Source organism: Sorex araneus, chromosome 11 (genome assembly GCF_027595985.1).
Source record: "Sorex araneus isolate mSorAra2 chromosome 11, mSorAra2.pri, whole genome shotgun sequence".
Taxonomy (NCBI): Eukaryota; Metazoa; Chordata; class Mammalia; order Eulipotyphla; family Soricidae; genus Sorex; species Sorex araneus.
The window spans coordinates 40,641,315-40,756,988 of NC_073312.1; the positions used below are offsets into that span (position 1 = coordinate 40,641,315).

At 41.8% G+C, this 115,674-nt stretch overlaps 1 protein-coding gene across 1 annotated transcript; it reads right to left on the reverse strand.

The window, feature by feature from the left end:
- Positions 1–724: 724 nt before the first annotated feature.
- BMPR1A (bone morphogenetic protein receptor type 1A) lies at positions 725–102,380 on the reverse strand. Its single transcript, XM_055119261.1, has 13 exons — positions 102,121–102,380; positions 54,991–55,105; positions 30,678–30,894; positions 24,559–24,721; positions 21,021–21,123; positions 15,701–15,797; positions 15,469–15,568; positions 12,226–12,370; positions 11,313–11,505; positions 9,319–9,616; positions 8,142–8,317; positions 5,151–5,281; positions 725–5,065 (listed from the first exon to the last, which is right to left on the reverse strand). The coding sequence occupies exons 3-13, from the start codon at positions 30,742–30,744 to the stop codon at positions 4,940–4,942; spliced, it is 1,599 nt and encodes a 532-aa protein (XP_054975236.1). The 5' UTR covers positions 30,745–30,894; positions 54,991–55,105; positions 102,121–102,380; the 3' UTR covers positions 725–4,939.
- Between the last annotated feature and the right edge of the window lie 13,294 nt (positions 102,381–115,674).

Below are 115,674 nucleotides of genomic sequence, written 5' to 3' on the forward strand. Positions count from 1 at the left end.
CTCAGAAAACCCCAAATATAGTGCAGTATACAGCAATAGAATTTTAAGTGATTTTATTTTTATTTCATTTATGGGAGGGGGTTGGGGCCACACCCAGCCGTGCACAGGGCTTACTCCTGCGTGGGGATCCTCTGTGCGTGGCAAAGCTTGGCAGACTATATTGGTGCAGGGCATCAAACCTGGGTTTGCTGCACGCAAGGCAAGTACCCAACCCACCCTTCTATCACTTCGGCCTTCCTTCTTTATTCTTTCTCCTATTTTCCAAATTTCCTGCTACAAGTGCATAGTTTTAGCATCTGCAAGTTTTGTTTAGAGGGGGGAAAAACTGTCAAAAATCTTCCCTATAGTAAGATTATACTTGTCTAGCTATCCAAAGGAAAGAACACCTGGTTACTTACCTGTCCTTTTCCCCATGTTTCCCCGTGTTGACAGCAGTTAAAATGCATACCTCAAACACATGCATTTGAACTTATTTGTCATAAAATATCATGAGAGGTCAGGGAAATGACACAAAGGGTATACACTGTGCATATGGGAGGCCCGGGACCAATCCCCGGGGCCATATGGTCCCCTAAGCACTGCCAGGAGTGACCTTCAAGTACAGAGCTGGGCCCAGCCCAGCTGTGGCCCAAGCCACACCCTTCCCCTGCCTGCCAATCTCACCAGGCTTATAATAGACATAATAATGTTCAAGTAGTGTATCATAAAACACATCACTAGAGTATACTAAAATAAGGTTATTTACTTAAAAATGATACATTGGATGTAATCTATATATAGGACAAAGCAATTAATGGTAAACTTAATAAGGCACCTTTTAAAACAGATGCTGTACAAAATACATTTAGTGTGTTACATATCAAAGATGAATCTATATTTTGTTTTTTTACACTGCATAATAAAACTGTTTCTCTTTTAACTCCTTTTTTCAATGTCTATGTACATGTTCCCTAATTCAGCTATAATGACATTTCCATTTTATACAATGCTTACTACATTTTAGGTTTTAAATGGGTCAGGACAACAGTCACTAAAAGGGTTAAATAATTCCACTGAAAGCATAGTACAGAGCACAAGCTAAAATTACAATGATATAGTTAATGCTTTGCAAAAGCGGTATTCACATATTCCCTGTGGGACAGTCATTACACATGGCCTCCGTGATGCTGTTCTGGATTTTGCTGTTGATCAACATGTTAGCTAGAGTGCCCAGTGCCACAGTGCGGAGGTAAGAAGAGAAACTGCTCTTATACTGACATCTGACTCAACAAATAGTATTACCACTTCCAGAACAATGGGCCACAAAAAGGAATAAGCATCAATTAGTAATCCTGCCATTGAAATTTATAAAACCCTCCCTTGAAAAAAAAGTTATACATATAACTATGTTTTTTTTTGCCACACCAGTAGTGCTCAGGGCTGACTCCTGGCTTGGTGCTCAGAAATCACTCCTGGTGTTACTCCTGGTATGGAATGCCAGGGATTGAAGCTAGGTTGGCTGTATACAAAGCAAGCATCCTACCAACTGTACTATCTCTCTGGCACACACGCCCCTTAAAATAATTATGTTGGGCTGATATACATAAGTATGGTTCTTAAAAATAATATTGCATTTTTTGCCTTAAAGAGAAGCAAAGAACTAAAGAAAAAGGTACCATATATATGATACTTTTTCTTTAGTTCTTTGCTATATATATGTATTTCCCCCTCCTCCCCTTTGGGGTAGCAGGTCATACCCAGTGTTGCTCAGGGCTTGCTTACTACTGGCTTTGTGCTCAGGAATTACCCCTAGCAGGCTCAGACGGCCATGTGGAGTGCCACGGATTGAACTTAGGTCAGCTGGGTTCAAGGCAAATGCCTGCTATACTATTGCTCCAGTCCTAAAAAGTACTGAATATTTTTAAGTTGGATGCAAAAAGCTGGGCACATACCAGGAAAAGTTTTCATAAACTGTACGTTACTTACTAAGTCTAGAAATACTTTTGAACATCAGAAAGACAAAATAAACAGGTAAACATTTTTTTTTTGTGTGTGTGCATGAAAGAGAGAGAGAGACAGACAGACAGACAGACAGACAGACAGATGGTGGCGAGGGGTACACCCAGCATTGCTCAACTAGGGCTTACTCCTGCCAGCTTTGTGCCAGGGATTACTCTTGGTGGTACACTCAGGGCATAGAATGTGGTGCCAGGGATCAAACTTGGTTTGGCCACATGCAAGACAAGCCTCTGTATTATCTCTCCAACCCTTAAAATATTTCTTCTGGAAACAATTCTAGAGAAGTTATGTTCAAATTTGGTATACTTCTGAAGTTTGTCATTAAGATAGCATAAAAAAAGTTTAAAGACATCAAACATAAACTTATTGTGTGTCTTTTTATTCTGGAAATATTTTACTAGTATATAGAGAATTTCTATGAAGAATTTTCTTTGACAGTTAATTCAGGTAGCTTTGAGTTTTTAATTTGCCTTTATATTTAAATTATTTAGAAGAATGACTAAAATATTTAAAAATATTCAATAGTGTGATCAAATAAAGGCTTGTGGGGTTTTAAATTGTTAACTATTAATACTAAATAGTTCACTTACTGGATAAACTGGTATTTAAGAGAAAATTAATTTGATATAATATTTTACAAATATGGCAGCATTCCTTTTTAAAAACACATTTTATACTAGGAAATATTTTCACTGAGGAAATTTCCAAAACTCATTATATATTTGGCCTTTCTTTTTTTCTTTTGTGGTCTCATGAGATCAAACCCATGCCTCATATATGCAAGGCACATGCTCTACCTCATCCTCAGACTCCAAAACAGACACTTCCAACTTTTCTGGTAGTGCCAGGGATCAAACCCAGGGTAAAGCATGGCTCCATACTGTTGACTTCTATCCCTGGGCTTGATGTCACTTTTAATCAATTAAAGAATCAGTATAGAGTAAGAGATAGTACAGCAGGTAGGGCATTTGCAACCGACCAGGGTTCAATATTCTGCACTCCTTAGGATCCCTGAGTACCACTGGGTGTGGCCCAAAAACATAGCAAAAAAAAAACAAAAACAAAAAATGCAAAAAAAACCCCAACCAAAATTAAATTTACTTATTGTGAACACTTCAAACTATATGTAGATAAAAATTATTAAATGTAGTCAAAAGGTAAAACCAGTCCAAATTTATAAAATGACAAAAACATAAATGAGCTTCATCTTTCAACGGCAAATTTTGTTAATAGATGGATACATGATGATTCCTCTTTTTTTTACTATGGTATCACATTTTGTTTCATTCAAAGAAAAGTGTCTCACTTGATGCACCAATGAACTGACTGTTCAGAAAAAGGCTTTAATATTTAAAGGCATCACTTACGTGTAGTAAGTTTAAAGAAATCAGAATTACTTCCTGGGATAAGGCATCTATAAAATATGCAGTATTTTATTGAGTAATAGCTATACAGAATAGATAAAATTATTAGATACTGAACTTTTTTGTCTTTACAAGTTGCAAATTGAAATAAAAATCCCAAATCTTGGAAGTCTGCTTTGGAAAGCACATTACTAAAATTGGAAAGAAACCTCAAATCTTAAATGATTTATATTGTAAAACAGCAAATGGATAAATTTGTATCTGCTTTGAAATATAAACTTCTAATCAGAGGACGCTTTCATAAAAGAAAACATAGTTTTAATGAAAGTTTTTGTCTGAAATCAGTAAAATCCTAGATTTGATATACTACATTAGAATGTATTAATATGTAGTTTTACTTTTGTAACTGTAATTTTTTTGATGGTCTTAATTTACAAGAACCCTTAAAGATGGAGGTAAGATAGAGGTGAACTGGTTTCGACAGTCAGAATTTTATGTACATATATAAAATATGTTTGTAAGAGGAGGTGTTTGTAAAGAAAACATATTATACACAAAATATAAATAATTTCCCTTTTAAATGTTACTGAAAATAAAGACATGGTTATAGGCACTTACATTGCTATCAAATGCAGTAATGAGTAATGCACTCCAATAAGAAGTGTTTTTCTTTAGAGGGTTCAAGCATTGGAAGTTTCAACTTTGGATAGGAGTCTTCTCATGATAAAAATAATAATTATCCCCCATACCCCGCCAAATAAAAAAGGATATTTGTGAAAGGAAAACAGTCCAAATTTACACACTTTAAACTTCTTTTGGCCTTTATATCAACTTTTATGTTAAAAATTAAAGTTGTTGGAGAAGCTAGCTCACTTGAAATGGCTTTTATATAATTGGCGAAACAGTCAGATAATGCATTTTTAAAGCACAAAACCAACAACCATTTCCAATGTCTTCCTGCATTCATAAATTATCTTCTTCTAATTCAAATGGCAGCAGAGAAGTTTCGGTGTACATGTGTGCATGCACACACGCACACATACACACACACAACATACACACACACTGCTATCAAGGCATGACAAACTATCACAAACTAAGCAGTATCCCAAACAGATCATAATCCATAGGCTGTTTACAAAGGTAGAATACAAACAGATCGAATTTTCTTGGTAGAAGGCAAAGTGTATATTTCTCCATCTCTGCTGAATTCATTTATCTTCTTAAGGCTTTCACAGAAAGCACCATTTTATGAACAGGTTAATTCAGTACCCAGAGTTTGACTGGAGACTTAATCGGGATTGAAGTATTGATGCAGTTCATAAAAACCCAATAAAAAAAGGCATCAAAAACCATATTTAAAATAAAGCTGTCCATATGTAAAGAATGAAGTGTTTAGAAGTTCCCAGCTTGTATTCTACAGAGTACTGAAAGGTTTGATATTAGCAGCCTGTGAAGTTGTAGTGAGGATAGAGTCTGAGAACCAAATTAACTTTCTTATTCTACTCTAATTCCACCCTGTTCCATGGGTGAAAACAGTTTTGAGTCTAGAATGTCTCCTCCTGATTATTTAAGTGTCAAATCTTTACATCTTGGGATTCAACCATCTTGGCAAGTGTCTTCTTGATTCTCAGAGCTGTCAGTCTAGAGGCTGGATTATGGGCCCAACATTCTGACATCAGTTTCAAAACTGCTCGTAGACACTGAAAAGCAAAGATATATAATAAGTAGGTAAAATACTTCACAACAATTACCAATCACCTCCCCAGGAAAATAAGTTTCACTTACTTCGTCACTGTTCCATCGATTAGATACAATTGGCCGCAAACGTTTGACACACACAACCTCACGCATATCTTCATATGAAGGATCGTTAGGTACCATGTTATAATATGGCAATTGGTACTCTTCTACTATGCCTAAAGGGGATGAGAAAACATAATGGGGAAGAACCGGCAGTCAGGAAAAAAATACAAATCTACTTAATGACTATTGCTGAAGTATGGCGGTTAAGACTGATTCCTACATTAGCCCAGTTGCTCATCGATTTGCTCAAGCGGGTACCAGTAATGTCTTCATTGTGAGACATGTTGTTACTGGTTTTGGCATATCGAATACGCCATGGGGAGCTTGCCAGGCTCTGCCGTGCAGGCTGGATACTCTTGGTAGCTTGCCAGGCTCTCTGAGAGGGACAGAGGAATCAAACCCAGATCAGCCACGTGCAAGGCCCTACCCACTGTGCTACTGCTCCAGTCCAATTCCTACTTTAAAAAGAAAAAAAAAACTGAGACTAATATCCAAGACCAGGAAAAACACAATGGTTGGAAGCTTGCCACAAGTGTGTGTGTGTATGTGTGTGTGTGTGTGTGTGTGTGTGTGTGTGTAGAAGTGGGGGTGGGGGTGGGGGCAGAGAGCGAAGGGCAGTTAGGATAGAAGAGAAACCAGTATGTCAATAATAATAGTTAGAAATGATCACCCTGAACAAGAATTGAGTGTTCAAAGTAGGTAACCTGATAACCTTTCAGTACCTGTATTGCAAACCATAATGAGAGAGAGAGAGAGAGAGAGAGAGAGAGAGAGAGAGAGAGAGAGAGAGAGAGAGAGAGAGAGAGAGAGAGAGAGAGAATGCCTACCATAGAGTCAGGTGTGGGGGCAATGGGGGAACGGGAGGGAAACTGGGGACACCGGTGGTGGGAAATGTACAGTAATGACTGGTGAGAGGATGGTTGTTGAAACACTGTATGACTGAAACCCAACCATGAACAACTTTGTAACTGTGTATTTCACTGTGATTCAATTAAAAAAAGATGGGGGGAGGGGAGATTGATTTCTATATAAAGAAGCAAAAAAAAAAAAAACCAACCCCCTAGAGCAGATGTTTGCTTTTGCTTTTTAATTTTGGCAGTGCTGGGGATTAAACCAAGGGCCTCATACATGCAAGGCAGGAAAGCTCTACAGCTGAGTCACATTGTTGGCCACTAAGGATTCAGTTGTGGTTTTTTTTTTTTAAAGTAAAAACAGGTTTAATTTAATTTGAAACTTCTGAGGAAGGAGAGAGAGGGAGAGGGAGGGAGAGGAGAGGTGGAGAGGGGGAGAAAGGGAGAGGGAGAGAGGGGGAGAGAGAGAGAGAGAGAGAGAGAGAGAGAGAGAGAGAGAGAGAGAGAGAGAGAGAATAACATGCTATAGAGAGAACGTGGGGTTCTCCAGAGTGGAGAGAAAGAGCCCTAGTACACACCCCAAAGTTCAAGTATGAAGGTATGAAAATACACATCTCAAGAGGGGAGACGTATGTTTGGGCACCCCATGTGTGCGAGAGCAACACAAGTGCTGGGGCAGCATATGCACAGGCTAATTCATTTTTAAGGAAAAATCCGGATCCTAATCAGAGCTGGGGACATAACCAAGTATCTCTGAAAATTAAAGGGAGGGCCGGAATGGTGGTGCAGGGGTTAGGGCACTTGCTTAGCACACAGCTAACCCCAGTTCAGTCCCACATGCCAGGGGCACTTGCAGGCAATGGCCTCAAACCAAGACTAATTAAGGGACGGTGAAACAGTCACAGTAAATTTTAATTATCTAAGTGCAAAATTACTCCCACTAATAGTCACTGTCATCCCGCTGATCATCGATGTGTTTGAGCGGGCATCAGTAACGTCTCTCATTGAGAGACTTATTGTTACTGTTTTTGGCATATCCAATACACACGGGTAGCTTGCCAGGCTCTGCCGCGAGGGCTCGATACTCTCGGTAGCTTGCCAGGCTCTGCAAGAGGGGCGGAGGAATCGAACTTGGGTTGGCCAAGTGAAAGGCGAACGCCCAACCGCTGTGCTATCGCTCCAGCCCCCCACTAATAGTATGACCTTTATTTTACTTTCCGGTAAAAAGACACACATGGTTTTCGGAAAAGGGTTAACACCGGCAGCTCTTGACACTACTGTCCTTAGAGAGACCTTTCAAGTCTGGTACTTGGTTGGTATCTGGGAAGTTATCTGTACACAAAACAGTACCTTATACACACACACACACACCCAACTCCACAAATGATAAGGTGGCCCATTGCACAAACAGTACGATTTATGCTGAATACCTGCATTCTTTCTGGGAATTTGGCACTTCGGTACTTGTTAGGCAGAAGGTGCCCAAGTAATCAACTGTCAGTAAAATTTTGGGTTCTAAGTGTATGAGTTTCCCTAGATGACATCTCACACACTGTCACAATTAAGCACATCCTCTGCCATTTCGCTGAGGATTTTTGGAAGCTGGTGCTCACTTTCTTTTGACTTTTCCCCTCCACTGTTAATTTGATTGTATCTTCTCACTGCAATCAATCTTAGCTGTATTTAAATATTCTGCACATAAAGGTAGGTCTGAAATATATCCTATATATATGCCTATTAAAAATCATAGCTGGGGCCGGAGCGATAGCACAGCGGGTAGGGCGTTTGCCTTGCACGCGGCCGACCTGGGTTCGATCCCCGGCATCCCATATGGTCCCCCAAGCACTGCCAGGAGTAATTCCTGAGTGCAAAGCCAGGAGTAACCCCTGTGCATCGCTGGGTGTGACCCAAAAAAGCAAAAAAAAAAAAAAAAAAAAAAATCATAGCTGTATGTAATAAATCTTATCTGCAGCCACATGCTGAGCCCCTCCAATGAAAGCATAAAATTTGGGAGTGGTCCTGAGGATACCTGACTTACATGCCCTCAAAATCACGTAACCGCAGCTGTTGGTTTTCAAACGTGAGTGTAGCCATAACTAAAACAGACCACCGTAACGCCTACCTCCTGTGATACAACGCCGGGCCATTTCCCAGATGATCAGGCCAAAGCTGTAGATGTCAGCCATTATATAGGGCTGGAAGTGATTTTTGTTCAGGCTTTCGTCTAGCACTTCGGGAGCCATGTAGCGTTTGGTGCCCACTCTGGTATTCAAGGGCACGTCAACTTCATTTGTATCGCTGTCAGAGAAAACGATGTCCAGATTAAGTTAAGAATAAAAGTTTTACTCCTATATTTGTGACCTTTTGCACAGACTATCTGTCTTTACATACTGCCTTGTCAGAAATCCTTGGGGCTGGGGCCAAAGAGGGAACAGGTAGAGTGCTTGCCTTGCACGCAGCCAATCAGGGTTTGTTTGGTTCCTGGCACCACATTTGGTCAACCTGAGCTATTCCAGGATTGACCTCTGAGTGCAGAGCCAGAAGTAAGACCAGAGCACCATCGGTCCCTTGAGCACCACCAGGAATAATTCTGAGCAGAGAGCCAGGAGTAACTATTGAGTTTTCCTGGGTGTGACCGCAAAACCAAACCAAATGAAATAAAAAAAAAATCCTAAAGGAAATCCATGAGGCTAGTAAAATTTGGGCACAATCGACACTATTGTATAGGTTCAGGGCCACTCTCAGAGGAGGTTGGGGCCATGGGGGTTACACGTAGCAGTACTTAGTGAGGCCACATGGGGATCAAATTCAGGATCTCACATATAAGACGTGCTCCTATCACTTGAGTCACACTGCCAACCCTCTTTTGAAATTTAGCACCTGTGTTTCAAAAAAATTATACCCTTTATACTGACATCAAGTCAGTCAGAAGGAAAGGGATAGGTACCAAATGATCTCTCATATGTGGAAATTAAAAATACACATATATAAGCAACAAAGGGCCAAAGGCAAAATAATGGAAGAACTGATCCACACAACTGCTCTGGGGGTGAGGGGGTGAGATACTGGAATTATGTGCATTAGAAACCATTATTAAGAGTATTATAAATCACAGACTTTTAAATTTTATTTTAAAATAAATTTTTAAATATAACCTTTAAATATACACTAGATATTGTAGTATCTATTGTATTATCTAGTGTATATTTAAAGGTTGTATAAGATATCCTATCTGTAGTAGTACTCTTACACTCATTATTCTGTCTACAAACTAGAAACAGTAGGAGAACCACACTAACCTATTGAATTTAACAGCCAGGCCCAAGTCAGCAATACAGCAACTTCCATTTTTCTTAATGAGGATGTTTTTGCTCTTTAAGTCTCGATGAGCTATTGCAGGTTTCCCTTGAGTCCCATATATTTCTGTGTGGAGATGGCACAGACCACAGGCAGCTGAATATGCCAACTTGAGCAGAGCCCTGGTATCTAGGGTGGCACACTTCAGGAAATCATAGAGAGAGCCATTTTCATGGTAGTCAGTGATCAGATAGAGCTGTGTCCAGGAGCCTGTGCCTTTAATGTCCGCTGCTATGAAACCTGTTTGATGGATGGATGAGGTTAAATGTTAGTTATTAGAAGTGGCTAGGAATAATCTTAAGTGTTCATTCAGGCTAATAATGTGTCAGGGGCTGGAGTGATAGCACAGCGGGCAGGGTGTTTGCCTTGCACATGGCCGACCCAGGTTCAATTCCCAGCATCCCATATGGTCCCCTGAGGACCGCCAGGGGTAATTCCTGAGTCTAGAGCCAGGAGTGACCCCCGTGCATTGCCAAGTGTGACCCCCCTCAAAAAAAAAAAGAATAACGTGTCAATGGTATAAACTTAATTTGGCCGGGGATATAGCTCCGAAGGAGAGCATTTACCTTGCATGTGTGAGGCTCTGAGGGAATCCCCAGGGAGGGAAAAAAAAGAATGAAAATTAAGAATGCCATACAAATTCAATGTGTATGATAAAAGTCCTTTGAATATGGTTACCAAAATTTTTGTGATTTACTTAAATAACTTCATATGACTGCAATAAATATAAGACGATCTTAAGGGTAACAATAAAAATGACAACACGATTACAAAAAGATCACATAAAGCAATCTTGGGGAAATGTTATCAATATACATAACAATTCTTAAAACAAGAAGAACTAAAAGCAACAATACGGAAAAGACTCTTCATTTTAAAAAGGCACACTCTTAATAAAGCCCAGAACTTGCAACTAATGTTCCTAAATTAACATCTGTCTGCCCACAAATGCCTCCTTAATCTACCCAACCAGTCTGGCTCTCCAAACCTGGCTTCTTTCCCTTCTCTTCCCTCAGGAAACAGTCACTGAGGGTTAGGCTGAACAGTGCCTCCTACCTACAGCTCATGTCTACCTGGTACCTAACTTAGAAATAGGGTCTTGGCAGATATATTTACATTCAGATGAGGTTATACTACGTAAGAGTAGGCTCTAATTTAGTGACTGGCTCTCCTACAAGAGGGGAGAAGGCCCTATGACCACAGGGACTGCTAGGAAAGCTCGTCTTCAGCCTACACTTCTTGTCTCCAAAACTCTGAGATGTAAATTTCTGATGCTTTAAAGCCATCCTGGCTTTGGTGATTTGCTTTTGAGGGCACTAGAAAACCAATGCTAACTCTCCGCCCAGCCTTTCAGGGTGCAGGGCAATGCGCTCTGCACTTTAACTTAAATGACAGGGAAACAGCTGAAATGAAAAGTCAGGAAAGCCAGATGAGTTTATGTACCCAGTGACCAGGCCTAAATTATTTTGTTGCTCTGAACCTAGGAAGCAGAGGTAGTTAAGATTATAAAAAGGCAAAAATAACCTAAATTAGCAATAAAAGACTTGATTTTTACTACATGAGTAAGTCCAATAAACTAGTTTGAAAGTCACAATTTCCTCAGACGTTAGTGCATAAACTGGCTGGGTGGCATTCGGGATTGTGTTGCATTTAAACTATGTCTTCTACTGGATCTCAGAATTCGTGTGGCTAGGGGCCTGAGAGATAGCTCAGTGGGCAGGCCAGTTCCATCCCCAGCCTCCCATCTGGTGCTCCATGACGCCAGGGAGTGATCTGTGAGCACAAAGTCAGGAGCAAGACCTGAGCACCTCTGGATATGGGCCCCAAACCCAAACCCAACACAAAAAACCCACCAGAGCTCATGCAGCAGGTTCCTACACTGCATCCCATGAGCCTTGTCGGAATATACATCTGACTAAAATAAATGGGTACCCACCAAGTATATTTTCATGGCGCATCAGCACAGTCTGATAGATTTCAGTTTCTCGAAACCAGCTAGCTTCTTCAGTGGTAAAAAACACTTTGACTGCCACTTTTTCACCACGCCATTTACCCATCCACACTTCTCCATATCGACCTTTACCAACTTGTCGAACCATCTGGATCTGTTTGGCAATAGTTCGCTGAACCTTCAAAGGAAAAAGCAAAATGGCTTTGACTCTTTTTTCTGAGGCTCAATAAAACTAGAATAAGTGTGGGCCTAAGATACATTGTGTATATAGAATACATGGGTGTACCTGCATGAGCTGGTATGTGTATAGAATACATGTGTATAGAATACATGTGTATAGAATACATGGGTGTACCTGCATGAGCTGAGGTGCAGTGGACTGAACAAGGGCCTCGTATATGCAATGCATATACCACTTGAGCCATATCCCATAACTACTATGATTTATGTAAACCATAAAGTGTCATACTAAGGCAAATATCCTCTCTAAAATAATCTGTAGGAGAACCTTTTCTTTGAGTCACAATCTGAAATACTTCTTTATTTCATACTCTTTTATTTTATCCAATCAATTTTAGCCAACCAATCTGACAAGAGATGTTAGCTTATTATTTCATCTCTAAGCTTATTATTCTTCAAATTGGGTGTCAGAAGCATAATTTATGAGCTGACTCCTAACAAAGTCTTCAAACCACATTTTTATTCCCATTTTTGCTTTGGATCTCTTACCTGCACATTTTATTTCTCTTGTTTCATTATTTCTCTTAATCTAATTTTATCGTGCATTATTGCAACCATCTTTAAAAATAAAAAACGTGTCTTGTAATATTTCTACCACTGTATGAGAATGTGTTTTGTATCAATAAGGCATTTGTGTTTATATAACATTTCATCTTACCAACAAAGGTAGTCCAGATCCACTACCAGAACTTTGTGACTGGTCAATAAGATCTTTTAATGATTCGCCACCCGGAATAAATGCTTCAACCTGCCCCAAAGTGGGATCATAACAATGCCTGCTTGAGATGCTCCTGCAATAGTGTCTTTAAAAAAAAAACAAAAAACAGAAAATAGTTTACATTAAAATCCAGTTACAGTAAAATTAAGTATCTCTGATTTTTGGTTTTGTTTTGGGGTCACAGTAAGTAATGCCCAGGGCTCATTCTTCAACTCTGCATCTAGAAATCACTCTTGGCAGGGCTTGGGGTGCTACAGATCAAACCTGGGCTGGCCATGTGTAAGACAAACAACCCTACCTGCTGTACTGTTGCTCCAACCTCTGAAACTGAGTATGAGGTTTTCAGCAGTATCATCTTTTCTTCAAAAATTATCATGTACAAAACTAGTTTTGTCGAAGGAGAATTAATCCTCTGTTAAACTGTGTACAATGGGCGCTGAAGAGGTAATACAGAAGATAGGGCATTTGCCTTGCATGCAACTGGCCCAGGCGTGATCCCCACAACACCATATGGTCCCTTAAGCCCTGCCAAGAGTGACCCCTGAGCACTACCAGTGTGGCACCGAAACAAACAAAAAGTACAATGAACTGCAGAGAGCTCAAAGGGCTACAGAGCATGCTTTGCATACAAGAGGCCCTGGGCTTGACCCATGATACCGCATGATCTCCCAGAACCACAGGGGATGATCCCAAACACTAAACCATGCCCAGTCATGCTCAGGGCTTACTCCTGGTTCTGTGCTCAGGGATCCGCTCCTGGCAGGGCTTGGGGGACCATCTGGGATGCCAGGGATTCACCCTGAGTCAGTCATATGTAAGGAAAATGTCTTACCCACTGTATTATCTCTCTGGCCCCAAGAATTCAAATTTTGTCTGTAAAATCACTTACAATACATCTCATTTGGCTTCAATTCGTTTTGCCATTATTTTTTCCCCCCTCAGTGTTGGAATGAAGCCAGAGCCTCATATGCTGGGCAAATGTGCTACTCTACTTCTTTACTACATGCCTGGCCTTTCTGCCTACATCTCTAGTTCCCCCGATTAAAAAAAAAAAGTCTTTATTATTCTTCTAGTAAAAGAACTCAATATATCGCTTGGAAAAGATCTCCTAATTAAACATTTAAGACCTATTTTTCTTTTTATAAATAAATCATGTGGGGTCTTTTGCTTGCTGGTGTTTTAGTACCAGGGATCTCATTCAGGGATCTTACCTAGGACTCCATATCAAGGCACGTGTTCTACCACTGAGGTATACAACCCAGACTCCTTCTGTGTGTATCATTGAGTAAATCTCAATGAATTATTAGATTTTTTTCGCTTTGATTTACAGAAGCACGTCATTGAATAAATCAACTCTTCTGCTACAAAGCAAAGTTTTATTTTATTCTAATTTATTTTGGGGTGGGGGGAGCTGCCAAGCAGGGCGCCATTCCCAGTGATACTCAAGTCAACTGGGACAGCATAGAATGGATGTGGTACTACCTTTTGGTGAATAAAGGATCATTTTTACATAGACAGCATCATAAAGTTTTTCTGTTTCTAAGTTTATGTGGAGAGATCTTCTACATATTGTATGTATAGTTTCTGGCTGGGGTACAGCCCAGTGTTATGACATTTCTGCATGTGTGAGTTTCTGGGTTTAATTAACCTGGCACAGGGCAGGCGTGGGGCTGGGGTTCGGGTGGCAGGCAGGGAATATGTAGTTCCAATTCACTAAATACATAAAATGTGTAGTTCCAATCTAGCTAAAATTTACTGTTTGGTATAGTAACTTCTGGTATAAGTTTTTGGTTTGGGTTTAAGTTGAACTGACTTCACTTCTTTTTTTCTCATATGGCTACCTGAGTCCCATATTTATTTTTTGTTGTTATTGCTCATTTCTGGGCCACACCTGTTGATGGTCAAGGGTTACTTCTTGCTCTGTACTCAGGAGTTGCTCCTGGTGGTGCTTGGGGGACCATATGGGATGCCGGGGATTAAACCTGGGTCAGCTGCGTATCAGACAAGCGCCCAATCTGCAGTACTATTGCTCTGGCCCTGACATATCAATTTTCAAATAATCCATATTTCTTACTCTGTGGTCTGAAATGTTATCTTTATTATATATTAAATTTCTTTATATGCTTGCAGATATATTAATGGGCTTGGCTCTTACACACCTGATATACCAGTACAATGGTTTCATCATTGAAGCTTATGCTTTGTCTCCTCTTACAACTCTGCTTTTTGGGTAACTGTTTTCTGAAATTATGACTAAACGCAAAGAATTCTGTCCAAAAACGGATAATCAACTGGCTTCTTAGGATAGATTTCAAACATTCAAATGCTCGGGGCTGGAGAGATAATATAATGGATAGGGTGCTTGCCTTGCTTGTGACGACTTGGGTTCCATCCATGACAGCCCCCCACCCCGCACTCCACTAGCACTGCCAAGAGTAATCTCTGAGTGCAGAGCCAGGAATAAATTTTGAGCACTGCTGGGTGTGACTACAAACAACACACACACACACACACACACACACACACACACACACACACACACACAGAGGGAGAAAAACATACTCTAAATTTCTCTCCCACTTTTTTGGTCACACCTAAACACCTAGTGGTGCTCAGAACTCACTCCTGGCCTACACTCAGGGAACACTCCTTGCAAGGTTCAGTGGATCATATGGGATGCGAGAGATCAAACCTGGATTGGCCACAAGCAAGGCAAGAGACCTAGCTCCTGTACTATTGCTCTGGTCCTTAAATTGCATAAATAAAAAATCTTAAGTACTCATGAATATAGAAGCACAAAGTTGGAGTCGATAAATTGATAATAGCCAGGTCTTATATTTTAAGAAAATTAACATCTAGCTAAACTAAAGGGAGACAGTGCAGTGAGTACTTGCCTTACATGCGGCCAACCTGGGTTCCATCCCTGGCACCACATATGGTTTCCTGAGTCAGCAAAAATGACCCCTGAGCACAGAGTTAGGACTAAGTCCCGAGCACCATTGAGTGTGTCCCAAAAACTAAAGCCAGACAAAAATAACTAAAAGCACATCACCAAAGTACACAGAGTAATGATTCCCTAATTGGAAACTCAGTACTCAATGTTTTCTGCCACTGGACTTTAAGAACAACTATTTATATCTAGTATTCAATACAATATCTTCTTACAATACAATATCTTCTTACTTGTAACAAAAGCAGCTGGAGAAGATGATCATAGCAATTATGCAGATAGCCATGGAAATAAGCACCACCAGCCAACGAACACTGCCATCAAAAATCGGACCTGAAACGGAAGCAGAAAGGGAAGTAAATGATCATCATGTTTTACTTTAAAATATTAAATTCTGGAATGCTTGTGTGCTGTTAAAGCCAGATAAAATAGTTTACTGAGAATCTTGCTCGTTAGTTAACCTACCTATAACAACAGGGGGCAATGTAGGCTGTAAATACTGATTACATAAATTGGTCCGACAACATTCTATCGTCCTTCGTAGCTGAGCTTTTGGTGAATCCTAGAGGAAGAATAATGATAAAAAAAATGAGAAATGGCTTGATAGACTACGTTGAAAATAAAGTGGCTGGAGACAGCCAAGAAGGTAAGGGTGTTGCTTTGTATGTGACCAAGCCTGGTTCAATCCCTGACACCACATATGATCCCTGGAGCACCACTAAGACTCACTCCTGAGCACAGATCCAGGAGTAGACCAAGCACTACAGGATGTGACCCAAGCCTGCCCTCCAATTAAATGGATAATCAATTCTTTTAAATATAAAAATACAATTTCTAATTCAGTATTATCAAAAGAATGTATGAAACTTTAATTAAAGGGGTACGGGAGGTAGGACAGTAATTAGGGTGCATGCCTAGCCTGTGTCTAACCTAGGTTCAATCTCTGGCACTACATGGTCTGCTAAGCATGCAAGTACATAGCCTTGGGCCCCTGAGCACTGCTGGTTATGGCCCTGGGGGGCACCAAACTGCTCCAGGGGGGACTAGATAATCCCGACTCTGGGGGGCCTGATAGTTCTACATCTTCAGGCCCTTTCACTGAGCCACTGGTTCAGTCAGCCCAGAACTGCAGCATGAACTGCACTGCCTGGCAGCCCCCCACCTCTACCAAATATTTTTTTGAGTAAAAATAATTATAATTGATTGGAAGGGGGGGGGGAACCCTACATGTATATTGGAATATTGGACTATCACTTAGATAAAAATTTGTAAGTATTTCTGCATTACTTTTTTTTTTTTTTTTTTTTTTGCTTTTTGGGTCACACCCGGCAATGCACAGGGGTCATTCCTGGCTCATGCACTCAGGAATTACCCCTGGCGGTGCTCAGGGGGACCATATGGGATGCTGGGATTCGAACCCGGGTCGGCCGCGTGCAAGGCAAACGCCCTACCCGCTGTGCTATCTCTCCAGCCCCAATTTCTGCATTACTTTTGTTTGGCTGTGCCAGAGATCAAACCCAGAGCCTTGCACACGTAAGGCAAGTGCTCTACCACTGAGTTCCACCTCTAGCTGCTCGTAAGTATTTTCCACCAAACTCTTGGTCTACCTTTTTTTGAAGAGGAGGTAAGCCCACCCTGGTGGTGCTCGAGGGACTGCATAATGCTGGGGAATGAGCCCAGGGCTCCCACATTCATCAGTCCAGCCCTTTGAGCAATTTCCTCAGTCCAGTTCTGGTCTATCGCACCATACTAATCTGCTGCTTGTTTAGAAAGTATTCACTGGTGGAGGGATGGGTGTTTGATCATTAGGAGATTGTAACCCAAACATGAAAGCTTGTAACTATCTCACAGTGATTCAATAAAATTAAAAAAATTGTTTTAAAAAGTAAGTATTCTTGGGGCTGGAACGATAGCACAGTGGGTAGGGCATTTGCCTTGCATGCGGCTGACCCAGGTTCGATTCCCAGCATCCCATATGGTCCCCTGAGCACTGCCAGGAGTAATTCCTGAGTGCAAAGCCAGGAGTAACACCTGTGCATTGCCAGGTGTGACCAAAAAAGCCAAAAAAAAAAAAATTAAGTATTCTAAAGTTATGAGCTCATGGCTCAGTGTTTGGGAACCCTTCTCCCGCAAGCAGATGGTCATGAATTCAAATGCCTGGAGTCCTGTGAGTGCCAAGTGGAAGCGCGGCAGCTTTGCTGTCTGTGATGCCAGGTATTGCAAGGGATCTCTAGTTAGATTACAGATGGGCTTGCAAGCCCCATGTGGTACATGCACCTCCCTGCATGTACCACAATTAAAATTATGTCAATGCCACAGTTACGGAGTGTGAAGTCAGGTGTGTATGTGTGTGAATCAGAGATATCCAGCAAGCACATACCCGTACCCTGGGTGTCCAGCTAAGAGTGTGAGAACACAAGCGCAAATACCAGACCTAAGGGCGAGCACAGCAGCACCACAACCCAAACAGCCAGTGTGCACATACCAGTCAGGCATGTGTGTAACCCCTGCTTACTACCATAACAACAGCAACAACAATGAGGAGAAAGGGGAGGAAATAAAAACAGTAATTGTTTAAATTGCAAAAAGTGAAAACACATCAAAAGTTCTTTTCCTATTTAATTAAAAAAAAAGACAGTTTATTTTATTACAGCAATAATGCAGCAGGGTAATGACGACCTTATCGTAAGCCTGAGATTACAATATGCAGGAGATGTAAGACTAGTGGAGAGTGTCCACATCCAAAGAAAAGAGAGGCAGCCAGGTAGAAGACACTCAGGTCTGAGGACTGTAAGAGCTGTTCTGAAGTTAGTGAACCTGAAGTGGAAGAAGCAAGCTGGGGTATTCCTGGTGAGGAAAATGGCAAAATATAAAAACGTTATTAAAAAAAATTAAAAGATTTAAAATTGACAGTTTTCCATTGTTGCTTTTGTTAAATTCATCAAGAATTTATTTAAGGGAAAAAAAGAAAATCCCTTATTTTGGTGGTGGAATATGGGCACTGGTGAAGGGATGGTGTTTGAATACGGTATAACTGAGACATAAACCTGAGAACTCTGTAACTTTCCACATGGTGATAAAATAAAATAAATAAATAAATAAATAAAGAATTTATTTAAGGGGCTGGAGCGATAGCACAGCGGGTAGGGCGTTTGCCTTGCATGCGGCAGACCCGGGTTCGATTCCCAGCATCCCATATAGTCCCCTGAGCACCGCCAGGAGTAATTCCTGAGTGCAAAGCCAGGAGTAACCCCTGTGCATTGCCAGGTGTGACCCCAAAAACAAACAAACAAAAAAAAATAATTTATTTAAGAGAGGGAAAGAAGAAAGCAGGGAAGCTTCCAGATTATGAGAAGGGTTTTGTGAAGCAGGATTCACAAGGCTTTTGGTTTATTTTTCCTCCCGAAACAAGACAATGTGCCACTAACTGATCATAAGATGAACCAAATAAAAGGTCATACTCAGGGCTCAGAGAGAGATAGCATAGTGGGTAGGGAGTTTGCCTGGTACATGGCAAAGAGGGGTTTGATAACTGGCATTCCGTATGGTTCCCTGAGCACCACCAGGAGTGATTCCTGAGTGTAGAGTCAGGAGTAACCCCTGAGCACTGCCTGGTCTGGCCCCCAAACAAATGAACCAAAAAGGTTGCAATCATAAGACACCAACAACTATGTATGAACTTTTATTTGATTGAAAACAGAGTATCCAACAACTTAACTTGAATATTGACATTTCAGTACTGCTTAGGAGAACTGTCACTCTAGACAGATGATAAAATCATGACTGAAGATTCTATTAGGGGCCAGAGTGATAGTACAGCAGGTAGGGTGCGTGCTATGCACTCAACCAATCTGGGTTCAATCTATGGCATCCCATATGGTCCCCCAAGCACCACCAGGAATAATTCCTGAGCACAGAGCCAGGAGTGACCCTTGAGCATCCCTGGGTGTGACCCAAGCACCAAAAGAGAAAAAAAAAAAGATTCTATCAGGCTAGTCTGGAGAGATAGAATAGGGATTCAGGCACCTGGTTGGCATGTAACACTATTCATTAACCACATGCAGATGTGGTGCCGAGCACCACCAGGGGTCACCCCTGAGCACAGAGCCAGGAGCAGCCCCTAACACAGCCAGCTGCCCTCTGCCCCGCCTTCCAAAAACCAAAAAGATTCTTTCAGGGAAGAGAGGTCAAGAATATATCGATTATTTATAATTTTCTGCCTTTTAATAAGGTTTACTTAGATTTATGCTAGCAGTTTACAGAGATGAAATAATCTTGAGAGAACTTAGCAGAAGGATGAAAGAAATAATAAAAGTAAGAAGTGCAAAGCATCTAAGTTTCAGGAAGGCTTAAGCTTAAAAGGCACCTAAAGCCTTACTCAGAGAAAATGTAAAGAAAAGCCAAGAAAGGTTCTCTAGCAGTGCGAGGATCCCTTAAAAACAACATACGTTTGACAAAAACTAGGCAACAGAGGATAAAAAAGATTTCGATTCCTTGTTTTATTTCTTCCTAACTGAACCACAGCGAGATACACAGTTACAAAGTTGTTCATGATTGGGTTTTAGCCATTTCAAGTTCCAGCAGCCACTCCTTCACCAATGCATATTTCCCACCACCAATGTCCCAGTTTCTCTGCCATCTGTTCCCCTCCCCCTCCCCTCCTCCCTCCCCCTCCCCTTCTCCCTCTCTCATATCCAGTAGCGCTCAGGGTTTACTCTTGGATCTGCAGCCAAGGACTGCTCCTGGCAGCTTCAGGGGACCATATGGGGTACCTGGGATCAAACCTGGGTTGGCCATGTGCAAGGCAAATGCCTTACCTGCTATGTTATCACTCTGGCCCCGTCTAGAAGTAATTTTAGACTGACCCCAGTTGAGATTGTAGAATATGTCAGAAAACTCTATTTTACTCCCAAGGGCCATTTGGATATCATTGTAGGTCACGCAATAAAGGCAAATGACTATGGGCTGCCAACAAGACTGCCAACTGTTGACAAGTACCTGTCTGTCCGATCGGGTACCAAGGCCAGACCAAATAATTTTGCAGGCCTTCTATGGCTCAAAGATCATAGCCTCCTATTTGCACCAGTTTTACCTGTGACTCCCTTGGAATATCCTGGGTCCCATAGCAGTGATATAGTCCTTGGCTAAGAAGTGCTGCTTTTTTTTTTTCCTTTTTGGATCACACCTGGCGATGCACAGGGGTTACTCCTGGCTCTGCACTCAGGAATCACCCCTGGCGGTGCTCAGGGGACCATATGGGATGTTGGGAATCGAACCCGGGTCGGCCACATGCAAGGTAAACGCCCTACCCACTGTGCTATTGCTCCAGCCCCAAGACATGCTGCTCCAACCACCGCTTTCTTTGACATGTTTTCACAGGTATTAGGAGAAAACCAGGACTCCCCCCCTCCCGCAAAATAAGCCCACTTTCATCACATAGTAAATGACTTTCATATTAAAGAGATTTCAGTTTATTCTCTATGGTTCAAAGAGAGGCAAGAAGATAGATTTTTAGTCACTGGCAGGGAAAGCATTCACAGATCAGACCAGGCCGTTACAGGAGATGGTAATAGCGAGGATCTGAGACTGGAGGTGCAGATTCTAAGTACACAGATGCCCTCCCCTGTGTGAGGGCTTCTGACATTAGCTAAGAGGCTGACACATGCAATCCTCAAAGTTACTATCGATCCTCATAGCTTCTCCTGGGGGCTGAAGAGGGGAGATGAAAATCAACAATTCACATGGCTCTTCTTGCTTTATTTATGGGATGCAAATCAAATCTTACCTTGCACTGAAAATCAGATCCTTCGTATTTCATACAACCTGAAGCTAATGTGGTTTCTCCCTGTTCATCTTCTTCTATGATGGCAAAACAATGTCCATTAGTTCTAAAAGAAAAGTAGGTCAAAAGCAGTAAATGATAATGTCACCTCAGAAAGAATGAACTAAATATGAGTCTGAATGTGAATGCCTTGCTTTTTAAAAATTAGAATTGTGGGGGCTGGAGCGATAGTTCAGTGGGTAGGGCATCTGCCTTGCACGTGGCTGAACTGGGTCGGATTCTCGGCATCCCTGAGCACTGCCAGGAGGGACTTCTGAGGGCAGAGCCAGAAAAAAAAAAACCCTGAGTATCTCCAGGTGTAACCCAAAAAGCAATAAAATGAAATAAAATTAGAATTACATTCACATGTGATTTACTGGCAACACCACATGGGTTTCAAAACAAATTAAAATCATTGAACCAGAGAGACAGTAGAGAGAGTAAGGCACCGGCGTTGCAAGCAGCTAGCCCAGGTTCCATCGCTGGCACTGCCTGCAGGAAGCAACCCCCAACACAGAACTGAGAGATGCCCAGAAGCAATGCTGAGGGTGGCCCAAACACAAACAAAAATTGAATAAGCAATACTGTGATGCCATAGTCTAGCCCTAAAGGTATAATTGAAAACAAAAACATCTTGTGTCAGTTGGAAAAGACTTCTATTAAATAGAAGCCCAAATAAGAACTATCATGATATAACTTCTCTTTGTTAATCATAGTCAAGGGGTTATGAAAGCTGGCTTATAAAATTCTATAAAATAATCAGTTTTGTTTTGGAGACACATCTGTAGTACTTAGGGGAGGCTCCCGGCTTGGTGCTCAGCCCTGCTGGTACTCAGGGGACCACCAGGTGCTAGGGACTGAATGAAGACCTTTGCATACAAAGAATATGCTCCAGTTCACTGAGCTTCTCTCTGACCCTATAAAATAATCGTAAAATTTCTTTCTGTAAAACATGGGAACAGGCCAGAGAGAGAGATCAGGGGTCAAGGCATTTGCTTTGCAAACAGCTGACCCTGGTTTAATTCCTTATACTGCATATGGCTCCCGACCTCGGTTGCCAGGAGTGATCCCTGAGCAGAGCCAGGAATAAGCCTGGAGCACTGCCGGGTGTGGGTCCCCCACCATGCGCTCCTGAAAAAAAGTTTTCCCCTAATATCCATTAACATTTTTAATGGGATAATGAAACTTCTAAAAGGTTTTTTGATGCTCCTACTTACTTTTTTCCCTTTCCTTTCCTTTTTCTTCCCCCCTGTGGTGCTGGGGATCAAACCCAAGGCCTCATATATATATATATATATATAGAGAGAGAGAGAGAGAGAGAGAGAGAGAGCGAGCGAGCGAGCAAGTATTCTACCACTGAGCTACATCTTCAGCCCACCTGCTTTCTAATCACTAGCTACTACATTTCTTTTAAAAGGGGATTCTAGGACCAGGAAGATGGTTCAGAGGGCTGGAGGCATACCTTGCATGCTAGAGGTCTGGCTTCAATCCTGAGCACTGACCAGTCCCCTGACCACTGCTGGGAGTGACCCAAACACCAAAAACAAAAAGCAACAAACCAAAAAAAAGGGTACAGTATTATCAGTTTTCTGTGAAGAAATAAATGGGGTGAAGCTGTGCTGTATTTGATCACTGAGCTTTTATTCTGGTTTACTAACCATTGATAAATAGCCCATGAGTATCAGGCAGGAATCACAGGCAAGTTTGATGAAAAAATTAGTGATGGCTAGTTGGAAGCACTACAAGCATTGCCCACAGCAGACCACCCACCGGTTGGTCAATAAAGTCAACAACCCCCAGAGAATAAACAGTAAATAAGGCATGATAAAGCATCACATGGCTTCAGGAGTACACATTTTACATCACAGGGTTTCAAGTTTATGTAAGCTTTGTACATTATATCTGGTTGCATTAAGAAAATTATTAATAAAGTATAAAACAAGGCACTGACCTTTATCATTACAACAGGGAGATGATTAATAGTAAAACTAAGTATTTCAAAGAACCATTTTTGGCTGGTAAGCTAATTCTTCAATGTTTCCAAAGAATATGGACTAGGACTGATTACACGGTCATACATAAAAGGTTTTACATAAAGTAGAGCATAAAGTTTATAGCATAAACTTTAGCATAGAGTTTAGCATAAAGTATCAACTCAAGTAGGGAAATTAACAGGATTATGTAATACCATTTAAATGGACAGCCCTTTGTAAAAACGCAACAAAAAAAAAATTAGAGTGAGAGAGCTCGTATAGGGGTTAAGGCCAGTTGTCCTACATGCAGCTGACCCTGGTTTGATCCTCAGCATTGCATGTCTCCTAAGCTCTGACCAAAGTGAGCCCTGCTATTTTGGCTGCCGTGCAACAGCTCATGTGATTATGCCACCGATACACCAAGAGTAGCACACCATATCTGATGGGGTGTGAGTAGAAGACAATCAATCTTAATAAAATATATATATGCTAATATATACAGATAGCAGCGCAGCACACAAGACTCAAACTCTAACAACATGTTAATGATCTCTAATATAGGGGTTAAACGGTTCCACATTGAGATTCAACAGTTTTCACACAACTTCCTCTAAGGAAACCTTTTTGGAGCATTTGTAGTCAATTATTTGTAACAAGCAATACAAAATAAATTATTTAGCATCTGCCTTTGGGACAGGCTTGGGTGATGGTGGGAAAATTTGAAATAATGGGGTGGGAAAGTGTAATGGTGGTGGAATTGGTGTTGAAATAATGAATGTAATCAATTACTGTAAACAACTCTTTGTAAATAAAATTAATTAAAATTTTTTAAATTAAAAATATAAAAGACCCCAAAAAACAATGTGAGCCCTGAACAGAGCTGAGAATAGGTCCTAAGCATAAAAATATTGTAGTCCAAACCTCAACCCCCACACACAAAAAAGGCGTGTTTTATATGTTTTACATATTTATAAAGTATTTCAATTAATTTAGATTCAAAATGCTTTGAGTGAATTTTCACGTGCGTATGTGTTGCTGCTGTTGTTGTTTCTAGTTTGAGGAGAGTAACTCCTAAATTTTCTACAATAAACCACTAAGGAGCCGGAGCAGGTGTACAGCAGGCGGGGCGCTTGCCTTACATGTGGCTGACCCAGGCTCAACCAAATGCTCCCCCAAGCTCCACCAGGAGTGATCCTTCAGGACAGAGCCAGGAGTAACTCATGAGCACCATCAGTGTGACCCCAACACAAACAAAAAAAGGAATCACTAAATAAACTAAAAATATTGAAAAAATATCAAGTTCCGATTCTCTACTTTAAAAAGCTATATTACAATTTATTCTAAGAAAGTAGCCATTAATCACTTAGTGGTAATAAACATTCCTTTAAACAGAATAAGAAGCTTTTTGGCTCTTTAACTAGATACTATATAAAGTTAAAGGAAAAAGAATAGAAAATGCAAGCAGCTCTTAAAATAGCACCAAGTGTAACCCTATTCTCCTAACCCTAAGGACTGTATAAAATACTTACATGCACGTGTTATTAATAGCATCGTCTGGGCAGTGTCCCGAGCAGTAGCACTTTAAAAAAGGCAAGGTATCCTCTGGTGCTAAGGTTACTCCATTTTCTGATTTCTTCTGGTCGGAGTCTGGTTTCATCCCAGTTCCATGGAGCATACTATCTAGATTCTGCCCTGTATCCAAAGATGAAATGTGTAAGTCAATCACTTCTGATAAGTTAATTCTTTGATTTCAATTTTCAACTAGGAAAAGTTTGAGTTTTCTTATCACAGTAACTGAAGCTAATGTGTTTAACTAAAAACTAAATTTCAAAAAGGCAAATCGTTTTGGACTGCTAAATTTTTAATGAAGATCTGATCAAGGAGACAATGAAAAAACAATCCACACAATTAACACACATTTACTAATAATTCAGTATGCACAAGACTACTATCCCACGTACTGCAATATGTAACAATTTCACAATTTTTGTACAAGGGGAAGACAAATATAGGTGACATAAGAGTACAATATGATCATAAATTGCAAGAAGGTACAAAGTGGCAAGCAATTTCAGGGAAGGCTGAGATTATTGCCAATCATTAAAAAACACAGTACTTGGGGCTGGAGAATGTTAGCTTAGCATTAGAGCACTTGCCTTGCATGTCTGAGGTGCTGGGTTGAATCCCTGGCACTGTGCAGTGGGGGCGGCGGTGGGGATAAGAACAACAACAACAACAACAACAAAAAACACTATGTGGTTTGGAGAGATAGTTCAGTGGTCAAAGGCATATGCCATGCAAGCACAAGGACCTGAGCTCAATCCTTAGCACATGGCCCCCAAGCCACTTGTGTGTGTAGCCCTTGAGGCCACTGAACACCAATGGATGTGGCCCTAAGCAGCAATGCATCCGCCTGAGCATTGGACTGTTAGGAATGGCCCAGATGCCAGACCACTGTTTGGGAGGTTAAAATCAAATTAATACTGTTAATAGGAAGGAGGTATAGGAGAGCCTGGTAAAGCTCTCATGGTGTATTCATATGCCCAAACCAGTAACAATGATGGGTCTCATTCCCCTGACCCTGAAAGAGCCTCCAATGCAGCACCCCTGGAAAGGTCGAGTAAAAGAGGCTTCTAAAATCTCAGGGCTAGGAAGAATGGAGATGTTACTGAGACTGCTTGAGAAAATCGACAATCAACGGGATGATAATGATGATGAATAAGAAGGAGGAAGTCCTTGGGCTGTAGGCCGGGTGAAGTGGACAGCTGCAATGTGCCTGTTTTGCTAGCTTAAAGCCAAGAGTTTGATCTCCAGCACTGCCCCACATGTGTGACCCGCCGTCACTGCTATTTTTAACCCCCACTGCCATGACAAGTGTGCAATCTTCAGTATACTAGTTCAAGCACCCAACAAAGAGGATGAGACCAAAACAGGCACCAGAACTAGCAAGTAAGCTCTGCAACCAAATATGTGCTCCCTACAGAGCAAAGAAACCAAGTGTGCCAAGCACCAAGTACCACGATGAAATATCTGAGCACTGCAATGAGATGTGCAGCCATTCAAAGTCCCACAATCAAGTTTTCAAGCACCACAACCAAGTGTTTGAGACCCTTGATCACCAAAGCAACACTGCCACCTCCATCAAACAGAAAAGAAGGGGGGCAATAATAAATTTTTTTCTTTTTCATTATTTATTTATTTATTTTTGGGGGGGGTCACACCCGGCAATGCACAGGGGTTACTCCTGGCTCTGCACTCAAGAATTACCCTTGGCAGTGCTCAGGGGACCATATGGGATGCTGGGATTCGAACCCGGGTTGGCAGCGTGCAAGGCAAACACCCTACCCACTATGCTATCGCTCCAGTCCCTCTTTTTCATTTTTTAAATAAATATAATTATTTGCTTAAACTCTTTAGTTCACGCTTTGACTAGCTTAAAAAGCAAGCTCTTTATCTGCACCACTTATGTGACCCTGGACTTACAAAGCACCTTGGTTTACACTTGAGCTGCCTGAGTAAGGGAATTGTGAGAGTACGCAACCAATCACATTATCTGGTGCCTCTTATCTCAAGGTCACTGGTTCAAATCCAGACCATTCTGCCAGAATCTGAAGGTTACTGGAGGGCTATGGCCAGCTTAGAGAAATAAAACTGTACTCTTCCTGAAAGTCTAGTAGTTTCAAATGACAGAGAGAGCCATATTTGGGATTTAAATACTAAGGGCTTATAAGAGCACAACAGAATTACAACGTTTTAGTAATTCCTTTCTCTGAATCAGCTGAAATTAATTAGGACTATCCCATACAGACAAGAGGTATAAAATATTAAGAGAAATTACGTATTACTATAAACATTTAAAAAATAAAATGCTTTAATGCACAGTGAACCTGACTTTAAATTTAGCCAAACTGGAGAGATGAACCACTGAAAACAAAAAACAATAAGACATTATAGAGGTTGGAGAGCACATGGATTACACCTTACATGCTATTGGCCCTGGTCACAGTCCTGGCACGACATGGTTCCCTGAGCATCACCAGGTGCGCTGCCAGCGGCCTAGATAATCCCCCACATTGCAGGGCCCAAGCAGTATCACATCCTCAGGTCCTCACACTAAATCTCAGGCCTAGTTAGCTGAGAATTGCTTAGATGCAAGCCCAGGCCCCAGAACATCTCATGGGACATCCACCCAAAACATAGCTGTATCACTGTATCATTGCTCATCGATTTGCTTGAGCGGGCACCAGTAACTTCTCTATTATGAGACTTGTTACTGTTTTTGGCATATCGAATATGCAACGGGTAGCTTGCCAGGCTCTGCCGTGCGGGTGAGATACTCTCGGTAGCTTGCCGGGCTCTCCTAGAGGGACAGAGGAATCAAACCCGGGTCTGCCGCATGCAAGGCAAACACCCTGCCTGCTGTGCTATCGCTCCAGTCCTACCCAAAACATATATGTAAATAAAAAATTATACATATACCTATATTAGTAACAGGAAAATAATTGTTCCTAACTAAATTTTAATGATTCTATACCCTAAATTCGGAGGTAGTGGTGGTTTGGGGTCACACCCAATGGTGCTGAGGCTACTCCTGGCTCTGTGCTAAAGAGTGATCAGTGGCAGTGCTCAGGGGACCATATGCAGTGCTGGGGATTTGAATCAAGGACCAGAGCAGTGGCTGATGAATCATCTTGGAGGGCAAGTGCCTTACCTCCTGTATATATATCACTGGCCCACCTTAAATTTTAATAAGGTCCTCACAACCCTCTAAAATGCTACAGAACTTAAAAGTTCTCTATTATGCTAAGAACTTGGATTGAGGCTCAAGATACAGATAGTCAGGGGTTAGGTTGTTCGCCTTGCACACAATCAACTGCAGTTCAGTTTCCAAAAGTGCGTGGTTCCTCCAACACTGCCAGGAGTAACTAGCAAGCACATAGCCAGGAATAGCCCTTAAGCACTGCCGAGTATGTCCCAAACCACCCCCTCTGATCCCCCTACCCCCCCCCCCCAAAATCAACTGTAAGGGAACTGGGGGCTGGGAGGCAGGAAGGAAGAAGTCCACCAAGAAATATGGATTCTGGTCTACTGCTGTCCAGTTTAGCCAGGTGGATGACCATGGGCAAGTTATGTCAGTTCTCCAGGCCTCCTTCATTTATTCAGAGAGTGTAGAACTAAAGGGCACTTGAGCCTTTAACACTTTTAAGATCTTATTTCAGGGGCTGGGGAGACTGGGCAGGCAGGGTCATTGCCTTGCGTGTGGCCAATCTAGGTTCAACTCCCAGCACCACATATGGTTACTTGAGCACCGGCAGGAGTGATTCCTAAGTGATCCATAGAGCCAGGAGTAAGCTCTGAATACCCTTGATGTGCCCCTCTCTCCACTCTTATTATAATAATAGGAAGTTCAATTTAACTATGGAAAACAAATATCAAATAAAATTACATGCAATTGGGGCTGGAGTGATAGCACAGCAGGTAGGGCGTCTGCCTTGCAGGTGGCCAACCCGGGTTCGATTCCCAGCATCCCATATGGTCCCCTGAGCACCACCAGGAGTAATTCCTGAGTGCAGAGCCAGGAGTAACCCCTGTACAATGCCGAGTGTGACCCAAAAAAGAAAAAAAAATACATGCAATCAATTTTTAAAAAACCTAATGATGCATATAAGAAGAATTACAAGCGACAGAAATAACATCGAGAAGTCAAGGATTCAAGTCCCAATTTTCATCCACAAGTATGTTATCCCACGCCCCCCTCCCCCCATGCCTGGCAGCAGTCAGATGTGGGGCACCTATGTAATGCTAGAAATTGAACCTGGGTTTTTTGAGGTATAATGCAAGCAGGCTACTTGCTGTACTCTCTTGTAACTCCCTATACATTACTTCCTTGAACTGCAGTTCTCTATTAAAAAAATGGTGATAATGGCTGAATCCAAATCGAAACATCATAACTGAATAAAGGACTTAATTAAATACAAAACACTGTATAACGGGCAGGAGAGATAGTATGGTGGGCAAGGCCCTTGCTTGCCCTGCCCTCCGATCTGACCTCCAGCACCACATCGTGCCCCCAATGAAATGGTCCTTCAGCACAGAGCCAGGAGTAAGTGCTGACCATCACAGGATGTGGCTCCAACCACATATCCCATTGCCATCTCAACTCCAAAAAGAAAAAAACAAAAAATAACCAAAATAAAGAAAAACAAAACTACAGAGATTTCAGGCATATTCACGTTTTGAAATAAAAAAGTCAAAAGATATTTACTGTCAGTATTTCTGAATGTCATCGGAATACTGAAAGTAAAATATCTGAAATAGCAATATGTAAAGCCAAAGTTGAGAATAAAGAATAAGTTCTATCTAAAGTTCTTTTGCAAAGCAGTACTGTCTCTCTAGTTTAAAATACTGTCCTAATTAAACCATACAGGAAAAAGCTCATGCGTAAATAGAGTCCATCTGATCCTACGAGTCATCACAATAACTTCCTGTTTGGAAGTTCCAAGCTGTGAACACACAACAGTAAAATTTTAATACTGGTCATAAAACGTCAGTACTCTATGAAAGTTTTCAGTATTCCCACACAAGTCCACGGACACTTGAAGGCTTTTAACAATGAAATAATTTTTAACTTAAAGTATTTTTTGCATTTTAAAAAATAGGAATTTTGTGGGGCTGGAGCGATAGCACAGTGGGTAGGGTGTTTGCCTTGCACGCGGCCAAGCCGGGTTTGATTCCCTGCATCCCATATGGTCCCCTGAGCACCGCCAGGAGTAATTCCTGAGTGCAGAGTCAGGAGTAACCCCTGAGCATCACCAGGTGTGACCCAAAAAGCAAAAAAAAAAAAAAAAAAAAAAAGGAATTTTGTTAAGTGAGGGGGGAGGAGGCCTTGGGGGTGGGGGGGGTCAAACCCATGGATACTTGGTTAACCAGGCCAGAGGGTTCAAAGTTAGGGCCACCCCTACAATGCTTGGGGCCACAACTGCTATGCCCCAGAGGTGCGAGGGGTCATGCAGTGCTGAGGATCCAGCCAGAGTCAAGACCAGCATTCTAAGCATATGCCCTTGACGTTGCTGCCTTCTCCCTGGGGGAGACAGCAATTCTGAGTCTTGAGGAACTATCACAGCAGACACCAGACCAGGTGTTTATGTCAGACTTCATCTCCGAGGCCAAGGGGATGGCAAGTAGTAGAGAGCCATTAGCATCTGCAAGGGCCTGAGTTTGATCCCCCGCACTGTGTGGCCACCCAAGCACCAGACAAGCCATCACTGGGAGCGGCCTCAATTAAAAGTAAGAAAATAAATACTCTTTATCACACATAGTTACATATGATCATGCATATCTTATAGATAAGAGAACAGACTCAGGGGCCAAGGATAAAGTATCATGGCAGAACGAATAAAACAAAGCCAGCACGGAGGTTAACAAAGGAAAAGGGGACTTGCGGGGGGAGAGGATGGGAAAGGGGATGGATATTAAACTACAGGGTGATGTATGGAAGACCAGACGTGTGGTGGTGATCAGAAAGTGGTAAACACAGATGTCCAATATAAAACTAGACATCTCAAACAATAACATAAACCAGTATTACCTCTGAGAAAAAGAAACATGCTAAAAAAAGGTAAGATTACTTAAACGAATAGTGATTTACCTTGAACATGAGAAATGATGACCAAGCAGGCTCCCAATAATCTGATGTAAATACACAGATGACTCATTGTTTAATTTTAACTTTTCCTGTACAGCAACCTTTAATAAGTGGTTCTGTTATGTCACTAATTACAATGAGATTTATTCAATGGGGTTTTCTTGTAAAAGATCTCAATCATCTGACAATAACTCCAACTTCCACTGCTTTCTCCTGACTCCTGAAAGAAAAGAAAAACTTTTTTTAAGTTATGTATTTTGGGATATTATCAAAAATAAGGCAAAATAATTATCCAACATGCCCTTAAACATATAAAATACCTTTTAAAATTAAAAGTAATCTTGCTAGAGAGGGGGAAAGGCACTGTATTTCAAATGCTGAATTAATGTAGTAGTAGGTCAGCAACACTCCTAACTTTAGATTCACTCTATGTAAAAATAAATAAATAAAATCATCTTAGGAGTGTCTTCTGGCTGTCTTAAAGTAAACTTCTTTTATTACTATCAAAAATTTTTCTAAATATATACTAAGATAATCAGGAAAAGCTGAATTTTAAAAAGCTAAGCCCTCCATCAGTAATCTTTTAAATCCCAGGAGATGTGATAGGAACCTTGAACCTTTTTAATCACTTGCTCTATAGATAGAAAAGTCTACCTTGAATATCACACATACTTAGTGTGCTTCATCATTGAAGCAAAATCAGCAGAAACCTACCTAGCCAATATTATTTTTTCTAAAATATTAAATTTTATTAGGATAAAATAAACTTAAATGGATATGATATACAACCCAATGAAGGTTTGGCAATAATGAATCTAATTGCTCCCCACTCCTCACCCTATTATTCCAGGCAGTTTTACTGCCTTCATCATGATTTGAATAAAAATCCTGAATGAAAGTAATTTTATTTATTCATGACATAATTTCTCTTGGCATGACTTCTACCATAAACAAGCTGAACTTTCTACCTAAGAATTTTTCTCTTCAATTAGTTCTCCAAAGGCATTCAATACTGAGAAAATAAGGTTTACAGTGTGAGATGTTATTTGTTATGCATTTTATGTATGGCTTCATCTTAAAATCTCTGAATTTCTAATGCTGATCACTCTCATTTCTATTTGCCCTTTAAATATCTATAGATATATCTAATACTTGATCCACATAATTGAGTTGGGGGAGGGGACTTGGGGTCCTTGAGAGAGGGAGGATGTACATAGGTGATGAGGTTGGGGTTGGAATAATGTGCAGAATAAAAAATCATTAGTAACAACTCAACTAAACCAGAATCTCAACTGGAAAAAAAAAATCTCTACTAGGATTACACTCTACCTTTTTCAAGTTAAAACTCATTAATTTTTTTTCTTGCTGCTCTTGTCTAGCTCATCCTCCGCCAATAACCATCACAGGAAACCGTGGAACAGTCTTTCCAATCACCCAAGTCAAAGCTCTGCCATTTTTCCTGCCCTCCTCATGAGTGCTTTCCCCACTCCTTATTTTCTCTTATTTGTTCATTAGTCCACTTATTCACTAACAACATTTTTTTGAGTACATATCATACATCAGTGCAAGATGCTAGAAACCAGAATGAGTGTCACAGCGTCTCCTTAAAGATCACAGACATGGGAGGGAAACACACAGTCATAACTGTCTCCACCTTTTCCTGTCAGGGTTTCTCCATACGTTTATTTAATGCTGATAAGTGGTGGGGCTGGGAGCGTGGCTCTGCCACAATGCACTGGCCCTGCATGTGTGACGCCCCCACACCCCACCTCCAGTTCAAGCCCCAGTAGCACAAAACTATAAACCGAATTTTAAAAATAAATAAAGCTAAGGGGCCAGAACAACAGTAAAGAAAGCAGGCTGCTTGCCTTGCACACAGCTGACCAGGGTTTGATCCCTGGAAACCCATATGGTCCACCAGGCCCACCAGGAGTAGCGTGACTCCTGAGCGCAGAACCAGGAGTAAGCACTGCTGGCCCCAAACCCCAGAATTAGTTAATTAAAAATAAATAAGTAATGCTAATAACGGGACAGGAGAGATAGTACAGGAGTTAAGGCACATGCCCTGCACGTGGCGAGACACCAGTTGAATCCCTGGCACTGCAGGCCGCAAGCAGCACCACATCCTTGGGTCCTCTCGCTGAAATGCCAGCCTGCCAACAACTGCAAGGAGAGACCCCAGGACTCCTGAGCACGGCTTGGGAAAAAAATAATAATGTGTAGTTTTGTCCCACTAGAGGTATAACTCACGCATCCTGCAGAGCAATCAATAAAACTGTAGCACCCGCCAGGCTCACAGAGCCTTTGAGAGGAAAGGAATGATGTACGACTCCTTCTACAGAAACACCGATGACTCTGTTATCCTCAGTGCAAGTCCAAATTTAGATCTATTTTAATAAACGACCTAACCTCTCTCTCAGCGAGCTTCTTCATTTTACAAGTGGAGCTGAAGTAACCCATAATTCTGAGGACTATATAAAAATATTATCTAACACATACACTGGTATGCATCACCCACCATTATAAATGTTAAAAATATACTAACAGCAATTTATCAAATCATCAAGGTTGCCTTATAAGACAGGCCTAGCTACTATTTTTTTTTTCATTCTTTGTGGGGGCCACATCCAGTGGTACTGGTGATGGTTGTGGGGTGGGGATGGATCAGCACTCCTGCTGATCGAACTTGGGTCTCTGAAATTGCAAAGCATGCACTTCAGCCCTCTGCACTACACTCTCTCCCAATATCTAAAATTGGGAGTTTTAAATATTTATTTATAAAAATATTACAGATGTAGGAAACCAAAACAAATAAAGTTTAAAGAATTTACACAGACCACAAATTTTGTAAGTGGCATCATCTGATTTCATAGATCATGTGCTACCTTATTCTGTCCTACTGGGTATTATAGAATGGGGGGAAAACACATTGTAAAGTATTTAGGAGCATCTAGAACAGAATAGGTGCTCAATAAAAGTTTACAACACACTTTCCAACTTGGCAAAAGATGTAGTGTGTGCTATCCATGACAACACCATCTATAGTAATTTTTACGGATCAAAACACCTGTGAGGACTAGGGAGATGGCTTTTAATGAGCTTTTAAATAGCTGTAGGAAGAACAGCTATCAGTCAAGGGAAGGCGAAAAAGTAAAGTGATTTCAAATGCCTCAGCTATAAGCTAACAATGAAAACTTCTTGAGAAAAATTGGGGCTGGAAAAAGATAGTACAATGGGTAAGCTGACCCAGGTGCCACCCACAGCATCACATATGGTCCCTGTATCACAGCCAGGAGTGATTCCTGAACAACCCTGGGGTGGGGTCCAAAAACCAAGAACAAAAAATGAAAGAACTGAGGCTGAATAGTACTGAAATAATACAGCCAGTTGGGTGTTTGCATGCAGCCATCCCATATGGTGCCCAGGCACCACCAGAAGTAATTCCTGAGTGCAGAGTCAGGAGAAATTCAATGCCAGGTATATCCCCGCTTCCCACCCTCTGGTCTCTGAGCAAAATTTAAAAAAGAAGAAAAAAAATGTTAGGGCAGAGAGATAGCACAGGGGTAAAGATTCTTGCCTTGCATGTGGCCTGGTTCAGCACCGGAGACATTCAAAGGTCACCTGAGTACCACCAGGAGCAACTCTCAAGCACGGATTTAGGAATAACCTCCAAGCGCTGGCAAGTGTGATGACTCAATGCCCCGCCCCACCCCCTCCCCCCCAAATAGAAAAACTATCAGAGTTTTTGATGACTACAGCACTTATGACAATTGCTCAGACATGAAGACAACCTCAATAAGCACTGATAGAAACCCATGGCTGCAAGGCTGCAATCAAAGAGGACAACCATCTGACTTTGTTCCACTATGAAGATTGCTTAAATAGTCTGAGAAGAGCCAGAGAAATAATGCACCTGAGATCCAACTGAGAGACCTGGGGGTCAGGGCTTGGGGGTGTGATGGTGTCTTTGCTCTGAATATTAAAGGAGCAAAGTGTGAATGCGCCTTTATACAGGATAAGACAAGCAAGATGCAAAGGAGACTACATTAAAGAAATGATTCATCCGATTCCTTCCAACTCTGAATGGAGTGCTGTGTGAATTGTTCTTGCCACTGAATATTAATTTACTTTCTAAGATTTATTAGATTATCTATTATATGACTGCTTTTGTATGAGATATGAGAATGCAGTGGTAAAAGCAAAACTGACCTGGAGTTCACAGTCAATAAACAAGACAATTAATATATTCAGATCTTGAATTAGTGATATAAACAACATGTAATCATAACCTATTGTCAGTGCAAAGAAAAGAGCCAGGTCCTACAGTGCCTAATTTAATATGGATACTGAAGCCAAGAGAAGCAATGCTGCGAAATAACGTGAAGGTTCAAAGAATAAAAAGAGTTAACCAGATAAAAAAAACGGTGGTAGGCAGATAGGAATTTCTGGCATCAAGAACAGACCATGTAAAGAGACAGAGGCAGACAAAAGCAAAGGAAAAAAAATTCTAAGTGTTGATAAGGGGTATGGCTAGAAAAATAGTACAATGGTTAAGTCACTCTGCTTACATGAGGTAGACCCCAGCTCCATGCCCAGCACAACACTGTCCCCTGAGCATCACCAGGAGTGACACCTGGGCAAACAGCTGAGAGTACTCACTGAGCATTACTGGATATGATCCTATTACCAAATAAACAAAATCAGAAATAGTGTAGTGGGAGTTAAGAATGTAGCTCAGTGAGCCTGCACTTTGCACTTGCTTTGCATTTGTAAGGGCCTGAGACTAATCCCTGGCACTGTAAAAAAAGAAGAAAAGGGGACTGAAAGACAATGAGGTAGTATATGAGATTCAAAATGAAAAAGGACAAGGGCCATGTCAGGCAAGATCATATGAAGGATCATTAAAGCTAATTGAAACGGGAAGGCAATGATCTGGTTTCTATGTAAAAGAGTACAAGGTACAAAAGCAGATGTAAACAGACCAACGAGAAGGATACTGAAGTAATTTAGTAGAGTGACAATTAGTGGCTGAGAATGGAGTAATAGTGGTATGGTAAAATGGATTCAGGATACATATTTCACAGGCAGACACAACAGGAGTTAGGGCATACAGAGACTAACGAATCAAGATCCCTATATTTCTAGTTAAGTAAGTACTGAAAAGAGGGCAAGTATATCTTGAAAGAAGTGAAGAAAAAGAGATCAAAGGTTCAAATTAGGTATCTGAGATTATCCAAAGGGAAATCTAGTGAGTGTTTTGTTTTGGAGCTTAAAAAAATTTTAGACTGAAGTTATAAATCTTGTTATGTCAACTTTGAATCAAATATTCAAAGTTATGCCTGTAGATAAGATAATCTTTTAATAATAAAAAGAGAAAAGATATACACAACATTGCATTTACTAAAAACTGGGTTAATAAAAGCATTAATACTACATATGTATTTCATGATCCAGGGTGCACCATGTACAATTGGGTAGCATATGTCATCATAGTAAGAATATAAGCTATTATTTACAAGTTATATTTTTCTAGTTAAATAAAAAAAAGATCAAGGGCCAAAGATAGAGCTCAAGGGGTTAAGGTGCTTACTGTGCACACAGCTGAGACAGGTTCCATCCCAGTAGCACTCATGGTCTCCTGAGCATAGAGCCAGGAGTAAGCCCTGAGCACAGCTGGGTGTGGCACAAAAGAAAAAATCGTACAAAGAAAAGATCATTGGGATCATCTAAAATACATCCACAAATGCTTTACATCAGCTTCAAAACATGGAAGTGAATTCCCTTTAGACTTAGTGACTCACTTCTAACAAATAAAGTAAGATGGAACTTCTGAGACTAGATCGAGCCAACCTGGCTTCCTCCTCACTCCCAGAACATATGTCCTAAAGAAAGCTAGATTCCATGTCATATGGACATGCAAGCAACCTTAAAGAGAAGCTCATGTAGAAAAGAGGAACTGACGCCTCTGTTAGCAAGCACAAGCGAGCCACCTTAGACATCGGGTTGGACATCAACCTGTGAACCCCTGGTAGAATCCCTCAGAAAATGTATGGCATAATAAGTGTTGATTAGTTCGGGGGCCTTTTGGAGGGGGGTGGCTGGGGCTTGGGGACCACACTTATAGTAGGTGCTATTCCTGTGCATTCCTATCTCTGTGCTCAGGAGTAACCCCTGGCCAAGCCAAGTAAGTGGTTCCAGGTGTCAAAGCAGGCTGGCCCCACACAAGGCAAATGCGTTTCTTACATTTTGTACAACTGTTCCCAGTACCTGAACAAACACTTTAAAAGATGATCATGTTTAAAAACATTTTGGTGCTGAGGATGGAATCCACAGTCTCATCATGGAAAGCGTGAACTCTACCACTAAGCTACCAACCTGGCTCCTAAAATGTTTTCTAAATAGAGGCTTGCCATGACTTAAGGGGTTGAGAGCAGGCTTTGGATGTGGGAGTTCCAGGTTCAATATCTGGTACCACAGAGTTCCTCAAGCACTGCACTGCCATAAAAGCCCCCCTGTTCCCTCCCCACCAAGATGAAATAGTTCAAACAGTCATCAAATAAATTTACTTTGCCATATGCACAGATTGGTACCACTTCTTCAAGAAAACAGCACTAAGGCAAGCTATTCAATAAAATATAATTTCCTTTAAAATAAAAATAATTAAAAACTCTTCAGACAACAAAAAGGTTGGAGCACTGGTTCAAATAGAATTGAAAAACAGGAAAAGGCTGAAGTCAGCTGAAAAAACAGACTAAAGTCATTCTTTCCTAGTCCTGTTAAGCAACCCCCCATTCTTAATTTTTACTTTCTTCTAGAGAGGTTTGGGAATTTTCAACAAGCTGGCCAGCTGCCAATTCCATAAAGCAGTAAGGAGAAAGCTTCTCTTTCCAGGGGTCCCTCCCCCTAAGCAGCTCCAGGCGCCTGGTCTGACAAGCTTTTGGAGAAGGCCTAAACTCACAGCAGACTTTCTGGCTCCACGGCCATTGTTTGCATGGCTGCCTGGCTCCTCAGCTCGGGCCTGGTTTAGCATAAGAACACTGCCTATTCCCCTAACGAGCAACTCATCCTTACCTCCCCGTTTTTAATCTCCATCTCCATCAATTCCTAAACTAATATATGCAACTTTAACTGGAGTAATCCTACTTGGCTAACCTCATTCAAATCTAAACTAAGAAAGCAACATGATTGAGTAAATGACCATGTGAGTGCATCTGCAGAAACATAAAGGAAACGGAACCCAAAGAGCCTATTTTGGAGTCCCTGCTGTGACCTTAATGGGGGAGGCATTCAGGATGAAGTCCTTGGAAAGCCTGAAAAGTAATACCAACCAGCCAAGAGCGAAGTGAGCCAATCATCTAGATAAAATGACCTACAGTGGGGAAATGGCATTTTGTCAGTACATTTCTAACTGCCATATCTTTATACCTTTGAAATCACTAATTTCATCATCCCTAAAATTACTTTCTGACAAGACTCTGACCTTTCCTCTATACTCGATTATTTATTTAACTTTTTATTTATGCTTGACTCCTCTCCTCATTCAAAAATCTTTCAATTTCCTTCTATGCCAAGAAATTGTGTTTTATATCCCTCTAGGAATCTCAGTATCAGATACACAGTAAGTACTACTGATAAGTGAAGCATATTTAGAAATAGAAAATAATCTATTTTCAAAACACCTTTCAACTTTAACCCTAACCTAGCATCTCCCAAAGCTTATTTTTTAAAATCTGTTAATGTGTTGAACAAAAAGGATACCTCACAAGTAATTAGAATTAGTTGATAGGACACTTGAATCTTTGGCACATCTGTGTTTTGGGGCCCATGTGGCACTGGCAATCAAAACCAGGACTCCCATATACAAAGCGTGCACTCTAGATCTTTCAACCTGGTGGTTCAGAAAGTCTTAATGCCACCTGCTAACTCAGAGATCTCGGGTATTTTTCTTCTATATCTCCTCTGTTGAGAGCATCAACGGCCCAACATCCAGAGAGAGACTTAAAAGCAAGCTCTCAGAAGAGAGTGATGCGGAGAGTCTCTTGCCCGAATGCCTGGCTGTCTTCCCCGGGGCACCACAGAAGGGATGGGCTCCAGCTTCCCTCCCCACCCCAAGCAGAGCTCCCGGTGGCCGAAGACCACCGGAACCTAGCTAAAGCCATGCTGGAGGCCCTTCTCCACACGTTCAGACAGGCCTCATGAATGAAGGTACCGGCAGAGGAACCCAGGTGTGTGTAATCCCATCAACGGCCAACATCCAGAGACTTAAAAGCGAGCTCCCAGAAGCGCACGGCCCTTTGCAGCCAAGCGATATCTTGTAGCCTACTTCTCCTTCTGGGAGAAACTGGCAAGCTTCTGAGAGTTTCCTGCCCACATGGGACAGCCTTGCAAGCTTCCCATGGTGTATTCATATGCAAAATCCAGTTACAAGCTGGATCTCATTCCCCTGACCCTGAAGAGCCCCCAGCGCAATATTCTTAGGAGGGCCTCAATATCATTAGGAGGGCCGAGTCGAGATAGACTTCTAAAATCTCAGAGAAAGGACGAAATGAGATGTTACTGAGCCTGCCCGAGAAATCGATGATTAACGGGATTTCCTGATTTGTGATCTCCTCTGTAATAAGCAAAAATGACAGAAACTCATGTAAAGTGATTGGTACGTGCAAAAATGCCTGGAAAGGGACATGATTTGCTTATCCTTATAGGTGGAGTATGGTAAATAATACATTGATTCAGTATGGAACAACATATCTATAGAGATAATGTATAATTTGTTATTAGAAAGCTGATCTGTAGTATTTAATGGTAACCCTAATTTTTGAACCTCACCTGGTGCTGCTCTAGGATTGTACCCAGAAATTCTTGGGGGCATATGGTGCTGGGGATTGGAAGTGGGCCTTCTGCATGCAAACAATTTGCTCCAGCTTACTAAGTTATCTCCCTAGCCCTTAATGAAAACTCTTGTATTAGCACAATCACCATCTTTATAAATTACAAACTATTTTTACATGTATTATACAATCTAAATAACCCTTACTGCAAATAAAGTTATCCCTACTTTTCTAGAGAAAAGCCCAGAGAACTAAACTGACTTGCAGAATTTCACACAGCTAGGAACAAGAGAGGCAAAATAACACCCACGTATTCTACCCCCAGATGCAGTGCTTCTTACCTAGTATGAGTTAAGTACATCAAAAGAAAATAATTATTTTTTTATTGAGGCATGTATTTTAAAAGTTTTATTCTTTATACTTCTGCAAGGAAAGAATTAAGAATCTTGCCCCATATCACACAACAGTCTGCTTCTAACAAAGCCCCAATTCTACTCCTCATGGCATGGGGGTGGGGGAGGGAGAGAAGAAAAGGAGGAAGAAAAGGGAGGGAGGGACAGAGCAAGGTTCCAGGTAATGAGTTTACCTGGAATTTACTAGCTCATCCCTTTGAGATTTACTACATATCCCTTTGAGATACAGATAGAGTGTTTTAGATATGGAAAAACTGGGACACAACCCAGAGAAGGACACTACCCTCAGAGAAGACTCTCCCAAAGAAGGTCACCTTCTTCTGATAAGATGACTGAAGGACTACCAGGAGTCTAAGGCATGTCCCCTGGACACACCCTACCAACAAAACCCCAGAAGGGGCAGTTTGTGCAGTGGGTAAGGTGCTTTGCCTTGCAAGTGGCCAACGCAGGTCAATCCCCAGGAGTAATCCAGGAGCAGAGTAGAGCATAAACCCTAAGCAATACCAAGTGTGTCCCCCAAACAAAACAAGTAAGAGTCCTACCTTTGTAAAGGCAACTGAGCACATTCTACCATGGAGACTTGCCTGGCACGTCAAACTGAGATGCATGGGTCTCCTTCCCCTCTCGCCCTTCACTTCCACCCCTCATGTTACTCAGAGTAAAACTACTTTACTTCAATATTCGTCTCCTAAAATTCTTTTCTGCAAGAGAAGGTGACACTTCTAGAAAACCTGTGCAGATGTTAGGACTGACTTTCCTTTTCCTGTGAAGAGCAATTCCTGACTCTAGCCTAAATTGGGAACTTGAGCGGTGGGAAGCGGTTCCTGCGTCGTGCAGATCAAGTGGACTTCAGGTGTAGCGTAGAAGCTGCCCTAGAGAGGCTGCAAGAACACTCATGTCCATACCTAACCAGACCTAACACAACCTAGGGACTTTCCCCGGTGGGTTGGGCAGAAGTGGAAGCACCCTTCTTTCAAGGCCACCTTCCTTCTGCGAACTTCCTCCACAATCACCTACACACCTGGTTAGCTAGGAGTCAGATGACCTGCAAGCCACCTGCCTTGTGATCTAGTTTACTAACTCCCCACAGATTTGGCCAACCAGGGAACTAGAAGCGAATGAGAAAGAACTTCCTTCATCCTGATTTTATCCGCTCTCAAGGTCAGAACCACCTTCACCATAGCATCAACAGTAAATTCTAGTTTTCAACTTCCCTCTATACTCCCAGACCAGCCTTATGGAATCCATTCAGACCCAATAATGCCTCTGTATCAAACTATGAGGGTTACCTCCTTAAATGATAGTAGTAGTTGGGCTTTAAGCTCACCCCACAGAGGGCTAGGTCATGGCTCCATAGGGGCATAATTTTCGTTTTGTCTTTTTGGGGGCCACACCTGGCAGAACTCAGGCCTTATACGGAATACCAGGGATACTAGGTCAGCTGTGCAAGGCAAGCAGGCACCTGCCCACTGTATTCTCTCTCTCTCCGGCCCCAATAATAAACTTGCCAGATTTTTTTTTTTTTGGGGGGGGGAAGCAAGAGGTAGGGAGAAGGGTTTGGGCCTCTCCTAACCATGCTCAAGGCTTGTTCCTGGGCTCTGCATTCAGGGATCACTCCTGGTGCGCTTTGGGGACATACGGGATGATGGGGATTGAAACCAGGTTGGCTGTAAGCAAGGCAAGTGCCCTACCCACTGTACTATCTCACCAGATGCCACAGGGGCATACTTATTCATATTCCTAGGTTCTGAAATCCCAACTTCTTACAAGTTATAACTGCTTTCTACAATTACTATTTCTGTTTAATCCCAGTGTTCCTTTGCCTTTCGAACTCTCTTAATTCTTATGAAGATAATTCCCTATACAAAATTCTCTGTTAAAATAAACCATATTGGACGAGGAAGATAGCTCAAAAGGGCAAAGAGTACATGCTGCTTTGAATGCAAGAGCATCCAGGGTTCCATCCCCAGGATCAATGGTCCCCAAGAGCCCCTTGGGAATAACTCCTGAGTGCCACTGCATTTGGTCTAAAATCTAAACAATAGTAACAACAACCAGTGTGGGCATCAGCTGTCCTGAATGAACCCTGATAAATATTATTTATTAGATAATGGATCTGAGAAAGTAACAGACTACACACACACACACACACACACACACACACACACACACACCTTTTACTTTACTGATACATACAATGTTTTCTAAGCACTTAAAAAAAATTTTTTTTTTTTTTTTGGTTTTTGGGTCACACCTGGCGATGCACAGGGGTTACTCCTGGCTCTTCACTCAGGAATTATCCCTGGCGGTGCTCAGGGGACCATATGGGATGCTGGGATTAGAACCCGGGTCGGCCGCATGCAAGGCAAACGCCCTACCCGCTGTGCTATCGCTCCAGCCCCTTAAAAATGTTTTAATATACTCAGAGAGTCTAAAACATTCTAACTTTAGGGATTCTTATCAACTGTACACTTCATTTTTTAATCATAAAATGATTAAAATCTATCAAAATTAGAAATTGGCTCAAGATTAGCTAGATTTTCTACTCTAACATATTATGTGACACAAATTAAAATGCCTTATGCGAAAAGTTAGCTGACAAAACAAATTTCTCTTTTCCCTAAGCAATACTGTATCTAATCAAAGACATTTGGGGTTACGTTATTTCAGTATATCCCTGTACTCTCCCCCCAAAATCTTTAAAAATAAAAAATTTTAAAGGTTAAAATTGGGCTCACTGTTAAGACATTTGACTTACACATTGCCAACCCCAGTTCAATTTCCAGCACCATATATGGTCCCAGGAGCACCATTTGCTCCAATGTAACCTGAACACAGAGCCAGGAAGAAGTCCTGAGTACCACCAGATGTGGGGACCCACCACCAAGAAAAAAAAAAGATCCATATTTAAAAGAAAATATCTAATATCTAGAACGTGGGGGTAAGGGGATAAAGCTGGGCTTCAAAAATAACATTTTAAAAGACCCATATTTAACTCAGGGAACCAAAACAAAATGTATCTTTAACAATGCTCTAATAGGAAGAACACCCTTTCAAAAAAAAAAAAAAAAAAGCCACAAGTTTTTGAAAATTGGCCCAACCCCTAAGAAGATCTGAAAACATGTAAACTTTTGGTTGAAATAATGTCTGGGAGTTTCAGAGGATTAGAGATTAGCACTGCTGTCCCATTGTTCATCGATTTGCTCGAGTGGGCACCAGTAACGTCTCCATTGTGAGACTCCTTGTTACTCTTTTTGGCATATCGAATACGCCACGTGGAGTTTGCCAGGCTCTGCCATGCGGGCAGGATACTCTCAGTAGCTTGCCCAGCTCTCCAAGAGGGGAGGAGGAATCAACTCCTCCTTCCCTCTTGGGCGAACACCCTACCCGGACAAAAATGAAAATGCAATTCTATGTATAGGGACAAACCAAACGCCAAGAGTACCATCTTTATAATAATTCTTAACTACAGTGACTAACAGATTCTATTATAATATGGACTCCCCTGCAGTTCCAATTTTTCAAAAAACAGTGTTATAGTCCTCTATGAAGAAAATAATTTCAATTAAATGACTATAGGGATATACTTTACGTTCACTTTCTTTTTTCTCATTTCATCACTTTTAAAAGGAATAATTTTCTTGCACTAAAACCATATACATATATATATTCTTTTCCTTTTATGATGATGTACGAGGTCCAGGAATAGGTCCACTCATGCGTGAGGAATACAGCATATTCTCCACACATATTCAATATGCCAATATAGTGTATACTAACAATAACAGGTCTCATTCCCCAGACCCTGAAAAGATCCTCCAATTGTTGTGGGAAAGAGTAAGGAGAGGCTGCTAAAATCTCAGGGCTGGGACGAATGGATCTGTTACTGGCGCCTGCGCAAGTAAATCTATGAACAATGGGATGGCAGTGATACTGTGAAAACCAAAAGGTTTGTACATGCAAAAGTAATTTTTAAAATTTTTTAATTGAATATCCATGAGATTGACCATTACAAAGCTGCTCATAACTGGGTTTCAGTGATACAATGATCCAACACCCATCCCTCCACCAGTATGCATTCCCCACCAAGTCCCGTTTTCCTACCACCATCCCCCAACACCCCACCTCCCACCCCCAGCTTTCCTCTATGGGAGATACTTTTCTTCTTGCTCTCTCTCTTTTTTCCTACAAAAGTAATTTTTTCTAAAAAAAAAAAAAATCAACCATTCCTATTTTTTCTCTATTTGTAATTTTTAAATTATTATTAGATTTTTGTGGGGTGAGATTTTTGGGTTACACTCAGCAATGCTCAGGGGTTACTCCTGGCTATGCACTCAAGAATCACTCCTGGTGGTGCTTGGGGGACAATATGGGGTGCTGGGGATCAAAGCTGGATTGGTCCCATGCAAGGCAAATGCTGTATTATCGCCCAGACCCTATTAGTTTTTTGGGCCACACCCGGCTGTGCTCAGGGCTTTTTCCTGGCTCTGTGCTCAGGGATCACGCCTCATAGTGGTAGGAAACCATATGCAGAGCTGGGGATCAAATCAAGGTCAACTGATTATACCTATACACCCTTACACCTCTCTGGCCCTACAATTTACACATTTTTGAAAATTTAAAGCACTCAGGTGTCTCCCAACCTCCTGGAGAAAGGCTCTGCTCTAGGCTACGCCAATCAGCATATTCAATCCTCTGTGCTACAAGGAAGAAAATTTCAGAGGTAAACTAATCTAATACACTCTCAGGACTTTTGCTAGGCTACAAGATAAAGTCACTCTCTCAAATCACATCTGAATTAAAAACCAAAACCAAACGAACAATAACACAGCAGTCACAGAGGCCCCTGGTCTGTGAGGGCCAGAAGGCAGAATCAAGAGATGAAGAGAATCCATATGCTTGAAGCTGCCCAAGCAACTGTTTCTGAAGTCTAAATTATTTAAAGTAACTGGATTGATTAAGCCTAAACTTATAGGAACCATTGCACACCCCACCCCAAGTTGTTGTCCCCCTCCCCAAGTCAGATAGTTTTTCTATTTCAACCAAAACACTCCAGCTGATAGGAAAATTAAAGAAAAAAATACTTCAATGCTTTGGGTTAGATAGCATTTTTAATAATTCTGAGTAAAAATATGACAAAAGACACTTGATAACCAATAAATAAATAAAAGAACGGCTGAAGTGATATAAAATGTGGCTTAACATTTCTAGCAGCTACGCAAATTTATTTAAATTTTCAGTCTTTTGGGGCCCAGCAATTCAACAGGGACTAAATACTCATGGCTCTGAACTCAGGAATTACTCTTGGCAGTGCTCAGGGGACAATATGGGATGACAGGAATTGAACTGGGTTGGCCTCATGCAAGGCAAATGGCCTACCCTCTGTACTATTGTTTTTTTTCCTTTTGAACTACCCCCAGAGGTACTCAAGGCTTATTCTTGGCTCGGCACTCAAGAAACACGCATGGTGATACACCAAGGACTGTAAGAGATACAAGCGACCATATCCGTGTCAGCTGAGTGCAAGGAAAGCACCTTACCTGCTCTACATATAGCTCCAACCCCAGCAGCTACTCGATTTATTAATCCTGCTCTATCTCCTTTCACCCAGGTCTGCTTCATGCTTTCCCACCTCAGCTATATCCAGAACAAATGCATTTTTCACTATCTTCCCTGTTACCTCTTGAGCCAAACCATGTACATCTTTTGTCTGCATGCTTGAACTAACCTTTTAATGGGTCTCTCCTTGCTTCTTTCGTATTTAGCCTACAACATATCCTCAATATAGTACACAAAGTGAGGATAACAAAAAACATTATTACATCAAAACACTATTCTATTTGGGGCTGGAGCAATAGCACAGCGGGTAGGGCATTTGCCCTGCATGCGGCTGACCCGAGTTCGATTCCCAGCATCCCATATGGTCCCCTGAGCACTGCCAGGGATAATTCCTGAGTGCAGAGCCAGGAGTAACCCCTGTGCAGAGCCAGGTGTGACCCAAAAACCAAAAAAACAAAAACAAAAAAAAACACTATTCTATTCAAACCCTCCAATCATTCACCAATTCGTTTAAAGTGCAGGTTTACATAGGTCCACAAACTCCCATGTCTACAACAGCCCTAATAACAATGCATTCACACATAGCATTTGTGACTTTTTTTTTGGCAAAAAAATACTTTTAAGGGGCTGGAGCGATAACACAGCGGGTAGGGCATTTGCCTTGCACGCGGCCGACCCGGGTTCGAATCCCAGCATCCCATATGGTCCCCTGAGCACCGCCAGGAGTAATTCCTGAGTGTAGAACTAGGAGTAACCCCGGTGCATTGCCTTGGGTGTGACCCCCCCAAAAAAAAAGCAAAAAAAATATTTTTAAAAAAGTGGAACAGAATCATTATGTAAAGTTTTTGTTGTTTTGTTTTTAACTGTGCGGCTGTAACTTTAAAAATAAGCTGCCCCAACACTGGTCTTATGTTCCTTGAATAGTGGAGGTGTGTTCCTGCTGTAGCTGATCTAACCTTCGTACCTACAAGTCCCTCTGCCTGAAATGCTGCTTCCCAAGACATCCCTATGACCTGCTGCTTTCTTCCAAGTGCTCACTCAAATATTTTCTTACTGACAATGTTCCTGCTTATCCTATTTTAAATTATAGACCTATTCTCACCCCTGGCATTCCTTTTTCCTCCACTGATGTAATTCTGTCTTTGTAACACCTGTCTACCTACAGTTTAATTTATAACACACTATTTCCTTTATTGCCTGCCACCTATCCCAGAATGTATGCTCTACAAGAAGAGGGGAGTTAAGCGTATCCCCCCCCCCACCACACTGTGTATTTCCAGTACCTACAACAGTCCTTGGCACATATCTGGTACTGAATAAATATTTCCTAAGAGAATGAATGAATATAGTGGAAGATTTAAAACACTGTGCCAATGCTTTTACTTTCATATATAAAACTTTCCCAAAAGGGCTGTGCAGTAGATAAACCATCCATTTCCTTATCACAACACAACTGAAATGATACAGAAACCATACCACTTCCTTTTGCCTCACTTCAAGCCCTGACTTGTATCAAGATTCAATGAAAAGTTTTTTCCACTGTTTTCACTGTTTGAGATAAATTAAATGGTTTTAAGAAGGGTATGTTGAAGTAAACATCACTTCCCAGGAGCTAAAATTCTGCTTAAGGCAAACAATGGCTTTGATTATACTCTCACACTACCACAATTATAGCAAGTTAAATAATTGTGGAAATAATTACAAACAAAAAGAAAACATAGTTTTCTCTTTGGTACAAACATTGTGGTCTAAAAAAAGAGAACTTCAGAACACTATTTAAACTAAACAGCAAACTTTTAATAAACAGACGCAAGTAAAAGTCAGGTGCAATGTTTATATGTAAATTGTATAAATTGGCCCTGAATAAGAAGCAGAGGCTGTTGAAATCACAATTCTTCCCCTTTTTTGCTTTTGGGCTACACCAGGCAAAACTTAGGCTTACTCCTGGTTCAGAAATCACTCCTAACAGTGCGCAGGGCAAGGGATTAAACCAGGGCTGGCTGCATGCAAGGCAAGCACCTAACCTCCTCTACTACTTCTCCTACCCCTTCTATGAATATTATACCATTTTATTTATTGATCTTTCTGCTGATAAACATTTTAGGTCATTTCCACATTTTTATTTATTTTTTTTTCATTTCCACATTTTTAAAGGTAAGATGCTGTAATAAATAAACTTGACTAGATATTGTTGCTTGGGCAAATAAATATATAGAATACAATCAGAAGTGGGATTCTGGATCTAATAATATTCTGGTAGAAACTCCCATGGAAGTGTATTTTTTATACTTCCAAAGGGCTTTTCTGTCTTGCTCTGTTTTGCTTTGGTGCGGGGGCATAGGCGGTGTTCAGGTAGGCTCTCCTGTCTCTGCACTCAGAGATCACTCCTGGCAGGGACTGGGGAACCACAAAGGGTGCTGGGGATTGAACCCAGTTCAGCCCCATGTAAGGCAAGCACCCTACCCAACAGCTATACTATTGCTCCAGCCCTGAAAGGACAACTTTTTAATATTCCTGAAGAAAACAAGAGTAAACTTTAACAAATAAAAGATAAACCCCTAAAAAATATTAGAGTTATAGTGCTTACCTGGTAATGCGGCCAATGCATGTTCAATTCCTGGCACCACATTTGGTCCCTAAAGCACCACCAGGGGTCACTCTTGAGCACAGAGCCAGGAATAGTCCTTTGAGTACCACCAGGTGTGAACCAAAACCAAATCTCAAAAACTTTCAAAAATTAATTTATGTTTTAAAATTTTGGTTCGCACCCAGTGTTCCTCAAGGCTTACTTCTGGCTCTATGCTCAAGGATCACTCCTGGAGAGGGTCAAGGGTACCAGGGATCGAACCTGTATGGGCTGTATGCAAGGTAAGAAAGAACCTTACCCACTGTACTATTTCTCCACTCCCCAGAAATACTTTTTGAAAGTGGGTAAGGTGCTTGTCTTGCATGCTACTGACCCAAATTAGATCCTTAGCATCACATACAAAAGAAGGGGGGGGACAGAGAGATATTACAGCAATTAAGGCTTTGCACATAGCTAATTCGCCTTCAATTTTCTGACACCACTTATCATCACCAGGAATGATTACTGAGCACAGAACCAGGAGTAAGCCTTGAGCACTACCAGATGTGGCCCAAAACAAAAACATAAAGATATGCTGCATTACATACAGAGTCCGGACACTATGTATCGTAAATTTATTGATATTCTTTATCACATTAAAGTTCCTTTTATTTTCCTTTTATTCTTTTTTTTGGGGGGGCACACCCAGCAGTATTTGGGGGGCTATATCTGGTACACACAGTGTCAGAGAACAAAAGAGGCTGCCAGCCTGAAAAGCTTGAGCTCAACCTGCTTGCTCTCCCGCCTCCCTTGTCATTTCTTAGGGTCTTCATCCTAAGGAGCAGGGAGACACTCAGCGGTCTAGAGACCGTGGTCTGTGTGCAAGAGCCCCAGGTTCAGTCCTGACACCGCCTGGCCCTCTGAGCGCCACCAGGTGTGCTTCTCCTTGCCCCCATGCCCAGATTTTTATCATGAAAGTGACTGAAATTAAAGCTCTTTTCTCATCTATTTATATGATCACACTGTTTTCCTCTAGTTTATTAATAGTAAATTAATAACAATAATCATATTAAGAGCCTGTTTTCTTACAGAGTAAATTGTTGACTATTTACAAATATATCCACAATTTCTCCCCTCCATCCCGCCCTCCCTTCTTGCTTGCTTGCTTTTGGGTCATACCTGGCAGAACACAGGAGTTATTCCCAGCTTTATAGTCAGGGATCATTCCTGGTAGGCTTGGGGCACATACAGGGTGCTGGAGATTAAACCCAGGTGACCTGCATGCAATGCTGAACTACTGCTCTGGCCCATGTATCCACATTTTTCTATCATACCCTCTTCAAGAGGTGGGACCTAATTTTCTTGAGTGTGGACTGAGTTAGCTGATTCCCCTTTGAATAAAATAAAGTGAAAGTGACAAAGTAGTAACTTCTAAGAGGTTGTAGAAAATATTGAAGATTCTTCTTTGTTCTCTTCCTTGGACCATTCACTTCAGAGAAAACTAGCTGACATGGTCTGAGAACACACACATTTGTATAGTGGCCCAGGAGGGTGAGGAACTTGAGGCCTTCTGCCAAGGTCCATGCAAATATGTGAGCTTATAGGTGGATCCTTCCCAGACTGACTCCAGTTTTTATATGATGGCAGTCCCTCCTGACATAGTCACTATAGCCTTTAGAATTATCTGCACTACCTATTCTGCCCCACTCATACAAAACTGTTCCAGAATTCCGGTGAATTAAATTTACACTTCTATTGTTTGAAGTCTCTGAGTATTAAACTATTCATGCAGTAATGATAATCAGCATACTGTACTTAAAATCCTGGCACAAATACAATTTTGTCATTATTGCATGCTACATCATTTTTGGGAGGGAATGTCTAAACCCTTGAATTTACTGGTAATAGAAGATTCTTTGTTGTCCACATGCCCCATGGGCCATAACTTAGTTCATATGAACAAATGACTCAGAATGGGGCCAGCTGGTGGCCAGCAAGGGCACCCTAGCAGTTCTTAGAGGTCACCAGGGCTCCACTCAGACCTTGTGGAGTGGGTTGGGGGTCAAACTCAGGGCCTAGCAAATGCCACCCTCCAACCCTTTGACCTATTGCTCCAGTCTGTCTGAAGTTTCTTTATTTTGTTTGATTCTAGGTATCTTCTGATTTGCATTATCATTTTTATTTTGACTTGTGATATTTACAGATGTTTTAAAATTTCTGAATACAGGTATATACCCTTTGTGATTCATTTTTAACTTATGACTGTAAGTAAATAATTTTCAAAATGTATCAAAACTTTCTATACAGCCCAGTAAATGGCCTCCTCACTGTACCCTCTTTATTGCAGGGCCAAGGACGAAAACCAGATGTCATGCATGCAAAGCCTGCATTTTACCTCTCAGCTACATCACTGGACCTAAATGTCACTTTCTTTCTTTTTTTTTTTTTTTTGCTTTCTGGGTCACACCCAGCGATGCTCAGGGGTTACTCCCGGCTTTGCACTCAGGAATTACTCCTGGCAGTGCTTGGGGGACCATATGGGATGCCGGGGATCGAACCCGGGTCGGCCGCATGCAAGGCAAACGCCCTACCCGCTGTGCTATCGCTCTGGCTCCCTAAATGTCACTTTCAATAAAACCTTAACTTAGTCAAGCACGAGAGGCATGCACCCTAACCCCTGCTCTATCTCCACAGTCCATTGTTTACTTTTTCCACTTCTTTTGCATCACTGAAATCTGACACATTTTCTCATACAGTACTAAGCAAAGCAATAAATAATCAATAAATTAAAAAAAATTAAAAATAATGTTAAAGTCTTGTTAGGGGAAAATAATCAGGGAATAAAACAATGAGAAATAATATAATATTACAATAGCTTTCTAAGTACACTAACATCCAAAAAGTTATATCCAAATCTAACAGTTCCAAACAGTTATCACTGACACAGCACTCTCTTATCCAAGTTGTAGCTAAAAAATTTTATCCCCATGATTGCACTCTCTGGTGATTTCTTTTTTTTTTTTTCTTATAAGTGTTTATTTTCAAATATACCAGTAATAATAAAAGGATATTATCACTGAAGTAATTTTTTTCAAATTTCATTTAGTGGAATGCTTACAGTTGTATTCAGAATGAAAGTGCTTTGTATTTTTTAAATTTATTTATTTTTTAATTAGTGAATCACCATGAGGGTACAGTTACAGATTCATACATTTTCGTGCTCATGTTCCCCTCATACAATTGTTCGAGAACCCATCCCCCATCCCTTCAACTCTCTGGTGATTTCTATGTCAAAAATAAATAATTAATTTAGATCCAAGACATAAAATGCAAACACAAAAGCACTCTTCCCAAACTATTTCTGACTTATTCCATATTCTGAGTTCCCTCTAAGTTTACTAGTTTTTTCTTGTGATTTCTTTAAGAAAGGTAGTATGTTATACATGTTATATATATTAACTCTACATGTTATATAAAACATAAAAGTATATGTTACATATATTTTATATGAGTTACTAGCTTTTAAGAAGCTGGGCTTTTTCTTATGTATAATCTCCTAAAACTGAATCTTTAGAAAATGAAGAAGCACTACATATGTTTTAAAGAACAATGTTAAATATTAAATTAACTCAAGTGAATAGAAAATACAACAGATCATTAACCTAACTATTAAGTAGAGGTCAATGAGATGAAAATAGGATTGAGGTGAGGGTGGTGTGTGGAGGGTAATTAGGTAGTGGAGTAATGAACAATTTAGGCTTTGGTGCATACTGTTCAAAATATTACATAGTAAGAACTTACTCATTTCCTGCTTATGTAATTTTTTTTTTTTTCTTTTTGGGTCACACTGGGCGTGCACAAGGGTTACTCCTGGCTCTGCACTCAGGAATTACTCCTGGCGGTGCTTAGGGGGACCATATGGGATGCTGGGAATCAAACCCGAGTCAGTCGCATACAAGGCAAACGCCCTACCCGCTGGGCTATCACTCCAGGCCCTGTAATTTTTTTTTTTTTAAGTGGGCAATCAGACCTCCTCTAACCCACAAAGGATGGATGGGAGGGGGAGGAAAGGAAGAAAGTAAGAAATGGTAGGAAGTTGATAAACTCAGGATAAACTGGAACTGTCTGAGATGCCTAGAATGCAAATCACTGTATAAACAGTTGAAGAAAAAAATAAAAGAGGGCAAACCGGAAGAGAAGCACTAAGTGAAGATAAATATATGAACTGTAGGGGCTAGGAGATAGCACAGGGGTTGGGGGTATATACATTCAACCCCTGTTTGATTCCAGGCCCCCCAAGACTCCCCAGCACTGCTGGTAGCCCAGGTGGTCCCTGGTACTGCAGGTTCGGGCAGCACTACATTTCTGGCCCTAACAATGAGCCCTCTGGCCCAACTGGAGTGACCCCAGATCCCTCAAACACTGCCTGGGAGACCCCTCTCCCAGAAAAGATGTGTTTTATAGGGACGGAAGACAGCTCAGAGGTCTGGAGCACACGCTTTGTGTGAGTGAGGCCCAGTTCAATCCCAGCACTATCAGGCGTGGCGCCCAAACCAATGAATTTTCATTTACATTACCACTGTATCACTGTCATCCTGCTGTTCATCAATTTACTCGAGCCAGTGTGGCCAGACAAAAGAATGAAACAAAAAGAGAACAAAAAATTATTAAAAATATGGGGATCCAGGTGTGTGATCCAGTGTTAAGAGTTCCTGCCACGCCTGCGTAAGGCTCTGAGTTCATTCTCCAGCATGGCCCCTAATCATTGAGTGTGACACCTAACAAATGTACAATCCCGGGATTTCTTGGTGCTGGATGGAAGCGTATGCAAGGCAAGTGCTCTTCCAGTGAGACCCCTCCCCAGCCCCAAGACTCTGCTTTTACTATCTCCTCTTTCAAACTATCACTCAGAGCTCTGACAGCCTGAGAGATTAGTCTTTTTACAAGACTAATCAGAATCAAGGTATCTGTTAAATTTTGTCAACAACCGTGACTCTCAAGAGTCTAAACCTTTAATTGTGACATTAAAATTCTCCTGTCAAGGGGCTGGGGCGATACGGGTGCACGCTCCACCAAGATGTGGCCACTCTGCTGCTGATCGACCACGACCCGGAGGCCAGCCAGACTACTTTTGGTACCAGCAACTGCTTCCAGCAATGTCTCTAGACTGTGGACTAAGCCATAGCCCCACACCAGTGGAAAGATCTTTCTCGGTTTTTTTCCACTTTTTGGGGAAGAGCGGTGTGGCGTCCGCCATATTATGAGGTACAAACTAGGTGGCGTGGGAAGGAAAAAAATTAATTAATTAATTAATTAATTTAATTCTCCTGTCGAGTCCTGACTGAGCACAGCCAGGTGTGGCACAAAAAGAAAAAAATCAAGAATTTTAAAGAAAAATTACTGGAAGTGTCATTATTTAGAAACACAAAGTGAGGGGTTGGAGAGAGAGCACAGTGGCTGGGGTGCCCAACTTGCACGCAGAAGACCCGCACTCAATCCCTGGCACCCCATATGTGTGCGTTTGCTCCTTTGAGACATATTTTGACTTTCTAATAGATCTTTATTAAGTTTCTTTTTTAATTTTTATTTATTTTATTTTTTATTTATATATTTTATTTTCATTAAAACACTGCAATTTACAAAGCTACTCCGTAATACAGTTGTTTCAGACATTTAGTGTTCCAACACACCTGTGTGACCTTCCCTCTACCAACGTCCCCAGTTTCCCTCTCAGCCCCAACCTGCCTCCTTAGGCATATAACAAATTTACTCTGTATTGCTTGCTCCAACCAAACTTAAAGAAATGGCAAATAGAATGATCAGAAAAGAAATTGATAAGAGCCAATTTATGATTACTATACGATTTTAACCTATGTAAACAAGGAAATTAAAACTGCTTAATACAATATAAAGTATCTATTTTCATTTCCATATGTAAGTTTTCAACTCTGGATCTAAAGTACATTGCATTGAATTTTTATACTTGGATCTCTTCTGTAATAGGTTTTAATGTGTTCTGATCACTGTAGTAGTCGCCATCTTTTTCTTTCTTGAAATAATTATTTCTTTGACCCTGTTCTTTAGGTCTACTTCTGTAATTATTCCTGTGTAATTTGTTTTCTTTCTCTCCTTTTTTTGGAGAGGTGGGGGGTGGGTGGGGGTATGGCCATACCCAGCTATGCTCAGGGCTTACTCCTAGGGCTTTGCACTCAGGTATCACTCCTGGTGGGTTCCGGGGGAAGCCATATGGGGTGCCAGTGGGTCACCCTCATAGAGGCAAGTGCCTAAGCTATTGTACTATATCTTTGTCCTCTAAAATAAAGTCTATTTCCAAAGAACTATGATTGTAAGAGCAACAATTTCGTTCTTTTTTCTTCTTTTTTGTGAAACAGACTTTTATTGATAGATTGGTTGTAAGGGTGACACACACTAATTGTGCTATATATCACTGTTTCAAATTGTCATATAGCCAAACCCCCTTATTCTTAACTGGAACAGCAGATGTGCATGAAAGGAAGCTCTATACTTATTTTTATGTTGATGGTAAATAAAGACTTGTAAAGGGATATACAAACATATATACATACATACATATATACATATATATAAATATTTGAGCTGTAAGAGCAACAATTTTAATGTAAATTCTAAAATGCTAAAGTTTCAGAAAAATAGATACATTTGTTACAAATAGTTTCCCATTCTGAACTCTGCCTTATACTTTTATAGTAAAAGAGACGTAGATAAATCATTTAATGCACATTTTCTATAAGTAGAAAGTGATATTGGTAATAAATGTGTTTTATTTTATTAAAATATTTGTAAGAGAGAAAATATGATTACTTATGCACTCATAAGGAAGATGATTAAACTAAAATAAGATTGCAGCATTGATACACAAGGACTTTTTAAATATTATCCAGCTTTTTTCTACAAAGTAGTCCCCTTACCTCAGAGATGTGGCTAGATAAAACTGTATTTCCAATTTTCTCCGAGCAGCTTTGACCTATGCTTCCATCTCATGAATTCCAAGACAGTATTAAACCGATGCATATTTTCATAAATCTGTTTAGGAGAAGAAAAGGACTCACTTAAGGCTAAAAGAAAACTTGTCAGAATAACACATAGACATTTTTCAAAGCTCTTCATGTGCACAATTAGCTTTACTGGGCGGAGGGGGTCTCCCAAGCAGTGCTCAGAAGGGCCCCCTTCTTGGAAGGCAAGTTGCAGGGGCCTGAGAACATGGCGCCTCTCAGGTGCTGAGGAGGACCCAGGCCACACTGGTGGTGCCTTGGGGTCTCCAGGTCTGCAGTCTAAGCTGGTGAGGCTAAGGGGAACATGTGAAGAGAGGGCTTGCACCGGGTCAGCCGCATGCAAGCACTGTAGTATCTCTCAGTCCTAAAACTAACATTTCCAGTGCAAATGCAATGGAAAGTTCTGTAGTGCATTAGGAGCCTGTCGCTTTGTTTTCCCAACCTCTACCCCAGCAAGTCTTCATTTTGAGTATTTTCTTTCCTTGCAATGCCACAGATCAAATCGAGGGCCTCATGCTTGTGAGGTATGTGCTCTCCTGCTGAACCAAATGTCCAGTCCTTTAGCTTTTAACTTTACAAAGGAATAGCAATTTTGTGGAAAATTTACTCCACGTGAAACTTCTGGATTAATGCAGACTTTATGAGGAGAAAAAAAAATCTCAAATGGAAAAAATTAAAAGTAATATTAAACTTCCAATTCTACAATTCTAGTTTATTTATGATTTCCTTTACAATTCTTGTTTGAGCAAATATAGGATCATTTAATTTTTATCTTTATTTTCACATTTTAATCACAAAGTCTTCGTAGATTTCAACTCTGTTACTACTGTCCCAAGCATGCTAAGGCAACAATTCATAAAACGCAAAGATGGAAAGCACTAAAAATATATTTTAAAACACGCATGCTATTCACTTAGAGATCTTAAAAACAATTTCACTGTACGCATCTTTTAACGACTTCATTAAACAAAACATTCTATTCATATCTTAAAGAGAAAATATTTCTTAAGCTGTATGAACATTACTTATGTCTTATTGTAAGGGCAAGATGGTTACTGTCTTCAAGTCTATTTAGAAGTATCACTTATGCACTAGAGACAGCACAGGAGATAAGGTGCTGACCTTGCATGTGGCTGACCCCAGTTAGAAACACAATACCACGTACAGTCAGGAGTGATCTCTAAACACAGAGCCAGGACTAAGCTCTCTGAGTACTGCCAGGTATGGGTCAACACCCTCCTCCCAAAAAAAAAAAAACAAAAAACAGAAGAAAGAAAAATTCACAACCAAAAGAATCTTCAGGGGCGAAAAAGCTTAATGACTTGGTGCATTCTTTGCATGCAGGAGAACCAGATTTGATATCACACAGTACATGGACCACGCTGGGCAAAGAGCAGGGATTAGCCCCTGAGTCTTGCCAGGAATGGTCTAAAAACCAAAATCTTCAAATATACCATCTTCAAGTCCAGTAGTATCAAACCAGCTCAGCCAAGTATTAGCCTCCCTCCATTCTCTCACATGACAAAACATAAACTTCAGATTCATAAGATGGAATACATGCCCTGCATGGGCCAGGCTCTGAGTTCAAAACCAGTCCCATACAGCAGACCTAGTGGTCCCCAAGCTCTAGCACAGAACATACACTGTAAAACAAACTATGACTAAATAATATATATTATGATCTTATCCTAAAATTATCTCACTTGTCAAAATCTTTGGTACGTTAACTGGAAAATTCAAACATCATGCCATTTGGGCTGTAAGTTACTCAAATAAACACTGTAATTTAGGTTAGTTTACCATGACTTCTATCATAAAGTACGTAACCACATAACACAGAAAGAGAGGTCAACTTATGTACAGATTATATTCTCAATGTTCCCAAAGTGCTTTTTGTAAATTGGCCATTGGCTTGATTTTCAAACTCACCGTGACTTTTTTTTTCATAAAAGCAAACAAATAAACAGTGATATTAAACCCCTAGTAGAAACTAACTTTAGAGTACAATTCTACAATTCGTAGTATTCCCCTGCTTAAGTGTGTCTTCATATCAAACCAAAAGTTTCTTATTGCTGTATCCTAAAATCTAGCACAGTTAATGATGTAAGTGGAATTTCAATCAATAGCTAATCTGACATATTGAGTAGCAATAGTTCAAGGATATGAAACGTTAAGTTGTCCAGAAAACCTTACACATCTGAAGTATAGCAGAGAAGAAATAGGCAATGGTAAAAGATCAATATAAGAACTATCATCTACCAGCACAAAAATTACTTATGTACCTGCATATACTTTTCTAGTAAATGGCAGCACTATCTAAACCTAAACGTTTAAGTTGGAAATATTTTTTTTTTTGGTTTTTGGATCACACCCAGCAATGCTTGGGAGTTACTCCTGGCTCTGCACTCAGAAATTATTTCTGGCAGTGCTTGGGGGACCATAGGGGATGCTAGGGATCAAACCTGGCCGGGTCAGCCACATGCAAGGAAAGCACCCTACCAGCTGAACTCTCTCTCCTGCTCCTAATACTGGAAGTCTTCTGTTTTGGTTTTTTTCTGGGCCACACGGCGATACTCGGGTTACTCCTGGCTCTGCACTCAGGAATTACTCCTGGCAGTGCTTGGGGGACCATATGGAATGGCGGGGATCAAGCATGGTCAGGCACATACAGGCAAGGCAAGCACCCTACCAGCTGTACTATCTTTCTGGCTCTGAAATTGGAAATCTTAAGAGCACTAGTTCTGTCTCTCTATGCTTCACTTAGAAGCATAGCTAAATATTGTCCAGTCACTATACTGTCACGATAGCTAAATACTGTCCAGTCTAACTGATACATCTTTAAAATGTCGGTATCAACTCTACACATATCATATACTGCATACTCACATTTTTCATGTAGCCTGGCACCATTCTATGTCTTTCACTTTGCCCATGTTTTAAAATTACAACTGTGCTTCATGAAAAGATTATAAGCATCATGTCATTAGGAAAATACCAATTAAAACTATAATGATACTACGATGTACCAACCAGAATGTCTATAATCAAAAGGCACAGTAATATAATCAATGTTACTATGGAATGAAGAAATCAGAATTCTCAAGCATTGTTGTGGAAATATAAAATGATGCAGAGCCAGAGAGATAGTCCAGAGGTGAAGGTGTTCGCCTTGTATGTGCTGACAATGGTGTGATCCTGGCACCATATCAGGCCTCCCAAACATTTCCAGGAATAACACCTGAGCACAACATGAGGACTTACAGGGTGTGGCCCCCAAACAAAACAAAGATTTAAAATGCAGATACTTTAAGAACAGACCAGTAATTTCTTAAAAGGTTAAATATAGTAACCCGAGAGACAGTACAGGTAAGGCGCTTGCCTTGCATATGGCTAGCCCCAGTTTGATCCCTGGCACTGCATGTGGTTCCCTAAGCACAGAACCAGGAGTAAATCCTGGACACTGGGTGTGCCCCCCCAAAAAAACCCAGAAAAGATTAAAACAAGAACACCCCCAAGCACCGCTGTATCTACACAGCATACCACACTGCTAGGAATGGTCCCAGAATCCTGTAAGCACTGTTTGGGCAGGCCCCCTGCCCCCATTAAAAATTTTTTGGGGGATTTTTTTGGGGGGCCACACCTGTCGATACTCAGGGGTTTCTCCTAGCTGCACTCAGGAATTATTCCTGGTGGTGCTTGGGGGATCATATGGGATGTAGGGATCGAACCCATGTCAGCTACATGCAAGACAAAACCCACTACCCATGTGGTACCATCGCTCTGGCCACTAAAAATTTTGTTAAGTTAATTACACACATAAACTCATGATCTAATTTAAAATTCTTTCTATGGAAAGCTACGCAAGAGAAAGAAAAATGTGTGTCTCCAGAATGATCTCTCTCATATGCAAGAGATGACAAGAACACAGTAGAGGAATAGGATTGCCCAAAGGCAACAGAAACTGAGAAGAAGCCTTCAGCAGGATGCACACCACAGAGGAGGGAAACCAGGATAAGATGGGGAGGGGACACTGAGATAGTGATGGAGGGAGAGGGTCACTCTAGGGGACAATGTCAAGATGGAATGTGTTGGGCATGAAACCGTACAGGTAACAGTATTGTAAACCACAGTATCTTAAAAAATAAAATTAAAAAAAAAAACTCCCTGTAACAGAGAAGGGGAGGGGGGTCACAAAGAGGGAAGTCCACACTGATGTTGGATATTAGAACACTGTACACCTGAAACTTATGAATGAATAACTTTGTAAATCATGGTGCCTTAAAAAATTAATTTTTTTTAATGTGTCTGTAAAACTTATAAAGTCATGCTGCTGTGCTTGACAGTACAGGGGTTTAGTTAAGTTGCTTGTCTTGCACATGGCTGACTCCAGTTCAATCCCAGCACAACACAGTTCCCTGAGCACAGAGCTGGTAACAGCCCCTGGGCACCAGGGTGTTGCCCAAATGTTCCCATCCCACCTCTCCAAAAACAAACAAAAATCTTATGTTACCTGCAAACTTTTTTTGTATATATATATGTATATATATATGTGTGTGTGTGTGTGTGTGTATGTATATACACATATATATGTATATATATATATATTTGGGGGGCCACACTTGAACTGCTCAGCCTTGCCCAGTACTTGGGGGTCACTCTCATCAGAACCTGAGATTTAATCTGGGGCTTCCATGTGCAAAGTTTTCCAGCCCTTCGAGCCATTGCCCTGTCACTCAACAGTATTTTTCATATTATCCAAAAATGAAACAATCTAAATGTCAACTAGTGAACAGATAAAAAAAAAAAAGCATGGCTGATTATTGTGTAATTGTAACCCAAACATGAAAGCTTGTAACTGTCTCACAGTGATTCAATAAAATTTTTAAAATAAAAAAAAAAGCATGGGGGCTGGAGTGATAGCACAGCGGGTAGGGTTCAAATCCCAGCATCCCATATGGTCCCCTGAGCCAAAAAAAAAAAAAAGCATGGCATGATTATACAATGGAATGCTGTTAGGAAATAAAAAGGAACAAGAATTTTCACATAAATATGTGCGTGCACACATATTACACATATATATTCAACATCAATCATAAAAATATATTAAGTAAAGGCAAACTACCATCTCTTATAGGAGTCCATGTATATGAATTAACCAGAAAAAGCCAATTGAGAGATTGAAAAGCACAGCTGTTGCCTAGAGCAAGAAGTGGGAAATGAAAAACTTCATAGAAATACTCATAAATATTCACAGCTCAACTCTAAAATATTTGCTAAAAATAAAATACAGTATGCTTTTAAAAATTTCAATGACTTCCAATTCTGTACAAAATAATGGCCACACTGTTTAAGAGGGGTTCACAGATTTCTATAATCTGCTTCCAGTTTACTGAACTCCCACTTATCTTCTGCTAAAACCTCTGTCAGAAACCACCTGCTAGGGTGGAGCGGTAGCACAGTGGGTAGGGCAATTGCCTTGCATACAGCCGACCCAGGTTCAATTCTCAGCATCCCATATGGTCCCCCGAGCACCGCCAAGAGTGATTCCTGAGTGCATGAGTCAGGAGTAACTCCTGTGCAATGCTGGGTGTGACCCAAAAAAGAAAAAAAAAAAGAAAGAAACCACCTGCTAGACATATTAAATTAATTTGCTATTTCCTAGATTCCCCAGGCTATTTTATGCCTCTACCTTTCTTTCTTCAGAGGTGCTATTCTAATTAAATCATCAAAATAGTCCTATGTTTGCTTTCTGCCAGTGGATTTTCCACTACTCTTTACAAAGCACCACCTTAAATATTCACTCCTCTGTTAAACCCTCCACTTCCAGTTTAGCAGCTACTCGTTCCACAGGAGTTTTGTAATAATACATTATTGTCCCTGAATTATGATAATCTATTTTTACAGGCATGTCTTCTTTATTAAGATAATCTCTGAGTAAACCAACATTTTACTAATGTTAGTGATTTAAGCATAGTACAGTGACTTCCAACAGAAGAGAAAATGAGTTCTTGACCACAAAGAACTTGTATAAGGTTACTGTCAGTATCATAGACCAGAAAAACAGGAAGTCAACTAATGTCACTTAAGTGTTTGTCAGTGTGGATCAGATAAACAGTCACACAGACACATGGCATCATTTTTCTAAAATGAAATGTTTTGGTGTCGGAGAGATAATACAGTGAGTAGGGCACTTGCTTTGCATGCAGTTGACCTGGGTTTGATCCCGAGCATCCCATGTGGTACCCTGATTTCCCCTGGAGTGATTCCTGGGTATAAAGACAGGAATAACCCCTGAGCACAGTTGGGTGTGGTCCAAAAACCAAAATAAAATAAAATGAGAGGTTTTACCTATTTGTACCAGCATGGAAAAAAAAATAGCCTGAATACATTAAAGTTATATATTCATATACATATATATACACGTATATATTTTAACATATATTACTCCTCGAGGGGTCTGGGGTGGCTCAAGGTCACAGAGCCTGCCTGGAAAATGGACTCAACTCCTGCACACGTGCCATGAGCAATCCGCACAGGACCGCCGCGTGGGATTCCCCGTGTCACAACAAAGTATGTGATCCCCTACACCACACCCAAATGGGTGTGAGCACAACTAAAAAGTGATCCCTGGTGAACTTCACAACTAATGTATGTGAGCACCACAACCAGGTGTGTGAACCCCAACAAACACTGAAGCCAAAATGCTGCAAGCACAGGTGCAAATCCCAGTGAACACTGGAGCAAGGACTACAGTAAGAACACAAGCACCACACCCAAGCATGTACAAGCCCATCAGAAGCAAAGGGAAAGGGAAGAGGGTCTTCTATTGAAAGGTTACTGCACTGCAAGCAGATGTGCAAACCCCAGCAAACAAGACAATAAAGCATGTGTGGCCCCACACACTACAACGAGAGCACGGGAGGGGAAGAGGGGGAAAAGAAATGAAATAAACACAAAACTCATACTTCCTTTCTATCTCTCCCTTCACATCTTCCTAAATAAGCTTCATTTCGAATAATTAAGTTTTCAATAAAAAACTATCTTGTCTCACCTGAAAAAAAATAGAATTAAAGGAAGTCAAATAAATATGGTGACACTCCTGGGGTCATAGGACTGAATCACCAGATCTGTGACTCCGGGCAAAACCAGGAATGAGGTTGACTAGCACCACCCCAGTTCTGCTGGGTAGAACCCCTGCAAGGGACTTTGATTTCTAGATGAAAAATCAAAAAAGGCAGGGAAGCATGTATACCTCACATGTACTAGGGCCCTAAATTCAATCTTAGGGACCAACAAATCAAGAAACAGAACACTGAAACAGCTATAAGGAACTCGGGAGAAAAACAAAGAAAAGTTCATGGGCAGTATATCACAAAATATAGCAATGAAAATTGCTATATTATTACAAAACCCCTTAGATATGGTATTAACTCTAGGAAATCCGTGTTATTCTTAGAATATATGCAGTAAAATATTAGGGTTAAAGTGTCAAGATGTTTACAGTTTACTTTCAAACAACTGAGATTAAAAGTGTTTTGTACAGATCCACAAAATTAAGTAGGAGGGGGTTAAAAAGGAGGGGTGTGGGGTAATTAGGAGAGGGAGGTGGGTACACTAGTGATGGGTGTGGTGTGGGAATTACGTGGAAGAGAAACCATCATTAACAGTATTGTAAATCACAGAATCTCTATGGATGAAAAAACTAAGTAAAGGTTTTTTTGTAAATGGAAAATCCATGAGGTAAAATGACAGCAAGTGATGAACATAATTAATTGAAATGGGTGCTTAATAGCTTCAAATTTTCTACCAATTTCAATTATTTTATTTTATTTTTTATTTTTCTTTTCGGGTCACACCCAGCAATGAATGCACAGGGGTTACTCCTGGCTCTGCACTCAGGAATTACTTCTGGCGGTGCTCGGGGGACCATATGGGATGCTGGGAATTGAACCTGGGTCAGCCTTGTGCAAGGCAAACACCCTACCCACTGTACTATCACTCCGTTCTCTCTATGATTTTTAAAGCAAGCGTTTGATGTACACACTTTAATTGTGAATGACATATATATTAGTAAACAGTATCATGGTGATATTTTGGATTACAGCATTTTTTAAATGCCATATTGGCAAACATATAATAAAACATATTTGTCAGAACTGCTAAAACAAGGTACTAAAAGAGTAGAATAAATTCATTTAAAGTGTGAACATCTGAAAAAAGTTATATTTTATGAAAATGATAATTACCTATCACCTCAAATGAGTTACTACCTATCAAAGATGTACTGGTTATGTTGGAATTCTATCTAATTTCCATCTGTGTAACACTTGGTTTAATTATTATTTATTGAAAACTTAAAATTACCTTTGTTAAACATCCAACTATTATTCATCCAAGATGTGTGCATCTTTGAGAATAATATTCTAGAAATTGTAGAAAATAATTTTCAATTCACAGCACTCAAAAATACCATCCCTTATATGAGAACATGCAAACTAATCACTTCCAACAGGAGCTGGAAAGAGACTAAATACTTCCTCACAGTTCTGGGTTGAGGATGCCGGTATGTTTGTAGGTGGTCAATACGAAGAAAGTCTTAGCTAGGAAGCTGACATTTTCGTTTTCCTCTCCATGTGATGAGAGGCAGGTGAGTTAATTACTTAACAGCACCACCTTTTAAACTTGTGAATCACATGCCTAAGGGAGGGGCACATCTTACTTGATTACACTGGTTGTTGCTCATCCTGCTCATATTGTAACAACCAGTATAATCAAGTAAGATATCAAAAAGAAAACTACAGGTTTTGCAGAGTTCCAGACAATTAGCAGTAACCATCCCAATACAATTCACATAATCCAGTAACCTGCATACTATCCATCTTCTTGCAAAATATATCCTGCAGTTTTGGCACTTCATTTATGAGATTAGATTGGCATGAATTTCAAAGAAATAGTTCTATTATCAACAGGTGAGACTGAATGGGGAATCAAATCACTTGGTAATACTGCCAAGGGCACCATAGTAAAATTTTAAATATTTAAGACAGTTCCTTGCTAGAGAGCAACACTGAATCAACTTGGAGGGTCAAGCCATACATATATTAAAGCTTAAATAACAGTCTAGAGTACAAGTATTTTCATACCACCACACACAAAGATAAATGAGAAGTACAGAAAACCATTTCTTCACAGGTGGAGAATTACCATGGGCTGGATTTAACAAGGCCCTCCACACACTGCCAAGGGTTTGAGAATATACATAAAGGTGGTAAAGATTCAAATGAGCATTCACAGAGGTGGACCTTGGGGACACAGAAACAGCACCTATGCCTGGCCCTCTTTGCACCAAGTCCTGTATGATAAATACAGAGCCATATCAAACCCATATCCACAGCAGACAGCAAGGTTCAATTTAGCTCTCCTTTTCCAATCATGCTTTCAAGATTCACAGTCCTCCTTAATAGAGAACTTCCAATATGTGCATGTTTCAAATCTATCTACAATTTTTTTTTTTTAGGAAGAAGGAGATAATGAGAAGATAACAGAGTCTACAGTCAGAATAAACACCCAGGATAGAGTCCGAGCTCTACTGCTTACTTGAAACAATACTCTGACCAAGTTGCATAATGTTCTCTGAAACTACCCAGTAAAATATAGGAACAATAGCTGTACGTAGATGAAAAGTGAGGATCAAAGAAATTAATGTAGGTATAGCACTTAGAAGACTGCTAGGCTTATGTATGTACTAAGTGATCAGTGTTCTGTATGAAAGGGTAAGGAACTCTGTTTTCAGAGATTCTTGTTTTGTTTGGGGGCCATACCCAGTGGTGTTCAGGGTTTATCCTGGGTCTGTACTCAGGGATCACCCCTGGCAGGCTCAGGGGACCATATGGGATGCCAGGGATAGAACCCAGGTCAACCGCAAGCAAGGCAAACACCTTACCCATTGTACTATCTCTTCAGCCCCTAGAGACTAATTCAAATTCCCTATGAGGGATAGGATGCAGGCAACTGAATGAAAACATGGCAAGGGAGCAAGGGAGCAAGCACTACAATCCAAATGTGCACAAGCACCATGGCTAAATGACTATGGAGAGCCCTGAAAGTAGTTTTAACCTCAACTAAACGGGAGAACCTAGGAGAGCACCAGACCGAGTGAGCCATCAAGAGCCACAATGATGCATGCGGGACCTCACCTGCAGCACCAACAAAAGGAAGGGAATGGGTGGGGAAGAGGATAACGAAACAAATTCCCCAGACTTATTTTTAAAAAGAATGATTCCTGGTGAAGTATCTTAGTGACTAATAGAAATGTAGCTTTCAATACTTAATGTTGTATAGTATCAGATACTGTCTGGATGATGTGAACACAAATTCAAGCAATTAGGATATTATTCTCTGGGGCCAGTGCAACAGTCTTGCTGGGTAGGGCACTTCAGCCAACCCAGGTTCCATCCCTGGCCTCCATATGGTCCCCTGAACCCGCCAGGAGTCATCCCGGAACACAGAGCCAAGAGAAAGTCCCAAGCACCGCTGGGTGTGGCCGGCAAACAAAGGTATCATTCTCTATTATCTGTTGGTTTGCATTTTGGGCGTGGTGGAGAGGTGTCAAACCTGCAGTGCTGAGGGGTCCACTCCTGGATGGTGCTCGGGGGTTACTCCCAGCAGTGCTCCAGGATTATGTAGTGCCAGGGATTGAGTAGGTTTAGCCACTAAGCTATCTCTAGAGTTCCTATTCTCTGCATTTATTGAGAAGCATTAATTTAATATTTACTATGTGCCACTTATTGTGCTTAAGTTCTGTACACTTATTATATTAACTCTTAAAAGAAACTTACAGGGCAAGTACTTTCACTACTTACATATTACACATAAAGACTGAGGTTCCAGGCATGATTTGCATGCAGAAGCCCTGGGGATTCAATCCCAGCACTAAAGGTCCCCTGAGCACCACCCGGTGTGCTCCTCACCAAAAGAAAGGAAAATTAAATGAAGGCTCAGAAAATTTTTGTGCTAAAATGCTTAGTAAAAAATTTAACCTGCTAAGCCTGGAAAAACATCAGAAATGGCAAAACTGAAAAATGTGAGAAACATGACTCAAGTATTTCTGAGACCTAACAGCACTAAAACCTTCAGATCTCAAAAATGACGATGAGAAACAAAGGAACATACACTAGGAAAAGATTATTCCAAAAGAAACATTTTACGCCAGGAAAACGATAAATCAAGCACATTACAGTTGTTAAGTAAAATTTTCACATTATCATCATGCAAGAATCAAGGGGCAATTGCTTATAGGAATCCAAAAAATCTGATGAGTAAGCACTGTGTGATGAATAAGCAACCTTCTCGTTGTTCACTGATGTCCTCAAGCAGGCACCAGTAACATCTCCATTGTGAGACTTGTTGTTACTGTTTTCGGCATGTCCAATATGCCATGGGGAGCTTGCCAGGCTCTGCCATGCGGGCGGGATGCTCTTGGTAGCTTGCTGGGCTCTCCAAGAGAGGGTGCAGGGCTTTATTCACAATGTGAACCAACCATCAACTTCTTCTAACCTCGGGAGGTCATTATGTAGACTAGCACCATGGTGAGAGTCTCTGCCTTCAGTACCATTATAACTATTAAAAGCAAATGGATCTATACTTATTGACTGTCTTGTTGCATCCATCACTCCAACCCTAACTTTAGTAATACTAACAAATAAACATCCAAGAACCAAAATTATTCTGGAAGGGCCAGAGAGACAGTAAAGCAGGGTAAGTGCTTGCCTTACATGCAGTAGCCCTGAGTTGGATCCCCAGGGCCATATGTGGTCCCCCAAGCTTGAGGCAACAAAACAAGCAATGGAAAACATGAAAAAAAAATTCTGTGGGGGGAAAGAGTCATACCCTTTGGTGCTCAGGGGTTACAACTCCTGGCTCTGTGTTCAAATCATTCTCAGTGAGGCTCAGGGGATGAGGCAGTAGCAGGGACTGAACCCAGGACTCTATAAGCTAAGTGTGCACTTAGCATACTAAACAATCTCTTCGGCCCCTGAAAAAATATTTTTAACTCTTCAATAACAATAACAACTGATGCAAATTTTGTTACTGCAGACCTCTTGGATATGAAATACATGATAAAATAAATGGATTGCAGCCCTAAATTTAAACATGCAAGACTTCTAGAAATTAAAATGGAGAAAAATTCCAGATAACCTTGGTTTTGGCAATGATTTATTGGATACCACATCAAAAGCACAAGCTATGAAAGAAGTAATTCATGAGCAGGACTTCATTAAAATTTAAAGCTCTTGCTCTACAAAAGACAATGTCAAGAAACTGAGAAGACAAACCACAGACTAGAAGAAATTATTTACAAAAATGTATCTGCAGGGGTCAAAGAGATAGTACACCCATAGTACACCAGGTTAAGGTGTTCGCCTTGCATGTGGCTGATCCAGGTTCTACCCCTGGCTTCCCATATGGTTCCCAAAGCAGCTCCAGGGGTAATCCTTGAGTGCAGAGCCAGGAGTGACCCCTGAACTATTGGGTGTGGTCCATGAAAAAAAGATTTAAGCAGTCAGACAATAGCTTTGCACTATTACACATATATACACACATGCGTGCACACACACCTACACAAACACAGTAGGTGCAGCTCAAACTGTCACTGTCACCCCGTTGCTCATTGATTTGTTCAAGCGGGCACCAGTAACATCTCTCATTGAGAGACTTGTTGTTTCTGTTTTTGGCATATCCAATACGCAGGGGTAGCTCACCAGGCTCTGCCACGTGGGCTCAATACTCTCGGTAGCTTGCCGGGCTCTCCGAGAGGGGCAGAGGAATCGAACACGGGTCGGCCGCGTGAAAGGCAAACGCCCAACCACTGTGCTATCGCTCCAGCCCCAAAGCGAAAATAAAATCTTTAAAAAGGAAAGAAATAAATCCGTATGTTAAAAGTCCCAACCCCCAGTGCCTCAATATAGGATCTTATTTGGAAATTATTCTCACACCATAATCCAATAAACAAGACCCGGATTAAGATCCCTGCCAGCACCTGTGAGTGATCCACAAGACCCAGTCCACTGCCAAGCCAGAGCATCACACAGAGAGACCAGAGACCAAACCCATGAGCCCACCCTGCCTCTCTCCAGCATCACCTGGAGTGACCTCTATTTTAAAGAGGGAGGGAAGGAGGGAAGGAGGAAGGGAAGGAAGGAAGGAAGGAAGGAAGGAAGGAAGGAAGGAAGGAAGGAAGGAAGGAAGGAAGGAAGGAAGGAAGGAAGGAAGGAAGGAAGGAAGGAGGAAAATTTGGATAGAGACATGCAAAAAAGAGGCAGGAAGAAAATGGCCATCAACGATACCCAAGGAATAGCTGAGGCTGCCAGAAATATGGAAAAAGGCCTGGAACAAACTCCCCCCTAGTGCCTTCAAGGGGCCTTGGCCTACACCTTGCTTTAGGATGTCTAGCCCCCAACTGTAAGTAAGTAAATAAATAAATAAATAAAAATTCCTGGTATTCTAAATCAAAACAAACAAAAGAATTTTTTGGTGGGTGAAGCAAGACTGTTTTCATAAAAATTTAGTTACAAAGATGTGAGAGGAAAGAAAGGGAGAAGTATGTGTTCAAGAAAGAATATAGGCTTCTCTACAGTGAAAATAGGCAAAGAAACTGAGACAAGGAAGTGAAATATGCATTCAAGGGAGAACTTGGTCTCTGAGAGATAACAATCAGAATTTTTCGAAGCAAGCAAGCAAGCAAGCAAGAGAGAAAGAGAGAGAAAGAAAAGAAAGAAAAGGAAGGAAGGAAGGAAGGAAGGAAGGAAGGAAGGAAGGAAGGAAGGAAGGAAGGAAGGAAGGAAGGAAGGAAGGAAGGACAAACTTAAGCTAAAGTACTTTTTACAGATTATATACTTTCATCAAACAGAGATGATTAAAAATACTAAATGTTTGGCTTATTCTTGGGTTTTTGTTTCCCAGCTCTGCACTCCTGGTGGGCCACGGTAGCACATGGGGTGCCAAGGATCCAACTTGGGTGGCCAGGATGCCCTACCTTCTGTACTATATTGCTCCAGCCCCCTTCCTCTTAGTTGTTGACCACACAGATTGAAGAAAACAGGGCTAGAGAGACAGTACAGTGGGTAGGGTGTTTGCCTTGCACAAAGCCAACCAGGGTTCAATCCCCAGCATCTGATACGGTCCCCCCCAAGCACTGTCTGGAGCACTTTCTGAGTGCAAAGCTAAAAGTAACCTCCTGAGCATTGCAGGCGTGGCCCCAAAAAACAAACAAAAATGACTGAAGAAATCAGACAAACTGGATTCAATCCCCAGCTTGGGAGAAAAACAAAAAAGCTATCAAACTCAATGCATTATCCCTAAAATGCTTTTAAAGGAAACTAAATCCCAACTGAGAATAATACACTAAAATTGATTTACAATATTAAATTATTTTTAAAGATCATTATGTATATATAGGCATAAATATTTATATTTTAATCTTTCAAAGTCATTCCCCCACCAAGAAAAGTAGCATCCCCAAAAATATACTTAAAATTGTCCAGAATTCCTAGTCTGTGGCCAAGGGAATGACTCAAAAAGCTGGAGCACATGCTTTGCATGTGAGAGCCCCAGGTTAGATCCTGGGCACCACATGGTCCCCGAAGCACTACCAGGAGCAACCCCCAAGAATTGAATAAGAAGTTGCCCTTGGGGGGCTGGAGTGATAGCACAGCGGGTAGGGCGTTTGCCTTGCACGCGGCCGACCCGGGTTCGATTCCCAGCATCCCATATGGTCCCCTGAGCACCGCCAGGGGTAATTCCTGAGTGCAGAGCCAGGAGTGACCCTTGTGCATCGCCAGGTGTGACCCAAAAAAGCAAAAAAAAAAAAAAAAAAAAAAAAAAAAAAAAAAAAAAAGAAGTTGCCCTTAAGCATCATCAGGTGGATCCCTGACAGTAAAACAAACAACAAAAAGGTAAAACAAAAAATTTCCAGTTCTCAATTTTCCTTTCGCAGTCCTCAATCCAGCAGGAATACTTAAGCTTGCTTTATGAAAAGTATTATCAATCAAGAACAATCACAATATTAATTCATAGCAAAAATATAAAGGAGTGAAGGATAGCCTTTGAGAAATTACTTAAATCTTAATTTTAATTCCTTGAATTTTGCAGTGTCACTGACTTTTTTGAGCAGTGAAACAATCATAGTTGTTTTCAGAGCAAGTAAAATTAGAGTCAGCTGTTTCGTTTATTTATCTATTTTTGTAATGTGTTCTTTCCAGGACTTCCACAAACACCGAAAGTTTCTTCATTTAAAGAGGTTTTGTTTTGTTTAGGGGTCACACCCAGTGGTGCTCAGGGGACCATATGAGATGCTGGGGATAAAACCCAGGTTGGCCACATGCAAGAGAAAGAGCTTTACCAACTGTACTATTTAAAGAGATCTTTGGAAACTGATTATTGAAGTAGCTAATGATAACACAACCTAAGTGTCTGACTTAGAACAGGGTATGCCAAGGGTAGTGCTGTAACACTGTCTTCCCGTTGTTCATCGATTTGCTCGAGCAGGCACCAGTAAAGTCTCCATTGTGAGACTTGTTGTTACTGTTTTTGGCATATTGAATACACCACGGGTAGCTTGCTGGGCTCTACTGTGCGGGCGGGATACTCTCAGTAAGTTGCCGGGCTCTCCGAGAGGGACGAAGGAATCAAACCCATCAGCCGTGTCCAAGGCAAATGCCCTACCCGCCAAGGATGAAAGGACAAAAAGGAACCTAGAAACCGTGGTGGAGGGATGCGGACACTGGCATCTAGAGGGATTCTAACACAATCACATCAATATGATCATAATTCACAGAGCTGTAATAAAAGGAAAAACAGAAAACTGAAAACTGATTGATGATACAAAGAAGTTACTGGTGCAAGGCCAGGAAGGCAATAAATCAAAAAAAATTCCCTACTCACAGCCTCTGTGAACAGAACCAGGTCTTAAATGTTCACATAAATTATCATTTAGTTCTAATCAGGATCAGTGTCACTAGGGAAAAATTAAAATGTGGTGATATAATATCTCTGAGGTGTTTTTTGAGACATTACTAGACAAACCCTCAATATTATCAGAAGACTAAGAAGACTTGTATTATATTAAAGTGGCCTTTTAAAAAATATTACAGTGGCTGGGGAGATAGTACAAAAGGTTATCTAATGCCTTGCCGGCTCAAGGCCCTGAACTGATTTGTTTGTCAGTTTTTGGGACACACACAGTGATGCTCAGGGGTTGCTCCTGGCTCTGTACTCAGGAATTACTCAGGGGACCATATGAAATGTCAGGGGTTGCACCCAGTCCAGCTGCCCTATCTCTTTATCCCTGACACCTGCACGCTTCTGGATGCAGCTCTGGTCGCTCCCAAGCGTGCCTGGGCCCAAGCACCAAACCATGGGGCCTGCACTACATTGGCCAGCGTGTCTGAGCACTATTGGGGAGATTCCCCCCTCAAAAGATTTTGTAGTATCAAAAATAAAGCTTCAAAATCTGAATTGAAACTTTATAAATACATAACTCTATTTATATTTTATGTACCCTAGCATAAGATGCTATGTTTAAATTTTCAAGTTTGATGTTCTAAAAGTTGTTCTATTGTCACTAAAAACAAATCAATAAAACTTAGAATTTAGAAAAATAAAAAATCAGGCTTTAAATCTAAAGCTCAATGAACATTTGTAAGTAACTGGAGCACATTATGTATTTCTAATAAAATAAAACAGACAAAACCATTATTTAACAAATTACACAGGGGAAATAGCTAAAAGTGCTACATTGTAAAATAAAAATCTTACTTTGTTAGGGTGGACACTTAACAACAGGCTGATTACTTTGTTATGCAAAGATATGAAAATACCATAGGTTAGGAAGATCAAAAGCAAAGCGCTAACAAACAACTATACCATCAGGTATATAAATTAGTAATTAACAAGAAAATGTGTCAAGGGCTGAACTGATAGTATAGCAGGTAGGAGCATTTGCCTTGTATGCAGCTGATCCTGGGTTCAATCCCCAGCATCCCATATGGTTCCGTGAGCACTACCAGGAGTTAATTCCTGTGTGCTCAGCCAGAAGCAACCCCTGAGCATCGCCAGGTGTGACCTCAAAAGCCAAAAATAAAAAATAAAAACAGGGGCTGGAGCGAAAGCACAGCGGGGAGGGCATTTGTCTTGCACTCGGCCGACCCAGGTTCGATTCCCAGCATTCCATATGGTCCCCTGAGCACCACCAGGAGTGATTCCTGAGTGCAGAGCCAGGAGTCAGCCCTGAGCATTGCCAGGTATGACCCAAAACGTCAAAAAAAAAATTAAAATTAAATAAAATAAAAGGAAGGAAGGAGGAAGGAAGGGAGGGAGGGAGGGAGGGAGACAGGGAGGGAGGGAGGGAGTCAATCAAGAAGGTACTTGCACAGGCTGGAATACTTGCCTGGCATGCCAGGGCCCCAAATTCAGTGCTGGACATGAGGCACAGTGTGAGCACTGCCAATATGGTCCTGTTGGCCTCCAACACTAGAGATGAATAGCACCGCACTGCCAGGCCCAGCACTGAATCTCCCAGCCTGCACTATTAGCCTGAGTATTGCTGAGAGTGGCCCCAGGGTCCCCAGAAAGTTACCTGGAATCTGTCAAATTTCACAAACGATGCCTTTTAGCAAAAAAAATATAAAGCATCCACAGTTCCAAGCTCTTTACCTTGGCAATCACCCTAGCAACCGACTCTGAAAGCAGTTTGGGTAAACTGTACGTAAACTAACTTGGCAGAGGAAAAAGCACACACTGGCCCATCTCGTGTACTTTAACTTACAACATGTACCCTCCATCCTGTGAATTTGCTGCAGCTCCACTTGGAATTGCAGTTTTGCTTAATGCCCTTCTAGAGACGCCCGCATTCTCTTTCAAACATCTATCCCTTTCTCTTTCTCTCCCCTTACATCCTAAATAACTTTATCTTACCTCACTATACTTCCCGCCTGAAATTCTCTTCTGTGAGGTCAGACCTGGGGAAATCTGGGTAGGATTGAGGAATGACTCTTATTTTCCTCTGAAGAGCCAATTCCTTGCCCCAGTCTGAGTCCACACCTCCCTAAGGCACTGGGTGGCAGGAATCATTTTCCACACTGGGCAGAACAAGTGAGACTCAGGTACAGGTTGACAAGTGCTTCATGGAGCTGGTGAGACATAAGCTCTGTACCACACAGGCACTCACAACAGGCTTTTCATCTGTCCTAAAGTTCCTCAGGCAACTCCCTGGGTGACCAAGGTGGGTAGAAAAGGACATGGCAGACACACACACATTCACATAAGCCACCTGGGAACCTACACCTTCTGGTAACACCTCTCCCACTCATAAACTCGCAACAGAGAACCAGGCATCAGGGTTCACAATACAGCAAGTGAAATTCTATGTCAAAGGTAAAAAAATTAGACCTAAATCGTGCAAAAAGAGTAAAATTTGCAATGACCACGATGAAACAGAACATCAAGTTCCAATGCATAACCACAAATTTCTCTCCGTTGTATTTCTGCTCTTTTGGAGGAAATGTTCTGGAACATTTGTTTAGAAAATAGGACAAGGTCCGGGACATGGCCTAGCAGCAAAGTGCATCTCTTGCATGGATGAGACTTGGGTTCCATTCCCAGGACCACACACAAAAAACTAAATCAGATGATTACCTACTCCAAAAACAGTAATTTTCAGAAAACATATAAATGTAATTTGATTTCTATGCTATAACCTATTAATCATAATGAGTTTCTTTGGAAGAGTATTAAACAAACTGTTGAGTTTTATTTATTTATTTTGTTTCTGGGTTACACCCAGCAGTGCTCAGGGCTTATTCCTGGCTTTGTACTCAAGGATTACTCCTGGCAGGGCTCAGGGAACCAAATGTGATGCCCGGATCAAACCCAGGTTGGCCACATGGAAAGCAAATGCCTTAACCACTATATTATCTCTCCAGCCCCAGTGTGTAATTAATACTTAAAGTCACATAGAAATGAGAAAAAAATTTTAATAGCCTGATAATGTTTACCAGAGGTATAATCAGTTTATAAGTAATGCTTAAATTTCTTAATCCCTCAAAAATGGGAGCTGTTCCATATAAACATATATTTATGAAAATCAAATTTTAAATGATTCCTTAAAAGTTCAAAAAGTTTATGTCCTAAAGCTGAGCTGGGAAAAAAATTACAATATAAAACAATCAAATTAACATTCAGAATATAGCACTGGGATTTCTGTAACAGCTTTTATGTGAAAAATCCTTTACACATCTTAATTTATCTAAGAATAGCAGGGAAACAGAACAAAAGAAATACTGTAATGAGACTTCTTACCTCCACATTTATTAAACACAGGCTAATTCACACCAGTTGTGCCAAGAATTCTATTGCTTTTTCAAACTTCTCAAAACTATTAAGGTAGTCCAATTTAATATTAATTTAAGTTTCACTATAATGTTAAAAGATAACTTATAAACAACTCAAAGGAAATATATCTTTTACTTTTGGATAGACAAATATCTTCAGGTTTACTAGGAGATCAAAGTATATAAAAGCAAAACCTTTAGAAGAGAAACTAAGTAGTGAGTTTCAAGATATTTAAGTTGCAAGGTTCTCTTACAGGGGTTCTGTCAGGGACAGGGAAAACATCTAAGAGCCTTGTTCCCTACGTGGGGGCAGGGTGGAAGACACTGGTGAATGCATATTCCAGCCTCGCCAGTGTGGCTCCAAACTTGAAGTGCAGCGGTAGGCTCTGGAACAAAGAATGTGTAACTTGATCTCTTTCCCTTCTCTCCTCCACAGCAACATTTAGAAAGTAATTTAACCTCTTAAAATGGCATCTTTGTGCTGCCTCCAGAGAAACTTCTTCACTACTACAGTGTAAGGGGGAAAATAAGAAATCAAATCACTTTTTAAAAATGGTTTTTGCTCAATATATAAAATTGGGTTAACATAGAGCCTAAAGACAGGCCAAGTATAAGTGAAGATTATTTTTGCTACTCTAAAATTTGGGACACACTTTGGGCAGAAGCAGTAACACGGAGGACAGGGCGCTTGCTTGCACACAGCCAACCAGAGTTTGGTCCCTGCCGTCCAATATACTCTCCTGAGCCCCTCCTGGAGGGATCCTTGAGTGCAGAGTCAGGAGTAGCCTTTGAGAATCACTGGGTGTGATCCAAAAAAACAAATAATAATAATAATAATAATAAAAGCAATGTTTGGTACACAAAAAATGCAGCAAGCTTTAATAGTATTACCAATACAAGGTGGATTGAATGCATTTATTTTGCTCCTGTAACCAAGAAAGTAATTACTAAAAAATTTTCCAAAGGTAAAATAATTATCAACACAAACTAGCTAAATTTGAATTTTAAACATTAGTGGCTAAAGACATGTAAGATACAGTTTAATTCTCATATTATCTTTTCATTTATTGAAATTTAATAAAGGATACCACCAAGTATGAAAATCTGTGAATAGAAACCTGGACAAAGATTTGCTAGCCAGTTATGAATAGCTATCTGTACGTTCTCACCATTAAAAAATTTTAAAGCTGTTCGTTAACACTAAAAAAATCGGGGATGGGTGAGGCAAGCTTGGCTCTCTCTGCAGGGACCACCACTCGCTCTGTCCTCGGGAGCCACACCTGGCGGTGCTCGGCGCTGGGATGCGGGGGTTCAAGGGATTCAAACCATTGTCACAGCTGCAGCTACGCACAAGGAAAGTGTCTTAATCACTGGCCCAAACGCCACTAAAATTTTATGTGATTTTTATATATTTCTGTTCGTGGGCCATACCCCGTACTGCTCAGGGCTCCTCCTGCAGTGCTCAGAGGTGATCCATTGGCGGGCAAAGGATGGGGGGAAGAGTGTGGGGAAAGGTGATCATGCAGTGCCCAAGTTTGCCATGCAAAGCTGAGAGCGCCAGTCCTCTGAACTATCTCCCCTACTCAATTTTTATACATTTCAAAGCAGTTTCTTTTTCAAAGCACTTCTAGAATTAGTAGTTCCCCGCCACCTAATTAGATCCATTTATCAACCTGAGTTGTGTGGTTACAAACTTGCTTACCTGAGACCGTTACAAAAATGGTTAGAAGGGCATAGCAGAGTATTTCTAGCTCAGAACATGAGTAAGCATTATCCCCGCTGCACCAGTGGGGAAAGAGATTCGGAAGTACCTTGCCGTAAGCACACTATGGATGAACGTGAACCTCTGATGAAACGTCCAACTCCAAAGTGTTGCCATTTAAATGGGACTGTAAGTCTTATCAATAAAAACACATGAAAACAGTAGCTTACAGTTTTATAAACGACTAAAAAGCCAAATATGGGAGCAGAACTATGGTCCCCACAGTAACATTCATAAGCCTTATAAATTATCTTGAATGGCAAAGGAACTTTGCAGATGTGAAAAGATTTGCGGAGACTTGAACTGTTAAGCTTCATCTAGGAGTTACTTTAAAAGGAAAAAAACAAACAACCTTCCCCAGCTGTAGTTAGAAATGACAAAGTGTCGGAAAGACTAGAGACCTTGCTGGCCTGTAAGATATCGAAAGGAAAACAACCCAAGGATTGTGGTACACCTCTAGAAGCAGGAAGAAGGCAGGCAGGCTATTGAGCAGTGAATACAGTTCAAGGAGCAATTGCCAAGGAACTATGTAAGAAAAATCGTTAATGGACTCATTCGCTGACTTAGGTGCTATCATTAGAACATTTTATCATTTTTTAAAATTTCTATATTGAATGGTTTTGTTTATTGATGTACATGTAAAGTACTGATTGCTAAAAGCTCAGCAAAAAACAAAATAGAATAAATAAAGGTTTACTTCCCAATGCTGCCCCAATGTTTTATTTTTTTTTTATTTTTACAGACTTACAAATTTTCATGATTACATTTCAACTAAACAATGTTCATTAGAACATTTTAGAGACAAAGTAACTAAGCACAGGAGCCGGAGCGATAGCACAGCGGGTAGGGCGTTTGCCTTGCACGTGGCCGACCCGGGTTCGATCCCTGGCATCCCATATGGTCCCCCAAGCACCGCCAGGAGTAATTCCTGAGTGCAAAGCCAGGAGTAACCCCTGAGCATCGCTGGGTGTGACCCAAAAAAAAAAAAAAAAGTAACTAAGCACAGAACTTTGAGCAGTCACACAGCTAATATATGGCAAAGGCAAAATGTGAACACAGGTAATGAGGGTTTCAGAGTTGGACATTTAACCACCAAATTGTGTTGCTTGCCTGAATATACAGGACAGCAATGTTTTACTGCTTTAATGCAAAACTGAAGTTCTACCTCAGGTTCAGGAAAAGTTAAAGAGGTAATGCATGTAAAAGCACTGGCATTTTAGTGTCTGGCACATGCTAGTTACTAGTGCTAAGTTCTACATTTGGTACTTAGTTCTATAAGTAATTTCCTTACCTGATCATATTAAATCTTCACATAGCCCAGAGAACTGTGCTTTTGGTTTACGTTATGGGAACATCCTTAGAGAAATTAACAGATACTGGCGCATAGCACTGGTGGATCACACTTGAATGTGGTTTAACTAACACAAATTGCAAGCATCCACAGTTAAGGTATATACAACTAATAAAGATAAAAGACAAACTGAGTCTAAGCATTTGTCTAATGGCCTTCAACAAGAAGTCAACTGTGGGAAGAGAGTGATAGCACAGTGAGTAGGGTGCCTGCCTTGCACACAGATGACCTGGGTTTGATCCCTGACACTCTATATGGTCCCCAGAGCCTGCCAGGAGTGATCCCTGAGCACAGAACCAGGAATAGGCCCTGAGCACTGCCAGGTGTGGCCCAAATAGTAAGTTAAAATTTTAATTAGAATAAAATCTTTTACCAGAGTCAGATAACTACAAATAATTTCTGATACATGAATACGGACACCGCCAATTCATCTGTTGACATTACTCCTTTTCAGAAGGGGGCCCTCACAAGTGCTGCTCAGAGCCCCCATTGGTGATTTGTGGCCATCCAGGCCAGCAGTTCCGTCAGTGCAAGGGCCAGAGGATGTCATGTGATGTTGCTTAGGCCCTGTGGTGCTGGGCTACCCAGGCCACTCCTCAGGTGCTGGGGCCTCTAGGTCATAGTGCAGTAACATCACTCTTAAATCTGTTCAGTAGAATCCAAACCCTGGGGTTGTGACATGCACCTCAATCATGTATGGGTGTGGATGTGCGTCTAAGTGTGTACATGTGTGCTGCCAAGGTTCAAACCCAGGACCTCACACATGCAGTAAGAGCTCCAGTGCCGAGCTACAACCCCACCTCTACATGATCATTTCACACCTTGCAGTTTCCTCCTGAGCACTTCTTTTCATTCCATTTGTGCTGCATGCAATACTTTTATACTCGAAAGCCTATTATTAATCATTCATACAAGTCTATGGTTTCAGTGGAAATTTTTCTAAATACCCTTTGACCAAATAATTTCCAAAGTTGCTCTGACTTTAACTCTCTTTACTGGTAACAGGACAAAATGATTTAAATGAAACAGATCTGAAGGCTGGGACAGAGCTTAGTGTAGAGTACTCATCCGGCACATGTGTTGCCCTGGGCTTTGATCGCCAGGACTGCAGGGTCCTCCAAGCACCACCAGGAATGATCTCTGAGCACAACGCTGGGAGTAGCTCCTGAGCACTGTCGGATATGGGTGAACTCCTCTCCCAAGATAGATTTGACAATAATAAAATTTATATTGGTGGATGGGTGAAGGGCCATATCCAGCACCACACCCAGCAGCATTTACAAGCTGCTGCAGAGATGCTGCCTGAAGTGTGGGCAACCAGGCAGGGTTGGGAAATAGGCCCGAAATGCTAGGACACAAAATAGGCACTGCAGCCCCTGAGCCCTCGTGCCAGCCACACACACAGGTGTAGTTGCTCCTGGAAGTATTTTTCTTCTTTTTTGAGTGAGCTGAGCCATAATACACCGTTAGACTCTGTCTCCCAGGGCTTTGTTGACGCTGCAGCGGCTTTCAAGAGCTGCTGTAGTCACAAGGAGCTCAGGGGCAGACAGACAGTACAGCAGGTCGGGCACTTGCCTGGCACACGGCAGACCTGGGTTTCATCCCCAGCATCACATACGGTTACCGAAGCCCTGTCAGGAGTGATCCCTAAGCACAGAGACAGGAGTAAGCCCTGAGCACTGCTGGGGTGGACCATAAAACAAACAAACAAAAAGGCAGTTTCCTTGAGTTGCCACTTGTCTGTCGTAACTGATAAGCAGCACGTGGGGGAAAGACAGTTCTCATTTCTTAAGTGTATAAACTATTAAAAAAAAGATATAAAGAAAATATGAAGAGCCCTAGAATATATATTTTATATTTTCAGGATTTTTTTTTGGGGGGGGTAGGGGAGTGGCATTCACAACTAGCAGTGTTTAGGGTCACTCCTGGCTCTGAACTCAGGAATTAGTCCTGCCACTGCTTGGGGACCATATGGGATGCTGGCATCAAACCCAGGTCAGCCACATGCAGGACAAGTGCCCTACCACTGCACAACTGTTCTGGCTCCCCGAGGACTATTTTTATGCATGCAAAGAACTACAAACCAAGGCAATCTGAAGAAAATCCATATATAAATCCCCAAAAGCCATCCTCTCTCTGGAAAACTTTCTCTTCAGTACATTTCTTTCTTCCTCTCTCAACTCATATTTCTCTAACCAAATTTTCTCAAAATAAAACTATTTTACTGGGGGTTGGAAAGATAGTGCATTGGGAAGGGCACTTGCCTTGCACGTGGCCAACCCAGGTTCAATCCCTGGCACCCCCAAATGGTCCCCCAAGCACTGCCAGGAGTGATCCCTGAACATAGGACCAGGACCTGCACTCTGCCAGGAATGGCCCCAAAACAAAATTAAACAAACAAAAAACTATTCCACTTCAAAAATAAAATGTCTCCTTAACTAGGAATGTTCAGTGCTAGGAAAGCAAAGACTTGGTTTGCTCATTACTATATTCCCAATTATTTTTAGGAGATTGCTTGCCAAATAGTTACTGCTCAATAAATACTGAATATGGATATGGGCTGGAACGATAGCACAGTGGGTAGGACGTTTGCCTTGCACACAGCAGACGTGGTTTGATGCCTCGTCCCTCTCGGAGAGCCCAGCAAGCTACGGCAGAGCATGGCAAGCTCCCCATGGCGTATTCGATATGCCAAAAACAGTAACAACAAGTCTCACAATGGACACGTTACTGGTGCCCGCTCGAGCAAATTTGATGAGCAACGGGATGACAGTGACAGTGATACGAAACTACTTACTTCTATTCAGATAGACTACCAGAGACTACTTTTTTGAGGTTGCATGATCTTATTATTGGCTTACAATATTAAAAATTTTAGAGATTTAGCTTAGCATCTCTGTATGTGCATAATATCACACCCACCAATGTTCCGAGCCCATTCCTAATCAAAAATATCCCCGAATTCATTCCTCTAAGCCCTCGTGCTCTTTGCCTCCAGGAAATAACCATGGTTTTCAGAGTTTTGGAGTCACTTTTGCTGTTTTTAAGCAGTTTGTTTGCTAAATTAAGCAAATTTATCTCTTTGGTTTTCCTTGCTTTTTATTCCTTGCTTCCCCCTCCACACCCCTTAATTGTGGAGGTGGTGATACCCACACACATAACTGAATAGAGCTAAACTCATGGAATTCCACATAATTGTAAATTAATTTTAATTGTAAAAATATTTAACCTTTCTGGTTAGAAAAAAAATTGTTTCCCAAAGACTAGAGTTACTTTCTCAAGAAAAACACCAACATTTGAAATTGGTATTTTTGGGTGTCCCTGGAGTTTATTTTAGCTTTGGGAGATATAAATCACATACTATAAAATTAACATTTATGGGGCAGAAAAATACCTCAATGTGGGATCGATTCCCAGCACTGCATGAGCCCAAGCACTGATCTAGGAGCATCCCTAGAATGCTACTGGGTATGACCCCCATACATATATACCTTCCCCCAAAACCTTAAGTTTTTACATTGGAGGGGGGACCGGTGGGTACACTCAGCAGTGCTCAAGGCTTATTCCTGGCTCTGTGCTCAGGAATCACTCCTTGTGCTGTTCAGCGAACTGTGTGTAGTGTCAGAGAGCGAACCCGCGTCAGCTAAACACAGGGCAAGTGCCTTACCCACTGTACTATCTCTCTGGCCTGCAGTGGATTCTTATGAAGTTACAAAAAGTGAAAGATTTAAAAAGTTGTATAATCATGACCACAACCTAATTCCAAAACATACTCATCTGGAAAAGAAATCTTTTAAATCAGCAGTCACACCCAGCTTTCTATTTCCACCACCACCTGCCGCATTAAGTAAGGTGTGTGCACTATGAAGTCACTATTCTGAACACTTCAGACAAGTGGAATCATAAATATGTGTCCTTTGTGAGTGGACTGTTTCACTTCACGTGTTTTGTAAATGACCTGGAGCATGAGTCAGTTCTCCATTTCTTTTCATGTGAGAATACTTTATCTTATATTATAGGTACGCCACATTTTTATTGTGGAGTTTGTTTTGTTTTGTGTTTTCTGGAATTTTACCACACTCAAAGATGCTCAGGGAGCATCCTACCTGCCACCAGAATGCCCACTGCCTTCCCAAAGACCCTTCCCACCCCAACCTCAACCGCTTGTAAGTTCAGATCTATAGACAAAATATTCAGGGGGATTGGGGTTTGTTTTGTTCTTGGTTTTGACTTCTAGGCCATGCCCAGCGATACTCAGAGGCCTGGTGGGCTCAGAGGATCTATGGAGTGCAAGGAATCAAACTTGGTCAACCACACACAAGGTAAATGCCCTACCCACTGTACATCACTCTGACTCCCAAAATGTTCAGTTTTGATGACTGTGACCATTTGTTGTTCCCTTATTATATTTTGTTTTGTTCTGTTACTATATTTTATTTTTATCTCATATTTGGGATACAGTCCTTGCTCTCTCTCATAAATTGTGGAAGTGGTGAAATTCACACAGAGAGATGAATAAACACATAGATAAATAGAGTTAAACAGCTGGAATTTCACAAAATTGTAAATTAATTGATATTTTTCAAAAATTACATTTTTTGGCTGGAGAGACAGTACAGTGATAGGGCACTAGGCTTATAAACAGCTGACCCAAGTTTTATCCCGGTATATGTATATGACACCCAAAACCCACCAGAAGTGATCCCTGAGCACCACTGGGTTTGATCCTCCTCCCAAAAAAAGATCAAATAAGTCAGGCAGTGACTCAAAGAACTAGAGCACATATTTTGCTTGTATGAGCCCACCTCAGCACCAAATGGTCCCAGGAACACGGCCAGGTATGCCCCAACCCCCACCAAATAAAAAATAAAGATCAAACTGTCACATAAATACCATAATACAGAGAGAGAAAAGAAAGAGGCCTGTTATCAGAGATTTACTAGGAAATTAAGTTAATATTTATATAACTTTAATAAAGGGTCTGAAATTGATATAAACACAGGAGAAAGTTTTCTTTTTCTCCAATGTCTACGCCAGCTGTGGTTGATCCAATTTCCCTCTACTACTATTTAATGATGTCTGGAACAATTCCTAAAATTTCCCAGTAGCTTTCAGTTATTAAAAGTCCAGTTCTGGTCCAATTTACTTTTACTGCTATTTAAAACTTTAACCTTCAGTCTTATAATCATCTCCTTTCTCGACAAACTCAGGCTCAATCCATGGCCTTGCAAGAAAGTTCAACTGGGTGCGACCAGCTCTGTTGAGGGTGGAGGCACAGAGGAGGGAATACAATGAACCGTCTCAACATCTGAGCACTTGTGTAGTCCTCTGTGCCACTAACTAAGCTAGTACTAAGTACAGAACCTGCATCACAGGTGGTCCAACTGGGAAGAAAGAAAAGGACTGACTGATGACTGTGCATGGTCCACTTCAACTCCCCCTGCTTCTATCCCACTCTCAGCCTGTGAAACCATGGCAAGGTAGCTCAGGTCTGGTTACTTTCTGTATTACCCAGTTGAACTTACAGAAATGCAAAACAAATACAGGTTGTTCCACTGCCACGTCCTCTGTCCACACATTTCTCTCCAATTTTATTTATCCCTCATTCAACAAGCACAGATAAAACAATCAGCTGTACAGTGAATATTACCTAGATAATAAGTGGTACTAAGTGTTCCATTCTACTTTTTGCTAGCATGTCTAGCCTTCAGAACTGGTTATCTTAGAACTCCCCACACTAAATTTCTAATCATGGGAGACCCCAAGAGACAAAGAAAGAAACAAAAACTACCATGTCCTCCTCTAAGCAACTAGTCCCTGAGGTCACAAGGGTGCACAATTCCCGTCCCTGAAATCTTCTGATGGACTGCTATATATCATTGATGTCCTGGAAATAATTCATGCTCAGGAGCTGGAGAGACAGTGGAGTAGGTAGCCATGCACATGCCTGACCTAGGTTCGAGTCCGGGGACCCAATATGGTCCACTGAGCACCACCAGGAGTAATTCCTGAGTGCAGAACCAAGAGGAACCCCTCAGCATCACTGGGAATGGCCCAAAAAACAAAAACTAAAGAATTCAGGCCTTGAGCTTTTTTTAGAATGCCGAGTCCTAAATTTCCACTCTACTTTTTATTCATTTGTTTGCTTTTGTTTGAAGGCCACATGGGGCTTACACTGGGTTCTGTGTTCAAGGGATAATATGTGGCGATAAGGAAAGAACCACAATCAGCTGCATGCAAGAGAAGCACCTTAACCCCTGTCCTACCTCTCCACTCACTGACATTTTACTCTTAGTTTTATGTTGGTGGTACAATTAACCTTCATTACTTTCATTAGTGTCATGCGCTTTACAGGAAACATAACAAAACTTCCTAAGTCAAAGTTCTAGTTCTGTTAGTCTACTGAAGTACTGTTAATCTATCAAGTTTTGCAAGTTGAAATGTCAATAACATGAACAAAATAATTCATATTATCAGAAGGTATTAGGATTAGACTTTCAAAGATCCTTAAATATAGTCATTATAATTTGCTTTTCACTCTCTTTCTTTTTTGCTTTGAGGCCACAGCCAGCAGTGCTTGGAGAGCTATGCAGAGCTGGATCAAATCAGGGCCTGCAGTAGGTAAAGCATTTACTCAGTCCGCTGAGGTATTTCTCAAGCCCTCACGATTGCTTTTTAAGATAAAAATGACCTTAATTGGGGCCAGAGAGATATAGTATAGTGGGTTCCTTCTTTGTGTAAAGATTTTACATACTTAAGGTTGTTTTTCTTATTTTTTGGATCACACCCAGCTGTGCTCAAGGCTTACTCCTAGCTCTGTGCTTCAAGATTGCTCCTGGCAGTGTTCAGGACCGTATGTAGGTGACAGAGACTCAACCAAGGTGGCTGTGTGCAAAGCAATTGCCTTAAACCCCATACCATTTCTCTCCTGCCCTTTGCATACTTTAAACTTAACTGAATTACTTTTGTTTTATGCTCACTAATTTGGCCATTAGAACCTGTTACAAATTATCGATTACTTTTATTTCCATCTCACTATTAGAACCTACTATAAATTATCTGCTACGCAAACCGATCAGATGTTAAGAAAAAAATAGGAAAATCAGTAACTTTAGAAAAAAAATTTCACATCAATACAAAGTATAGTTAAGCCACGGTATTAGCATTATCATTGTAGGAATATATCACAAGACATTATGTCTCTTTTAATAGAGCCCAGCAAGCTACCAAGAGTATCCCGCCCGCACAGCAGAGCCTGGCAAGCTACCTGTGGTGTATTCGATATGCCAAAAACAGTCATGACAAATCTCACAATGGAGACGTTACTGGTGCCCGTTCAAGCAAATCGATGAACAACGGGACGACAGTGCTACAGTGCTACACACACACATACACACACATATATACATATACAGTGCTGAGGGCCATAGACACACTATACAGATTAAGGAACTCCCCTTGCATGTAGTCAAACCCAGCACTGCCAAGAGTGAGTGATTCCTCAGCAGTCAGGAGTAAGCCCTAGGGATCAAACTACTCCAAAATAAACACATACAGGTATGGGGGTGGGAGGAACCCCCTGCTGGAGCACAATGTGTTGAGCACAATGCATGCAAGAGGCCCTGGTTTGAACCCCTGCATTGCAAGGAACAATCCCCTAGCACAGAGTCAGCAATAGCTCCTGAGCTTGACCAGGGGTGGCCCAAAAAATAAGGAGAAAAAAGGAAAAGAAAAAAAGAAATGAAAAGAAAAGAAAAGAAAAGATAATAATAACGGGCTGGAGAGATGCTGTGATGGGCTGAAACCCATACATACTTTTTACGGTGCAGTCTCCTAAGCACAACTGAAAGTAACTTTCAAGTACCAGGCTGGAAGTAGCCCCTTGCACACTGCCCACTGTGGCCTAAAAGCAACAGAAAAAAAGATAGGGCCAGAGGGACAGAACAGGAGGTAGGGCTCTTGCCTTACATGAGGCTGACCCTGGTTTGAATACTCAGCACCATACATGGTTCCCCTAGCACTGCCAGGGATCAAGCCTAGCATAGACCTAGCAACAGCCCCTCATCACCACTGGGTATCTCCCCCATGAAAAACAAAACAAAACAAAATAAAAATACATTCTAAGGAGCAGAGAGCTCAGAGGGCTGGAGCCCCTGCTCTACTTAAGGAGCCCCTGGACAGATCTTGGATGCAAGACAGGGTCACTACAGCACCTCTGGGACTAAGCGGGGAGTACTTGATTCTCAACACTTCTGGCTGGGCCTAAAACAAAACAAACCATTCATTTTGCTTATTATTCCTTGCTCTCAGGTCAGAAACCAATCAATCTGGCCTTTGTTAGGGGGGAAAACTTTTTCTCTACCTTCTCCTGCTCAGAATTTGGAACCTGCAAATTAAACTGACAAAGATAGATTGATTAACAAGAGAAAAAGGTTTTTACTCACCAGAATTTACAGAAAAGTTTGGCTTACATATCATCTACTTAAAGGAAGGAGAAGAAATAAAGGGCAATTAAAGAAAACAAATTACTTCTCAGAAAGGTGAAAGGGTTTTATGTCAATAATTCTTGGGTGACAAAGTCTCTTTAGGCGTGGTGCTCTCCTCCCCTATGGAGTGGAAACTCATTCTTTCCTGGCCTAAAATTCTGGGAAGAGTATTTCTGACAAATTCTGGAAAAGGGATTTAGGACAAGTGAATTCTTACTGAGGCTCCACTTCAAGACAAAGTTCAACAACAGCAACAACAAAATAATTTTCAAATGCCTTCATATCAAAAAAAAATTTTATGCCATAGTGCCAAGTTCCAGTCCTCTTTCTCATCTCCAGAAAGAGATATCTAAACATTTGCTTTGTACAAATCATACTGAGCCTGTACTGTTGATAAAATAGTCATAAAATTCAGTCATAAAAGAGCTTACAATTGGAATTATAAAAAAAATTAAACTTAAAAAAATACTCTTACAACAAAAAAAACCCATCATGTTTATGCAACATTCCAAAGAAAGAATAACTCTACATAACCCAAGAAAAGTTCCTACAAATGAGAAAAAAAAAATAACATGGAGAGGGGATGGAAAGATAGTACAGCAGACAGATACCTGTCTGTAAAGTGCTGCTGACCCAGGTTCTGTCTCAGGCACCATATATGATCCTTTGAGCCACAGCAAGGGTACTGCCTGAGCACAGCCAAGTATGGACCAAAAACGAAAAATTACACTGATAAAAAAATAAGACGTGATTCAATTTTTAAAAATTCAATAAAAATATTTTTTAAAAAAATTTAATGAGAACAAATGAGAAACAAAAATAAAACAGGTTAGAAAAACGAACAAAAGACTAAAGAAATGCAAAGAGCCAAACTTAAACTTAAATGCTTGACATACTCATAATCAAAGTAGAGATTAATATTATGATTTTTTCAGCTGGAAGGCCAGCAAAAATTAAGATATATTAATGTCAATATGTGTTGGGGTAGAAGAGAACATATTTAAATACCGGTTGCAATGTAAGCTGGTATTAAATTCTACAGTTGTTTGGTACTTTATCAAATCTGCATGATTTCACTTAACAGTAAGTGCATGCACCCCATAAAATAATATATAATATTTACATATACTATATTTGTGACACAAAAGTTGTAAAGAATATAAATATTCATCAATAGGGGCCCAGTAGGAGCCTGGGAGATGGCGTAAAGGGCTGGAGTGCACACTTTGCATCCAAGAGCCCTGGGACGGATGTCCTGCACCGCAGGGTTATCGTTTCCCACTCACCTCACCCCTAGCATTCTAGGACTGGCCTCCAAGAACTACAGGTACGACACAAGTACGACACAAGAACAAACTATTAAGGACCTGTTATCCCGCCCGCACGGCAGAGCCTGGCAAGCTACCCATGGCGTACTGGATATGCCAAAAACAGCAACAAGTCTCACAATGGAGACATTACTGGTGCCTGCTGGGAAGACAGTGCTACAGTGCTACAATGTATACTCATGGTGGGGGCAGGTAAATAGCTCAGAGTGTTGGAGAACATGCTTTGAATTAGGGATCCCAGGTTCAGGTTGAATATCCATGGCCCCTCCAAGCATCACCCAATATAGTCCTAATGGCCCCAAGCACCACGGAACTCAAGCAGCATTATAGTACAGGGCCCATGCATGGGCTGAGTATCACTGGACGTGGCCCCCCAGCACCCCTGAGCAATGTTTGAGAGGCCTGCTCCCCCCAAATGAAAGCGTACTTATAAATAGTATAGTGTGAATAAAAGCGTATTTATAAATAGTATATATAGTGTATAACTACTGAAGAGAATGAAAAATTGACACGTATTCATTTTTAAGAATCCATCCTATATATGCAGTGAAAAAAATAATTTTAAGAAAAAGCGTGCATGATACTATCCAATTTTTTTGAAAACATTTTTTAATTCTTCTTTCAAAATCAAATGAATACTTTTAAAAAACATGATGACAGATTCAATGATAGTTCAATAGTCCTCAACCTACGTCTCTTAAATAAGGAAAGGAAAACAAAGCCAGAGTTCACCCACTCATAACTCCTTCCTCACACATAAACAGAGGGGTAGAATCATCACCCACACAGAAAGAAGGTTTAAGTCCTTGAGCTAATGACCCCATTAAAGAGTGCATGTGAGACTTGTCACTCACGTGATGAAAGGAAATCTTGCTCAGCTCATAGCCCAGGTAGATGCCAATCCCTTGGGATTATCCTTCAAAGCAGGATAGACAGGAGCCCGAAAAATAGTACAGCAGGTAGGGCATTTGCCTTGGATGCGGTCAATCTGGGCTCAATACCCAGTATCCTGATCCCCTGAGCACTGCTGAGAGTAATTCCTGAGTGCAGAGCCAGAAATAACCCCTGAACATTGTCAGGTGTGCCCCATCCCCCTACATCTCCCCCAAAAAGTAGTAGAGACAAATGGGGGATCCTGATTCAATCCCTGGTACCTCATATGGTCTCCCAAGCACTACCAGGAGTGATTCCTGAGTGCAGAGCCAGGAGTAAATCCTGGGTATCACCAAATGTGCCCACCCCAATCTCTCCCCTCCAAAAAGAAAACATCCAACTATTTATATACTGCTTGGCAGGTGGAGCTTTAGAGAACCAACAAGAAGAATGGGGGCAGGGGGGCAGATATTGACAGAATATTCAGAGGTGTGACTGGATGGGCTAGTACTCTCCTGACTCAACAGAGCCACGTGGACAGGGGACTGTTGGAATGCAAAGTCGGTTTTCCACACTGAATCCTCCTCCCTAAACCTCTCATCCTCAAGCCCCTTGATCTCACCGTTGTTGAGGAGGAAATAAAAGCAACTAAGTTCAATGGTTTTTAGAGAGGTATAACTAGGTGAGTTTCTCCTCAGAGTCTACAATGCTGACAGGTGGCCATTGAAATTTGTTTTTCCTCTAATATAAAAATTATCTCCTGGAGCTGGAGTGATAGCACAGCAGGTAGGGCATTTGCCTTGCACGCAGCAAACCCAGGTTTGATTCCCAGCATCCCATATGGTCCCCTGAGCAACACCAGGGGTAACTCCTGAGTGCAGAGCCAGGAGTGACCCCTGTGCATTGCCAGGTGTGACCTAAAAAGAAAAAAAATATCTCCTGATTAGTAGCCAACCCATATACTCCTCCAAAAATGAAACTGCTTAATCTCCACATCTCCACATCTGTGATGGCATCACCATTTACTTAAGTGCACCTGCAAAAATCCTTAGAATCACCTTTGAATTCTCTCACCCCCAAACCCCAAGGAGTCCACCCAAAAGCATATCCTGCAAGCATTACTATGAAACTATGTCACTGCTTTTCTACATCCTAGTCTATGCCCCTTGCTCTGTCTCCTCACTCCCAAATATCCTTTAAGGCAACATCAGCCAGTGAGGAAAAGGCCTCTTCTAGTGAGTCCTGGCAAGCAGTTATCTTGTAAAGAACTGCTGGTGAAGAACTGGAGAAATGACGCCGATCAAAATATGGGCTCCCTGGGTGGCTCACAAATTATATCACCAGTCACCTGACATCTCTCAGTTATCTTGCCAGCTGTTGCAGGTAACTTGGGTGAAGTGGAGAGCAAAAAAGGCAGTCTGGAGAGCGAAAGGCTTCCATCTCTGCTCAACCCACCTCAGTCACACAGGGAAGTGCCTGGGTGGGATAAGACCAGTCAAGTCTGCTACAAGCACCTAGTGGCATGGGCCACATTCACATCCCACCACCCCCACCAGGGAGCTGTCAGCGGCACCTTAAGTCCGCTAGCTCTACACAGCACAGGAAATGAAGCTGTGAACTCAGGCTGGAGTGAAGACCTGCTCAGAATAGGAAAAGAAAAGTGAGTTCTACGCTTTATCAGGGGTTTCCAGGATCATCATCTTCCCTCACAGAAAAGAATTTCAGGAGGAGGTAGGATAGTGAAGGAAAGTAGTTTAATCTAGAGAAATAGGAGAGGAGGTGGGAGAAAAGAAATACAGATAGAAAGCATATCAGGCTGAGATGCCGGCACATCACTAAGAAATACTCCATGATCCCAAGTTTTAACGGAGAGAAGGAAAGCAAAAGCAAGAAATGAAGACAATGAAAAAGAAAGATTATATTTTTACACTTTAATAGTAGTAAGGGGGGATGGAAGAATTAGAGAAGGCTTTCACTTGCTACTTCAAGTAGGTATTTGAAATTTTAACCGCAAGTCTAAGCAACTTCCGTATACAAAAGAAATAAAGAGAATTCTTTGATAAACTATTCTGGAATTTCACTATGCTTATTAGTGTATTAAAAGTTGAGACAGCCTGTAGTAAAGAACTCTAATGTACAGAGAGACAGCACAAAGAAATACAAAATGCTTCTTTCAAATAAAAATAATGCTACAGAGCTAACAGTCAGGCACGGGCATTGAGAAAGGACTTACAGAAAACATCAAACTCATGTTAGATTATGAAGCATGCTGACAAAGAATAGGGGAAGGAAAAGTCACAGGGCAGAACTGTCCTATATTTTGCAAATTATCACTATTTTACCATCTACATTTTAAAAGAGCTGGGTGATACTAATTTTAATAGTTTACTTAGTGTGTAAAATCAACATTTAAACACATGAGATAGTTTACATTCTTTTTCTTTTTTAGTATCTATAAATCGTTGTATAATTCAGACAAGCATTTTTTCAAAGACTGCACAGCCGCATGTGGTAATTAATCTTTTCTACTGTGAACAACATAGGTCTAAAGACCCTAAACCCAAACCCAAACAGAATAGTTAGATGACTTAGCAGAAGAAAAAAAAAAAACAAAGAAGATAGTGAATAAAGAAGAAGGCCAGGGACAAGAGTACAGAGGCAAGCCCCTTGCTTTGCATGTACTAAATAGTGTTTGATCCCCAGAACTACACATGGTTCCCCCAGCACCATCAGGAATGATTCCTAAGCACAAAGCCAGGAGTAAGTCCTAAGCACCAATGGGTGTGACCAAAAAAAAAAAAAATCAAACACCAAAAGAAGTAGACCAGTCTAAGAGAATCTGAACTTTATATTGTAAACAAATAAACCAGAAAATATTTAAAAAATAGAAATGACAAATAAAGCATTATATCATAAAACTAACCTGTTTTCCTTTACTGAGTTGCACATAAAAATTAAAAATACTTTTCCCCCAGCATTTTTATTACATAAAAGTTGGTTGAGAGGGGGGTAGGAGACAGAGCTCAAAGGACTGAGCTCATGCTTTGCATGCAAGGACCCTGTTTCTACTCCCCAACTGCACGGTTCCCCAAGCACTGCCAGAAACAATCCCTGAGCACAGAGCCAGGAGTATTTCAGTTAACTATGTGCTCTAACCACCTGAACTCTCAGTCCTTTTGTTGAAATTCTTATTTTATAGCAATTTGAAATAACTTTGTAAGGAAAAGTTAATTCAAAGCAACTGAGTGTGTATGCTTTGCTATACAAGAAACCCAGGTTCAATTCCAACATCACATGGTCCCCCAGCACAGGAGGAAGCAAAACACCAGAAACACACACACACACACACACACACACACACACACATGCACACACACACAAAATGCATCACCAGGTGTGGCCCAAAAGCCAAAAACAAGTAACCACAGGGCAGTCCTGGTGTCCCCCAGCACTATAGGTCCAAATAGTACCAAGCTAAATTATCACCAGGCATGGTCCCCAGACCCCTAAGCGCTGCTTGGAAGACAAAAAAAAATAAGTAAATTGACTTTCTGAAGAAGATGTACTTTAAGGTCTTTATCAATAGCTTCCAATAGGACATCTTTTAACCAAGTATCTAAAAAATAATAAAAAACACACTTAAGACACTAAATAATTTAACTTTTGGACTTGGAAGAGAGCTGGAATGATAATACAGCAGACAGAGTGCTTGCCTTGTATGTGGCCAACCTGGGTTCGATCCCCAGTACAACATATGGTTCCTAGAGCCTCGCAAGAAGTTATCCCTGAGTGCAGAGCCAAGAATATAACCCTAAGTGCCACCAGGTGTGGTCATTCCAAAAAATGAAGAAAAAAAACTAAAAAGGAAGATGGTGCAATGACATTAGGCACTTGCCTAGCAAGCATAAAGTTATTAATTCAAAGCCCAGTGCCACAACATCACTGGGCTTTGAACAGAACAGATCCTCTGTGATTCCTAGCAAGAAAGCAGCCAGGCCAAGTGTATGGTCCTGAATCAATTTCTGGTGCTATACAGGTACTGGGGTGACCCTGATCACCCCATGAGCTAAAGTCCCCAACAAGGGGGAAAAACATTCTTTAACGGAGATAGACACTTAACTTTTGAAATACACTGTTTTTCAATGTATTTTCAATAGTTTTTTTATTGTACTGTCAATTATTTTGATTATTTTTCATTTCTTATTGTTTTTCAATAAAACTACCCTCAAATTTTAATACAACACATGCTGAGCATGGAAGAGGCCCCCCCAGCCTGTGCTCCCCTCACCCCAGCACCCAGAGGTTAGCCCTGGTGATCCTTTGGCACTGAACCATCAAACCTACACTGCCAGTCTGGAGCATCACAGGCGTGGCCCCGGCCGCCCTACCACTACCACTACTGCAGGGTGTGGCACGAAGTGTCAGAAACATGTAAATGCTCGTATTTCTTAACTTGAAAAAAATGAGAGCCTACACAAGTGGCGCATCAGATCATTTAAAGGCCAAAGAAAATGATTAATGCTCAAATATGCAGGTAAGAAAGAAGAGCCTGAAATATGACTGTTCACAAGTCTCTCCCTTTCCCACTTACAATGACTGCATGGTACAAGGGATGACTTTTCAGCCACAAGTCAGACACCCACTGATGTCAGAGACCAAAAGCATTAAATGACTTGCAAATTCAGCAACTCATTGCTCTGCATTAAAATCAAGGGATTTTCTTTATAAGCAGAAAATGATCTTTAAGTATACCAAGTCCTTCCCACTTTTTTTTGGGGGGGGTTGGGGGAAAGAGTCAGATGAGAACACCCAGCAGAGCTCAAGAATCTTTCCCAGTGAGGGGCTGGAGTGATAGCACAGCGGGTAGGGCGTTTGCCTTGCACGCGGCCGACCCGGGTTCGATTCCCAGCATCCCATATGGTCCCCTGAGCACCGCCAGGGGTAATTCCTGAGTGCAGAGCCAGGAGTGACCCTTGTGCATCGCCAGGTGTGACCCAAAAAGCAAAAAAAAAAAAAAAAAAGAATCTTTCCCAGTGATGCTCCGGAGATAATGCATGCCAGTGATCAAACCAGGGGCTCCCATACACCAAGAACATGCTCCAGTTCTTAAGCCATCTCTGCAGAACCCCTTTTATTTTTTAAGATAAGAAAATGATAATCAAGAGCAAAGAGATAGTACAGCGGGTCAGGTGCTCTCCTTGCATGCAGCCAATGGGTTTGATCCCTGGCACCTACATGGCCCAAGCACCATCAGGAGTGACTCTTAAAAGCAAAGCCAGGAGTAAGCCCTGAGTTGAGTACAGCCTAGAGTAGGTGGGTGGAAGAAAGGAAGAGAGAGATCAGGGGCTAAAGAGCTCAAAGGGCTAGAGTTCATGCCTTGCAAGCTGGAGACATGGTCCGCTGAGCATCGCTTTGAATGACCTCTTAACACCAAGCTGAGAGTAGCCCCTGAGCACTGCCAGGTGTGGTCCAAAAGTTTAAAATAAAAAGCAGAAGAAGGAAAGAAAAAAGTAGAGCTCAGCTGAAGAAATAGAATGGTGGTTTAGAGCACCTGACTGGAGCGACAGCACAGCGAGTAGGGCGTTCGATTCCTCCGTCCCTCTCGGAGCAAGCTACCAAGAGTATCCCACCCAGATGGCAGAGCCTGGCAAGCTACCCGTGGCATATTTTATATGCCAAAAACAGTAACAAGTCTCACAATGGAGACATTACTGGTGCCCACTCGAGCAAATCGATGAACAATGGAATGACAGTACTACGGTGCTGCAATGCCTTACAGGCATACAGTTATGTGTTTAACACCCCCCAGTGTCCAATATGCATTGAGTGTAATCCTGGTTGCTCTGGTCGAGCCTGGCCACCCCTGCTATCTGCCATCTCTAAGCAACTGCTGGGCTGCATCAGTGCCAGGTGTCTGCAAGCACCAATGGAAGGGTTGTGACATCGACTAGCCCTAAAATTTTAAAAGATGTGCAAGCACCATAAACTAGACATATAACCCCTGGCAAGCAAATGTGTGATCACCACAGCTCATCGGAGGATGAGCCGCATCACAATCATAACTCATATGCCTCAACTACAAGAGCTCGTCCTGATCGGCACATGCCAAGAACCGAAACTAATGGTGCGCAAACCTCAGCGAGCATCATGACAAGTATGCAAACACCACAACCTGGTACACACCCCTGGCAAACATCAAGGCTTAAATATACAACCACCATGACCAGGCATCACAACAATAATAAAGGCAATAAACAACTTTTTTAAAAAGACAGAAAATGGAGCTCCAGACGGGCTTAGCGCAGTATTCAAGGTTGTAGTTACTTAATGGTAGAATCGGAAGGAGGAACTGTAGTTTATAAAAGATTTACTACTTCTCTTTTTCAGTTTGTAGCATTTCATGTATCCAAATAGTAAATACACTGTTTTCATTTTTTAAAAAATCCTTCAGCAAGAACTCCAGACTGAGGTGTTCTGCATATGCACAGCCCTCTGTGCATAAGACCTACCTGGATAAGGCTGAGAGCCTCACAGCCGCACTGGGCACTTCCTGGCCACTGAGTCATCTTCTCATCCCTAGCAGCAGGGCTGTCAGAATTGCCTCAGCAAGTGCAGGCAGCCCTGGGGTTTGAACTTGAAATCCTGCTCTGTAGATTACCTTCTGAGCCCTTCTAGATGAGGATCCCAAGTAGTGAGGCTACCTTGATCACCAAGAAAAACTTCAGGGGAGTGGGGGTGGAGGAGGTGTCCTCTTTATGCTCATTTGAGTTGGGCTCATACTCACAAGCAAAAATCACCTTCAAAAAAAAAAAAAAAAAGATAACCAGACTGCAGGGACAGATACCATTGGAATATATGACCTATGTGACAATCACCCCCAAATGTCTGCTCCAGCCAAACATCTATCAAACTTCTGGTCCATGTGCGCAAGTGCGAAAGGGAAATTTCTCCTTGGTTGTCTGAGAGGTATTTCAAAACCAGAATGATCAAAACTAAATTAATTTCCTCCCAAAACCATCACATATGCACAGTGATGCACAATGCCAGGTGTGGACCCCAAGGTCACATATCTCAAACCCTAACTCCAATCTACCCTTTATCAGCTTCCAAGGTAGAAACCTAAGTGCTATTTTTGCCAATCCTAGTGCTTCTCACACCCACAGCTAATGAAAAAGTTTGTCCATTCTAGGCCCTAATTACCTGCTACCATCTTAGACTGGGCCAGATGAGACACCCTCCCTTCAGGTTTCAGTTTCTTTAGTTTTCCTTTCTCCTGATTCTCGACTATGTAATTAACCTCCTTAAACAGGAAATCTGGGGGTCACAGAGAGCTCAATAGGCTAGAAGACACCTTTCGCGTGAAGAAGGCCTGGATTTGATAAAAGCACCTTATTCCCTGAGCAGAACTGGCAATGATCACTGAGCTTGGCGTTGCCCCTGAGCACAGTCAGGTGTGGTCCCCAAAACAAAACAGACTGCAAATCTTTGCTTTTTATTTTTTGGGCTTTTTTTTTTAAGTTTTGTGGGTCACATCTGGTGGTGTTCAGATATTATTCCTAGCTTTGCACTCATCACAAATCAGTCTTGCCAGGGCTTAGGGGGGCCATACGGGATGTCAGAATTGAACTCCCGTCGGCCATGTGCAAGGCAAGTGCCCCCTACCCACTGTATTATCTCTCCGGACCCAGACTGCAAACCTGATTCTTTATTTCTACACTTGGCATAAACCTAGCCTCCATTATTTTTTCTTATCCTCCATCTTAAGTCAATAAGCAATTATAAACATTAGAGCATAAGCACCAAGCTTCAGGTATTATTAGTGGTAGAACCAAGGCATCTCATAAGAAAACAAGTTCAGAAGTGTAAAAGCAACAAAATCCAAATCAGAGTGACTTAGATTTACCTGCTTTTAATTTTTTAATCTCAAAAATAATTTTCTCATCTATTCAGTAGCTCTATATTTTACTGCCCAAAGGAACAATTACATTGGGGGAAAGGGTGTTTTAGTTTTTTTGTTTTGTTCTGATTTTGTTTTCAGGCCACACCCAGTGGTGCTCAGGGCTTACTCCTGGCAGTGTTCAAGGGCTATATGTGGTGTCAGGATCAAATTAAGGGGCCGGAGTGATACACAGCAGGGAGGGCACTTGCCTTGCACACAGTTAACCTGGGTTTGATCCCCAGGACCCCCATAGTGTTCCCCAATTCTGATTGGAGTGAGCCCTGAGCAATGCCAGGTGTGGACCCCAAGGTCTGTCGCATGCAAGACAAGTACCTATATCCCTATACTATCTCTCTGGCTCCCATTTATTTGCTTTTATATGCAACAAAGTCATTTGTAAACCCTGTCTATAAGCCTAGAAGCAGAAATAACATTTGTATTTTTAAAGTGCAATGAAAGACCAAATGACACATAAAACTACACCCTTAATGTCTATTACTAAATACAAAAATTTCAATAAAGCTGATTTTTAGAAAGACAAATAGGGCCAGCAAGATAGCACAGTGGCCAAGGCATTTGTTTTGCATGCAGCTGACTCATGTTCAATCCACAGCATCCCATATGGTACCCTGCACATCACCCAGAGTGATAACTGAGTATAGAGCCAGAAGTATGCCCTGAGGTGCATCAGGTATGGTTCAAAACCTCTCTCTCCCACACACAAAGAGCAAATAAGTACAATAAGAAAGTGTTAATATGTGGGGGCTGGAGCGATAGCACAGCGGGTAGGGAATTTGCCTTGTATGTGGCCGACCCGGGTTTGATTCCCAGCATTCCATATGGTCCCCCAAGCACTGCCAGGAATAATTCCTGAGTGCATGAGCCAGGAATAACCCCTGTGCATCACCGGGTGTGACCCAAAAAGCAAAAAAAAAAAAAAAATAAGAAAAGAAAAGAAAAAGTGTTAATATGTATGTATGTATATATATCCACACATGAATTTTTGTGCTGAAAAAATATATAATTCCCTTCCTTCAAAGAAGATTACATCCACAGAAGAAAAAACAAGGAAACTTCAAATAGTAAAATTTTAAATAAGGTTTCAAGAACGAATAGGACTTGAACATATGACAACTGGTCACATGCAATTCAAGTAGAAAAGATAGCAGGAGAGGGGCTAGAGCGATAGTACAGTGGATAAGGAATTTGCCTTATACGCGGCAGACCCAGGTTTGATCTCCAGCACCACATATGGTCCCCTGAGTCTGCCAGGAGTAAGCCCTGAGCTAGAGTCAGGATTAAGCCCTGGGGACTGCCATGTGTACCCTAAAAAACAAAACGAAACAAAAAAGTACAGCAGGAGCAAGGAGGAAAAACATGTTCAGGAAAAAAAGCACTGGGAAATCAGAATAAGGTAAAGCACTGGGAAATCAGAATAAGGTAAATCCAGCCTCCAAGGGGTGGAGTGTTTGCTGTGAGGACTGGGAGGCCCAGAGAGTTAGATGCCAGCAGTGTACCACATGTCTGCCCATGGCCCATCTCTCCCATGATCCTGGTGGTCCCCAGCACTGCAGAGCCTATGCACTGATCCCCAAAGTCTCGAATGCAGAGTGTTCCCAGAATCTCAAGCACCTCTGGGGAGGTCCCTGTTAAGAGCAATATTCAAGTAAACCTAATACAAATTCCATGGAAAGAAATTCCCTTAATAGAAAATACTGAAAACGTTTAAGTGGAAATGTGACAAGAATGAGTCTTCAAGGCTAATTTAAGCAGAAACACATATGATAACTTGAACAAAAGCAGAAGTGAAGGCAAGAGATCATAACATGAATTTACAAAAGATGAGGATCCAATTCAATTAGAAGAAACAAAAAAGGACTATGAAAATAACACTAGATCTGAAAACCCAATAAATTAACTTCTGGACTTGAAAAATACCTTTAGAGAGAAACAATATTAGATTAAGGGCTGAGCAGATAGTACAGTGGGTAAGGAACTTGCCCTACATGCACCAGACCCTGATTGATCCCTTACCCTTGACATCCTATAGGTTCCCCAAGCGCGCACGCGCGCGCACACACACACACACACACACACACACACACACACACACACAGATATTAAGTTAAAATCAGGAAAAGGATATAGCTCAGTGGTATGGAGTACTTGTCTTCCATGTGTGATACCCTGAGTTCAATTTAGTAAGCAGCACAGGGCAAAAACTGCTTACTAAAAATGGTATTCAAAGTCCTCTTTAGAAAAAAAAATCTAAACCTAATAGTCTTGCAAAACTCTAAATAACAACAAAAAACCTCTGCAAAATGTTTCTAAAAGAAAAGGAAAAAAAAAAAAGGATTCCCAACTGAGTTTATCATAATGTTGTTACCAACATGCATCAAGAATTGTATCACTGTTAGCAGGGATACAGAAGCGTGATAACACCTGGGAAGTTAGAGTTGTTGACTCCAGACAAGATGTGATGAAACAAAGAAAGAGTCTGGTATAACTTCAAGACAAATAAGGAACATTGATGATGAGGGTTTGGTACTCTGGTCTGAGGGTCGGACCAAAGCAACAGCACAATAGCTAGGGCATTTGCCTTGCATGCAGCCAACCCGGGTTTGAGTTCTGTGTCCCTCTCAGAGAGCCTGGAAAGCTACCAAGAGTATTCCGCCCCCACGGCAGAGCCTGGCAAGCTACCTGTGGCATATTCAATATGCCAAAAACAGTAACAAGTCCCACATTGGAGACATTACTGGTGCCCGCTGGAGCAAATCGATGAACAACAGGATGACAGTGCTACAGTGCTACAGTTTGAGGGCCAGAGAGATAGTACAGTAGCCTTGTATGTAACTGACCTGGGTCCTAGTCCCAGCACTACATATGACCCCCTGAGCTCCACCAGGAGCAAATCCTGGGCAGACAACCAGGATAAAGCCCTGAGCACAGCCAGGTGTGACCCCACCACCCAGGAAAATTAAAAAAAAAAAAAAGACTTCAGTTTTAATCAGAACCAAATCCAGATCTCCATAAAGCAGTTGGGGGGGAGGGGAAGACTTCAAGTGCAGAACGAAAAAACAAGATCTGAGCATTATGTCAAGGAAGCAGATACACATAGAAAAGTTATCAGAGCTGGGCAATATAGGGATAAGGTGCTTCTCTTGGACTCAGTCAATCAAGTTAGGTCCTGGGCTATGTATATGGTCTCCTGGGCACCGCCAGGAGTGACCACTGAATACAGATGCAGGAGTAAACCCTGAGCACCACTGGGTATGCCCCTCCCCCCCCACACACACACAGTTACCTGAAAAGGGAAACTTGAATACAAAGGGAAGGAGAAAAAGTAAATACAAAAGAGGGCATCTAGCTAATTCTTACTCACCTTTCAAAATAGTCGAGATCTAAAGAAACTTTCTTTATCCAAAGAAACATTTTAAAGGAGGCGGTCAGTTTCTTCCAACACCACAATCATCAGGGAAGGTCCCCATATTAAGTTTTTGTAATATACTGCATTTTAATTATACTTACAATTATATTCAATTATGAAATGCATTCTTTTAACGTCTCCCCAACTGGATGTAAGGCTCCATGAGAGCCAGGCCTGGTTCTGTTGCTGCATCCTTATTGCCCTGCACTGACTAGACCCTAATAAATGCTCATTGAATAAAATGGATGGACTACAGAAAGCTAAGGAAAGGCATTTTAAGTATGAGAGAGAGGTCAGGGGCCAGGTATGTAACTCAGTGGTAAAGCACCTGCCTTGCACATGTGAAGCCCTGGGTTGACTTCCAACAACAGAAAAAAAAAGATATCAAAGTCATTAGAAGTCATTTTTAACTGCTTCCTAAAGTTGATGGTGACTTAGAAAGAGGCTTAATAAAATGCATTGATTGGTTATAGGTGACCTCTGTAAAGGTAAATTCTGGATAATAAAGGGTTAAGAAATGAACAGACATTCAGGAAGTCAAGGCAGGAAAAGCACACTGCTCTCTGGAGAGATGGGAGAGTTTTAACTTTACTTCAAATTGCATTATTTTACAATTTTTCTTCTAAGAACATGTATTTTGTGAGGGGAAAATGTTAATGTGAATATGATCTGAAAAGTATCATCAAGACAGCTTGCGAGCGTAGCACACTACGTATGTTTTTGTAAAGTGACATCATCTCAAGCACATTTGTACTTTTAAGAGCCCCAAAAAGGAGAATAACTCATACTCCATTAAGTAGGAAAGAAGAGAAAAAATTAACAAGGTGTTAGCTACGAGGAAAAACTAATCTTCCACTAAGACGGAAGGAAAGCAAATAGTTCTGAAGGAGCCCCATTGAATGCTGCAGCCCTCCAACAAAGTAAGAAACGTCTGAAAACTCCACGGACAATGTGCAGGGCAGAAGGAGGAGTAAATCACTGGTTCTATTTTAATGTGGGGGACATGCATTCGAAATTTCATAAATCCAACCCTCTTCTAGTACCAAATTGTCCCTTTTTTATCTTTTAAATTTAAATACTGAAATAACTGGCTCACAAACTTTCTATTTCAACAATTGAAAACAGTAATGAGCATTAAGTTACATTGTACTAGTAACATTCTCCTTGAATTCGGAGTTGGAATCCTCTTACAAGGAAATACAATAAAGGAGTTGTTTTCAATTCAAACAACAAAGCATAGCGATCATTTCAAGTTTTGGTAACTGAGAAGAGCTCCTCAAAACTGGGGGCGTGTGGGAGGGGGGCAGTTTGGTTTTTGTTTTTAGACTCCTCTTATGGCTCCCTCTAACAGTTCCTGAGTAGCAGAGAAAAAATCCTGGGTTCAAATCCCAGCTCACTTAAGCTCCAGCGTCTCGGTTTACTCTGCGAGAAAAACGAGAACTACAATAACCAGGGTTATCCTAAGGATTACATGACGTAACGCCGGTGATTGTGCCCAGTCCGCACTGGGTACTCGGAATACTTTTGCTAACCGTTTAAAAGAAAACCTGCAGCTACTCGGACCAAACGAAATCTTAACCCAAGAAAGAGCAGGAGGGAACACAAGTCACAAAGGCCAGACTCTTTAACACACGACAGATTCTTTCTCTTCCCTGATGCAACCGATTTTTTTCTCCTTGCCAAACCTTCCCACTAGGAGTCTGGAACGAGCGAGAAAAAGAAAAGAGGGTAACCTACACCCGGCACAAAGTTTTCTAAAACTGAAGTGCAGGATCAGAGCAGACATGGCTGCGAGACTGCGCAGGACAACAGGTGAACCTTCCGGAGACCTGGCACCTTCCTAGGGGAAAGTTTTAAAGAGGGGTGTGCAGCTGCTCCTGGCCCGACGACCCCACGAAACACCCTCCTCGCGCGCCCCCCTCCCCACTTTCTTTTCTTTTCTTTTATTCTGCACAAGTGCTTACAGAGAAACAGTAACTACCAGTCTCGCGGCTCCCGGACCAGGGAGGCGAGCGCCTTTCCCATTTAAGGATTCAAGAAGCGTCCTTTGAGGCGGTTTGCGCCCACACCGCCTCCCCCACCCCTCCCCAAAACTTGGCCAGAAACCCGGGGGTGGCAAACAAAAGAGGGGCCGGTCGGCGGGGACGCCGCGGGGGGCCGGGGCTGGACGTCGGATGTCTGGGGAGTCGGGCTGGGTGTCCGGCGCAACGCAGCCCCGGGGTGCGGGGCCCATGGGGCCACGGCCAGACACGGCCGAGGCCACGGGAACCCCGGGCGGGAGTCGGGGGGCGGGGTGGGGGTGGGGGTGGGGGGACCGGCCAGATCGGGCCGCCCTCCCCCCACCCCCACCCCTACCGCTCGGCTCGGGCCTCCGCGCGTGCCCGGCTCTCCTCGAAACTTCGCCCCGCGCCCGCCCGCAGCGGCCTCGGCGCCGGGCCGGCCTCTCCCCGTCGCACACACGCATCTGCACTCTCCCCGACGCGCCAACTCACCGGGACCCCGGGGAACTCATCCTCCGGCCTGCGGCGCGGAGCGGGGTGGGCGCGGCGGGGAGGAGCGGGGGGGCCCCCCGGCTCGGCCTCCGCCCTCGGCGTGCAGCGGCCGTGAGATGGTCGTCTCGCGCGGACCGACGCGCCGGACCCCGGAGCCTTCCTGCTCGCTCTCCCCGCCCTCCGCCCTCCTCCTCCTCCTCCTCCTCCGCGCAGCGCCAGCAGGCGGATTCCAATCTCGGCCGCCGCCGCCGCCGCCGCCGCCGACACTCGCCGCGAGGGGGAGGGGGTGGCGCGGCCGCGGGCCCGGAGGGGAGGGGAGAGGGGCGGGCGGCCGCGAGACTCGGCGCAGCGCGCGCGCGCACTGGCCGCGCACCTCCGCCCGCTGCGCCCCGCCCGGACGCGAAGGCAGCCGAGCGCGCGGCGGAAGTGCCCGAAGGGCCCGGGGAGCCCGGCGCCCCGCTGCCGGCGAGGAGGGCCCCGGCGCCAGCTCGGGGGGCGCCGGGCTGCCGTGCGGAGAGCGGGGCCGCGTCTCCTCAGCTGCTCACCCCCCAGCCCCACCGCCGGCGTGGCGGGGCCGGCTCGGCCGGGAAGCCGCCTGGAGGAGACGCGCGCGCACGGCCGGGCGCGAGGTCGGGGCGCGGAGGCTGCCCGGGGCCGGGCCCGCGCGGGCTGCCGGTCCTCGTGGGTTGCCTCGGTGGGGGAAAGCCCTTGTCCGGCAAACTCGATAGCCCCCACGTGAGCGCCAGTCCGCGCGGTGGGGATGGTTAGGTCGCGACAAAGGAATGAAAACTGTAGCCATAACCCCCACATCCCCTATTCACCGGCCTCTTTCTGGGCTCCTTGCCATCGAGGCACACAGGTAGAGAGAGGAGGGGCGGGAGGCACCTCTTTGCAAGGGAAGAAGGATTTCAGCGTGGATCGCGGAGCTGCGGGGCCTGGGCCGCGCGGGAGCCCTGTGATCTGCGAGCCCGTGAATTCCGAGGGCTTAGGATGAGGAGCAGCGTTAACCCCACAGAACTGAAGTCAGCGGACTATAAATATTGCTCCCTTCTCAATCTTGGCTCTCGCTATGACCTCGCATACTCCCTGCAGCCTCCTTCCCTCCATTTGGGAAAATGTGCCTTTCACTACCTAGCCCATTTCCCGTCATTGTAGGAAATACTGTTTTTAAAAAAAAATATTCAACGCCCTGGATGTGAAGAAAGTACAATGTAACCTTAATCTCTTTGGTTAATGTTTCAATGGATGTATAATGTATCTTCTTAAATTGTTTCTGTAGAAAACACACTTTTTTTCCATTTTGAAGATCCTTTTTATAAAATAACTTTTTATAAGTGAAGGTAAAAAAAAAGAAAGCTGCTCAGAGAAGAATGTGCCAGGTACTGGCATTTGTTTTCATACATATTCTCCCTTACAGAGATCATCAACTCTCTTAGTTTTATTTATGTATCTAAATTCCCCCTGCATTGCTGTTGAGGATATTTTAGTTAATTTTTTATTCCATTTCTCTTTCTCCTCCTTAATACCAATGTTTGTCCTTTAGTACCTCATACCCTCTATTTCCAGTCTCTTTTTTTTTCTTTCTCAACTGTCTCAAGTTTGGCTCCTGGATTACAGTATCTTGCTATGCAGAATGTGTGATAGATGAGTTTCATTGCATCAATTCAAATTGATCACTTTTCTTTTTCCTGTTTTCTCCAAACACCACTGCTTTCATTGTAAGGGAAACAGTGAAACTTTTGCTTAAGGAGATTCAGACCTACTAGCCAAAGAACTCATTTATGTATGCTAAGTAGTGTGTCATAGCAGATAATGTCATGAAAAGAGATGTATTAATATACCTTCTACCTCCACGTTCGATTTGCAGACATGAATCAGTCTATAAAATAGACAAGAATCTCGGGTTTGGACTTCAATACCTTAGGTGTGAAATGTACAAATTGGAGTTGGCTAGGTAAGGGTCTGTGCCACTGTACAGGGAGAGCAAAACTGAGACATCAAAATTTAATTGAAAGCCCTACTTCTTAGCAAAAGACTCTTTGTCATGTCATTGGGAATGTTATTTGACATCCTTTTGCTCTCCTTAAAGAAGAACCAGTTAGTGCCCACGCTTAAATCCTTAGTGTTATTTCAGCGGGCAACCTACCTGCCCACAACTGAGCTAGTCCTGGTGTTCGCTCCGGCACCTGGCATGTGCGTGCATGCCAGCCTGTTTCTCCGGTTTTCCTGCCCACCAAATGAACAGACAGCCAGGAAGTGCAATGAGAAATTTGGACATATATGGTCTGGCCCCCAAACCTAACAGCAATACAAGAGCCAAACAGTTTCTACTGCAATCGTTCTCTTTTAAGTAAGTTGATTAAATGCGTTTTTCCCTATGAAGTCAGAGGTACAGGATCCAGGGGTAGTCATTGTTTGCCCCAATTCTGTAACATTAGTCCAAAACAGAAAATTACCCTTCTCTTACAATTCCCAGACCCCCGAGGTAACCTCCTAGATCACTTGTTAAATGAACATTGCACCAGACCTGATTTCATTTCCCTTATGCCACTTTTTACTATCTAAAATGACCTGTTAATTTAGTTCTTTATAGTCTGAATTTCTTCACTAATAATCTTTTCCCCACTAAAATAAGGTCCATGAAAGCAGTCTTTTTCTCAACTGATTCCTTAAAGCTTAGTGCCTGATATATAGCAACTGCTTAATATTTGTTAAACAAATAAAAGTGGTTAAGAATAAAATTCTCTCTAAATCTCTCTCTCTGTCTCAGAGAGATAGTACAAGGGTTGAAGACTTGCCTTGCAACCTGCCTTACCCAGTTCAAATCCCCAGCACCAGATGTGGTCTCCTGAGCACCACCAGGAGTCACCACATAGAGCTATAAATAACATCCTGAGCTTCCATGGGTGTAGCCCAACTCCCCCCACCCTTGTAGCAGCCCTTCCAGAAAAGACCCAATTTGGAGGCCATGGTGGGGTAAGATTAGCTCAAAGGGTTGGAGTGCATGCTTTCAATGTGGAAGCCCCTGGTTCCAATCTCAGTACTTCATGGTCCCATCTATTACTGCTGAGAGTAACCCCTGAGCACAGCTGGGTTTGGCCCAAAATACAGAAACAAAAGAGACTCAGTTTTATAGGGCAACATAGACTGTGTTGAAAAGTGTGAGGGTGGATTAGGAAAGCTGTGGGTTATTCCTCCTTCAGTGCAAAGGAGACTGATGCCTCGGGGAAGGCAGTAGTAGTTCAATAGAGTAATCCAAGTTAATCCATTCAAAGTTATTTTCTTATTGTAAAGACTTTATGAGGCAAGGAACAGCACTAAATCTTTGTAGGTATGGACATAAATTAGAGTTGAATGCAGAGTGATACTATAGGTTGATTTAAAATCCAATATTGAGGGGGTCAGAGCGATAGTACAGCGGGGAGGGTTTGCCTTGCACGTGACCGACCCGGATTTGATTCCCCGGCATCCCATATGCTCCCCCAAGCACTGCCAGGAGTAATTCCTGAGTGCAGAGTCAGGAGTAACCCCCTGAGCATTGCTGGGTGCGACCCAAAAAGGAAATAAATAAGTAAAAGTTTAAAAATGAATAAAAATAAAATTCCATATTGAGGGGCCCACTCAATGACTAGAAGCACACGTTTTGCATGAGGAAGGTCCAGGTTTGATCCCTGCATGTTGCTGCTCCCCCAAGCACCACCAGGAGTGACTGCCAAGCACCAAGCTGGGAGTCGCTACTAAGTGCTACCCGGTGTGCAGCATAAAACAAACCTTGGGACCAGACAGCATCATGGGCTGGGTGCTTGCTTTGTATGTGACCATCCCAAGAGAACCCCTTATGTCCCTTGAAGTCCACTAGGAGAAATTCTTGAGCTCAGAGCCAGGAGTCAGACCTGAACACTGCTAAGTGTACCACCCTCCCCCAATAAAATAAAATAAAACCCAAATGGAATGTACAAAAGTTGTTGTGGAGAGTAAACAGAGACATCTTTTTTCTGCAAAGACACTACTATATCATTTTATTTGTTAATGATGCCCAGACATAGTTGTAAAGGATAAAGCCAGGACAGAAATTGTGTTTAAGAAAAAATGGAGGGTTGTTTTTTTTTAACTACCTAGAATAAAATTTTAAAATTGAAATCTGCTCTTTGTAATGATACAGTACTTTGCTCCTCCTTTGTTTACTTTGAAATGCTTACTCTTTCCCATTTCCATATGTCGCCTTTCTTTGCTTCAAAGCACTTATTTACTAGAATTAAATGACATTTATTGTAGTTGTTGCTGTTAAATATCCACCACTTGGTCCTATCTAGTCTGTTGTCTTTGTTGTTTTCTCTCCCTACTATCAATACAGCATTTGCATTTCCTAAATCATTGGTAGGAAGAATCTCGGAAATCCCTCCAGTACCAAACCCAGAATACAGACTCCTGCTACCTTTACTACTTACTTGGGGAGCCCTAATCTTGGCCACTTCTAAGAACTGACTCACAGCCCCTTTCTTGTGCTGAAACCCCGGCCTGTTAAGCTGTGCCGAACTTGACTTTCTCTCTGTTGTCTGAACTCCGCTCTCTGAAGTCAGCCACAGCCCTGCCATACAGATTCTGCCTGCACCTCCCTGTTCCAGTTTTCCTGCATCCATCTTCTACTCATCTTTCTGTTTGTTTGAGGGATACATCAGCTGTGTTCGAGGTTTACTTCTGGCTCTGCGCTCAGGGGTCACTCCTGACAGGGCTCAGGAGACCATTTGGGGGACCTGGGGATCGAACTTAGGTTGGCCACATGCAAGGCAAGCAACCTCCCTGCTGTCCTATTGCTCCACACGGATTTTCTATCCATCTAAAAAAGCTGCCTTTGCCCCTTTACACCAACTTGGACGTCCTGATCCACTGCCTGCCCGCGCTACCACCTGTTGTTTGCTCACTATTCTCTGGCTACCAGGTGCTGCCTGGAGGGCAGGCCTTCCTCCCACCCATCACCACAGCTGGGTTCCACATGCCAGTTTCCAGTCAACCCGTGGTAAATCTTGTTCTTCCTTGTCCTGTTGCCAGTTTTCACTATCCTGCCTCTGCCTAGTTCTCAGAGCAGTGGGTTTACAATGCTTGGGTTACTTGTTTGACAGGAAATATTGTTAAACAGTTTTCTTAAAGGTCATTTTTTTTAACAGTATTGTTATCTTTTATTTGTCTGGTTAGCTGCTTTGTTTTTGTTTTTCAGGACTGGGAGGACATACTTTGGGGGACACAACCCGGAAGTATCAGGGGCTGCTCCTGACTCTGTGCTCAGAGATTGCTTCGATGCCAAGAACTGAGCCCAGGTCTCCCGCATGGAAAGCATGTGCTCAGCCCACCGACAGTCTCTCTGACCCAGTTGATTGGGTTTTGAGTCACACCAGCAAGTGCTCAGAAGCTATTCCGGTCAAGAGCTTGGGGGTCGCTCTCAGTGTTGACTGAGGTGGAAGAGTGAAGCATATGGTAGCAAAGATGGAACCCAAGCTTCTCACATGCAAATATATGCACTAGCCCTTTGAGTTATCTTCCTAGTCCTAACAAGATATTGTTTGGTTTTGTTGTTGTTGTTGTTGTTGTTGTTTGCCTTTTGGGTCACACCTGGCGATGCACAGGGGCTACTTCTGGCTTTGCACTCAGGAATTACCCCTGGTGGTGCTCAGGAGACCATATGGGATGCTAGGAATTGAACCCAGGTTGGCTGCGTGCAAGGCAAACGCCCTACCCACTGTGCTATTGCTCCAGCCCCTGTTTTGTTTTTAATCTGGTTAAAAATAATCAAGATATAACATGTGTATGTATGGGGGAGAGTGTGTGTGTCTATGTATGCATAGATATACGTATATATACACATCTCTATGAAAAAATTATATATTTTGTTGTTTTTGATGTGGGGGTAGGGGGAATACTGGTAGTACTCAGGGATCACTCCTTGTGGTGCTCAGGACCATACATGATGCTAGGTTGACTGCATGCAAGGCAAATCCTACCCACTGCACTATCTCTGGCCCCATCTCATCTTTTCTTCTTTTTTAAAAAATTTTTTACCATACCAGGAATGAAGCCTGGCACTCCCTACATGCTAAGCAAGTGCTCCACCACTGAGGCACATCCCCAGCCCATATCCTATTTACTTCTGAGTGCTCCTCAATGATGACCCTACTCAATTCTATCAGGAACAGTAGTCTGAAATTCCAGGGCATTTGGTTGAGAATGCTTACGTTATGAATAGCCAGTGAAAAGCAGGCAAAATGTCATGATCTTCAAATTGTGATAACTAAGAAGAAACCATCCTAGATCAGAATTGCTGAGTAACCATATGTTACTAACTCTACTAACAACCATAACCTGCTACTGGGGTTAACTACAGCTGGTTAGTTACATGATTAACTGCATTTCTAGGAATAGTGTGGTACCACATCGTGACTGCACACTAATTTATCCAACAGGTATATTGTAGCTACCTCTTCTAATGCTGGAAGTTCTGAATGCTGGGAACTGTCTTATTTTCACTGCGTTGTGTCCCTAGAATCTAGTGCACTCCTTACTTACGTGACTGAAATGCTAAATGTATAGTGAATTCCTGTCCTCCAAAAGCTTAAAAGCTAGTAAACATAGGTTGGTGAGATAGAGCAACAAGCTAGTACACATGCTTTGGAAGCAGAGGCTCAGTGGCTTCTGTTCAGTTTCTAGTACCACTTGAGATTTGCTTTTGTGTGTATTTATAAAAATATTTACATACATGAGGAAGGAAGGAAGGAAGGAAGGAAGGAAGGAAGGAAGGAAGGAAGGAAGGAAGGAAGGAAGGAAGGAAGGAAGGAAGGAGGGAGGGAGGGACGGAGGGAGGGAGGGAGGGTATAGCTTCTTTTTTACTTGCCTTGGCCATGCCAGGAATCAAATCCAGGGCCTCGCATATGGAAGGCAAGTGCTCTGCTGCTAAGCCCTATCCTCATTCTCCCTTTACCGCCATTCTCCTTTCTGCATTGCCTAAGTGCCACCTCTTGAAGGAAGTATTCTTTAACTGCTTAGTCCTAAACTCCTTTCACTTTTCTTTCTATAGTCTTTTTATTATTGACTTTTTGCATAGCTTAGCTGTTCCTATGTCTTCCTATCAAACACAATTTAATACCTGTATTCACTAACATGTGAATAGGGGCCCTCCCATCCTGAGGAAGGACAGTTTATCTAGTATCAAAATATACAAACTATCAAAATAACAGCCCCAGGCTGGGAACTACCATTGTAATTATTGAAATCCTTGCCGCCGCTAATCCACTTGTTTTCAGGATCCAACTGGAGGTAGTCACAAATTCCTGGAGCTGTGCTGCCCTGTGGCTCAGAGTCACAAAGGGCCACTCCGTCCTTCCTATCCTCCTGTCTTCCTATCCTCCCCTGTCTGGGCTGTCACCCCAATCAGGGTGACCTCAATGCAGGATTCCCAGGAGTGCTGTCTGCTGTGAGAAAGGCTCTCCCTGGAGTCGTGTGATGGGAAAGTGCACCTGGCCCAGTGATGTCCCCGGACACCACTCCTGACCTTTGCTTCAAGAATCAACTTCTTCACTGTTTAACAAGCTCCCTTTAGGCCATTTAGCAAGATATATTTTATTAGTTCTGTGTCATAAAATATGTACTCCTACAAATAGAGTAAGAGGAAATCGAGGCAAAGTGTTGGTGACAGTTTTCAGAGCGGTACCTTTAAAAGATGACGGCTGATAATCAATATGCTTTATCTTTCCACAGTGAGCAATATTACTAATAACTGGGACAACAATTATTCTTTAGAACTGGCTGAATGATAAAAGAAAGCGATGGGAGAATAAAAGTGGCAAGATGCCTACCTGTCAGAATTAAGCCAATTTGAATCTCACATGAAGTGTGAAATCAAACTTTTCATTTGAGTAATGTAAATGTTCTTCCTGGGGAAAGAGCAGAGACAATGTGAAGGCTCTTAATCACTGTCATCCCATTGTTCATCGGTTTGCTCAAGCGGGCACCAGTAACATCTCCATTCGTCCCAGCCCTGAGATTTTAGCATTTTCTCCTTATTTGTCTTTCGTTTTTCCCAACAATCGGAGGCTCTTTCAGGGTCAAAGGAGTGAGACCTGTTATTGTTACTGTATTTGGCATATCGAATATGCCACAGGAGCTTACCAGGCTCTTTCGTGTATAGTCAACAGAAGCTCTGAATAGCAGAATAACAGAAACTGAGCAAAAAATCAAGGTGCTCCAAGATAAGAAGGAGAAAACAGATAGAAAACAGCAGAAGGTGGGAAATTGTCTGAATAGAGATGATCAGCATAGCAGAGAACTATGGATAACCCTTCAGTATCTGTATTGCAAACCACAAACCACAATGCCTAAAATGAGAGAGAGAGAGAGAGAGAGAGAGAGAGACATAGAAGAAAGGTGATTGCCATAGAGGCAGGCTGGGGTGTGTGTGTAGGGGTGTTTTGGGTGGGTGGGAGGGAAACTGGTAACATTGGTGGTGGGAAATTACACTGGTGAAGGGATGGGTGTTGCATGACTAAAATCCAATCATGAACAGTTTTATAATGCTCTATCTCATAGTGATTCAATAAAATAAAAAATTGGGCCGGAGCGATAGCACAGCGGGTAGGGCGTTTGCCTTGCACGCAGCCGACCCGGGTTCGATCCCCGGCATCCCATATGGTCCCCCAGCACCGCCAGGAGTAATTCCTGAGTGCAAAGCCAGGAGTAACCCCTGAGCATCGCTGGGTGTGACCCAAAAAGCAAAAAAAATAAAATAAAATAAAATAAAAAATTAATATGAAAGAAGAAAAAAGAAAGAGAGAAAGAGAGAAAGAAAGAAAGAAAGAAAGAAAGAAAGAAAGAAAGAAAGAAAGAAAGAAAGAAAGAAAGAAGGAAAGAAAGAAAGAAAGAAAAAGAAAGAGAAGAGAGAGAGAAAGAAAGAAAGAAAGAAAGAAAGAAAGAAAGAAAGAAAGAAAGAAAGAAAGAAAGAAAGAAAGGAAGGAAGGAAGGAAGGAAGGAAGGAAGGAAGGAAGGAAGGAAGAGAGAGAGAGAGAAAAGAAAGAAAGAAAGAAAGAAAGAAAGAAAGAAAGAAAGAAAGAAAGAAAGAAAGAAAGAAAAAGAAAGAAAGAAAAAGAAGGAGGGAAGGAGGGAAGAAAGAAAAAAAGTACATAGAAAAAGACCTCTGGAAACCAAACATTTTTCTATGGAGTAACAAGAATGAAATCATTTACATTCGGAAAAGTTAAAATTTATAAAAATGTATATTGGGGGTGGGGGCCTGGACTGGAGCAATAGCACAGTGAGTAGGGCATTTGCCTTGCATGTGGCTGACCCGGGTTGGAATCCCCCGTCCTTCTCAGAAAGCCCAGCAAGCTATCGAGAGTATCCCGCCCGCACGGCAGAGCCTGGCAAGCTACCCATGGTGTATTCGATACGCCAAGACCAGTAACAAGTCTCACAATGGAGATGTTACTGGTGCCCACTTGAGCAAATCCATGAACAGCCGGACGACAGTACGACAGTGCTATATATTGGAGGCCAGGACCATAGGTCAATGGGAGAGACTTGTTCTGCATCAGTGAGTTAATCCTGCTGTTACACTTGCCATAATATATTGTAGTAATCAAATTACTACAACATATAATAGATACGCACCGTATTTTATCAAAACTAAGACATCATTAATAACATTATTTTCTATAAAGTAGGAAAAAACTATCAATTAAATTATAACACATAATTCTAATTTCAGAAGTGATAAAATCTCAGCAAATGTGTATGTAAGAATTGGTGAAATACATTGGCTTTAGTGCATCTAAAAGGAATAACAACACCATACAGGCTAATAGTATGAAACGTTAAAATATATATACATTTTTTTAAGTTAAGACACTGTGATTTACAAAGTTGTTCATAACAGAATTATTTCAGGCATACAATGTTGCAACATTAATCCCACCACCAGTGTTCCCAGCGTCCCTGCCATCCCCATCTGCCCCCCTTGGCAGGCATATGACAAATTTTGAGCTTCTAGGTTTTTAATCATATAATGTTATTTGTTATGGACAGTCCTCAAATAGCTACACTATGAATGTTAATCATGAAAAAAAAAGAGATAGTACAGTTCCACTGCATATAAATACATAAGACAAACAAAAATAAATAGGTTACGATTGAGTCACATAAAATTTAGAGGAAAATATCAGCATTAAGTCATAACGCTTGTATTATATTACAAGTAAAAAAGTGAACTTTGACAACTGCTTATTCTTAAAACATGCAATAACATGAACTGAGTTTTAGACATTAATAGACATGTTTCTTTTTATCTTTAGAAAAAGTCAAGCTAAATAAGAAAAATCTCAGTCAGTAGAATGACTTTCTGTCTGTCCCGGAAGTTGAACAATAGTGCTTGTTGCTTATGGGGCCATCAGGAAAAGCCAGCTGTGGATTTCTTTCTAGTACAATTAATTGCTTCCGCTGTATATAAAATTGAAAGAATTGGGTGCTTTAGTGCGGAAAAAGGATATCCTGCTACACTGCTCCTATTTCCTCACAAAGGCTATTATTGAGCCTTTTGCCATTAATTCACATGCATTGGATTATCCTGTGATGAAAGAACGAAAGGCTTTTCATTTTTATAGTCTCTTATCTCTTATTTATTTGGCACCTCTCTGGAGATACCTGCTCTTCTCCCAAGACTGGTTAATTGCTAGGCTGTCAGAAGGTAGCTAATGACTGACTTCCTTTACAGAGACTAAACGTGAACCCATCTCTCTACTTGGGGAGGCCTTTTTCATTCTGAGAACTAGTCTGAGTTCTCAAGAGATAGAAATGCTGCATTCAGTCCCTGCCCAACATACACTTTGAAATGAGCAAGTAATCATAAATCTGTGTAAACCTGCATTCCTAAATCAATAGTCACTTACTATGTGTGGTGATGTAAATTTTAAATTAATTTGGTAAAACAAATCTCTTAGCTCATTAAGGGCTCAATAGTCATCTGAGGTTGGTAGCTATCAGATTGAATGAAAGTAAATATAGGACAATTCCATTTTCACAGAAAGTTCTGCCCAACAGTTCAGTCTAGAGTGTGACCTGCTTGGTCCAAGCCTCGTGAATGGTATCTCCTCCCATCTGCTGAGCTGATGCTTCTGTCCTCCACATTCAAAACAAGTGTTAGAAAGATGATACTCCAAATACAATTTATAAAGTACATTGCCAAAGAAGTTCCTACATGTGTAGAATACCAGATATGGGGTCAGAGACTGCTACTCAACAAGTAACTTATATTTTTAAAAATGTTCTTATCAAAGCCAGAGAGCTCAAGCAGGCTGATTACATGCTTTTTATGAGCCCAGGTTTGATTTCTGGCACCAGATGGTCCACAGGTCAATACCAGGAGGAATCCCTGAGCACAGAGCCAGGAGTAACTCCTGAGCACAACTAGGTGTGACCCTAAAACAAAGAAAAAAATTACCACAATAAAATAAATGAAAAATTAATTGCCAAAATGTTAATAGTCGGGGCTGGAGCAATAGCACAGTAGGTAGGGCGTTTGCCTTGCACGCGGCCGACCCGGGTTCGATTCCCAGCATCCCATATGGTCCCCTGAGCACCACCAGGAGTAATTCCTGTGCATCATCGGGTATGACCCAAAAAGAAAAAAAATGTTAATAGTGGTTATCTCAGTGTAATGATATTGTGACAATGCTTCCCCGCCTACCTCCATATATATATGTGTGTGGTGTATTTGTCAGATTTTGTTCAATTAATGCAGATTCCTTTTTTATTTCTCATTTTTTGGTTTTGGGATCACGTCCAGTGATACTCAAGGCCTACTCCTGGCTCCTGGGGGTTGCTCCTAGTGGTGATTAAAGGACCAGACCATGCCGGGGATCAAATCTGGATCTTCTTTATGCAAACCATGTGCTCAGCCTGTTAAGTTATCTCTCCAGACCCACATACTTAATTCCTTTGTTTTTTTGTCTGTTTTTGGCCACACCCAGTAGTGCTCAGGGCTTACTACAGATGCTTGGCTCAATCTGAGTTCAGGGGACTATATGGGGTGCTGAGGATTAAGCCCAGGTCAGCCATGTGCCAGGCAAGCACCTTGCCCACTGTACTGTCTCTCTAGTCCCATAATTAATTCTTAGTTAATTTAATAGTAAAAATTACATATAAGTTATTTGAACTCATTAATTGCCTTTATCCTGAATTTCAGACTTAGTTGTCTTCATCCAGCCTCCGACCCTAAGAAAGATCATAGTTGTAAGCAAGTATTTTTTTCAAAATCACTCTCAGCCAACAGAAAAGTCTACACTCCCTTCTCTCCTAGCATGAAAAAATGTCAGACAAACCACGTTTGGGTGCCCTAGAGCCTTGCTAAACAGAATCACAGAAGCTTCTTCTGGAAGAGATGACTCACGGTTGCTAGCAATCCTCTCACCCTGGCCTTTGCCAGACTCTTGGCCAGGGTCCACACATTTCTAGACTATAGTCCAGAGTCTTGGAATCAAGGCCCAACAGATGAAGGAGGCTCGTGAACCTGAAGAGGGCTCTCATATTTTACCACTGAGAAGAGAACCATAAAAAGAAGTCCTCGTTTCCTGAATGTTCAGGCATGCTCAGACAGGTCTAATTAGGAACAGCAAGCTGTTTACAGCAAATTATAAACTGTATAAAGCAGACTTCAGTGGACACTCCCAAAGTAGATTCAATGAACCCTTACTTCTCGAGGCCAGATTCAGCTGATCTGGCTTAGTGAGGCAGTGTCATGATGCCAGTCAGAGACATCTCAGCTCTCCCTGCACAAAACTTTGCACGGGTAAAGGAGCTTGCCAATGAGCACATGGAAAGCCTGTTTTTCTTTCCATTCTTCCTTGAAACTTGAAGCCAGTCCATGGTTTTCTTGATTGTTACTGCTTCCACCCACTAGAGAAACACATCGGAAACAGGCTAAGCCACGAGACCTATTGGGCTGAACATCAACTTTGGAGTCCGAATTCTGGTTGAACTTCCTAATTTTGACCTTGAGAAGAGTTTGTCAACCTTTCAATCCCAGTTTCATCCATAAAATGGGGATGAATCTTATCACTCTCACAAGACATGTGAGAATTAACAGAGTATATGGCAAGCAACTGGCACGGCGTCAATAGTCAATTAACTTCAGTTACCTTTCTTTTTCCTTCTAGAAAGTGATTGGCCCATTAGTGTTTGTGTTGAAGGGGAAAGAAAACAAACTGTAAAACTCTTAATGAGCCTTACTTCAAATGCAGCCCAGTGCAGTTCAGTAATTAGTAGACGAATTCTGCTTCAGCTTGGGCTGGACTCCAGTTCTTCATTCCAGCCTTAGCTCAGGAATTTCCTTCTCTAAAATGCCTTCACTGCCTACTCCCAGACCAAGTTAGTGTTCCTTCTGAGCAGTCCTGCAGCACCCCAAGCTCGGTTCTTTCTTTATTTTGAGGAGCACACCCATTGAAGCTTAGGGACTACTCCTGGCTCTGCACACAGGAATTGCTCCTGGAGGTGCTTGGGGGACCATCTGAGATACTGGGG

What these genes read in the sequence shown, in the direction of transcription:
- BMPR1A (XM_055119261.1), bottom strand. Translation starts at nt 30,744, where the DNA reads ATGAGTCATCTGTGTATTTACATCAGATTATTGGGAGCCTGCTTGGTC. An exon ending in GATCTGATTTTCAGTGCAAG is followed by an intron (nt 15,798 to 21,020) that starts GTAAGATTTGAT and finishes TTCTTCCTCTAG; the next exon opens with GATTCACCAAAAGCTCAGCT. An exon ending in ATCGATGGAACAGTGACGAA is followed by an intron (nt 5,066 to 5,150) that starts GTAAGTGAAACT and finishes TTTGCTTTTCAG; the next exon opens with TGTCTACGAGCAGTTTTGAA.